Source organism: Salvelinus fontinalis, chromosome 24, assembly GCF_029448725.1.
Source record: "Salvelinus fontinalis isolate EN_2023a chromosome 24, ASM2944872v1, whole genome shotgun sequence".
Lineage (NCBI taxonomy): Eukaryota > Metazoa > Chordata > Actinopteri > Salmoniformes > Salmonidae > Salvelinus > Salvelinus fontinalis.
Window position 1 is genome coordinate 42,533,975 of NC_074688.1, and position 144,179 is coordinate 42,678,153.

At 42.2% G+C, this 144,179-nt stretch overlaps 1 pseudogene; it reads right to left on the minus strand.

The window, feature by feature from the left end:
• Positions 1-51,631: 51,631 nt before the first annotated feature.
• On the minus strand, positions 51,632-115,094 carry LOC129822550 (acetylcholinesterase-like; annotated as a pseudogene).
• Positions 115,095-144,179: the final 29,085 nt, after the last annotated feature.

Consider the following 144,179-nt stretch of genomic DNA (forward strand, 5'->3'; position numbering starts at 1 on the left):
AATAACTAAATAAATAAAAAAGAGAAATAGAGAGTGAGAGAGCGAAATATATATTGAGAGAGAGAGAGAAATATATATGGAGAGAGAGAGAGAAATATATATGGAGAGACAGAGAGAGAAATATATATGGAGAGAGAGAGACATAAATATATATGGAGAGAGAGAGAGAAAAATATATATGGAGAGAGAGAGACATAAATATATATGGAGAGAGAGAGAAATACATATGGAGAGAGAGAGAGAGAAATATATATGGAGAGACAGAGAGATAAATATATATGGAGAGAGAGAGAAAAATATATATGGAGAGAGAGAGAGATAAATATATATGGAGAGAGAGAGAGATAAATTTATATGGAGAGAGAGAGATATATATATGGAGAGAGAGAGATAAATATATATGGAGAGAGAGAGAGATATATATGGAGAGAGAGAGAGAAATATATATGGAGAGAGATAGATATATATATATATGGAGAGAGAGAGATAAATATATATGGAGAGAGAGAGAAAAATATAGATGAGAGAGAGAGAGATAAATATATATGGAGAGAGAGAGAGAAAAATATATTTGGAGAGAGAGAGAAATATATATGGAGAGAGAGAGAGAGAAATATAGATGGAGAGATAGAGAGAGAAATATATATGGAGAGAGAGAGAGAAATATATATGGAGAGACAGAGAGAGAAATATATATGGAGAGAGAGAGACATAAATATATATGGAGAGAGAGAGAGAAAAATATATATGGAGAGAGAGAGACATAAATATATATGGAGAGAGAGAGAGAAATACATATGGAGAGAGAGAGAGAGATAAATATATATGGAGAGACAGAGAGATAAATATATATGGAGAGAGAGAGAAAAATATATATGGAGAGAGAGAGAGAGATAAATATAAATGGAGAGAGAGAGATAAATATGGAGAGAGAGAGATAAATATATGGAGAGAGAGAGAGATAAATATATATGGAGAGAGAGAGAAAAATATATATGGAGAGAGAGAGAGATAAATATATATGGAGAGAGAGAGAGATAAATTTATATGGAGAGAGAGAGATATATATATGGAGAGAGAGAGATAAATATATATGGAGAGAGAGAGATATATATATGGAGAGAGAGAGAGAAATATATATGGAGAGAGATAGATATATATATATATATGGAGAGAGAGAGATAAATATATATGGAGAGAGAGAGAAAAATATAGATGGAGAGAGAGAGAGATAAATATATATGGAGAGAGAGAGAGAAAAATATATTTGGAGAGAGCGAGAAATATATATGGAGAGAGAGAGAGAGAAATATAGATGGAGAGATAGAGAGAGAAATATATATGGAGAGAGAGAGAGAAATATATATGTAGAGAGAGAGAGAGCGAGAGCAAGAGAGAAAAAGAGAGATAGAGTGATTCAGACAGACGGGGCACGGAGCTATCGAGGCGAATGAGAGGGAAAGGTACATTAAAGAGAGAGATGTTAGGATAAAACAATAAAATGTTTGATTATAAAGAATACGTTTCAGTATAGTAGCATATGTTAACAGATCTCAGATGATGACAGAGGTTCAGTATGGTAGCATATGTTAACAGATCTCAGATGATGAATGAGGTTCAGTATGGTAGCACATGTTAACAGATCTCAGATGATGACTGAGGTTCAGTATGGTAGCATATGTTAACAGATCTCAGATGATGACTGAGGTTCAGTATGGTAGCATATGTTAACAGATCTCAGATGATGACTGAGGTTCAGTATGGTAGCATATGTTAACAGATCTCAGATGATGACAGAGGTTCAGTATGGTAGCATATGTTAACAGATCTCAGATGATGACAGAGGTTCAGTATGGTAGCATATGTTAACAGATCTCAGATGATGACTGAGGTTCAGTATGGTAGCATATGTTAACAGATCTCAGATGATGACAGAGGTTCAGTATGGTAGCATATGTTAACAGATCTCAGATGATGACAGAGGTTCAGTATGGTAGCATATGTTAACAGATCTCAGATGATGACTGAGGTTCAGTATGGTAGCATATGTTAACAGATCTCAGATGATGACTGAGGTTCAGTATGGTAGCACATGTTAACAGATCTCAGATGATGACTGAGGTTCAGTATGGTAGCATATGTTAACAGATCTCAGATGATGACAGAGGTTCAGTATGGTAGCATATGTTAACAGATCTCAGATGATGACAGAGGTTCAGTATGGTAGCATATGTTAACAGATCTCAGATGATGACTGAGGTTCAGTATGGTAGCATATATTAACAGATCTCAGATGATGACTGAGGTTCAGGATGGTAGCATATGTTAACAGATCTCAGATGATGACTGAGGTTCAGTATGGTAGCATATGTTAACAGATCTCAGATGATGACTGAGGTTCAGTATGGTAGCACATGGCAACAGATCTCAGATTTCACCTCAAACAAATATTCTCCTGCTAATTCCTGCTTTTCTCTCCATGATGATGGCTCAATTGTTTCTTGCCAGGGAAACTATGAGTGTGTGTGTGTGTGTGTATGTGTATGTGTATGTGTATGTGTGTGTGTGTGTGTGTGTGTGTGTGTGTGTGTGTGTGTGTGTGTGTGTGTGTGTGTGTGTGTGTGTGTGTGTGTGTGTGTGTGTGTGTGTGTGTGTGTGTGTGTGTGTTTGTGTGTGGTGAGTGTGCATGTCTTCTTAGCACAGCAGTAGACCTTCTGAAATGGAGTACTGTATGCCAGACTTGCCAACCTGAGCATACGGCCTCACAGCATGTGAACAAGTGAAAGAGGGAAAGAGGGAAGATTAAGAGAGAAAGAGAAAGACATGTCACATCTCATTTAACAGTACAATGCTGAGTTTTTTTCTGAGGAAGACTTTTTCTTGGCTCAGTTCACAGATTCAGTGCTACTGGCACAACGAACCTGCAGCCACCTCATCCACACACGGGAACAAAAGCACACGCGCACACACACACACACACACACACACACACACACACACACACACACACACACACACACACACACACACACACACACACACACACACACACACACACACACACACACACACACACAGACACACACACACACACACACACACACACACACACACACACACACACACACACACACACACACACACACACACACACAGACACACACAGACACACACACACACACACACACACAGGCTCAGTTCCAGTAGACGGTATGTATGCAGGTGAGTCATGGTGGAGGGATTCGCTGGGCCTCCAGGGGGGCGTGACCTGAGATGAAAGAGAGAAATCATTTATATTATGATTATTATACAGCGACACAGAAAGAGAGGGGGAGCAGGTGAGAAAGACTGAGGTCAGAGATGGTACAGAGAGAGAGACAGAGAGAAAAAGAGAGAGAGGTGAGAAAGAAAGAGAGAGAGAAATAGAGACAGAGAGAGGAGAGAATGGTGAGAGAGAGATAGAGAGAGAGAGAGAGGGAGGGAGGGAGAGAGAGAGAGAGAAAGAGAGAGAAGTGTGAAAAAGAGAGAAAAGTGTGGAAAAGAGAGGAAGAGAGAGAGGTGAGAAAGAGAAAGAGAGGTGAGAGAGAGAGAGAGAGTGAAGGAAGGAAGGAAGGAAGGAAGGGAGGGAGAGAGAGAGAGAAAGAAAGAAAGAAAGAAAGAAAGAAAGAAAGAAAGAAAGAAAGAAAGAAAGAGAGGGAGAGAAAGAGTGAGAGAGAAACCAATAGAGGGATAGTCTCAGACTGGACATGTGTGCAGGAAAACAAACTCTTTCCTAAACACTTTCCTGAAAATAAATGTCTCGTTCACATACAGTGCATTCAGAAAGTATTCAGGCACACATCTGTCTATATAAGGCAACACAGTTGACACTGCATGTCAGAGCAAAAACCAAGCCAAGAGGTCGAAAGAATTGTCCATAGAGCTCCGAGACAAGATTGTGTTGAGGTACATGTCTGGGGAACGGGACCAAAAAATTTCACCAGCATTGAAGGTCCCCAATTACACAGTGGCCTCCATCATTCTTAAATGGAAGAAGTTTGGAACCACGAAGACAATTCCTAGAGCTGTCTGCCCGGCCAAACTGAGCAATCAGGGGAGAAGTGAGAGAGGTGACCAAGAACCTGATGGTCACTCTGAATGAGCTCCAGAGTTCCTGAGTGGAGATGGGAGAACCTTCCAGAAGGACAACCATGACTGCGTCACTCCACCAATCAGGCCTTATTGGTGTAACCAGACGGAAGCCAATCCTCAGTAAAAGTCACATGACAGCCAGCTTGGAGTTTGCCAAAAAGGCACCTAAAGGACTAAAATAAACAAGATTCTCTGGTCTGATGAAACCAATATTAAACTCTTTGGCCTGAATGCTAAGCGTCACATCTGACAGAAAACCTGCCACCATCCCTACGGTGAAGAAGGGTGGCAGCATCATGCTGTGGGGAAGTTTTTCACAGCAAGGATTGGGAGACTAGTCAGAGAGTAAATGATGAACGGAGCAAAATACAGAGAAATCCTTAATGAAAACCTGCTCCAGAGTGCTCAAGACCTCAGACTGGGGTGAAGGTTCCCCTTCCAACAGGACAAATACCCTAAGCACACAGCCAAAACAACGCAGGAGTGGCTTCAGGACAAGTCTCTGAATGTCCTTGAGTGGCTCAGTCAGAGCTCGGCTTGAACCCGATCGAACATCTTTGGAGAGACCTGAAAATAGCTGTGCAGTGACGCTCCCCATCCAACCTGATAGAGGTTGAGAGGATCTGCAGAGAAGAATGAAGAAACTCCCCAAATACAGGTGTGCCAAGCTTGTAGCATCATACCCAAGAAGACTCGAGTATGTAACCGCTGTCAAAGGTGCTTCAACAAAAAACTTAGTAAACGGTCTGAATACTTATGTAAATGTTAAATATAGTATTTTTTAGACATTATCAAAAAAATAAATTAAAGAGGAAAAACAATTATTTAATTCATTTTAGAATAAAGCTTTAACTTTTAAAAAAATCTGGAAAAAGTCAAGAGTACTGAATACTTTCAGAAATGCACTGAATGCACTTGTTCATGTGTGAATTGAAAATGTGTGTTTAAGAAAGTGTTTTCAACTGTAAGCACCCACCTACAGTAATTATCTTATCTTATCGAACGTGGCTAAACTGTGATGTCATAACACCCGCCCTGGAGCTGATGACCAGACCGACTAGGATCCCCCAGCCACATCATAATACACACAGGCACAAACCACCTGTGGGCCCAGCAGGAAAGGGTGGCCACAGCACTCAAGGAAGTGAATGAAAAAGCTTCTTCCACTTTCCCTTACACACAAATGGTCATCTCCACCCTGCTACCATGAAAAGAAGTTCATCCTGCTACCATAAAAACATTTCCCATTACTGTGCCTCGATTTGGATAGCCTCCACGACCAGGTACAACTCTAAAATGCGACTGTCCCAACCAATGCAAGGACCCTGAAAGACATTGCACTCAACCGCAGCCAAATATACAGTTGAAGTCCGAAGTTTACATACACTTAGGTTAGAGTCATTAAAACTCGTTTTTCATCCACTCCTCAAATTTCTTGTTAACAAACTACAGTTCTGGCAAGTCGGTTAGGACATCGACTTTCTGCATGACACAAGTCATTTTTCCAAAATTTGCTTACAGATAGATTATTTCACTTATAATTCACTGTATCACAATTCCAGTGGGTCTGACGTTTACATACACTAAGTTGACTTTGCCTTTAAACAGCTTCGAAAATTCCAGAAAATTATGTAATGGCTTTAGAAGCTTCTGATATGCTTATTGACATCATTTGAGTCAGTTGGAGGTGTACCTGTGGATGTATTTCAAGGCCTACCTTCAAATGCAGTGCATCTTTGCTTTAAATCATGGGACAATCAAAAGAAATCAGCCAAGACCTCAAAAAAAGATTGTAGACCTCCACAAGTCTGGTTCATCCATGGGAGCAATTTCCAAAGGCCTGACGGTACCACGTTTATCTGTACAAACAAAAGTATGCCAGTTTAAACACCATGGGACCATGCAGCCGTCACTCCGCTCAGGAAGTAGACACGTTCGGGCTCCTAGAGATGAACGTACTTTGGTACGAAAAGTGCAAATCAATCCCAGAACAACAGCATAAGACCTTGTGAAGATGCTCAAGGAAACAGGTGCAAAATCATCTATATCCACAGTAAAATGAGTCCTATATCGACATAACCTGAAAGGCAGCTCAGCAAAGAAGAAGCCTCTGCTCCAAAACTGCCATAAAAAGCCAGACTACGGTTTGCAACTGCACATGGGAACAAAGATCGTACTTTTTGGAGAAATGTCCTCTAGTCTGATGAAACAAAAATAAAACTGTTTGGCCAAAATGACCATTGTTATGTTTGGAGGAAAAAGGGTGAGACTTGCAAGCCAAAGAACACCATCCCAGCCGTGAAGCAGAGGGTTGGAAGCATCATGTTGTGGGGTGCTTTGCTGCAGGAGGGACTGGTGCACTTCACAAAATAGATGGCATCATGAGGTTGGAAAATTATGTGGATATATTGAGGCAACATCTCAAGACATCAGTCAGGAAGTTAAAGCTTGGTTGCAAATGGGTCTTCCAAATGGACAATGACCCAAGCATACTTCCGAAATTGTTGCAAAATGGCTTAAGGGCAACAAAGTCAAGGTATTGGATTGGCTATCACAATGCCCTGACCTCAATCCCATAGAACATGTGTGGGCAGACCTGAAAAAGCTTGTGCTAGCAAGGAGACATACAAACCTGACTCAGTTACACCAGCTCTGTCGGGAGGAATGGGCCAAAACCCACCCAACTTATTGTGGGAAGCTTGTGGAAGGCTACCCAAAACGTTTGACCCATGTTAAACAATTTAAAGGCAATGCTACCTAATATGAATTGACTGTATGTAAACTTCTGACCCACTGGGAATGTGATGAAAGAAATAAAATATTAAATAAATAATTATCTCTACTATTATTCTGACATTTCATATTCCTAAAATAAAGAGACGATCCTAACTGACCGAAAACAGGGAATTTTTCCTCGGATTAAATGTCAGGAATTGTGAACATTTTTGTTTAAATGCATTTGGCTAAGTTGTATGTAATCTTCTGACGTCAACTGTATGCCCAAGAACAGCCAGACATATGCCTTGGTTTTGAGTAGGCAAACAGGCCCAACACACACTCTAACATCCACCCAAGCCCCATCCTGCGACCTTAGAGGTATTCACCAGACGGCTGGTAGTTCCATCCACCAAACTATCAGGAGTAAAACATGGACGTGACTCAGGGGGTATGCTAATTTGGTATAGATCAAAACCCACTCTATTTAATCAATTAAAACAGAAGCACTTCACATCTGATTAGAAATAAATAGGGATATTATCACAACATATACAAATGCAACCTATGCTGAACAAAAATATAAATGAAACATGCAACAATTTCTGAGATTTTACTGTTTTAAAGTTCACAAAGGAAAGTCTGTCAATTTAAATAAATTAAATAAAATGGACCTAATCTATGAATTTCACATGACAGGGAATACACTTATGCATCTGTTGATCACAGATACCTTAAAAAAATGGATGGGAGTTCAGAAAGCCAGTCAGTATCTGGTATGACCACCATTTACCTCCATGCAGCGCAACACATCTCCTTCACATAGAGTTAATCAGGCTGTTAATTGTGGCCTGTGGAATGTTGTCCCATGGGGTGTCAGGGATGCAGTTTGAGCCCGGCACTCTTCAATATACAGTAGACACTGAGTGTACAATATATTGAGTTGCCCTCAAAACAGTCTCAATTCATCTGGACATACAAGGTGTTGAAAGCATTCCACACAGATGCTGGCTCATGTTGACTCCAAATCTTCCAGCAGTTGTTCGAAGTTGGCTGGATGTCCTTTGGGTGGTGGACCATTCTTTATACACATGGGACATTGTTGAGCGTGAAAAACCAGCAGGGTTACAGTTGTTTACACAAACTGATCCGCCTGGCATATACTACAATACCACGTTCACTTAAATATTTTGTCTTGCCTATTTACCCTCTGAATGACATATATACACAATCCAATTGTCTCAAGGCTTAAAAAATATATATTTAACCTGTCCCCTACTCATAGACACTGATTGAAGTGGATTTAACAAGTGACGTCATTAAGGGATCATAGCTTTCACCTGAATTCACCCGGTAAGTCATCGTCATTTAAAGAGCAGTTGTTCTTAATGTTTTTTACACTCAGTGTATGTCAATGAATTGGCGAGGGCACTAGAACAGTCTGCAGCATCCTGACTCACCCCACTGGACTCGGAAAACAAATGTCTACTATTTGCAGATGATCTGAGAGTGAATCTCAAAAGGTCCTGTAGCCAAGACACCAAATACAAATGTTATCTAGACACTGTTGCCTTAGAGCACACAAAGAACTGTACTTACCTTGGACTAAATACCACAGGTAACTTCAAAAAAGGCTGTGAACGATCTAAGAGACGATGCAAGAATGGTCTTCTACGCCATCAAAGGAACATAAACTCAACATCTCAATTAGGATCTGGCAAAAAAGTGATATAACCCATGTCTCTGTTTGTGCACTGACTGGGGTCCACTCATCAACCAATAATTCACTTAATGGGACAAACACCCAATTAAAACTCTGCATGCAGAATTGTGCAAAAATATACTTTGTGTGCAACGCAAACCCCCAAATAATGCAGGCAGAGCAGAATTAGGATGATACCCGCTAGTTATCAACATCCAGAAATTGTAAATTGTACAACCACCTAAAATGAAGTGACTCCCAACCCTTCCACCACAAAGCCATCACCTACAGATAGATGAGTCTAGGGAAAAGTCCCCTCAGCCAACTGGTTCTGGGGATCTGTTCACAAACACAAACAGACCTCACAGAGCTCCAGTACAGCAACACAATTAGACCCAACCAAATCATGAGAAAACAAAAATACAACTACTTGACAGTTTGGAAAGAATTAACAAAATAACAGAGCAATCTAGAATGCTATTTGGCCCTGAACATAGAGTGCAAGTGGTAAAATACCTGACAACTGTGACTGACCCCATATTAAGAAAATCCTTGACTATGTACAGACTCAGTGAGCATAGCCTTGCTATTGAGAGAGGCCACCGTAGTCAGTCCTGGCTCTTAAGGATAAGTTTATCTAAAGTTCCATGTGTAACACTTGTATCTTTTATCAATGTTTATTATGAGTATTTCTGTAAATTGATGTGGCTCTCTGCAAAATCACTGGATATTTTGGAGGTAAAACAGTACTGAACATAACGCGCCAAAGTAAACTAAGATTTTTGATGTATTGTGTAACATGAAGTCCTATGAGTGTCATCTGATGAAGATCATTAAAGTTTAGTGATTAATTGTATCTCTATTTCTGCTTTTTGTGACTCCTCTCTTTGGCTGGAAAAATTGTTGTGTTTTTATGTGACTAGGTACTGACCTAACATAATCAGAAGGTGTGCTTTTGTCGTAACGCATTTTAAAAATCGGACACTGTGGTGGGATTAACAACAAGTTTATCTTTAAAATGGTGTAAAATACTTGTATGTTTGAGGAATTGTAATTATGAGATTTCTGTTGTTTGAATTTGGCGCCCTGCACTTTCACTGGCTGTTGTCAAGTCGTTCCCGTTAACGGGATCTCAGCCGATCTCAGCCGTAAGAAGTTAATCTAACTGCACTGTCCAATTTACAGTAGCTATTACAGTGAAATAATGCCATGCTATTGTTTGAGGAGAGTGCACAGTTTTTAACTTTAAAAGTTATTAATAAACAAATTAACTTCTTGCCACTAGGGGGGTGCCATTTCGACATAGCACAAATTCGTCTCCAAATTAAACTGCCTCGTACTCAATTCTTGCTCGTACAATATGCATATTATTATTACTATTGGATAGAAAACACTCTCTAGTTTCTAAAAACGTTTGAATTATGTCTGTAAGTGAAACAGAACTCGACTTAGAGCAATTCTCCTATGAGGATTTGAAAATGGTGAAATCTCCACGCTGTTCTCAGACCTGTAGATAACCCTGACTGTCTTCTATTGGTTGAGATGCACTGCATACGCCTTCCCCTGGTTGTTAGCGAATAGGGAGTCTTGAAATGGCGTCTCTACGCAGTTCATAAAGTTGATAAATTGATTGGGAACGAAGTGGCTGATTCTTTCCACCTTCGCTCGGGCGCAGTGAGGAGCTCGGGACGTTAATTTGGAACCATGGGTTATAGATCTTAGACATTTCCGGCTGTGTTTTTATCCGATATAGGTGTTGAGGACATCGTAATGTTGTTATTTTGAACCGAATTATATCAGTTTATGTCAGTATATTGTGATTTTCGTGTATTTATTTCTTTGGCGCTGTAGGAATGTGGGTATCTCTCTCTTTCGTGCTAATGTTTACTGCTAGTTGGAACTCTGAAGAGGACGTTATCCAACCTATCAACGATTATTTTTGACAATGGACACCTTTCCCAAGAATCTGATGAGAGTTCATCTAAAAGTAAGAACTATTTATGCTGATAATTCATTGTTCTGTTGAAAAATGTCAAATGCATAAGACGCCGTTTCCTGCAGTGTAGCATTGTGTTATCGCAGCCTGTATTGCGCAGTAAGGTTAATTTTAAAAATGTAATTCAGCGATTGCATTAAGAACTAATTTGTCTTTCAATTGCTGTAAACCCTGTATTTTTTAGTCAAGTTTATAATTATTTATTGATTAGACTAGGTGACTCTCCAAGATGGCGCCCAAAATTTTCTGTGCAGCTTGGCAACTTTTCTCATTGTATAAGCACGATTTGTGCCGTTAAATATGCACATTTTCGAACAAACTCTATATGCATTGTATAATATGATGTTACAGGACTGTCATCTGAAGAATTCTGAGAAGGTTAGTGAAAAAATTATTATTTTGGTGGAGAATACGTTATCGCTATGTTTGGCTGGAATCAATGCTGTTGTTTGGTTTGCTACTGTGCTAAGCTAATATAACATTATATTGTGTTTTCGCTGTAAAACACTTAGAACATCTGAAATATTGTCTGGATTCACAAGATCTGTGTCTTTCAATTGCTGTACGCTGTGTATTTTTAAGAAATGTTTTATGATGAGTAATTAGGTAATACACGTTGCTCTCTGTAGTTATGCTAGTCGATTTGTGATGGGGGCTGCAATAGTAAACTATGATTTATACCTGAAATATGCACATTTTTCTAACAAAACATATGCTAAACAATAAATATGTTATCAGACTGTCATCTGATGAGGTTGTTTCTTGGTTAGTGGCTATTTATATCTTTATTTGGCCGAATTTGTGATAGCTACTGATGCGGTAAGAAAATGGTGGAGTAAAAAAAAGAATTGTCTTTTGCTAACGTGGTTAGCTAATAGATTTACATATTTTGTCTTCCCTGTAAAACATATTAAAAATCAGAAATGATGGCTTTATTCACAAGATGTGTATCTTTCATTTGGTGTCTTGGACTTGTGATTTCATGAACATTTTATTATATGATATCCCTGTGGCTTTAGGCTAGGCTATGCTAGTCAGCTTTTGTGATGGGGGGGCTCCCGGATCCGGGTTTGGTAGGCGTTAGAGGTTAAGCACATTTGTGCAGTCTTGATGCAAAATGTTGAACATAAATTGAATGGTTCATGGGTTCAGTCTAAAACGTTGCACATACACTGCTGCCATCTAGTGGCCAAAATCTAATTTGCTCCTGGGCTGGAATAATACATTATGGCCTTTCTCTTGCATTTCAAAGACCCAAAGGGTTGGTATTTTCTTTTACCAAATCTAATGTGTTGTATTGTCCTACATTCCTTTCACATTTCCACAAAATTCAAACTGTTTCCTTTCAAATGGTCTCAAGAAAATGCATATCCTTGCTTCAGGGCCTGAGCTACAGGCAGTTAGATTTGGATATGTCATTTCAGGCAAAAAATAATATTTTTAAGGTATGTGCACACTGCCCACAAATTGAGGTGGAAACTGAGCTGCATTTCTTTAACTCCTGTCAAATGTATGACCACATTATAAATACATATTTCCACACAGATCACACAGACCCAGAACTAATTTGAAAACAAATCAAACATTGATAAACTCTCAAATCTGTTCGGCGAAACAACGCAGTCCGCAATCAAAGCAGCAAGATTGTTGGCCCATTGCACTGAGAAATGTCTTCACATTTACTCTTCATTTTTAACAGTTTTTTATTCATGCTGTTTTGTGTCTTCTCACATTTGTTTACCATTTATTTCACCTACTTTGGCAATGTAAACATGTTTTCCATGCCAATAACGCCCCATTGAGTGGAACTGAGAGAGGGCACGAGAGAGAGAAATATGTTGTTATGTGCTGATGCAGTACTCTCCTGCTTTGCAGAGTTTGTCACCTCAGAATCCCACCTTACTTTGGTGATATTGCCACGGTGATGAACTCTATGAGCCTGCTGCAGGGGTCATCATGAATATGCATGAGTAAAAATATTGTGAATAACTGTCTAGAGGGAGAGAGATGAAAGGAGAGAGGAATGGTGGGAGAGAGCAAGGGGTAGAGGTGTGTGTGTGTCTCTGCGTATAGTACGTGTGTGTGTGGGTGTATAGGGATGTGTGTGTGTCTCTGCGTATAGTACGTGTGTGTGTGGGTGTATAGGGGTGTGTGTGTGTCTCTGCGTATAGTACGTGTGTGTGTGGGTGTATAGGGGTGTGTGTGTGTCTCTGCGTATAGTACGTGTGTGTGTGGGTGTATAGGGGGGTGTGTGTGTCTCTGCGTATAGTACCTGTGTGTGTGGGTGTATAGGGGTGTGTGTGTGTCGGCATGTGTGTAACTCAATAACTGGTGCATGGCCATGTGTACCCCAGGCATGGACCAAGACCTTGTTCAAAAGGTCATAGTGTATCACAAGGACATTTCTATGACATCATGTGTGTGTGTGTGTGTGTGTGTGTGTGTGTGTGTGTGTGTGTGTGTGTGTGTGTGTGTGTGTGTGTGTGTGTGTGTGTGTGTGTGTGTGTGTGTGTGTGTGTGTGTGTGTGTGCGTGCGTGCGTGCGTGTGTGTGTGTGTCTGTGTGTGTGTGTGTGTGTGTGTGTGTGTGTGTGTGTGTGTGTGTGTGTGTGGATGTGTGTGCATTGTAGGCCTTGGGTTTGTGTGTATGCGTGTGTTTGCGCGTGTGCACTTGTGAGTGTGCATGTGTGTCTGTGCATGTGAGTTGAGTGTGTGTGTCTGTCTGTATGTGTGTGTCTGTGTCTGTGTGTGTTTGTGAGTTGAGTAAGTGTGTGTGTGTATCTGTGTGTGTGTTTGACCTTGGGGTAAACTACACTGCCCAAGAGTGATTTGTTTATTTTCTGCTCCGTTTTGTTTTCTGTGATTCAAAGAACTATATGAGGGATGGTCGTCTTCAGCTGTGTGTGTGTGTGTATTTGATTCCTCCACTGTGTGTGTGTGTGTGTGTATTTGATTCCTCCACTGTGTGTGTGTGTGTGTGTATTTGATTCCTCCACTGTGTACGTGTGTGCATTTTATTAGGGCTGTTCTGAAGGCTTTTTTATGACAGGGATTGAGAGAGCAAACAAGCAGTTAAAGTGTTCTATAGATTCTCAGCCTTGAATGGTACCCCAGAGGCCTTCATGCCCCAGCTCCTCCAGAGCCTTCATGCCCCAGCTCCTCCAGTGGCTTCATGCCCCAGCTCCTCCAGTGGCATCATCTACCAGCTACCCCAGTGGCTTCATCTCCCAGCTCTCCCAGTGGCATCATCTCCCAGCTCCTCCAGTGGCTTCATCTCCCAGCTCCTCCAGTGGCTTCATGCCCCAGCTCCTCTAGTGGCCTTCATGCCCCAGCTCCCCCAGTGGCTTCATGTCCCAGCTCCTCCAGTGGCCTTCATGCCCCAGCTCCTCCAGTGGCTTCATCTCCCAGCTCCTCCAGTGGCTTCATGCCCCAGCTCCTCCAGTGGCTTCATCTCCCAGCACCTCCAGTGGCTTCATGCCCCAGCTCCTCCAGTGGCCTTCATGCCCCAGCTCCTCCAGTGGCTTCATCTCCCAGCTCCCCTATTGGCTTTATTCCCCAGGTCCTCCAGTGGCTTCATCTCCCAGCTCCTCCAGTGGCTTCATCTCCCAGCTACCCAAGTGGCTTCATCTCCCAGCTCCCCCAGTGGCTTCATGCCCCAGCTCCTCCAGTGGCCTTCATGCCCCAGCTCCTCCAGTGGCTTCATCTCCCAGCTCCCCTATTGGCTTTATGCCCCAGGTCCTCCAGTGGCTTCATCTCCCAGCTCCTCCAGTGGCTTCATCTCCCAGCTACCCCAGTGGCTTCATCTCCCAGCTCCCCCAGTGGCTTCATGCCCCAGCTCCCATAATGGCTTCATTCCCCAAAGCTAAAGCAGGTTTTTATAATTTTCTGTGAAATTAGAAAAAAAATCTATTTTAAATCATATTCACAAATGAAAAATCATATTTACTTAATTATATTTTCAGAACCTTTACTCAGTACTTTATTGAAGCACCTTTGGCAGAGATTACAGCCTCGAGTCTTCTTGGGTAAGATGATGCAAGCTTGGCACAACTGTATTTGGGGAGATTCTCCCATTCTTCTCTGCAGATCCTCTCAGGCTCTGTCAGATTGAATGGGAGCGTTGTTGCACAGCTATTTTCAGGTCTCCCCAGAGATGTTAGATCGGATTCAAGTCTGGGCTCTGACTGGGCCACTCAAGGACATTCAGAGACTTGTCCCGAAGCCACACCTGTGTTGTTTTGGCTGTGTGCTTAGAGCTGTTGTCCTGGTGGAAGGTGAACCTTCGTCCCAGTCTTCAGGTCCTGAGCACTCTAGAGCATGTTATCATCAAGAATCTCTCTGTACTTTGATCCGATCATCTTTCCCTTGATCCTGACTAATCTCCCAGTCCCTGCCACTGAAAAACATCCTCACAGCCTGATGATGCCACCTCCATGCTCCACCGTAAGGATGGTGCCAGGTTTCCCCCTGATGTGACACTTGGCAATCAGGCCGAAGCGTTCAATCTTGGTTTCATCTGACCAGAGAATCTTGCTTCTCATGGTCTGAGAATCCTTTGGGTGTTTATTGGCAATCTCCAAGCCGGCTATTATGTGCCTTTTACTGAGGAGTTGCTTCCGTCTGGCCACTCTACAATAAAGGCCTGATTTGTGGAGTGCTGCAGAGATGGTTGTCATTCTGGAAGGTTCTCCCATCTCCACTGAGGATCTCTGGAGCTCTGTCAGAGTGATCATCGGGTTCCTGGTCACCTAGCTGATAAAAGGCCCTTCTCCCCGATTGCTCAGTCTGGCCGGGGGCGGCCAGCTCTAATAAGAGTCTTGGTGGTTCCAAACTTCTTCCATTTAAAATAATGATGGAGGCCACTGTGTTCTTGGGGACCTTCAATGCTGCAGACATTTTTTTTCATGCTCTGAGATGAATCGTCAACTGTGGGACCTTATATAGACATGTGTTTGCCTTTACAAATCGTGTCCAATCCATTGAATTTACCACAGGTGGACTCCAATCAAGTTGTAGAAACATCTTAAAAACCTCTTAGGGCTAGGGGGCAGTGTTCGGAAGTTCGGATAAATTACGTGCCCAAAGTAAACTGCCAGTTACTCATGCCCAGAAGCTAGGATATGCATATAATTAGTAGCATTGTGTAGAACACACTCTGAGGTTTAAAACACTGTTAAAATAATGTCTGTGAGTATAACAGAACTGATATTGCAGGTGAAAACCCGAGGAAAACCAGAACGCTGGTCTATGGGATATACAAATAAATAGCTCCCAGATTGCAGATCTTATGGCTTCCACTAGATGTCAACAGTTTTTAGAAAATGTATCAAGCTTGTTTTTTTTAAATGACTTAGTAATTGTAGTTTTTCAAGGTGGCTCTCATTTTGACTGTAGTCTTTTGGCGCACGTGGATGAGGGCGTGCACCTCGTTATTTATCTCCGGTATTGAACATACTACATTCCGTCCTAAGTTTTATCGTGTATTTACATATTTCTACTCGTTATAGGAGTTAAAAACATCATAAGGTAGTTAATTTAAACCGTTTTATAGCAATTTATTTCCGTTTAGTGCGATTTTAGGACATTTATTTATGAGACACTGTGAATCTCTGGGCACGGTTCCAGTTCATGCCGAACGCAATGGGCATTTCTACATGGCAAGAGGACAGCTTTCGACCAAAAGACGATTAGACCCAAGAAAGGATTCTTTGCCCAAGATTCTGATGGAAGAACAGCTCAAAGTAGGAACAATTTATTATGATAAATCGTGTTTCTGTCGAGAAATGTTAATCGCTTAGGACGCCATCTTGTTTGATGTAGCTTCGCTTGGCGCAAACTGTATTGAAAAGTAAGGATAATTTAAAAAATGTAAATCAGCGATTGTATTAAAAATTAAATTGTCTATCAATCGCTGTCCACCCTATATTTTTTTGTCACGTTTATGAGTATTTATGTATACGGCTAGATCACTGTCTAATATGGCGCACGACATTGTCTGACCAGCTGGGCAACTTTTGTCATTGTCTAACCATGATTTTGGTGGCTAAATATGCACCTTTTCGAACAAACTGTATATGGATTGTGTAATATGATGTTACAGGAGTGTCATCGGAAGAATTCTGAGAAGGTTAGTGAAAAAATTAATATATTTTGGCGATGTTTACGTTATCGCTCTCTTTGGCTAGAATCAATGCTCTGGTAACGTTTGCATATGTGGTATGCTAATATAACGATTTATTGTGTTTTCGCTGTAAGACACTTAGAAAATCTGAAATATTGTCTGTATTCACAGGATCTGTGTCTTTCGATTAGTGTATGCTGTGTATTTTTACGAAATGTTTGATGATTAGTAATTAGGTAAACACGTTGCTCTATATATTTATTCTAGTCCATTTGTGACGGTGGGTGCAATTGTAAACTATGACATCTACCTGAAATATGCACATTTTTCTAACAAAACCTATCCTATACCATAAATATGTTATCAGACTGTCATCTGATGAGTTCTTTTCTTGGTTAGTGGCTATCAATATCTTAGTTTAGCCGAATTGGTGATAGCTACTGGTGTTGGTGGACAAATAAAAGATGGTGTCTTATGCTAATGAGAAAAATGAGTTTTAATGACTCCAACCTAAGTGTATGTACACTTCTGACTTCAACTATAAATAAGGTATTTATGTTTGTATATTTGTAATACATTTGCAAAAAAAAATTAAAAGCTTTTTGTGCTTTGTCATTATGGGGTGTTGTGTGTAGATTGATGAGGAAAACAATTAATGTTATCCATTTTAGAATGAGGCTGTAACGTAACAAAATGTGGAAAAAGTCAAGAGGTCTGAATACTTTCTGAAGCAATGTATATGTGTAAAAGCATAAATGCACTTGATAGTACCAATTATTTTGTTGGTATGCTTATAGGGCCCGATTTAGACTTATGCAAGTTCGTAATGGGCTTTGCAGGTGTGGCGCCCTTGCTCGCAATGAATGGATTTAATTCAACCGCAGAAAACCCTCCCATTTGCTGGTCAACAGATTTTCTTATTGAGTTTTCATTCATTTCAGTACATTAATCGAAAGCCATACCTTTTAATACGGTGTAGTTAGCATTTTCTCAATAGAATGATTCTTGGATTTGTTGAAATTGACAACAAAAAAAAAACATATGCTTAATAAAACTAAGTTCAAATAATTTAAATGATTTGTTAATTTTGTTTCACCAAAAAAATATACATTTTATGAGGATAAACAAAGATATTGAGAGATAGTTAGTAAATGTAAAACAAAAATGGGATTATGGGTAATGCAATATTTTTTGACTTTATGACTACTTGACACAATGTTGTATGCATGTTTTAAAAAACAAGTATATTTATGTATTAGTATTAAGCATGAGGTGTAATGGATCGTGACGAGCGGATATGAAAACCGTCAGTCAAATTTATCTTCACTGACCTGACCACCCATTCCCACCATCACTATTCTTACTGACTCGCTAATTCAGCATTATTAGATGCTAGCACGTCTACCACCAGGTAGGCTGCTACTAGTGGGTTGAGCCCTGTGTTCAGGATATAGTTCATCAGTCAAGGTTTATTCACCAGGAATTAAGGAGTGGAGTGAATTTGGGGGTCATTTTCTACCAAGAATGAACATACTTGCCAATGCCGACCCTGTATCGAATCCCAACACGGCTGCTGTATTTAGCCTTGAATAGTTTTTAATGCGTTCTTTTCCTTACCTTGACAATCTGAGAGTAGAAAAGTATCGGGCTTCATCCGACAATCCCGTTCCTCTCAGTCTGTACATCTGTCATCGTCATCCCTAACTTTTTGTTATGAAAACCTGTCTCTTTCTGTCTAATCGCTCACCCTCTTGAGCATTCGAATTTATAGCAGGGTAGTCTAAATGTGTTAAGCCTAAACACCACAGGAGTTAAATCTTGTTTTTCTCAATTAAGAGAAATTACTTAATTGATAAATTCACATTGAAAACGTAATGTTGGTGTAATTGTTTTGATTTTAAATGAAGGAAGTAACTGAAGACACAGAATTGGAGAAAGACTTGAGAATGACAAATTTACTCTAATTGTTTGAAATCAGTGCACAAGGCACACAGGCAGGAACATGAAATAGTTTATACAATGGAGCATTCAAAGACTGACATTAATTGAACAAATGTAATTAGAGAATTCAGCTAAGGGCTTTTGTGCTCAGAGTGAATTAAGAGGAAGGGGAAAATACTGTTGAGTAAAACATCAATGACAAATGATGCTGTGTATACAGTTAAATAAACACCACAGAGGGACAAATAATTGAACACAAATAATTACAAAAAATGTATAATTAACTGAAAACGGCGAGCGACTGATCACTGGCTCCATCAGACTGCCCAGCCCGTAAGGAGCAGAGGACGAGACTGACAGAGTGTCACCCGGGCACAGGTGTGGATGAACAGAGGCCCAGCAGGGCACAGGTGTTGGGCACGGGTGTCGAGGGCACGGACAGAGGCCCAGTCAGGTAGAGGTGTGGAGATCATGAACAGAGGCCCAGCCAGGTAGAGGTGTGGAGATCATGAACAGAGGCCCAGCAGGGCACAGGTGTCAGGCACGGGTGTCGAGGGCACGGACAGAGGCCCAGCCAGGTAGAGGTGTGGAGATCATGAACAGAGGCCCAGCAGGGCACAGGTGTCGGGCAGGGACAAAGGCCCAGCCAGGTACAGGTGTGGAGATCATGAACAGAGGCCCAGCAGGGCACAGGTGTCGGGCAGGGACAAAGGCCCAGCCAGGTACAGGTGTGGAGATCATGAACAGAGGCCCAGCAGGGCACAGGTGTCAGGCACGGGTGTCGAGGGCACGGACAGAGGCCCAGCCAGGTAGAGGTGTGGAGATCATGAACAGAGGCCCAGCAGGGCACAGGTGTCGGGCAGGGACAAAGGCCCAGCCAGGTACAGGTGTGGAGATCATGAACAGAGGCCCAGCAGGGCACAGGTGTCGGGCAGGGACAAAGGCCCAGCCAGGTACAGGTGTGGAGATCATGAACAGAGGCCCAGCAGGGCACAGGTGTTGGGCACAGGTGTCGAGGGCACGGACAGAGGCCTAACCAGGCACAGGTGAGGAGATCATGAACAGAGGCCCAGCAGGGCACAGGTGTCGGGCACGGACAAAGGCCCAGCCAGGTACAGGTGTGGAGCTCATGCACAGAGGCCCAGTCGGGCACAGGTGTCAAGGACACGGACAGAGAACCAGCTGGTGGTGGAGTAGTCCATACAGGAGCGGAGGACTGATGCAGTTAGAGGTAAGGACTGGATGCTGGATGGTGGGACTCCTACAAAGTCATCTGATTGGGAGCATGTTTTTTTGCATCACTCTTCATCAATGCCACCAAATACCCAGCATACCACAGAGCATTTTCAACAACCTACTTGAAGGTCTGCTACCTCTAAAGGCTGAACTGCCTTGTTGCTGGGTTACCAACTCGGGGCAGTACAGCGCTCCTGGCCAAATTTATCCAGAGATAAATATCCCTGGAGTACTGTCTTTTATAACTATCTCCTGAAATGGCAAGCATCCTTACAGTCAAAAATCAAAACCAATTAAATAAAATCCAATTTTAATCATCGGGGTGTAAACAGTGCAATGAAATGCTTACTTACAAGCTACCTCTCAACATAGCCCTTGTCATACAGCGCATCTTGGGGGTATGATATTTGAGCATCTGTAACTTTCTCAATCGTCATTATTCACAATTCATCAGGACTATCCGTATCCTGGTAGCATCCACATCCGCAAGGCAATCAAACAAGCTAAGCATCAGTATAGAGACAAAGTAGAGTCGCAATTCAACGTCTCAGATACGAGAGGTATGTGGCATGGTCTACAGTAAATCACGGACTACAAAAATAAAACTAGCCCCGTCGCGGACCATGATGTCTTGCTCCCAGACAAACTAAGCAACTTCTTTGCTCGCTTTGAGGACAATACAGTGCCACCGACACAGAGCATGCGCAGACCAGCTGGCTGGTGTGTTTACGGACATATTTAATCAATCCTTATCCCAGTCTGCTGTTCCCACATGCTTCAAGATGGCCACCATTGTTCCTGTTCCCAAGAAAGCTAAGGTAACTGAGCTAAATGACTATCGCCCCGTAGCACTCACTTCCGTCATCATGAAGTGCTTTGAGAGACTAGTCAAGGTCCATATCACCTCCACCCTACCTGACATCCTAGACCCACTCCTATCTGCTTACCGCCCCAATAGGTCCACAGACGACGCAATCGCAATCACACTACACATTGCCCTAACCCATCTGGACAAGAGGAATAACTATGTGAGAATGCTGTTCATCGACTACAGCTCAAAATTTTACTTCTTGCCACTAGGGGGGTGCCATTTCGACATAGTACAAATTTGTTTCCAAATTAAACTGCCTCGTACTCAATTCTTGCTTGTACAATATGCATATTATTATTACTATTGTATAGAAAACACGCTCTAGTTTCTAAAACCGTTTGAATTATGTCTGTAAGTGAAACAGAACTGGACTTAGAGCAATTCTCCTATGAGGATTTGAAAATGCTGAAATATGCTCGCTGTTCCCAGACCTGTGGATAACTCTGACTGTCTTCTATTGGTTGAGATGCACTGCATACGCCTTCCCCTGGTTGTTAGCGAATAGGGAGTCTTGAAATGGCGTCTCTACGTAGTTCCAAAAGTTTATAAATTGATTGGGAACGAGGTGGCTCATTCTTTTCACCTTCGCTCGGGCGCATTGAGGACCTGGGGACGTTCTTTTGGAACCATCGGTTATAGATCTCAGACATTTCCGGCTGTGTTTTTATTCGATTTAGGTGTTGAAGACATCGTAATGTTGTTATTTTGAACCGAATTATATCAGTTTGTCAGTATATTGCAATTTTCGGGTATTTATTTCCTTGGCGCTGTAGGAATTTGGGTATCTCTCTCTTTCGTGCTAATGTTTACTGCTAATTGCAACTCTGAAGAGGACGTTCTCCAACCTATCAACGATTATTTTTGACAAAGGACACCTTTCCCAAGATTCTGATGAGAGTTCATCGAAAAGTATGAACTATTTATGCTGATAATTCATTGTTCTGTTGAAAAATGTCAAATGCATGAAACGCCATTGCTTGCAGTGTAGCATTGTGTTATCGCAGCCTGTATTGCGCAGTAAGGTTAATTTTAAAAATGTAATTCAGCAATTGCATTAAGAACTAATTTGTCTTTCAATTGCTGTCCAACCTGTATTTTTTTAGTCAAGTTTATGAATAGTTTTTGATAAGAGTAGTTGGCTTTCCAAGATGGCGCCGGACAGATTGCTTGAGCTCTTGGCTACTTTTCTCATTGTATAAGCACAATTTGTGCCGCTAAATATGCACATTTTCGAACAAACTCTATATGCATTGTGTAATATGATGTTACAGGACTGTCATCTGAAGAATTCTGAGAAGGTTAGTGAAAAAATGTATATATTTTGGTGGTTTATACGTTATAGCTATTGTTGGCTTGAATCAATGCTGGTGTGATGTTCGCTATTGTGCTAAGCTAATATAACGCTATATTGTGTTTTCGCTGTAAAACACTTAGAAAATCTGAAATATTGTCTTGATTCACAAGATCTGTGTCTTTCATCTGCTGCAAGCTGTGTATTTTTAAGAAATGTTTTATGATGAGTAATTAGCTAATACACGATGGTCTCTGTAGTTATCTAGTGGCTTTGGTGAGAGTTGTAATGGTGGCTGCAATGGTAAACTCTGATTTATACCTGAAATATGCACATTTTTCTAACAAAACCTATGCTATACAATAAATATGTTCTCAGACTGTCATCTGATGAGGTTGTTTCTTGGTTAGTGGCTATTTATATCTTTATTTGGTCAAATATCTTTATTTGTGATAGCTGCTGATGGAGTAAAAAATGTCGGAGTATGGGAGTGGTGTCTTTTGCTAATGTGGTTAGCTAATAGATTTACATATTTTGTCTTCCCTGTAAAACATTTTAAAAATCAGAAATGATGGCTTTATTCACAAGATGTGTATCTTTCATTTGGTGTCTTGGACTTGTGATTTCATGAACATTTTATTATATGATATCCCTGTGGCTTTAGGCTAGGCTATGCTAGTCAGCTTTTGTGATGGGGGTGCTCCCGGATCCGGGTTTGGTAGGCGTTAGAGGTTAACACCATAGTACCCTTCAAACTCGTCATTAAGCTCGAGACCCTGGGTCTCGACCCCGCCCTGTGCAACTGGTTCTTGGACTTCCTGACCGGCTACCCCCAGGTGGTGAGATTAGGAAACAACATCTCCACCCTGCTGATCCTCAACACTGGGGCCCCACAAGGGTGCGTTCTCAGCCCTCTCCTGTACTCCCTGTTAACCCATGACTGCGTGGCCATGCACACCTCCAACTCGATCATCAAGTTTGCAGACGAGACTACAGTGGTAGGCTTGATTACCAACATTGACGAGACGGCCTACAGGGAGGAGGTGAGGGCCCTCGGAGTGTGGTGTCAGGAAAATAACCTCACACTCAATGTCAACAAAACAAAGGAAATGATCGTGGACTTCAGGAAACAGCCAAGTAAGCAGCCCCCTATCCACATCGACGAGACAGTAGTGGAGAAGGTGGAAAGTTTTAAGTTCCTCGGCGTACACATCACGGACAAACTGAAATGTTCCACGCACACAGACAGCGTGGTGAAGAATGAGCAGCAGCACCTCTTCAACCTCTGGAGGCTGACGATATTTTGCTTGTCACCAAAAACACTCACAAACTTTTACAGATCCACAATCGAGAGCATCCTGTCGGGCTGTATCACCGCCTGGTACGGCAACTGCTCTGTCCACAACCGTAAGGCTCTCCAGAGGGTAGCGAGGTCTGCACAGCGCATCACCTGGGGTAAAATACCTGCCCTCTAGGACACCTACATCATCCGATGTCAAAGGAAGGCCAAAAAGATCATAAAGGACAACAACCACCCGAGCCACTGCCTGTTCACCATCATCCAGACGGCGAGGTCAGTACAGGTGCATCAAAGCGGGGACTGAGAGACTGGAAAACAGCTTCTATCTCAAGGCCATCAGACTGTTAACTTCTACTTGCACACAATCCCGGATCCGGGAGCACCCCCATCAGTAAAAAAGCTGACTAGCATAGCCTAGCATAGCGTCACAAGTAAATACTAGCATCTAAATATCATTAAATCACAAGTCCATGACACCAGATGAAAGATACACATCTTGTGAATCCAGCTATCATTTCTGATTTTTAAAATGTTTTACAGGGAAGACACAATATGTATTTCTATTAGCTAACCACGATAGCAAAAGACACAACTTTTTATTCCCACCATTTTTTTCCTGCATAGGTAGCTATCACAAATTTGACCAAATAAAGATATAAATAGTCACTAACCAAGAAACAACGTCATCAGATGACAGTCTGATAACATATTTCTTGTAAAGCATATGTTTTGTTAGAAAAATGTGCATATTTCAGGTATAAATCATAGTTTTACATTGCAGCCACCATCACAACTCTCACCAAAGCAACTAGAATAACTACAGAGACCAATGTGAATTACCTAAATACTCATCATAAAACATTATTGAAAAATACACAGCGTACAGCAAATGAAAGACAAAGATCTTGTGAATCCAGCCAATATCTCAGATTTTTTAAGTGTTTTACAGCGAAAACACAATATAGCATTATATTAGCTTACTACAATAGCCAACCACACAACAGCATTGATTCAAGCCAACAATAGCGATAACGAATAAACCAGCAAAAGATAAACATTTTTTCACTAACCTTCTCAAACTTCTTCAGATGACAGTCCTATAACATCATATTACACAATACATATAGAGTTTGTTCGAAAATGTGCATATTTAGCGGCACAAATCGTGGTTATACAATGAGAATAGTAGCCAAGCTGCCAACAAAATGTCGGGAGAAATCTTGGGAGAGGCACCTAATCTAATCAGTAACTAATCATAAACTTGACTAAAAAATACAGGTTGGACAGCAAATGAAAGATACATTAGTTCTTAATGCAACCGCTGTGTTAGATTTTTTAAATGAACGTTACTACGACATACAGCGTGCGTTAAAGCGAGACCGCACCGAAATCAATGGCGGAATAGTAGTTTCACATTTTTCAACATAACAACGAATTAACATCATAAATACTTCTTACTTTTTGATGACCTCCCATCAGAATCTTGGGCAAGTTGTCCTTTGTCCAGAGGAATCGTTGCTCGGTTGTAGATTGTCACCTTCAACTTTGGAATTAGCAGTAAACATTAGCCATGTGGCGAAGACGTACCCAACTCACTATAACGAGGCACAAAGAAATATCCGAAAATCGCAATATACTGATATAAACTGATATAACTCGGTTTAAAATAACAACATTATGATGTCTTTAAAACCTGTATCGAATGAATTCAGAGCCGGATATATCAAAGGCCTATAACGGGAGCTTTCCAGAACGCCATCCTGAGGTCTGTCTTGCGTCATGGCGAATGTTGAAAAGAGTGCAACCCACGTTCCAAGCCCATTTATATGGCCTCAGATCTGCCAAGCAACTCCATTCCAACTCTCACTATTTGCTGACATCTAGGGGAAGGCGTATGCAGTGCATCTCGACCAATAGAAGACATGCAAATGAATAAACTGACCCCAGAAAGGCCTGCCTGATTTCAGATTTCTCACTTCCTCACAGGAAGTTTGCTCCAACTTGAGTTCTGTTTTACTCACAGATTTAATTCAAACGGTTTTAGAAACTAGAGAGTGTTTTCTATCCAATAGTAATAATAATATGCATATTGTATGAGCAAGAATTGAGTACGAGGCAGTTTAATTTGGGAACAACATTTCTACAAAGTGCAAACAGCACCCCCTATTGAGAAAAGGTTTTAAACAGCCATCACTAACATTGAGAGGCTGCTGCCAAAATACTGATTCATCTCTAGCCACTTTAATAATGAAAAAATTGATTGTTATAAATGTATCACTAGCCACTTTAAACAATGCCACTTCATATAATGTTTACATACCCTACATTCTCATCTCATATGTATATACTGTACTCTTTACCATCTACTGCATCTTGCCTATGTCGTTCGACCATCGCTCATCCATGTGTTTATGTACATATTCTTATTCATTCCTTTACACTTGTGTGTATAAGGTAGTTGTCGTGAAATTGTTAGTTTAGATTACTTGTTAGATATTACTGCATGGTCGGAACTAGAAGAACAAGCATTTCGCTACACTCGCTTAACATCTGCTAACCATGTGTATGTGACAAAATGTTTTATTTGATTTTGATTCATGTAGAAATGTTTAGAAACATATTATATTCTTTTTTCCAATAAGTGACTCAAATGACAAAACCTGATTCCTCAGTCATTTTTATTGGGCACAACATCATCTGAAACAACCAAAACAAAGAGCAAATGTTTGTAGTCACAAACTTGATGTAATTATTACGTGCTAGGAATATGGGACCAAATACTAAACTTTTGACTACTTTAATAGACATAAGTGAATTTATTCCAATACTTTTGGTTCCTCTTAAATTACTATGTAACTATGGGACTATGTACAAAAAGTGCTGTAATATGGATGAAAATACCCTTAAATTAAAGCTGACAGTCTGCACTTTGTATCATTGCAAATCCAGAGTGCTGGAATACAGAGCAAAAACCACAAAACATTTCACTCTCCCAATACTTTAGATGGAGTATTTGGCTGTTTTGACTGCCAGATCCAATTCACACTTTAAAAATAACATTCATGGTACATGGACTTAGGAGTAACGTTAGCCCGAACAGGAACGTAGGACAAAGGACTGATGAGCACAGGTGTGGAGGAGAGAAGCCCAGGTGGTGGAGTAGCCCATACAGGAGTGGAGGACAGGGGACTGACTGATGCAGCTGTGGTCTGGATGCTGGTAGAGGGGGTGGGAGTAGGACGAAAGGTGCCAACAAGAGGCAGGGCTGTCTCCAGCACTCGAACTGTCAGGTCCTGAAATTCCACAAGCTCCACAAAGCCCTCATCATCCTCCCCTTGGACATCAGGATCACCTGTCTCCAGTTCCTCAATGGCAGCCTTGTAATCCTGCAGCACCAAACCAGTCTGATCGAAGACGTACTCCAATCCTATCAGCTCCCCTAAAAAAAGAAATATATATATATGAGAATACACCGGACTGAGAATGGAATAATTCAATAATAACATTTCACAAAGAGAAATGTGTTGCTTTTTGTATTAAATATAAAGGCTGAATTCAATTATTAATTAAATTATATTGCCATTACCAGTGTATTTGCGTGTAACAGTGTAAGGAACCATATGTTCCAACTGACGACCTTCCTACTGCACAGAATGTGGGCAATACAGGTTTACCTGCCAGAGCTTCCTGGGCATCCAGAGAGGCAGAGGACGGGCAAAGTACCTCTCCATCTCTACTGAGCTGCAGGTGGTGGTGGAGGGCGGTCCAGCCACATTTTGTCAACCCTGGCAAAGTTCATCTCTGGTATCCCATTCCCCGACCACCTGAACAACGCCTTGGACACCCACTTATGGTCCACATCAGGCCAAATGTGTTGCCATCCCTTGGGAAGGCATACGTCTCTCCCTGAAATCAGAAGACAACAACATCCCCACACGAGAAATAATGTATTGATGATACATTCCCCAGGTCATCATATCACATGAGACATACCGTAAAAGCCTAGAATATCATTTAAAATGCAAGTCATCACTACAAATACATGAAATGCAGGCTAGAAGGGCTGAAAAGTAGAACAATTAATTTAATTCGATCAATAGATTAAACACCATCAAAAGACGATCCTTTAATTTACTCCATAAACTAAACATCATCATTAACCTGTTGGGGATGGGGGCGCTGTTTAGACTACTTATGCTAATGTGGCTAATTTTTTAAACGGCTTCCCACAAAATCCTTGATCGTACAATATGCATATTATTATTATTATTGGATAGAAAACAGTCTATAGTTTCTATAGGAGTTGAAATTTTGTCTCTAAGTGGAACAGAGCCCATTCTACAGCAATTTCCCTGACATGGAGTCAGATTTGAGAAATGTTGGCCACTCTTCTGAAGTCATTTAAAAGGGCACTGTCGTTGCTATGACTATACGGACACTTCTTACGTCTTCCCCTGGATGCCTTTACGTGATGACGATTCCAACTGGGTCGATTGCACGTTCACAGGCCCTACAAATGAAAAAACCCTGAAGCTAGTCATTCTTTGGGAGCTGCGTCATGAGCAAAGTGGACACCGGCGCGCACCTGTTCCAAGCGTTAGTTTAGCCTGTTATATTTCTCCGGTCATCTTTTCACTCGTTATAGGAGTTAAAAACATCATAAGGTAGTTAATTTAAAGCGTTTTATAGCAATTTATATCCGTTTAGTGCGATTTTGGGACATTTATTTTTGCAACGATGTGAAAAGTTGGGCACGCTTTTCAGTTCATCCCGAACGCAGTTGACTTTTCCACATGGCAATAGGACAGCTTTCCACCAAAAGACGATTTCTCCCAAGAAAGGATCCTTTGCCCAAGATACTGATGGAAGAACAGCTCAAGGTAGGACATTTTTATTATGATAAATCGTGTTTCTGTCGAAACATTTTAGTGGCTTAGGACGCCATGTTTTTTGACGTAGCTTCGCTTGGCGCAAACTGTATTGAAAAGTAAGGATAAATTAAAAAATGTAATAACGCAATTGTATTAAGAATTAAATTGTCTATCAATCCCTGTCCACCCTATATTTTTTAGTCACGTTTATGAGTATTTATGTATAAGAGTAGATCACTGTCTAAGTGGCGCAAGGACATTTTCTGACCAGCTGAGCTACATTTCACATTGTCTAACCATGATTTTGGTGGCTAAATATAAACATTTTCGATCAAACTGTATATGCATGTTGTAATGTGATGTTACAGGAGTGTCATCGGAAGAATTCTGAGAAGGTTAGTGAAAAAATTAATATCTTTTGGCGATGTTGACTTTTATCGCTCACTTTGGCTAGAATCAATGCTGGGCTGCTAATTGCTATGTGCTAAGCTAATATAACGATTTATTGTGTTTTCGCTGTAAGACACTTAGAAAATCTGAAATATTGTCTGTATTCACAGGATCTGTGTCTTTCGATTCGTGTATGCTGTGTATTTTTACGAAATGTTTGATGATTAGTAGTTAGGTAAACACGTTGCTCATTGTAATTATTCTAGTCCATTTGTGATGGTGGGTGCAATTGTAAACTATGCCATCTACCTGAAATATGCACTTTTTTCTAACAAAACCTATCCCATACCATAAATATGTTATCAGACTGTCATCTAATGAGTTTTTTTGTTGGTTAGGGGCTATAAATATCTTAGTTTAGCCGAATTGGTGATGGCTACTGGTGTTGGTGGACAAATAAAAGATGGTGGATTATGCTAATGTGTTTTTAGGTAATAGATGTACATCTTTACATATTGTGTCTTCCCTGTAAAACATTTTAAAAATCGGAAATGTTGACTGGATTCACAAGATCTGTGTCTTTCATTAGCTGTATTGGACTTTAATGTGTGAAAGTTAAATATTTAAAAAAAATATTTTTTTTGAATTTCGCGGCACTGGTTTTTCAGTGGGGGGGGGGGGGGTGTGCCGCTAGCGCCACGCTGATCCTAGACAGGTTAATGAAAATAATAACTCCAGATTAGTATGAAAATATTGGGGTTTAACAGACTATTTTGATGGTCAGATTCAGATGTTAAACTAGCTAACATTACTTCGATGACTTGTGTCAGTGTCAAAACACTAGTTTACTAAAACATTAGATAGCGTTACTGTAGCTTCACTGTAAATCATGTTAGCCGAACCGTGCTAACATATTACTGAAGCCGAATACACTGATTTTACCTGCTAGATATTCCGATCGATGATGATTATGAATGAAAACAGCCGACAACAAAAACGCTAAGGTTACTTCAGAAAATAAAGATACTTCGCAAACAAAATTACCTGAGGAAATATATTTTTCGATGGTCCTCTTCTAGCTTTTAAAGGTCCCGTCACAGCTCATAGCTAACGTTACTTCAGAAAAGAAAGAAAACTGTCGAACAAAATTATCTAAAATGAAACACATTTTCCATGGTCCTCTTGACTAGAGTTTAAAGGTCCCGCCGTAGTTCTACCCTCATTGGTCAATTCTTGGTCAACTCCTGGTTGCACTGACGTCTCGGATCAACAGTTGATGTTGAGATGTTTCTGTTACTAGAACTCTGTCAAGCATTTATTTGGGCTGCAATTTATGAGGCTGGTAACTCTAATGAACTTATCACATGCAGCAGAGGTTACTCTGGGTCTTACTTTCCTGTGGCGGTCCTCATGAGAGCCTGTTTCATCATAGGGCTTGATGGTTCTTGTGACTGCGCTTGAAGTAACTTTAAAAGTTCTTGACATTTTCAGGTTTGACTCACCTTCGTGTTTTAAAGCAATGATGGACTGTCGTTTCTCTTTTCTTATTTGAGCTGTTTTTGCCATAATAGGGACTTGGTCTTTTACCAAATAGGGCTATTGTCTGTTTACTACCCCCTACCTTGTCACAACACAACTGATTCGCTGAAACGCATTGAGAAGGAAAGAAATTCCAGAAATTAACTTTTAACAAGGCACACCAGTTCATTGAAATCTTTCCAGGTGACTACCTCATTAAGCTAGTTCAGAGAATGCCAAGAGTGTGCAAAGCTGTCATCAAGGCAAAGGGTGGCTACTTTGAAGAATCTCAAATTTAACATATATTTTGATTTGTTTAACCCTTTTTTGGTACTACATGATTCCATGTGTCTTATTTAGTAGTTTTTGATGTCTTCACTATTATTCTACAATGTAGAAAATAGAAAAAAATTAAGAAAAACCCTGGAATGAGTAGGTGTGTACAAACTTTTGACTGGTACTGTAGCTAGCATTGCAGTGCATAACATGTGGTGAGTAGTTGTCTCAAAGAGAGTGAAAGGCAATATTTGAACAGACTTTAACAAACGTATTCAAAAATTAAGGAGAAGCAGCAGAGAGAGCGCGAGAGAGATATCTATATTTAGTTATATTTTTTTTTTTACGTTTCACTTACTTAGTAATACAAATAATTAAGCCTGACTCAAACAGGCAGGAATGCTATTTATGTTAGCAAGCTGGCTAAGGCTGTCCAATACTGCAACTCTTCCAAGTCAAGATAAGCTTTTGGTTTTATTAATTTATTGCCACCGGGGCTGCTAAACTGCTGACTGTACACTTTATTGCGTGATTGCACACATGTATTGGATTGTGGGTTTACTAAAGTGTAAGTTCTAGTTTGTTTATCTATTACATCTCAGGAAGATTAGCTGCTGCCTTGGAAGCAGCTAATGGAGATCTCTAGCCTGGTCACAGACAGCTGTTGTGTTGATTACTGAAGTCTACAAGAGAAGGGAAACGGTGAAAGGATGAGAGCATCGATGTGAGAAGAAATTATAGAACGAGCAAAGCAAAGCAAAAAATGATAAAACGAGCAACTGTTTGTGCGGGTGAACAGGGGTGTGTTCATTGTGCGAATTCTGTTGCAAAACATTTCTTAAACGGACTCAAACGGAACGAAACATGGAGAGACCTACCTGAATTTGTCTAATAGAAACATGTTTGGGGGACAAATGATTACACCCCATACTAGCTAGATGCAGGCAAGAGTGTGCAAGGCAGTAATGAATGTGTCACTATCTGTCACCTTGATTACACCAATTTTTCTCTCGACCTGTGCACCTACATTATAAACATTAATTTGTGAGCTAATTTGGAGCAAACTCATGATGGGTTCAGGGAAAATGTGAGTATCATGTCGTAGCTTAAACCTATCGCTGTTACATTGAGCTGGCTGAAAATAATATGAATGAGGGAAACAAGGATAGTTGAAATCACTGTGTTAAAAGTTAAGAGTTATCTTAACGCTCAAGAGAGATCTAGAGTTCATTAGGATGGAAGACCTTTAACTCCATTTATAGTAGGCTGAGACAGGGAGTTAAACTGATGGAGTTTTCCACAGATGTGGGAGGAGCCTCATTGTCTTATTGTCTTATTTGCAGGTAGATTTTTATAATGGTTTGTTTCATTATCTGCGTTTTTTGAAATGTACATTGATTGTTTTTGATCTCATGCTTCACAGAGATAAAAAAAAAACATTTAAAAAAATCTAAACTAATCCAATCTGTAAGTGGTTTGATTTCTAGCAACCGGCAGTCCGATAGTTGTTCCAGTTTGGTGTAGGTGGTCTATATTTTCCTTCCCTAATCTGACAGGCATTCTAAATACAAGTTGTGAGTGATATCACATTGCAAACTACCATAATGTGAAACAATGAGAGATGTTTAAAACAGGCTTTACACACTTATAACTTAAAGAAATTAAACTAAAAGACACATGTACTTGCTGTAGTTGACTGTTAACTCAAAACAACGCAGCAAAGTGTACAATGGCAATGGTGTTAAACACACAAAATAGTCTTAAAGTTGACTCCACACACTGTAAAAATAGAAAGTCTCAAAACACTATGATTGTGTAATGAAACCATGAAAGTAGCCGAGATCTGGTGTTTGGAGGGTTTTTAAATGTCAACCCAATGTAAGTGTTTTAATGCACATAATGTGATTTAAAACAGAAACGATGTACACTGAAACAACCAAAGTAATTCTTAAACCAGGATATTGGTGTTTTTAAGAGCGTTGTGATTCTTTTTTTGAGGGTTTCAGTGCATGTAAAAGGCAGCATCAAAACACACAAACTGTGTTTCTCATACAATCAATGGTTTAGAAATGCAATGGTTGGCCTCCCGAGTGGGGCAGCGGTCCAAGGCACTGCACCGCAGTGCTTTCGGCGTCACTACAGACCTGGGTTCGATCCCGGGCTGGGTCGCAGCCGGCTGCAACCGGGTGACCCATGAGGCGGCGAACATTTGGCTCAGCGTCGTCCGGGTTAGGGGAGGGTTTGGACGGCCGGGATGTCCTTGTCCCATCGCGCTCTAGCGACTCCTGTGGCAGGCCGGGCGCAATGAACGCTGACACGGTCGCCAGGTGTACGGTGTTTCCTCCGACACATTGGTGCGGCTGACTTCCGGGTTAAGCGGGCACTGTGTCAAGAAGCAGTTGAACTTGGCAGGGTTTTGTGTTTCAGAGATCGCATGGCTCTCGACCATCGCCTCTCCCGAGTCCGTATGAGAGTTGCAGCAACGGGACAAGACTGTAACTACCAATTGGATATCACGAAAAAGGGGTCAAAATATTATAATGAAAAATGCAATGGTTAATAGTCACATAATTTATTGATCGAATTTCACCTTATGATACTTTTCATTAAAAGTGTACCAACTCCCCCACACAGCTACACTGCGAGAAATTGTTCTGGGGTGAATTGAAATTGACTCAAAAAAAGCAACCAACACATACTTTATTAAAATGAATGCAAGTTGTGCAGAGCCCGTGGTTTAGCGATAAAGCAACCAGTTTAGACACGTCAGCCCTCTCCCCACCGAAGACCAGGGATCAGTTCCCTGCTCCAACCATTCAATCTGTTTCTCCCACCTATCTCCATCCCGTCTGTCATTTCAGAACTGTCATAAAATGTCTTTTTTTAAATGCATGCAAGTCGTTTCAATGATTTGTTAATTTCATTTGACCAAAATAATCGAAAAATATCCAAATAAAAATGCTGCTGAATCATTAATGAGGACATGCAAAAATAAAGAAAATTTAGGGATTGAACTCATTGGAAGTCTTTGGATTTAATCACCTTGCATTTCATATAAAGACAAAAAATGTAACAAACTTTATAAAATGGCGATTGATCAAATACATACATTTCAGACAAAGGTTTCCAATTCTTCACGGGAAAGGATTCAAAAGATCATAATGGTGTTTAGAGGCTTTAGAGTGATGAAACAACACCAAAAGAGAAGATCCTGCACAAAACAGGACTCGAAACACCAAAAGAGAAGATCCTGCACAAAACAGGACTCGAAACACCAAAAGAGAAGATCCTGCACAAAACAGGACTCGAAACACCAAAAGAGAAGATCCTGCACAAAACAGGACTCGAAACACCAAAAGAGAAGATCCTGCACAAAACAGGACTCGAAACACCAAAAGAGAAGATCCTGCACAAAACAGGACTCGAAACACCAAAAGAGAAGATCCTGCACAAAACAGGACTCGAAACACCAAAAGAGAAGATCCTGCACAAAACAGGACTCGAAACACCAAAAGAGAAGATCCTGCACAAAACAGGACTCGAAACACCAAAAGAGAAGATCCTGCACAAAACAGGACTCGAAACACCAAAAGAGAAGATCCTGCACAAAACAGGACTCGAAACACCAAAAGAGAAGATCCTGCACAAAACAGGACTCGAAACACCAAAAGAGAAGATCCTGCACAAAACAGGACTCGAAACACCAAAAGAGAAGATCTTGCACAAAACAGGACTCGAAACACCAAAAGAGAAGATCCTGCACAAAACAGGACTCGAAACACCAAAAGAGAAGATCCTGCACAAAACAGGACTCGAAACACCAAAAGAGAAGATCCTGCACAAAACAGGACTCGAAACACAGAAAGAGAAGATCCTGCACAAAACAGGACTCGAAACACCAACATAGTGTTCTCAATCTTTTCTGTCAGTCCTTGGCAAGGTGTTGTAAAACACTTGATTAAGTGTTATGTTTCAAAACATCTCAGGATGATATCTTCCAGGAAACCTGATCACCAACAGCCATTATAATTGTGGAGACATGACTTATCTAACTCTTCATGAGCTGTTTCATGTGAACATTTTGAGTGATACCTCCTGTAAATTGTGCCCTCTTAATGAACCTGGTACCTTTTTACACATGGTTTGGAAATGCCTTCTGGTCTATATTCTGGGATAAAGTAGCTTCAAACTTGTTGTTGTCAGAGAATATTCCTGCATCTCCTATTGTTTCACTTTTAAATGATTTCTCTGTACTTAATGAATCTCTCTGTCAGAAGCGCATTCTTCTTGCTGGCCTAGCGGCTGAAAAATCTTTTATAGCAGTACGATGGATGCCTCCACTTTTTTGGATGTAATTTAAATGGAGCTGTCTACCTCTCGCACTCACAGAGCTAAAGAAGACACTTTGAATCAATGGATTCTTGGTAAAAAACACTTTGTGATGTGCTGCTTAGATTTTTGATATTTTTGTTATTTTTAATTGTAACCATGTATATTTATTTGATCCCTTAGATTCTCAGGTTGGGTGGGATTGTAATGAGGGGGGCGGGGGGGGGGGGGGGGGGGGGTAACATCATGTTATATATATTTATGTTTGCTGTCAATTATTATTACTAAATCAAAACATTTGATCAGAAAAATAAACATTTCGGGATGATGTGTTTCACTACTCCAAGTTGGTGGCAGTTCAGTTGCCATTAGTTTTACTTCTACGAATCACTTCGTTTTAATTGTGCAGGAGTTACTGGAAATTAACTCTTGTAATATTACTGTTCAATCATCCAGTATTCTGTAATAGAAATAAGGCCATGCTTATAAAAAACGGCTGCCACTGCCACTGCTCTACACAAACACCTTGTACTTTAATCCCTACCTACCTATTTCATACCTGTAGTTGAAGTCGAAAGTTTACATACACTTAGGTTGGAGTCATTAAAACTCGTTTTTCAACCACTCCACAAATTTCTTGTTTTAATCCAACCACAGTGTCTGATTTCAAAAAGACTTTACGGCGAATGCACAAAAAACCATACAGACATTTTCCAGCCAGAGGTGTCACAAAAGTCAGAAATAGCGTTAAAATTAATCACTAACCTTTGATGATCTTCATCTGGTGGCACTCCCAGGACTCCATGTTACACAAGAAATGTTTGTTTTGTTCGATAAAGTTTATATTTTTGTCCAAAAATCTCCTTTTTGTTTGCGCGTTTAGTTCAGTAATCAATATGCACAAAGCGCGGGCACAACATTCAGACAAACAGTCAAAAAAGTTCCATTAAAGTTCGTAGAAACATGTCAAACGATCTTTCTAATCAAACCTTAGGGTGTTTTTATCATAAATATTCAAGAATGTTTTAACCGGACAATACGGTTTTCATTAGAAAGGAAAAGGAACGAACGTCGCACTCATGGCCACGCGCGATAAACAACTCATGGCTTTCAGCTGAGCCACTTACTCTGAGTGCTCTAATTCTCTCCCCTTTCACAATAGAAGCCTGGAACAACTTCTAAAGACTGGTGGCATCTACTGGAAGCCTTAGGAAGTGCAATCTGACCCCACAGACTCTGGATAGTTGATGGGAATTCACTTGAAAACTACAAACCTCAGAATTCCCACTTCCTTGTTAGATTTTTCTCAGATATACTCACAGACATTATTTTAAAAGTTTTGGAAACTTTAGAGTGATTTCTATCCAAATCCACAATGCATATGCATATCCTAGCTTCTGGGCCTGAGTAACAGGCAGGTTACTTTGGGCACCTCATTCATCCAAACTTCCAAGTACTGCCCTCTATCCCAAAGAGGTTTTAAACAGCTTTGGGATAGCTTGGCTTTAGAAGCTTCTGATAGGCTAATTGACATAATTAGAGTCAATTGGAGGTGTACCTGTGGATGTAGTTCAAGGCCTACCTTCAAACTCAGTGCCTCTGCTTGACATCATGGGAAAATCAAAAGAAATAAGCCAAGACCTCAGAAAAAAATTGTAAACCTCCAAAAGTCTGGTTCATCCTTTGGAGCAATTTCCAAATGCCTGAAGGTACCACGTTCATCTATACAAACAATAGTACGCAATTATAAAACACCATGGGACCACGCAGCTGTCATACCGCTCAGGAAGGAGATGCATTCTGTCTCCTAGAGATGAATGTACTTTGGTGCGAAAAGTGCAAATCAATCCCAAAAAAACAGCAAAGGACCCTGTGAAGATGCTGGATGAAACAGGTACAAAAGTATCTATATCCACAGTAAAACGAGTCCTATATCGACATAACCTGAAAGGCCGCTCAGAAAAGAAGAAGCCACTGCTCCAAAACCGCCATAAAAAAGCCTGACTGCGGTTTGCAACTGCTCATGGTTACAAAGATCATACCTTTTGAAAAATGTATTCTGGTCTGATGAAACAAAAATAGAACTGTTTGGCCATAATGACCATCGTTATGTTTGGAGGAAAAAGGGGGAGGCTTGCAAACCAAAGAACACCATCCCAACCGTGAAGCACGGGGGTGGCAGCATCATGTTATGGGGGTGCTTTGCTGCAGGAGGGACTGGTGCACCTCACAAAATAGATGGCATCATGAGGTTGGAAAATTATGTGGATATATTGAAGCAACATCTCAAGACATCAGTCAGGAAGTTAAAGCATGGTCGCAAATGGGTCTTCCAAATGGACAATGACCCCAAGCATACTTCCAAAGTTGTGGCAAAATGGCTTAAGGACAACAAAGTAAAGGTATTGGAGTGTCTATCACAAAGCCCTGACCTCAATCCTATATAAAATGTGTGGGCAGAACTGAAAAGCGTGTGCGAGCAAGGATGCCTACAAACATGACTCAGTTACACCAGCTCTGTCAGGAGGAATGGGCCAAAATTCACCCAACTTATTGTGGGAAGCTTGTGGAAGGCTACCCAAAACGTTTGACACAAGTTAAACAATTTAAAGAAAATGCTACCAAATACTAATTGAGGTTATGTAAACTTCTGACCCACTGGGAATGTGAATTAAAGCTGAAATAAATCATTCTCTCTACTATTATTCTGACATTTCACATTCTTAAAATAAAGTGGTGATCGTAACTGACCTAAGAGGGAATTTTAACTAGGATTAAATGTCAGGAATTGTGGAAAACCTGAGTTTCAATGTATTTTTCTTAGAAGTATGTAAACTTCCGACTTCAATTGTATCTGCCTCTCCCACAAGAAACACGCATATTTAAATTGTATTTTGACTGTTTTTTTCTCTTCCCCTCTTGTCTCCTCCACTCTCCTCCCCGCTCCTCTCCTCTCCTCCCCTCTCTTCCCCTCTTGTCTCCTCTCCTTCCCTCTCCTCTCCTCCCCTCTCCTCGCCTCTCTTTCCTCCCCTCTCTTCCCCTCTTGTTCTCCTCTCCTTCCCTCTCCTCCCCTTTCCTCGCCTCGCTTTCCTCCCCTCTCTTCCCCTCTGTTCTCCTTCCCTTCCCTCTCTTCCCCACTCTTCTCCTTCCCTCTCCTCCCCACTCTTCCCCTCCCATCTCCCCCCCTCTCTTCTCATCCACTCTCTTCTCCTCCCCGCTCTTCTCCTCCCTCCCCTACTCCTCCCCTCTCTTCTCCTCCCCTCTCTTCTACTCCCCACTCTTCTCCTTCCCTCTCCTCCCCACTCTTCCCCTCCCGTCTCCCCCCTCTCTTCTCCTCCCCTCTTCTCCATCCCTCTCCTCCACCGTCTTCTTCTACCCTCTCCTCCCCTCTCTTCTCCTCCCTTCTCTTCTCCTCCCCTCTCTTCTCCTCACTTATTTTCTCTTCTCCTTCCCTCACCTCTCCTCTCTTCTCTTCTCCTTCCCTCTCCTCTCCTTTCCTCCCCTCTCTTCTCTCCTCTCCTTCCCTCTCCTCTCCTCTTCTCGAATCTTCTCCTCCTCGCTCTCCTCCTCCTCACTCTTATCATTCCCTCTCCTCCCCTCTCCTCTCCTCTCCTCCCCTCTATTCCCTTATCTTCTCCTCCCCTCTCCTCCCGTCCCATTCCCTCTCTTCTCCTCCTCCCCTCTGTTCTTCTCCCCTCTCATTCCCTTTCTGTTCTTCCCCTCTCCTCCCTTCTACTCTCCTCCCCTCTCATTCCATCTCTTCTATTCCCCTCAGTTCAACCTCTCCTCCCCTCTCCCCCACTCTCTTCTCCTCCCTTCTCATCCCCTCTCTTCTCCTCCCTTTTCTTTTCCTCCACTCTCTTCCCCTCTCCTCTCTTCTCCTCCCTTCTCAATTCCTCTCCCAGGCTGCTCCTCTTCTCCCCTCCCTCTCCTCACTGTAGTAACAACACTGTTTTGCATTTTTGCATCAGCTGTGTGTGTGTGTGTGTGTGTTTGCCCCTCCTCGTACCTCATCTAACCTATCCTTCTGGGAACAGGAAAGTGGCTCTTAGAATGCATATGATTATTTAACAATTATCCTTTCAAATGAATCCGCATTCCTATTTATTGGTTGTAATTTATTTCAACTGAGACGCAAAACGCTGATCACTTCCAAAATGTCCATTTGCGCTTTTCTATTAAGGGCATTATTATGAGTCTGTGTGTGTGTGTGTGTGTGTGTGTGTGTGTGTGTGTGTGTGTGTGTGTGTGTGTGTGTGTGTGTGTGTGTGTGTGTGTGTGTGTGTGTGTGTGTGTGTGTGTGTGTGTGTGTGTGTGTGTGTAACTTTGTGAGAGTGTGAGTTCTTTGAGAAATTAGTTTCCGGCTTAAACTTGTTCCCCAATCCTCTTCCGATCAGTCCAAGGTTATCCCTCTCTCCTCTCCTCTCTCTCATCTCTCTCTCTTCTTGAAGTTTAACAGATGAGTGTATGACAAAGGAGCTGATTGTGGACTGCAAGAAAAGGAGGGCTGAACACTCCCCCATTCACATTGACGGGGCTGTAGTGGAGCGGGTCGAGAGTTTCAACAAACGCTTATTGTCCAAACGGACCAAGACAGTTGTGAAGAGGCCACGACAACACCTTTTCCCCCTCAGGAGACTGAAATGATTTGGCTTGGGTCCTCAGTCCTCAAATATTTTGACATCTTCACCATTGAGAGCATCCTGACCGGTTGCATCACCAGCTGGTATTGCAATTGCTCGGCATCCGACCGTAAGGTGCTACAGAGGGTAATGTGTAATGCCTCTCACAAGGCCGCTACACCTGGAGGCACAATCAGGTCCTCAAGAGCCTGGCTGCAGCACTTGAGACCAAGAGGAGTGCAACCAATTCATTACCTCCAAAAACAAGCAATCCCGTCAAAACAACAACATTCATCCGGGAGGGACAGAAAAGGCCCAAGCATCCTCCTACAAAGCCAGAAACTGGACACCTAGGCATGGCCCGGGACTGGAAGATGCTTGTCGATATTGGCCAGCAACTCATTTTTTCACCTGAGATTGCTTCTACCAACCTTAGGCCAGACATGGTACTCTGGTCGCCTTCATGAAAGGCTGTGTACATCATAGAGCTCACAGTCCCGTGGGAAAACTCTGTTGAAGAGGCCTACGAGCGTAAGAAACTGCGTTACACAGAGTTGGCAGCAGACGCAACTCAGCGTGGCTGGAATGCAAAAGTCTGGCCAGTTGAAGTGGGATGCAGAGGATTCGTGGCTTCTTCCACCATCAGGTTGCTGAAAGAACTTGGAATCCATGGACAGGCTCTGCGGCAGACCGTCAGAGCAGTTTCTCAAGCAGCTGAAAGAGGCAGCCAGTGGATCTGGATCAAACGGAAGGACCCTTGCTGTGCTATAACTTCATGACCCCCCACCCCCACCTGAGAACCCAATTCAGATCCCTCCAACTTGAGGAGGGCATATGAGGTATGCGGTCAGCTGTAGGGCTGGCTCAGGGAAGAGGACGCCCCTGCCTTGCATAGTCCCGTGGGAAATCTTAATTGGGCATGGGACACAAGCTAAGGCTTGATCACCCTTTAGCTGGCCACCTTTGATGAGGGTGTTTAGTGATTAAAGGCCGAAACACCCACTGATTCGAAGGCACACTACTGAGGATGTGTCCCAAAATTGACATCTTAACCCAGTCTAAGAAATAAACCTCCCATGCCACTCTGTCAACATCACGGCAAATCTCATGTGAGTGCATACCATCTATTGGCACAATGGACAGTTTTAACATCTCGTCCCGTGTTTTATGATTCTGATTCTTCTACGGCCCAGTACATCACTGGGGCCAAGCTTCCTGCCATCCAGGACCTATATACTAGACTGTGTCAAAGGAAGGCCCAAAATCTGGTCGAAGACTCCAGTCACCCAAGTCATAGACTGTTCTCTCTGCTTCCGCACGGCAAGCGGTACCGGAGTGTCAAGTCTAGGTTCAAATGGCTCCGTAACAGGTTTTACCTCCAAGCCATAAGACAGCTGAACAATTAATCAAATGGCCCAGACTATTTACATTCTCCCTTACATTGCCCTCTATTTCTTGAACTGCATTGTTGGTTAAGGGGTTATAAGTAAGCATTTCACGGTTAGGTCTACCTACACCTGTTGTATTTGGCACATATGACAAATAAAATGTGATTTTATATGTTGAATGGACACTCTTTACTGATTTATCTCTGTAATCCTCCCACAAGCCATTCAGGGGAGGACAGGTTTGTTATTGATGGTGTTTTATTTATGGTTTTGGCACTCAGTTGCTGACTTCCTGGGTTGGGAAGGAGGATCCAAAGCTATCACATGCCTTTAAAACCAGTCATGTGTAAGGCCTTATCCAATCCCTGGGTTGGAAACGTAAAAAGCATGGGAACCTTTCTGCTAGAACACAAACACATGTACACCTGTGTCTGCTGCTCTGTCTCTCTGCTAGAGAGAATTAGAATCCTGTGTTCCCTGTTTCCTGCCTGCTGATATTATGTGTGTGTTAGGGTAACAGAAATATAGCAATCTCTTTTTCCTAAATCCTGCCCTGGGGGTCTTGTGTGTCGGAGTGAATTCCCGGTGTTTATTGCCGTGACGGCAGAGCAGCAGCGTTCTAAAGGAGGAATGTGTTGGGAGCATGTCTAAGGGGATAGATAATGTTCCCATAACAATCAACACCGGATTACACTCACAGACACGATCACTGCCACAGATAAAACAAACACAAACACACACAAAACGAAACACACACACACACACACGCACACACACGCACACACACACACACACACACACACACACACACACACACACACACACACACACACACACACACACACACACACACACACACACACACACACACACACACACATACACACACACACACAAAAACGAAACACACACTCACACAAAACGAAACACACACACACACACACACACACACACACACTCACACAAAACTAAACACACACACACACACAAACAGAAACAAACACACACGCACAGTGTTAATGTCCCTTAGTAATCAACATCTCTCTCATGTGTTTCAGGGGGAAACACATGGTTGGTCATGGCTCTCCCGCAGGAGACGTAGAAATATAACATAGAGAGGGTTCAAGGGCATTCCAGCTCATTAGTGGTATCTGACTCACTGATTTCCTCATTAAGGTTCTTCTCCACATCACATTACCCCGTATCTCTTAGGTAACTAACAGTGGAAGATCCTGTGTACACATTTAGTAGTTACATATGCTTACATTTATTCTCATATGACTCAACAATCATGTTCACATGGACACACCGCTGCAATTTGATGGAATAGAAAGTAGCAGCTTTTCTATGTGTGCTGTGAAACAGGCAGGCTGATGGACACCGATACAGGATATTCAGGATGATTATTTATCCGCTTTGTGTATTTTAAAAAGGACATTCAGGATGATTATTTATCAGCTTATTTATCAGCCCTTTAAACTGGTAGCAGAGCTTTAGACTGTTGTATTGACCCCCATCAACAGTGAGGAAAGAAGAACACACACACACCCACGCACACACATGCGCACGCACGCGCACACGTACACACGCACGCACGTACATGCACACACACACACAGGCAGACTTGGACACACTGATAGTGATCCCATCAACGCTGAGGAAAGATGAACAAATCACCAGAACCATGAGACCCTGTCTGATGCAGGAAGACAGAGGACATAAACAAGCAGACATTGGCACACACTCAAACACACACACACACACACACACACACACACACACACACACACACACACACACACACACTCAAACACTCAAACACACACACACACACACACACACACACACACACACACACACACACACACACACACACACACACAAAAACACACACTCAAACACACACACACACACACACACACACACACACACACACACAAAAACACACGCACACACACACTCAAACACACACACACACACAAAAACACACACACACACACTCAAACACACCCACACACACACACACACACACACACACACACACACACACACACACACACACACACACACACACACACACACACACACACACACACACACACACACACACACACACACACTCAAACACACACACACACACAAAAACACACACACACACACACTCAAACACACCCACACACACACACACACACACACACACACACACACACACACACACACACACACACACACACACACACACACACACACACACACACACACACACACACACACACACACACACACACACACACACTTCCATTATACCATAATGATTCAAGTTATTGACTACAAGGTCATAAGGTCTGAGTTTCCTGCGTCATCAATTCTATTTTACTCTCTCTCTCTCTCTCTCTCTCCTACACACTCTTCTCATGTCCCTCACACTCTTTTCTGCTCTCTTTTTAATACTGTTTACAGTTCTGTATGTTTGGGCTGGGGGGATGACAATATGTCTTTCTTTCACACACTCCCTCCATCTGCAATGACGTTTCCGAGGACAAAGGGATGATGGAAGAAGACAGAGGCGTGTAGACGATGGAGCAGTATTTCACTTCCTGTCTACCTCCCCCACCACTACCAACACTCTCCCTTCTCTCTCTGTCACTATCTATCAATGTACATTTACTGGATAGTTATTTACATGTAATTTAATGAATCAAATCTGAGGAAAACGCTCCCAAAGATTTATGAACACATCTCCTGTCTTACTCGCTGATCGAGAACTCTTGACAATTGCTACTCCCCCTTCCGGGATGGCTACAAAGCCCTCCCTTGCGCTCCATTCAGCAAATCAGATCATACATCCATTCTGCTCCTCCCCTTATATAGGCAGAAACTTAAACAGGAAGTACCCGTGATAAGGACTGTCCAACATTGGTCTGACCAATCGGAATCTTTGCTTCAAGATTGTTTTGATCACGTGGACTTGGATATGTTCCGGGTTGCCTCTGAGAATAGTGTTGAGGTAGTATTATAGTATTGACACTGAGTCGGTGACTGAGTACATCAGGAAGTGCATAGAGGATGGTGTTCCCACTGTGACGATTAGAACTTCTCCAACCGTGGACAGATGGCAGCGCAAAACTGAAAGTGCGAACCATCGCATTTAACCACGGCAAGGTGACTGGGAACATGGACGAGTATTAACAGTTGAGCTATGCCTTCCATAAAAAAATGTAAACAGGCAAAATGTTAGTACAGACACAAAGTGGACTCTCAATTCAACAGCTCAGATGTGAGTTGTATATGGATGGGTCTCCAGATAATCACGTATTATAAAGGGAAAACCAGCCACGTTGTGTACATCGAAGCTTCTCGCCGCTTCAAGGAAAACATAGTGCCACCGACATGAGCCACCACCGCTCACGAGGACAGTGAGCTCTCGTTCTCCGTGGCCGACATGAGTAAGACATTTAACTTTTTTAGGGATAGGGGGCAGCATTTTCACTTTGGATGAATAGCGTGCCCAAATTGAACTGCCTCCTACTCTGTCCCAGATGCTAATATATGCATATTATTACTATTATTATTACTATTGGATAGAAAAAACTTTGAAGTTTCTAAAAGTGTTTGAATTATGTCTGTGAGTATAACAGAACTCATATGGCAAGCAAACTTCCAAACAGGAAGTGGAAATTCTGAGGCTGGTCGATATTCAACTCATCGCCTTTTCAAATCCCAGTAAGATATGGATCTGTTTGCACTTCCTACGCCTTCCACTAGATGTCAACAGTCTGTAGAATGTTGAATGAAGCTTATACTGTGATGTGGGGCCGGAGGAGAGGGGAATGAGTCAGGGGTCTGGCAGATTGCCAGTTCCTGGTCATGCGCATTCCACATGATATCGCCTTGCGTTCCATTACTTCTACAGACACAAAGGAATTCTCCGGTTGGAACGTTATTGGATATATATGATAACAACATCCTGAAGATTGATTCTCTACTTAGGCCCCTAAGACCCTCACAAACTTCTACAGATGCACCATTGAAACAGTTTAAAACAGTTGCAGAGTTTAATTGATGTGATAGGAGAAAACTGAGGATGGCTCATCAACATCGTAGTTACTCGACAATACTAATCTAATTGACAGAATAAAAAGAAGGTAACCTGTACAGAATAAAAAGAAGGTAACCTGTACAGAATAAAACATATTCCAATGTATATATCATCTTTACAACAAAGTAACTAAAGTAATATTGCAAAAAATATGGCAAAGAAATTCGCTTTTTGTCCAAAATACAAAGTTCTATGTTTGGGGCAAGACCAATACAACACATTACTGAGTCCCACTCTCCATATTTTCAATCATAGTGGTGGCTGCATCATGTTATTGATATGTTTGTAATCATTAAGGACTGAAAGTTTTTCAGGATAAATTTTTTTTGGGAATGGAGCTAAGCACCAGCAAAATCCTAGAGGAAAACCTGGTTCAGTCTAATTTCACCAAACACTGGTAGATGAATTCACCTTTCAGCAGGACTATAACCTAAAAATCACAAACACCCTCACCACAAATTACAGACCTGCTTACACAAAACACCCTCTCCACAAATTACAGACCTGCTTACACAAAACACCCTCACCACAAATTACAGACCTGCTTACACAAAACAACCTCTCCACAAATCACAGACCTGCTTACACAAAACACCCTCTCCAGCAATTACAGACCTGATTACACAAAACAACCTCTCCACAAATCACAGACCTGCTTACACAGAACATCCTCCCCACAAATTACAGACCTACTTTCAGAAAATACCCTCTCCACCAATTACAGACCTGATTACACAAAACAACCTCTCCACAAATCACAGACCTGCTTACACAGAACATCCTCCCTACAAATTACAGACCTGCTTTCACAAAATACCCTCTCCACCAATTACAGACCTACTTACACAAAACACCCTCTCCACAAATCACAGACCTGCTTACACAAAACACCCTCTCCAGCAATTACAGACCTGCTTACACAAAACACACTAGCCACAAATTACAGACCTGCTTACACAAAACACCCTCACCACAAATTACAGACCTGCTTACACAAAACACCCTCATCACAAATTACAGACCTGCTTACACAAAACACCCTCACCACAAATTACAGACCTGCTTACACAAAACACCCTCATCACAAATTACAGACCTGCTTACACAAAACACCCTCTCCACAAATCACAGACCTGCTTACACAAAACACCCTCATCACAAATTACAGACCTGCTTACACAAAACACCCTCATCACAAATTACAGACCTGCTTACACAAAACACCCTCACCACAAATTACAGACCTGCTTACACAAAACACCCTCATCACAAATTACAGACCTGCTTACACAAAACACCCTCACCACAAATTCCAGACCTGCTTACACAAAACACCTTATCCACAAATTCCGGACCTGCTTACACAAAACACCCTCTCCACCAATTACAGACCTGCTTACACAAAACACCCTCTCCACCAATTACAGACCTGCTTACACAAAACACCCTCTCCACCAATTACAGACCTGCTTACACAAAACACCCTCATCACAAATTACAGACCTGGTTTTTATTCTACTCACTTCTTTTCATCTATTTTGTTCTGGTTCTGGCGCTCAGATGAGTGAGAAGTTGGCTGAACCAGAAGTGACCCATATTACCTTGGCAACCAACTGAGACCGATATATCCATTGAGGTGTGTGTGTGACAGTGTTAGTGTTAACCTGACCTGAGTGAATAGAAGGTGGCTAGGCGAGTGGGGTATATATGGTGTGATTAAAGAGGTCAGCCTTTGACAGGCCGCCATCAATCATCAGCCACTTCGATGTGTGTGAGTGTGTGTGTCAGTGGCGGTCGTTGCCGTTTAAGACGAGGGATGATGATTATTTGGCCTTGTTTCTATTACAACATATTGGATGACTGTCATTCATAATCCATCAAATCAAACTGTATTTGTCACATTCACCGAATACAACAAGTGCAGACCTTACCGTGAAATGCTTACTTACAAGCCTTTAACCAACAGTGCAGTTCAACAAGAGTTAAGAAGAAATTTACCAAATAAACTAAAGTAAAACATAATAAAAAGTAACACAATAAAATAACAATAACGATACTATATACAGGGGGTACCGGTACCGAGTCAGTGTGCGGGGGTACAGGTTAGAGGTAATTTGTAGATGTAGGTGGGGGTGAAGTGACTATGAATAGATTATAAACAGCATGTAGCAGCAGTGTAGAAAACAAATGGGGGTGGGTTGTCAAAATAAGTAGTCTGGTGGCCATTTGATAAAATTGTTCAGCAGTCTTATGCTGAAGGGGGTAGCTGTTAAGGAGCCTTTTGGTCCAAGACTTGGCGTTCCGGTACCGCTTGCTGTGCGGTAGCAGAGAAAACAGTCTATGACTTGGGGAAGGAGCCACACATGCAAAGCTATTTATTTGTTGTGTCCCTCCCCCAATTTGCACCTGGCTGGGGTAGAGCCAAGGGAAAATACTGACGTTTTTACAATGGACCGAAAAAATGTGTTATAGTTTTGACACCGCCTAGTATATAAGTCCTGGATGGCTGCAAGCTTGGCCCCAGTGATGTACTGGGCCGTACACACTGCCTTCTGTAGCACCTTACGGTCAGGTACCCGAGGATCTGCAATACCAGGCGGTGATGCAAATGGTCAGGATGCTCTCAATGGTGCAGATGTCAAAATATTTGATGATCTTTGAGGACCTATGCGAAATCATTTCAGTCTCCTGAGGGGGAAAAGGTGTTGTCGTGGCCTCTTCACAACTGTCTTGGTCCGTTTGGACAATAAGCGTTTGTTGAAACTCTCGACCCGCTCCACTACAGCCCCGTCAATGTGAATGGGGCAGTGTTCAGCCCTCCTTTTCTTGCAGTCCACGATCAGCTCCTTTGTCATACACTCATCTGTTAAACTTCAGGAAGAGAGAGAGATGAGAGAGAGGAGAGGAGAGAGGAATAACCTTGGACTGATCGGAAGAGGATTGGGGAACAAGTTTCAGCCGGAAACTCATTGCTCTCACAAAGTTACACACACACAGACTCAATAATGCCCTTTTTAGAAGAGTGCAAATGGACATTTTGGAAGGGATCAGCATTTTGCGTCTCAGTTTAAACAAATTAACAAACCAATAAATAGGAATGTTTTTTCATTTGAAAGGGTAATTGTTAAATAATCATATGCATTCAAAGTGCCACTTTGCTGTTCCCAGAAGGATAGGTTAGATGAGGTACGAGGAGGGGCAAACACACACACACACACAGCTGATGCAAGATTGCAACACAGCGGTGTTACTACAGTGAGGAGAGGGAGGGGAGAAGAGGAGCAGCCTGGGAGAGGAGATGGGAGGATATGAGAAGTAGGAGGAGATTAGAGGGGAGGAGTTGGTACGAGAAAAGGGAAGAGAGGGGAGGGGAAGAGAAAAGAGAGGAGGAGAAAATAAAATACAAAATAAAATAAAAATTTGTGCATGTGGAGGGAGAGTCAGATAGGGTATGGAATAGGGAGGTAGGGGGTAAAGTACAAGGTTTGTGTGTAGAGCAGTGTCGGTGGAGGCCATTTTTTATGAGCATGGCCTTATTTCTATTACAGAAAACTGGATGATTGAACAGTAAAATTACAAGAGTTCATTTAAAGTAACTCCTGCAAAAATAAAATGAAGTGCTATGTAAAACCAAAATAAACCAAAATAAATGCAACTGAAGTCCCACCCTCATTACAAGCCCACCCCACCCGAGGAACTAAGGGATCAAATTAAATATATTCAAAATAACAAAAAATAACAAAAATCTAAGCTACACATCACAAAGTGTTTTTGCATCTAGAATCCATTGGTTCAAAGTGTCTTCTTTAGCTCCGTGAATGCGAGAGGTAGACAGCTCCATATAAATTACATACAAAAAGTGGAGGCTTCCATCCTGCTGCTATAAAACATTTTCCAGCCGTTAGGCCAGCAAGAAGAATGCGCTTCTGACAGAGAGATAAATTAACTACAGAGAAATCATTTCAAATTGAAACAAAAGGAGATGCAGTAATATTCTCTGACAACAGAGGGGACAAGTTCAAAGCTACTTCATCGCAGAATATACAGTTGAAGTCGGAAGTTTACATACACTTAGGTTGGAGTCATTAAAACTCGTTTTTCAACCACTCCACAAATTTCTTGTTAACAAACTATAGTTTTGGCAAGTCGGGTCAGAAGTTTACATACACTAAATCGACTGTGCCTAATCAGCTGGGAAAATTCCAGAAAATGATGTCACGGCTTTAGAAGCTTCTGATAATTGTCATCTGTAACGGCAGCCTTCCCTCTCTTCACGAGAAGAGAGAGTGTAGCAGGGATCGGACCAACACGCAGCGTAGCCAGTGCTCAACATGTTTAATTTAGACAAATAAACGTGAACACTTACAAAAACAAAAGAACAAATGTGGCAAACCGATACAGTCCTTACTGGTGCAGACAAAACACAAAGACAGGAAACAACCACCCACAAATCCCCAACACAAGACAAGTCACCTATTTATGATTCTCAATCAGGGACAACGATTGACAGCTGCCTCTCATTGAGAACCATATTAGGCCGAACACAGAAACAGACAAACTAGACACACAACATAGAATGCCCACCCAGCTCACGCCCTGACCAACACTAAAACAAGCAAAACACATAAGCACTAAGGTCAGGACGTGACAACATCATTTGAGTAAATTGGAGGTGTACCCGTGGATGTATTTCAAGGCCTACCTTCAAACTAAGTGACTCTTTGCTTGACATCATGGGGAAATCAAAATAAATCAGCCAAGACCTCAGAAAAAAAATTGTAGACTTCCACAAGTTTGGTTCATCCTTGGGAGCAATTTCAAAACGCCTGAAGGTACCAAAATATATATTTTTAGACACTGCAAGCCACAAAGGCCCCCAAACCAACATCCAGTGCCTCTGACCAAAATGTTGTACAAATCTGTACAAACAATAGTACGCAAGTATAAACACCAAGGGACCACGCAGCCGTCATACTGCTCAGGAAAGAGACGAGTTCTGTCTCCTAGAGATAAAAGTAATGTGATGCGAAAAGTGCAAATCAATCCCATAACAAGAGCAAAGGACCTTGTGAAGATTCTGGAAGAAACAGGTACAAAATTATCTATATCCACAGTAAAACGATTCCTATATCGACATAACCTGAAAGGCCGCTCAGCAAGGAAGAAGCCACCTCTCCAAAACCACCATTAAAAAATCTGACTACGGTTTGCAACTGCACATGGGAACAAAAATTTTACTTTTTGGAGAAATGTACTCTGGTCTGATGAAACAAAAATATTACTTTTTGGCCATAATGACTATTGTTATGTTTTGAGGAAAAAGGGGGAGGCTTGCAAGCCAAAGAACACCATCCCAACCGTGAAGCATGTGTGTGGCAGCATCATGTTTTGGGGGTGCTTTGCTGCAGGAGGGACTGGTGCGCTTCACAAAATAGATGGCATCCTGAGGTTGGAAAATTATGTGGATATATTGAAGCAACATCTCAAGACATCAGTCAGGGAATTAAAGCTTGGTCGCAAATGTGTCTTCCAAGTGGACAAAGACCTTAAGCATACTTCCAAAGTTGTGACAAAATGGCTTAAGGACAACAAAGACAAGGTATTGGATTGGCCATCACAAAGCCCTGACCTCAATTCTAAAGAAGATTTGTGGGTAGAACTGAAAAAGCTTGTGCGAGCAAGGAGGCCTACAAACCTGACTCTGTTACACCAGCTCTGTCAGGAGGAGCCAAAATGAGCCAAAATTCACCGAACTTATTGTGGGAAGCTTGTGGAAGGCTAACCGAAATGTTTGACCCAAGTGAAATAATTTTAAGGCAGTACTACCAAATACTAATTGACTGTATGTAAACTTCTGACCAACTGGGAATGTGATGAATGAAATAAAAGCTGAAAGAAATCTTTCTCTCGAATTTATTCTGACATTTCACATTCTTAAAATAAAGTGGTGATCCTATCTGACCTAAGAATTTTTACTATGAATAAATGTCAGGAATTGTGAAATATTGAATTTAAATGTATTTGACTAAGGTGTATGTAAACTTCCGACTTCAACTGTACATTTAAACTCAGTTTTTTTTATCAGCAACCATCACTCCTGTGTCCAGTGACACGTTGTGTTAGCTATCCAAGTGTCACGACTTCCACCTAAGGTGGCTCCTCTCCCTGTTCGGGCGGCGCTCGGCGGTCGTCGTCACCGGTCTACTAGCTGCCACCGATTCCTTTTCCCTTTTCTGTTGGTTTTGTCTTGATTGTTTTCACCTGTTTCTTGTCTGTCGTTAATTCAGGGCTATTTAAGCCTTCAGGGCCCGCATGCTTTTGTGCGGGCTTGTTCATTTTTCTGTCAGTGGATGTTCGTGTTTTATTCCTATACGGTTTGTTTTCGTTCCTGTCTTTGTGGTCATTTGTGCCTGTGGTTTTTGGCTTGACCTATATTTGGAATAAACATTCTCATTTGGAACTTTGCTCTCTGTGCTTGACTCCACACCCACCACTTCTAGCTAACGTGACACCAAGTTTATCATTTTAAAATGCTAATTGATCATTAGAAAACCCTTTTGCGATTATGTTAGCAACGCTGAAAACCTTTGTCCTGATTAAATAGACAACTCAGTTAATTTAGCTTGTCAACACATCTTACAAAAACAAGTAATAATGAAATCAATCTCTCATCCACTTGGAGCCATGAGAGATTGACATGCATGTCATTAAGTCGGAAGAAGCCTTGTGATGTCCTGTACTCAAACTCCTGGGTAGCACAGTGTTTTTGCTTGGTAAGCAATATGTTTCTCACCATAGAGCTGCCGATGTTAAATGGGCCGGTCTCTCAGGGAGCCTCATGGTCTGATGAGGGTGGGAGCTCCGAGGATCTGATCCTGAGGTAGAAGCCCCTGGAGAGGGAGACAGAACAGAGTAGAAAGACGCAGGTACCTCCAGATCCAATCTAAAATGGGAAGCACCAAAAGAGGAAGGTGATATAACTTCTGGATCCAGGGCGGCAAAGCCGTTTCTGTTCTGTGTCAGGTCCGGGCTCAACATCTCCAAGGAGATCCCCGTTGCCAGAGGATGCGTTCATCGACTTCCACAGCGAGTGACGTATCTCCATGGCTGGTTGGGTCGAGAACAGCTCCATTCTCCACGGAAAAGGGGAGACCCCTTCGGAGTGGAACAATGCTGACCACCAGACAGTCGGCTGCTGAGAGCCGACACGGAGGCGACACTTCCACCAGACCAGAGCGGTGTCCGGCTACTAGGGTGGAAGAAAAATAAAAAGTATGCGGGCATGGATTCCCCAGTAGTTTGTGTACTTTTTCTACTTGCTTGAAAAGAGTAGGCACTTCGCCCCTGTAGACCTCCGCAAGCAAGCAGTTGCTACATTGAATGTCAGCACCATCCACATTGTCCCGGAACAAAGCAAAGTTAACACAGCTCCTGCAGCACTGGAAATGTTCAATAGCGACCTTAATTTGAGATCGCCGAGCCAGCTAGGCTAACTGGGCTTCCGTGTCTCTCCCTTCTGCGGAATCTGGAGAGATCCCGGGACGGACAGCAGCGCTCACAGCAACTAAGCTTTTTATTTTTTTTAAAGTAGATAAAAACACGACAGAAGTGTGCTATATGGCAGACCAATCCAAACTCATCTCTCGACATGTCCAGTCCACTTATCATCTCAGCCAATCATGGCTAGTGGGCAGGTTGCTCGCTTTTTCTGTGGTTAAACCACCTAGGCTTGTAATTTCACAAATGTATTCTTATTTACAGATGGCATACAACTTTGTAATTAAGGCACATGAATGTGCACATGTTCAAGAAGGCAAAAAAATGCATTTTCTTTTTTTTTTTAAGTTTACATTCAAATGGCTTTCCTGTGAAGTAATGACCTGCAACATAGTTTCCTGAAACGGGTAACATTTATAATTTCCATAAAAATACTGCATGTAAAATGTGTCCTTACAATTTGTGCAGTTCAAAGCAATAAACAGGAATAGAGATGAAAACCTTGTGTCCTGTATATTTGTTCAAGATAAACATGATTTATTCACCCATGTCTTGATTATAATAGATTTTTGTTTACAAAATAAAAATGACAATCATTTTTTTTATTTTTTATTATTGTGCTTTTATTGGTAAATGTGATCTAGCAAATATCAGCCATTAATTGATATGCATTCCATGTGACTAACTCATGAAGCTGGTTGAGAGAATGCAAAGCTGTCTAGGCTACTTTCAAGGCTACTTTCTAGGCTACATTGAAGAATCTAAAATCTAAAATCTATTTTGATTTGTTTAACGCCTTGAATGAGTAGATACAACGCCTTGAATGAGTAGGTGTATCCAAACTTTTATATATAAATAATTCCACTTCAGTAGGACCATTTAATTCCAACAGAATGTTGTGTGATTAATGACCCAAATCCTGACATTAAACAGCTGGAGACAGGATGAGGACATTCCCATCCCTCTCCCTCCATCCCTCCCTCCATCCCTCTCTCCATCCCTCTCTCCATCCCTCTCTCCATCCCTCTCTCCATCTCTCTCTCCATCTCTCTCTCTCTCTCTCTCTCTCTCTCTGTCTCTCTCTCTGTCTCTCTCTCTCTCTCCCTCTCTCTCTCTCTCTCTTTTCCTCTCTCTCTCTTTTCCTCTCTCTCTCTCTCTCTTTTCCCCTCTCTCTCTCTCTCTCTCTCTCTCTCTTTTCCTCTCCCTCTCTTTCTCTATCTTTTGCTTTGTTCTCACTAAAAGTGTGAAGCGGTTTTAACAGTTCCCATGTGCCTGCATTGCTCTATACAACTTAAAGTTGTAACCAACAGCACCCCCAAATGAATAGATAAATAAATAAATAGGCACACAGGAGTCTCCCCATGACACCTCTAATGTATTGAGAATAAATGGGACGATTTCTACACTAGGCGTCTGATAAACGTCAATTTGGCAGTTGGTGGAGATGACTGGACTGTGTGTGTGACTGTGTGTGTGTGTATCTGCTTGGATGCATGGTGTGGGCAAATGGTTGGTTGTTGAGGCAGCGTCTGGATAACCGCCTTTGGCAGTTTGTGATTACCTCTCCGCTCCCCCACCCTTTCCTCTTTACCTCTCCTCACATGCACACACACACACTTACTCACTCACAAATACTAAACAGACACTATCCTCCTACCACACCCCAGCCTTCCCACACGACCCTCCCATGGTCTGATGCTGTCAGTGGTAGACCCAAGGGATTGCCCCCAGCCAGAAACCTCACTCCCCCAGTCACTAGCCTCTTTTACAGTCACTTTATCCTGTTATCAGCCTCAGGCTGCAGAGCCAGCAGATAGTAAGCACCAAGGGAGGTTGTGCTGGGAATAGAACAATGGGGCTACAGATGCTCCTACCTGCTAGCAGAAGATACTGGAGAAAGCCAGAGCAGGGAAAAAAAACAAGAGGCTATACATTTGCAAATGTGCTAAATGTATTATGTCGTTCAGCCTGTGGGGTAGGTCTACTATTAGCATCAGTCCTATGTGGGCAAGGCATAGTACTGCTAACTTTTAACAATCGTATGGCATTAGCAATAACAACTACAGGTCAGTGTATGTAATGTAGGGGAGAGTGGGGAAAGTTGAGATAGGTTTTACATTTAGCATCACTTTGTCAAGGGAAATATAGCATTTCTTCTAACAAAGATGTCTACATATATTTTTGGTCTGAGAGTCCTTTAGGTGCCTTTTGGCAAACTCCAAGCAGGCTGTCATGTGCCTTTTACTGAGGAGTGGGCTTCCGTCTGGCCACTCTACCGTAAAGGCCTGATTGGTGGAGTGCTGCAGAGATGGTTGCCCTTCTGAAAGGTTCTCTCCACAGAGGAACTCTGAAGCTGTCAGAATGACCATTGGGTTCTTGTTCACCTCCGTGACCAAGACCCTTCGCCCCCGATTGCTCTAGGAAGAGTCTTGGTGGTTCCAAACTTCTTCCACTTAAGAATGATGGAGGCCACTGTGTTCTGGGGACCTTCAATGCTGCAGAACTGTTTTGTTACCCTTCTCCAGATCTGTGCCTTGACTCAATCCTGTCTTGGAGCTCTACAGACAATTCCCTCGTCCTCATAGGTTGGTTTTTGCTCTGACATACACTGTCAACTGTGGGATCTTAAATTGACAGGTGCGTGTGCCTTTCCAAATCATGTTCAATCAATTTAATTTACCACAGGTGTACTCCAATGAAGTTGTAGAAACATCTCAAGGATGATCAATGCAAACTGGATGCACCTGAGATCGATTTCAAGTCTCACAGCAAAGGGTCTGAAGGTATTTCTGATTTTATTTTTAGTAAATGTGCAAACATTCTAAAAACCTGCTTTCGCTCCGTCATTATGGGGTATTGTATTTAGATTAATGAAGAAAAACATGTATTTAAAACATTTTAGAATAAGAGTGTAACGTAACAACATGTGGAAATAGTCAAGTGGTCTGAATACTTTCTGAATGCGCTGTAGATACGTGTGCACATTTTGTTCATATCCTTTGCTAGTTCATGAGTTATTTGCCTCGTTATAGATTATTTGTAGTCAGCAATGTGGGAGTGATTGCTTTCTACAAGAACACAAATGTGTACAATTCTAGACATCTTTGAAAAGCAAGTCAGGTAAAGAGATTTTTGTTGGTCTTAAAGGGGCGTTGTTGCATTTTGAGACAGGCTTGAAAAAGCTAAGTAGCCAATAAGCAGAGGGTAGCATAATTTGTCTGATTCTATGTAATAATGGTAGGGGAATAATAATGCATTTCATTATGTAAATTAGTTTCCTGCATCAAATAACACAACAACATTTTCAGTCACATCCTTGTCTGAAGGACAAGTGGATAAACAGGAGCAGTTTAATGTCAATGGTTTTTTTCTTCCAAAAGTCTCATGGAATGTAGGCCTACATTGAACACCACACATTAGTTGCTCCTAACAGCTATTTCCATCTTTTGGGGATTCTTTTTCTCCATTATTTTTGATAGTAGGCCACTCTGGTAGGCCTACATTATGATCAAATAGCCCCAGTAGCCTACTTGACCACTGTTAAAACTGTTAAAACTGCAACTTAAAGGGGATGCAGCCTCTGTGTTCACAGTAAACACACACTGGAAGATCCACAGAATTTTCACAACGCTCAAGGCTGCTCTCAGCATACCTGAAATTTTCCTCAGTGATGATTTTTTTAGGGAACATTGGATATAATAATTGAAACCTCAAACACCAAAAATTATTTGACTTGGTGAAAATCTGTTCTATGGACCGAACTTTCGGGAAAACTTTTTCCATAAAATTATGACTTTTTCCTAAATAGTTGGTCAAATGATTAATGTTGTGTATGGTTTCCTAGAAACAAGGGTGGCTCAATTTACCCCTTTGGCTCCACATACCACACTCTCCCCTGAGGCTTAGAGATTGCATTAGCAAACATCTTGCACCCCTGGGTCAGTTTTTTACCGTAAATATTTGAATCTCACTTTCAACCTACGATCTAAATATACTTTCCTGCAGTAATCTAGATTACTGTCCATTCAATCCAAAATAGCGTAGCAGCCGGACGTGAGCTTCTCTTGTCCCGTCGTGTCCTTCGAGGTTACCTAGCCAGCTACACTTTCAAACAAAGTCAACAACGCAGCCACTGCTGGCTAGCCTACTTCACCAGTCAGCAGTACTGTATCATTTTAATCATTTTAGTCAATAAGATTTTTGCAACGTAAAGCTTAACTTTCTGAACATTCGAGACGTGTAGTCCACTTGTCATTCCAATCTCCTCTTCTGTAGCCTGTCAACTATGTGTCAACTATGTGTCTGTCTATCCCTGTTCTCTCCTCTCTGCACAGACCATACAACCGCTTCACACCGCGTGGCCGCGGCCACCCTAACCTGGTGGTCCCAGCGCGCACGACCCACGTGGAGTTCCAGGTCTCCGACAGCCTCTGGAACTGCCTGTCTGCGGCCAACAAGGCAGAGTTCATCTCAGCCTATGCTTCCCTCCAGTCCCTCGACTTCTTGGCACTGACGGAAACATGGATCACCACAGATAACACTGCTACTCCTACTGCTCTCTCCTCGTCTGCCCACGTGTTCTCGCACACCCCGAGAGCTTCTGGTCAGCGGGGTGGTGGCACCGGGATCCTCATCTCTCCCAAGTGGTCATTCTCTCTTTCTCCCCTTACCCATCTGTCTATCGCCTCCTTTGAATTCCATGCTGTCACAGTTACCAGCCCTTTCAAGCTTAACATCCTTATCATTTATCGCCCTCCAGGTTCCCTTGGAGAGTTCATCAATGAGCTTGATGCCTTGATAAGCTCCTTTCCTGAGGACGGCTCACCTCTCACAGTTCTGGGTGACTTTAACCTCCCCACGTCTACCTTTGACTCATTCCTCTCTGCCTCCTTCTTTCCACTCCTCTCCTCTTTTGACCTCACCCTCTCACCTTCCCCCCCTACTCACAAGGCAGGCAATACGCTTGACCTCATCTTTACTAGATGCTGTTCTTCCACTAACCTCATTGCAACTCCCCTCCTAGTCTCCGACCACTACCTTGTATCCTTTTCCCTCTCGCTCTCATCCAACACTTCCCACACTAACCCTACTCGGATGGTATCGCGCCGTCCCAACCTTCGCTCTCTCTCCCCCGCTACTCTCTCCTCTTCCATCCTATCATCTCTTCCCTCTGCTCAAACCTTCTCCAACCTATCTCCTGATTCTGCCTCCTCAACCCTCCTCTCCTCCCTTTCTGCATCCTTTGACTCTCTATATCCCCTATCCTCCAGGCCGGCTTGGTCCTCCCCTCCTGCTCCGTGGCTCGACGACTCATTGCGAGGTCACAGAACAGGGCTCCGGGCAGCTGAGCGGAAATGGAGGAAAACTCGCCTCCCTGCGGACCTGGCATCCTTTCACTCCCTCCTCTCTACATTTTCCTCTTCTGTCTCTGCTGCTAAAGCCACTTTCTACCACTCTAAATTCCAAGCATCTGCCTCTAACCCTAGGAAGCTCTTTGCCACCTTCTCCTCCCTCCTGAATCCTCCTCCCCCTCCCCCCCTCCTCCCTCTCTGCAGATGACTTTGTCAACCATTTTGAAAAGAAGGTCGACGACATCCGATCCTCGTTTGCTAAGTCAAGCGACACCGCTGGTTCTGCTCACACTGCCCTACCCTGTGCTCTGACCTCTTTCTCCCCCCTCTCTCCAGATGACGGCCGGCCGCCCAACAACCTGCCCGCTTGACCCTATCCCCTCCTCTCTTCTCCAGACCATTTCCGGAGACCTTCTCCCTTACCTCACCTCGCTCATCAACTCATCATTGACCGCTGGCTACGTCCCTTCCGTCTTCAAGAGAGCGAGAGTTGCACCCCTTCTGAAAAAACCTACACTCGATCCCTCCGATGTCAACAACTACAGAACAGTATCCCTTCTTCCTTTTCTCTCCAAAACTCTTGAACGTGCCGTCCTTGGCCAGCTCTCCTGCTATCTCTCTCAGAATGACCTTCTTGATCCAAATCAGTCAGGTTTCAAGACTAGTCATTCAACTGAGACTGCTCTCCTCTGTGTCACGGAGGCGCGCCGCACTGCTAAAGCTAACTCTCTCTCCTCTGCTCTCATCCTTCTAGACCTATCGGCTGCCTTTGATACTGTGAACCATCAGATCCTCCTCTCCACCCTCTCCGAGTTGGGCATCTCCGGCGCGGCCCACGCTTGGATTGCGTCCTACCTGACAGGTCGCTCCTACCAGGTGGCGTGGCGAGAATCTGTCTCCTCACCACGTGCTCTCACCACTGGTGTCCCCCAGGGCTCTGTTCTAGGCCCTCTCCTATTCTCGCTATACACCAAGTCACTTGGCTCTGTCATAACCTCACATGGTCTTTCCTATCATTGCTATGCAGACGACACACAATTAATCTTCTCCTTTCCCCCTTCTGATAACCAGGTGGCGAATCGCATCTCTGCATGTCTGGCAGACATATCAGTGTGGATGACGGATCACCACCTCAATCTGAACCTTGGCAAGACGGAGCTGCTCTTCCTCCCGGGGAAGGACTGCCCGTTCCATGATCTCGCCATCATGGTTGACAACTCCATTGTGTCCTCCTCCCAGAGCGCTAAGAACCTTGGCGTGATCCTGGACAACACCCTGTCGTTCTCAACTAACATCAAGGCGGTGGCCCGTTCCTGTAGGTTCATGCTCTACAACATCCGCAGAGTACGACCCTGCCTCACACAGGAAGCGGCGCAGGTCCTAATCCAGGCACTTGTCATCTCCCGTCTGGATTACTGCAACTCGCTGTTGGCTGGGCTCCCTGCCTGTGCCATTAAACCCCTACAACTCATCCAGAACGCCGCAGCCCGTCTGGTGTTCAACCTTCCCAAGTTCTCTCACGTCACCCCACTCCTCCGCTCTCTCCACTGGCTTCCTGTTGAAGCTCGCATCCGCTACATGACCATGGTGCTTGCCTACGGAGCTGAGGGGAACGGCACCTCAGTACCTTCAGGCTCTGATCAGGCCCTACACCCAAACAAGGGCACTGCGTTCATCCACCTCTGGCCTGCTCGCCTCCCTACCTCTGAGGAAGTACAGTTCCCGTTCAGCCCAGTCAAAACTGTTCGCTGCTCTGGCACCCCAATGGTGGAACAAACTCCCTCATGACGCCAGGACAGCGGAGTCAATCACCACCTTCTGGAGACACCTGAAACCCCACCTCTTTAAGGAATACCTAGGATAGGATAAAGTAATCCTTCTGACCCCCCCCCCCCCTAAAAGATTTAGATGCACTATTGTAAAGTGGCTGTTCCAGTGGATGTCATAAGGTGAATGCACCAATTTGTAAGTCACTCTGGATAAGAGTGTCTGCTAAATGACTTAAATGTAATGTAAAAATGTAAATGTCCTATGTAAATAGTCTGTTTTGTTGTTTTCTTTCGTATATATTTTAATCTCACTTTCCACCTACGATCTAAATATACTTTCCTGCAGTAATCTAGATTAGTAATCTAGCCATTCTCCCGGCTAGCCGAAGAGGTATACCCGCTCATTCGTGGGCGACAACACCTCTTTTGCCAGTTGGCCTGGAAACTTTGTCGACACGGAGCCCCGCCGATCCATCACGACTGGTCTGCCGACGTAATCGTCCGATGTCGTTTTAACAGGCTTTTCCTTTACGATGTCGCTAGCTTTCTGAGATAAGGTGGGGCTTTACCTAGCATAGACTTATAGATGACCTGGATCCTACCCAACCACTGCGACCTCTATGCTCTTTTTGGCTGTCCCTTGCTACATATTCATTGCCAAACCCACTGGCTCCAGGTCATCTATAAGTCTTTGCTAGGTAAAGCCCCGCCTTTTCTCAGCTCACTGGTCACCATAGCAACACCCACCCATAGCACTTGCTCCAGCATGTATATTTCACTGGTCATCCCCAAAGCCAAAACTTCCTTTGGCCACCTTTTCTTCCAGTTCTTTGCTGTCAATGACTGGAACGAAATGCAAACATCACTGAAGCTGGAGACTTATATCGCCCTCTCTAACTTTAAACATCAGCTTTCAGAGCAGCTTACCAATCTCTGCACCTGTACACAGACCATCTGTAAATAACACACCCAACTACCTCATCCCCATATTAAAGTTCTTACCTAGCTGGTGCTGCAGAGCTTGTATCCACAGGCCAGTAATCATGAGTTGTATATAGCATTAGCATGGCGCCACGAGGCATGTTGATTATGCTAGCTAAGTCCATAACTGTCACGTACTGTATACTACCTCTCCGGCACTCCAGGTCACCAGGCTCCTCATTATTACCTGGCACCGTCGTTATGCGCACCAGTGCCTCATCAGACTCACCTGGACTGCCTCACCTGCCTGATTACCTTCCCTATATATGTCACTCCCTTTGGTTCTTTCCGTAGGCATTATTGTTTCTGTACCAGCGTCCGTGTCTGTACGCCACCTGTGTTTCTTGTTTTGTTTTATGTTAATTTATTTATTAAATACACTCCCGGAACTTTCTTTCCAACTCCTAGCGTACACGTTACACAGAGATGGACATCAGTGTTACCGTATAGCTCCTGTTATGAGTATGAGCCTTCACCTGGGTAGTTAGCATGTGTTTATCATGTGGTTATCATGTGTTTAGCATGTGGTTAGCCAGTGGTTATCATGCGTTTAGCATGTGGTTAGCATGTGTTTAGCATGGGTTTTTTGATGGCTTTAGCATGTGGTTAGCATGTGTTTACAGTGGAGAGGCAGGGAAGTGGTGATGGACACAGGGTCATCATGTGTTTATATCAAGAAAAGCAAACATAGGACAGAAGAAAGGGAAAACGTAGTGGACAGAGAGAAAGGGTGATTTACCAGCTACAGTCTAAAGCACAGTGGACGGAGTTAAAGGGTCATTTACCAACACCTGTCTAAAGCATTGTGGATGGATAGAAAGGGTAATTTACCAACCCCTGTCTAAAGCACAGTGGGCGGAAAGAAAGGGTGATTTAAAAAATATATTTTTAACCAGGCAAGTCAGTGAAGAACAAATTCTTATTTTCAATTACGGCCTAGTGGGTTAACTGCCTTGTTCAGGGGAAGAACGACCGATTTTTACCTTATCAGCTCAGGGATATGAGCTATCAACCTTTCGGTTACTGGCCCAACGCTCTAACCACTAGGATACCTGCTGCCCCAGATAGCCTACATAGCAGAATAAAAGTGAAGTCATCAAAACTATGAAATTACACATATGGAATCATAGAGTAACCAAAAAAGTGTTTATATATTTTAAATTTGAGATTCTTCAAAATAGCCACCCTTTACCTTGATGACAGCTTTGCACACTCTTGGCGTTCTCTCAACCAGCTTCATAAGTTAGTCAACTGGGCTGATGAACTCTAATTTGAGATTATTGGTTCCAACTGCCATGTCTTTGTGAGACGGAGAGTAGGTGATTGGATTATCTCTACATGTGTCGTTCCCACCGTGAAGCATGGAGGAGGAGGTGTGATGGTGTGGTGGTGCTTTGCTGGTTACACTGTTAGTGATTTATTTAGAATTCAAGGCGCACTTAACCAGCATGGCTACCACAGCATTCTGTAGTGATCCGCCATCCCATCTGGTTTGTGCTTAGTGGGAATATAATTTGTTTTTCAACAGGACAATGACCCAACACACCTCCAGGCTGTGTAAGGGCTATTTGACCAAGAAGGAGAGTGATGAAGTGCAGTCACCCGAACTCAAACAAATTGATGAAAAGCAGCCAACAATTGCTCAGCATATGTGGGAATTCCTTCAAGACTGTTGGGAAATAATTCCAGTTGAAGCTGGTTGAGAGAATTCCAAGAGTGTGCAAAGCTAAAATCTTGGCAAGGGTGGCTACTTTGAAGAATCTCAAATATAAAATATATCACACACAAATACACACACACACACACACACACACACACACACACACACACACACACACACACACACACACACACACACACACACACACACAGGTGCAAACACACACCTATATGTACAGACACACAACTACACATTTACAAACATACAAATCTGTGTGTGAATGCATGCTGCTGTTTGTGTTTCACAGTTTGAGTATAAAACCAATAGCTGTTAGTAGCGGTGACTGTGTTGACTAACTATGCTGACTGTGACTCTAATGACTGTGACTCTGTTGACTGTGACTCTGTTGACTGTGACTGTGTTGACTGTGTAAATCTTTGCGTACGTGGTGGTGACTACGTTGACTGGATAAATCATTGTGAAGATATACCATAACAAAGTCATGGGTATAAGAATATGTTGAAGATATCTACACAACGCAGAGGACGAGAATACTAAACCAAATAGAGTACTAATGGTCAATAGGGAATTGTCAATTGAAATAGTTGGGTCAGTTTAACAGCTGTATAGAATCTGTGGAATGTCAGTCCTGGACTCAGAGCTACGTGTGCCACATTTTTATTGGTCTGTACATTGAGTCAGGAGCAGGATACTTGTTATTCGGCCATTGGCCCAGTTGTACTGCAAGGACGTCTGATTGGTCAACCCCAGGCTAGGGTGTGGGGCTATAAATGGTATCCTGTTACTTTGTTCCGTGGAGAGAAACTGAGGATAGTGGGGACTGAACATCTACCTACCAGCATAACATCTGCGATTTGTCGTTTCTTAAATAAATCTATTTTCTCACTCTCATTTGCTTTGGGGTTTGTGTTATTTAAGAATAACATCAACTGCTAACATGGGCATGGTACTCTCTCTGCAGTTCAAGCCATCCTCTCCATCTCCACTCTGTGGCTTGGGTTAGACACAGAGTATCAGAGCATATTCAATCACACACTTGCGCACGTCCTGTGATGCATCGACTCATCTTCCATTCACGTACACTCTACAAACAAAACCCTACGAGGTGAGAGTTTTAAATGAATACCTATCTCTCAATGCACACTTGCTATCTCTGATACATTCAAAACACAGCGACAGACAGACAGACAGACAGACAGACAGACAGACAGACAGACAGACAGACAGACAGACAGACAGACAGACAGACAGACAGACAGTGGATAAGACATGGATGGAGAAAGTGAGACAGAAAAAAATAGACAGTGGCCAGAAGATGAGACTATGATGGCAAGCAAAAAAGAGTGACAGAAAAACATAGAGGGAGAGAGGAATTTTGGATTCCATTGCTCAGAGTTCTGTGTAGCGTGACAGTCTCTCTCCTATCTAAATAGGTTTGGGCTCATGCATATGGATGAGCTACTGTACAAGATAGTAAATTGAGTGTTGGTTTGATTGCTGACTCCTTTTAAATTATTAACGAGGTGGAGGAAAAAGAAAACTACCCATGGAGCATCACTTCACTCTGGACCTGATAGATAGATCACCACTCTCATTACCCAGCAGGCCACATTTAACAGCCTGAACTACACAGAGGATTATTTATTAAGAGTTAAGATCAGATCTCATAAAGAGTGATCATAGACATTATTTTTGACCTGACTCATTGATGTATTTTACTTTGAATTAGACATTAACACATATACACATTTTGGCCCGCTTTGTATGTCATGCATGTTATGATATGGCAGGCAGTGGAGGGGGACCAACAGCTGTAGCTTCAGCCTGAAGCCTTATGAAGGTTATCATTACATTACCACCCCTCATTCAACACAGTGGAGTTACTAGGCCTAATGAAGGTTATCATTACATTACCACCCCACATTCAACACAGTGGAGTTACTAGGCCTTATAAAGGTTATCATTACATTACCACCCCACCATCAACACAGTGGACTGACTAGGACTTATGAAGGTTACCATTACAGTTCCACCATCAACACAGTGGAGTGACTAGGACTTATGAAGGTTACCATTACAGTTCCACCATCAACACAGTGGACTGACTAGGCCTTATGAAGGTTACCATTACAGTTCCACCGTCAACACAGTGGAGTGACTAGGACTTATGAAGGTTACCATTACAGTTCCACCATCAACACAGTGGACTGACTAGGACTTATGAAGGTTACCATTACAGTTCCACCATTAACACAGTGGAGTGACTAGGACTTATGAAGGTTACCATTACAGTTCCACCATGAACACAGTGGAGTGACTAGGACTTATGAAGGTTACCATTACAGTTCCACCATCAACACAGTGGAGTGACTAGGACTTATGAAGGTTACCATTACAGTTCCACCATCAGCACAGTGGAGTGACTAGGCCTTATGAAGGTTACCATTACAGTTCCACCATCAACACAGTGGAGTGACTAGGACTTATGAAGGTTACCATTACAGTTCCACCATCAACACAGTGGACTGACTAGGCCTTATGAAGGTTACCATTACAGTTCCACCATCAACACAGTGGAGTGACTAGGCCTTATGAAGGTTACCATTACAGTTCCACCGTCAACACAGTGGAGTGACTAGGACTTATGAAGGTTACCATTACAGTTCCACCATCAACACAGTGGACTGACTAGGCCTTATGAAGGTTACCATTACAGTTCCACCGTCAACACAGTGGAGTGACTAGGACTTATGAAGGTTACCATTACAGTTCCACCATCAACACAGTGGACTGACTAGGCCTTATGAAGGTTACCATTACAGTTCCACCATCAACACAGTGGAGTGACTAGGCCTTATGAAGGTTACCATTACAGTTCCACCGTCAACACAGTGGAGTGACTAGGCCTTATGAAGGTTACCATTACAGTTCCACCATCAACACAGTGGAGTGACTAGGACTTATGAAGGTTACCATTACAGTTCCACCAGGCCAGATACTGCAGGCCCAATGTGTTATTTCTCCATGTCAAGATGTGCTGTTCTTCCTTGCACATTTGCATGTTCAAACACACGCATCTGCGCACCCATGTACACACGTACACACGTACACACACAAAACACACGTACACACACACACACGTACACACACAAAACACACGTACACACACAAAACACACGTACACACACAAACAAACACACACGCATGCACACAGACAAACAAGCGCACACGCGCACACACGCAAACACACACACACGCACACACAAACACACACAAACCAACACACAAAAACACACAAACCAACACACGTACACACAAACACACACAGAAACAGACACGAACACACAAAAACAAACACACACGCACACACAGTTTTGAATAGGTACAGCTGCACACACCATAGACTACCATCCTCACTCTTTGGATAAACACACTCCGACCTTCAAAGCGCCCCTTTAATCCAATTTAGCACGACAGGCATATGATTAGAATGAATATACTGTTAGCCAACTTTTTTTTGTCTGTAAATATAGATACAGTAACTTTACATTACGTTAATATAGCCGAGGGGGGGATCAAAAACATTGCACTTCCACTCTCCTTTCTCTACGCCTCTCTCAACCCCTCCAACTTCCTAACGTTCTGACTATTTTCCAATTGATTGGGGGCCATTAGAACTCCCCTGCTTGGAATGAGAGGGATTCCCACCCATATCAAGTATTTTCCGAGAGCTGGGATGGGAGTTTATTTTCCAGGCCTCCAATAAAGGTACAAAAACAAAAGACATTCTGTGTATTTATGTTGTTGTTGTTTTTGCTTTTGTCTTCTGTGGTCAAATAATGCAGCTATCTAAAGCCTCCCTCATTACCTCTTGACGCTACGGGTCATATTTTTTATCTTTTTTAAAATAACGTTCCCAAGGTAAACAGACTATTTCTCAGGTCCAGATGCTAGAATATGCATATCATTTACAGATTAGGATAGAAAACACTCCAAAGTTTCCAAAGCTGACAAAATATTGTCTGTGAGTATAACAAAACCTATTCTGCAGGCGAAAACCTGAGGAAATCTAAACCGGAAGTGAATTTATTATTATTTTTTATCTGTGTTTCCTTGCCCTTGCCCTTCCATAGGGGTATCAAACAGATTCATTTTCCAATGACTTCCTCAGGCTGTGACCAGGCTTTAGACATAGTTTCAGGCTTTTATTTTGAAAATTGAGCGAGATTTTTCAAAACTAGTCAGATGTCCTTTGATTAGTTCCTGCACGCGAGAGGGGTAGCTCTCCATTTTCTTTCTCTCTTTTATTGAATAGGTTACGGTCTGGTTGAAATATTATAGCTAGTTTATAGTATAGTTTCCGGTCAATACCCACTAGACTAGAATATTCAGGTCATTACCCGCTAGAAGTTTCAGGTCAATACCCTCTAGTCTAGAAGTTTCAGGTCAATACCCTCTAGTCTATAAGGTTGCAGGTCAATACCCACTAGTCTAGAAGGTTCAGGACAATACCCTCTAGTCTATAAGGTTGCAGGTCAATACCCACTAGTCTAGAAGGTTCAGGTCAATACCCTCTAGTCTAGAAGGTGCAGGTCAATACCCACTAGTCTAGAAGGTTCAGGTCAATACCCACTAGTCTAGAAGGTTCAGGTCAATACCCACTAGACTAGAAGGTGCAGGTCAATACCCACTAGTCTAGAAGGTGCAGGTCAATACCCTCTAGTCTAGAAGGTGCAGGTCAATACCCACTAGTCTAGAAGGTGCAGGTCAATACCCTCTAGACTAGAAGGTTCAGGTCAATACCCACTAGACTAGAAGGTTCAGGTAAATACCCACTAGTCTAGAATGTTCTGGTCAATACCCACTAGTCTAGAAGGTTCAGGTCAATACCCACTAGACTAGAAGGTTCAGGTAAATACCCACTAGTCTAGAATGTTCTGGTCAATACCCACTAGTCTAGAAGGTTCAGGTCAATACCACTAGACTAGAAGTTTCAGGTCAGTACCCACTAGTCTAGAATGTGCAGGTCAGTACCCACTAGTCTAGAATGTGCAGGTCAGTACCCACTAGTCTAGAAGGTTCAGGACAATACCCACTAGTCTAGAAGGTTCAGGTCAATACCACTAGAATAGAAGGTTCAGGTCAATACCCACTAGTCTAGAAGGTTCAGGTCAATACCCACTAGAATAGAAGGTTCAGGTCAATACCCACTAGTCTAGAAGGTGCAGGTCAATACCCACTAGTCTAGAAGATTCAGGTCAATACCACTAGAATAGAAGGTTCAGGTAAATACCCACTAGTCTAGAAGGTGCAGGTCAATACCCACTAGTCTAGAAGGTTCAGGTCAATACCCACTAGAATAGAAGGTGCAGGTCAATACCCACTAGTCTAGAAGGTGCAGGTCAATACCCACTAGTCTAGAAGATTCAGGTCAATACCACTAGAATAGAAGGTTCAGGTCAATACCCACTAGTCTAGAATGTTCTGGTCAATACCCACTAGTCTAGAAGGTTCAGGTTAGACATTTGTAAAGTCAACCCCAGTGTCTTTATCATTCATTTCCGCTTTCTAAAGAAAATGTGTCTTGTGTTGTTCTTGTTTTAGACAGGCTTCAAAGGAAAGAGAAGAGAAAGAAGGGAGAAAGAGTGGAGCACTTGAGAATTGTGTTGCAGTGTCCATTCCATCTCTAAGAGCACCCCTACTTCCCTTCTGAGGAGAAATTGAAAAAGGAGGCAGGAGAAAAAACTAAACAAATGGGGGTCCGCTGGTCCATCTCCCTCCCTCCCTCCCTCCACACCTCCACTCTGCCAAGCTCCTTAACTGCGAGCTGCTCTCTCTTTTCAATATTGCTGATTAAAAATGTCTGATGCATCAACACGCCTAAGCTGATTATATATTTAGTTTCCCTGAGCAAAGGTTTTCAAAGAGGGGAGGGGGAAGTGAGAGGGGAGAGAGGGACAGAGAGAAAGAAAGTGAAATTTACAGAACTGTGCTCTGCAGTTCATTCTCAATGTTTGGGGATATGAAGTGGTGGGTATTAAGAATCAGAAATGGCATCAAACCGCGATGAAAGGAAACCGAGAAGGAGGTATGCGTGTGTGCGTGAGCAAATTTCAGTGCTGCTTTAAGTGTGTGCGCGTGTGTGTGCTTATGTATGTATGTGCACGTGTCTGTGTGTGTGTGTGTGTGTGTGTGTGTGTGTGTGTGTGCACACGTGTGTGTGTGTGTGTGTGTGTGTGTTATTGACAGCGAGCGACTGCTTGCTGGGGACACTGGCTCAGCTGAGAGCCCAGTTCCGGGGATAAGGAGTAGAGAGCTCAGGCTCTGAGCCAAGACACGCTTTGACCACACTTTTCTTTTCTCTACAATTTTTCTTTCCTCTTACTCTCCCTCTCCCTCTCCCTCTCCTCTCTTCCTTCCCTCCCTCCCTCCCTCCTTCCCTCCCTCCCTCCCTCCCTCCCTCCCTACCTCCCTCCCTCCCTCCCTCCCTCCCTCTGAGGGCCAAGCCAGAAAGGAGCAAGTGCCAGCAGGCTGAGTGGTGACTGACTCTTTAAATGCCCTTCAGAACATACTCTATGATCAGGACCAATCATGAGAAGTCATAATTGACTTCCGACTGCGGAGATGTCTGCATAACAATATGATGGCGGGTAGAATATCAAATTGCTATGGCTATTTGGCTCATAACAGTTACTATATACTTCAATAACTTAACCACGACCTGATAGCCATACAACATCTATATAAGTAACTAGTAGTGTTGGGTAACACAGGTGCAGTTGCATGCAGACTAGTATGGCTCGTCAGCTGGGTATAAAGGGAAATCTCACTGATCAATGATGGAGAAACAGAAGACGATGGAGAAACAAGAGACGAGGCGAGACAGCACAGCAGGAAGTCTACCGGCTGATAATACCCTGTTTAGATTAATGACACAACACAACCAGGTTGGATGGAGTGTTGACTGATACACAGCCAGGAGACAATTATATGACTATTGACTAGCTTTCAGTCCTGCAGAAAATATGCATAAACTTACAGTGGAAGGAAGGGAGGAAATATTTATCCTCTGTCGGAGTATAACAGGTAGTAACTCCATCACTACACTCTTCTTATTAATAATTTCCCTCTGAGCATTTTGATTAATGTATTCATTTGGTGGTTACCCTCCCATCTCCATGTCCTCACCTCACCTCTCCTTGTCTTTCAGATGATGGATATAGTAGGAGAGATGTTCTTTGTCCTGAAGACAGTTACACAGGTCGCCGGGGCCGTAGATCTTTATATATGGTCTATTTCCACTAAAGAAATTGTATAAAGCAAACCAGCTTCAGTTCTGTGAGCCACTAACAGAAGTGATCACTTCTCTCTCTCTCTCTCTCTCTCTCTCTCTCTCTCTCTCTCTCTCTCTCTCTCTCTCTCTCTCTCTCTCTCTCCTCTCTCTCTCTCTCTCTCTCTCTCTCTCTCTCCTCTCTCTCTCTCTCTCTCTCTCCTCTCTCTCTCTCTCTCTCTCCTCCTCTCTCTCTCTCTCTCTCTCTCTCTCTCTCTCTCTCTCTCTCTCTCTCTCTCTCTCTCTCTCTCTCTCTCTCTCTCTCTCTCTCTCTCTCTCCATCCCCTTCTGCACAGTGAGAGGAGGTTTGGTGGTCCTGGGGAGTCAGAGATAATCTGCTGATGCCATAAAAGCGGAACAGCCTTGCCTTTCAGACTCCTGAATGTGCGTGTACACGTGTCACTGACATTTAGATGGAAAAAGGCACCGGTCAAATCTGTTGTACATTCATCTTCCATACACAGTTTCTCTGTAGGAGCGAGTAGTGGATCTACAAGGGGATATTCTGCCTCTCTACGAGGAATCACCAGTCTCTCACACACACCAACACACGTGCATGGACACACACACCTTCACTCACTCTGAACTCCGCGGTAATAAATCAATTGAGACTCAGCCCAATCCATCCCAGCCTTTAGCTTTCAGAGAGAACGGAACTCACGGTAGACCTGGCTTAAAATCTCACATCAAAGAGACAGCTGAGCTCCATCAATCCTCTCCCAGTGAATGCACTAAAAGAAAAGACGCACAAAGCATTTTACTCCATAATAATAAGACGTTTAAAAATAAATATCCTGATCCAAATCTGCTAGAAAATATTGAATAGTGTAATTTAGCAATTGCACTATATGGAAGTGGGGTTTGGGGCTAACCTGTAATGAAGATTTTAAGCATTGGGAGAAAAACCAAATGGAAAATCTTCATAAAAAAATCTACAGAGTTATTCTTAATATATTTTGGTTAAGTATGAAATACACTAAACTCAGCAAAAAAAGAAACGTACAAACTTAAATTAATATTTGTATGAACATAATAAGATTCAACAACTGAGACATAAACTGAACAAGTTCCACAGACATCTGCCTAACAGAAATGGAATAATGTGTTCCTGAACAAAGGAGGGGTCAAAATCAAAAGTAACATTCAGTATCTGGTGTGGCCACCAGCTGCATTAAGTACTGCAGTGCATCTCCTCCTCATGGACTGCACCAGATTTGCCAGTTCTTGTTGTGAGATGTTACCCCACTCTTCCACCAAGGCACCTGCAAGTTCCTGGATATTTCTGGGGGGAATGCCCTAGCCCTAGCACTCACCCTCTGATCCAACAGGTCCCAGACGTGCTCATCGGGATTGAGATCCGGGCTCTTCACTGGCCATGGCAGAACACGAGTAGTATGGCTGGTGGCATTGTCATGCTGGAGGGTCATGTCAGGATGAGCCTGTAGGAAGGGTACCACATGAGGGAGGAGGATGTCTTCCATGTAACGCACAGTGTTGAGATTGTTGTCATTGAGACAATCTCAGTTCGATGATGCTGTGACACACCACCCCAGACTATGATGGACCTTCCACCTCCAAATCGATCCCGCTTCAGAGTACAGGCCTCGGTGTAATGCTCATTCCTTCGACGGTAAAAGTGAATCCGACTATCACCCCTGGTGAGACAAAACCGCGACTTCTCAGTAAAGCGCACTTTCTGCCAGTCCTGTCTGGTCCAGCGAGGGTGGGTTTGTGCCCATGGGCAACGTTGTTGCCGGTAATGTCTGGTGAAGACCTGCCGTACAACAGGCCTACAAGCCCTCAGTCCAGCCTCTCTCAGCCTATTGTGGACAGTCTGAGCACTGATCGAGGGATTGTGCGTTCCTGGTGTAACTAGGGCAGTTGTTGTTGTCATCCTGTACCTGTCCTGCAGGTGTGATGTTCGGATGTACCGATCCTGTTCAGGTGTTGTTACGCGTGGTATGCCACTGCGAGGACGATCAGCTGTCCGTCCTGTCTCCCTTGAGCGCTGTCTTAGGCGTATCACAGTACAGACAATGCAATTTATTGCCCTGGCCACATCTGCAGTCTTCATGCCTCCTTGCAGCATGCCTCACATAGATGAGCAGGGACCCTGGGCATCTTTCTTTTGGTGTTTTTCAGAGTCAGTTGAAATGCCTCTTTAGTGTCCTAAGTTTTCATAACTGTGACCTTAATTGCCTACCGTCTGTAAACTGTTAGTTTCTTAATGACCATTCCACAGGTGCATGTTCATTCATTGTTTTTGGTTCATTTGGTTCATTGAACAAACAAACAATTTACAATGAAGATCTGTGAAGTTATTTTGATTTTTACAAATTATCTTTGAAAGACAGTGTCCTGAAACAGGGATGTTTCTTTTTTGCTGAGTTTATATATACAAAAGTATGTCGACACCCTTTCCAATAAGTGGATTTGGCTATTTCAGCCACACCTGTTGCTGACAGGTGTATAAAATGGGTCACACAGCCATGCAATCTACGAAGACAATCATTGGCAATAGAATGGCCTTACTGAAGAGCTCAGTGACTTTCAATGTGGCACTGTCAAAGGATGCCACCTTTCCAACAAGTCAGTTAGTCAAATTTCTGCCCTGCTAGAGCTGCCCTGATCAACTGTAAGTGCTGTCATTATGAAGTGGAAACGTTTAGGAGCAACAACAGCTCAGCCTCGAATTGGTAGGCCACATAAGCTCACAGAATGGGGCCGCCGAGGGCAGAAGCGCACAGCGTGCAACAACCATCTGTCCTCGGTTGCAACAATCACTACCGAGTTCCAAACTGCCTCTGGAAGCATCGTCAGCGCTAGAACTGTTAGTCGTGAGCTTCATGAAATGGGTTTCCATGGCTGAGCAGCCACACACAAGACTTAGATCACCATGAACAATGCCAAGCGTTGGCTGAAGTGTTCTAAAGCTCGCTGCCATTGGACTCTTGAGGAAACGGAGATGCGTTCTCTGGAGGGATGAATCACGCTTCACCATCTGGCAGTACGATGGACAAATCTGTTTGGTGGATGCATACACTCCCGTTCAAATGTTTGGGGTCACGTAGAAATTTCCTTGTTTTTCTAAGAAATCTGTCCATTGAAATAACATCAAATTAATCCGAAATGCCGTGCAGACATTGTTAATGTTGTAAATGACCTATTGTAGCTGAAAACGGCAGATTTTTTTGGGAACATCTACATAGGCGTACCCAGGTCCATTATCAGCAACCATCACTCCTGTGTTCCAATGACACGGTGTGTTAGTTAATCCAATGAAAACTGTTGTGATGATTAAAGAAGCAATGAAACTGGCCTTCTTTAGACTAGTTGAGTATCTGGAGCATCAGCATTTGTGGGTTCGATTACAGGCTCAAAATGGCCAGAAACAAATAACTCTCTCCTGAAACTCGTCAGTCTATTATTTTTCTGAGAAATGAAGGCTATTCCATGCGAGAAATTGCCAAGAAACTGAAGATCTCGTAGAACGCTGTGTACTATTCCCTTCACAGAACAGCGCAAACTGGCTCTAACAAGAATAGAATGAGGAGTGGGAGGCCCCACTGCCCAACTGAGCAAGAGGACAAGTGGAATAGTTAACCTGTCTAGGATCAGCGTGGCGCTAGCGGCACACCCCCCCCCCCCCCACTGAAAAACCAGTGCCGCGAAATTCAAAAAAAATATTTTTTTAAAATATTTAACTTTCACACATTAAAGTCCAATACAGCTAATGAAAGACACAGATCTTGTGAATCCAGTCAACATGTCCGATTTTTAAAATGTTTTACAGGGAAGACACAATATGTAAAGATGTACATCTATTACCTAAAAACACATTAGCATAATCCACCATCTTTTATTTGTCCACCAACACCAGTAGCCATCACCAATTCGGCTAAACTAAGATATTTATAGCCCCTAACCAACAAAAAAACTCATTAGATGACAGTCTGATAACATATTTATGGTATGGGATAGGTTTTGTTAGAAAAAAGTGCATATTTCAGGTAGATGGCATAGGTTACAATTGCACCCACCGTCACAAATGGAATAGAAAAACTACTTAGAGCAACGTGTTTACCTACTTACTAATCATCAAACATTTCGTAAAAATACACAGCATACACGAATCGAAAGACATAGATCCTGTGAATACAGACAATATTTCAGATTTTCTAAGTGTCTTACAGCGAAAACACAATAAATCGTTATATTAGCATAGCACATAGCACATAGCAGCCCAGCATTGATTCTAGCCAAAGTGAGCGATAAAAGTCAACATCGCCAAAAGATATTAATTTTTTCACTAACCTTCTCAGAATTCTTCCGATGACACTCCTGTAACATCATATTACACATTCCATATAGAGTTTGATCGCAAATGTTTATATTTAGCCACCAAAATCATGGTTAGACAATGTGAAATGTAGACAAGCTGGTCAGAAAAAGTCCTTGCGCCACTTAGACAGTGATCTACTCTTATACATAAATACTCATAAACGTGACTAAAAAATATAGGGTGGACAGGGATTGATAGACAATTTAATTCTTAATACAATTGCGGAATAACATTTTTTAATTTATCCTTACTTTTCAATACAGTTTGCGCCAAGCGAAGCTACGTCAAAAAACATGGCGTCCTAAGCCACTAAAATGTTTCGACAGAAACACGATTTATCATAATAAAAATGTCCTACCTTGAGCTGTTCTTCCATCAGTATCTTGGGCAAAGGATCCTTTCTTGGGAGCAATCGTCTTTTGGTGGAAAGCTGTCCTCTTGCCATGTGGAAATGCCAACTGTGTTCGGGATGAACTGAAAAGCGTGCCCAACTATTCACATCGTTGCAAAAATAAATGTCCCAAAATCGCACTAAACGGATATAAATTGCTATAAAACGCTTTAAATTAACTACCTTATGATGTTTTTAACTCCTATAACGAGTGAAAAGATGACCGGAGAAGTATAACAGGCTAAACTAACGCTTGGAACAGGAGCGGGTCGGTGTCCAGCACGCGCGTTACGCAGCAAGGAAAGACTTGCTAGCTACAGGGTTTTTTGATTTATAGGGCCTGTGAACGCGCAATCGACCCCATTGGAATCGTCATCACGTAAAGGCATCTAGGGGAAGACGTAAGAAGTGTCCGTATAGTCATAGCAATATCAGTGCCGTTTTAACTGACTTCAGAACAGTGGCCAACATTTCTGAAATCTGAATCCATGTCAGGGAAATTGCTGTAGAATGGGCTCTGTTCCACTTAGAGACAAAATTTCAACTCCTATAGAAACTATAGACTGTTTTCTATCCAATAATAATAATAATGTGCATATTGTACGATCAAGGATTTTGTGGGAAGCCGTTTCAAAAATTACCCAATTAGCATAAATAGTCTAAACAGCGCCCCCATCCCCAACAGGTTAAGGTAGTTAAATAGGTACCTGGGGACCATACTCTGGACAATCTTATGAAGAGGACTCTCTTCTCCACTTTGACCTATCTGAGGCCTTCAAAGTGGGAATTGTCAAGATGAGTACGTGCTGGAAGTTTAAGAATAATCCTGACAAATTTCTGAGATGTCTGCAGTTTATTTTGTATTATCTTGGGGGGTACTATTGTATCTGGAAGTGCATGCATAGTCGAAGTCGCACTGAACAAGAGCCCCTGCCAATGCCACTATTGCATTCTTATCCAGATATTTGTAGTTTCTTAACAGAAACCTAATTTTATGGTTCACTTTAGCAATAACGTTTTGTGCCATGCTCTCCCTGTCAGATGGTTATATAGCACACATCCAAGGTAATTAACTGAGTATTTTGCTGTGAGTACTATATCACTTACTAGAACCTTTTAGTCAGGGGATTTGCTCAGTTTCATTTTGGACCCGAACAAGATGGACTTCCAAGGTGAAGTAACAGCTTATTGTCCTATAGCCATTGACTGACATTCAGAAGTTCAGCACTGGGGGCTTTCTCAAACACATTTTTGTCTTTGTAGGAAAACAACACAACAGAATCATCTGCATGGAGGAAAAGATCACATATACAGACAGACTTCAGATCATGTATATACATCAAAAAGAAAAGTGGACCTAGCACACTCCCTTGGGGTACCCCAGTTCAAGGTTTTGGGTTTAGACAGGGTCCCATCCACATCTGTTTCCTTCCTCACAGATAACAATTAACCCATTTTACTGCTAAATTGTTAAAGCCAACGGCTCTTGTTTTGATTAACATAATCTGATGATCCACTTTATCAAACGCCTTTTGGAAATCTAACATATCCAGACCACATACTTTCCCTCTATCAACTTCATTCGTTATGTGGACAGTTGGATATAGTAGGCAAGTGTAGTTGGAATGGGATTTCCAAAACCCGGATTGGAGCTCATATGGTAGATTATGTAAGGAAATGCAACTGTCAATCTGTTCGAACATAATCTTTCCATGTCCTTCGATAAGATACACAAGATTGATACAGGCGGATATTTTCCAGTATCCCGTTTATTCCAGTTTATTCCCTTTTTTATATAGAGGACCATTGCAAGTTTTAGTTCACTGGGAAAAATCCCTGGTTCAATAGACAGATTTACAATGTGAGTTACAAGGGGTGATAATTACCGCAGCATCCCTTAGAAATCTGGCAGGAATGATGTAAAGGCCAGTCAGCGTCTTTAGCACAGTTGACTCAGACCCTTTTTCAAATGACAAAGCATCTACTTGAATCCCTGCTGGAAGTAAAACTGCTGGACTTGACTCTCCCCATACCAACCTGATTGGCCATGTAACTTGCTAACTAATGATGGAGAGAGAGAGACAGAGCGATAGAGACAGAGCGTGAGAGAGAAAGAGCGAGAAAGAGAGAGGGAGACCGTGAGAGGGAGACAGAGAGAGACAGAGATACAGAGCGAGACAGAAATAGGGAGACAGAAATAGGGAGACAGAGAGGGAGACAGCGATAGATAGACAGAGAGAGGTCATGAGCTCCTGAAATTTTCAGCATGTTTTTATAAAAAGATAGATTTAGGGTTGTTTAAAACTTCTTCTTAATAGGGGGCGCTGTTTTCACTTTGGGGAAAAATCATGCCCAAATTAAACGGCCTCGTACTCTGTTCTAGATCATACAATATGCATATTATTATTACTTTTGGATAGAAAACACTCTGACGTTTCTAAAACTGTTTGAATTATATCTGTGAGTAAAACAGAAATCATTTGGCAGCAAACTTCCAGACAGGAAGTGAACATTCTGAAAATGGGTCTCTGTGTCAGGGCCTGCCTTTTCAACTGGCTTATATTTATGGATCTGTATGCACTTCATACGCCTTCCACTAGATGTCAACAGGCAGCAGAAGGTTGAATGGGGTGTCTAGCTTGATGTGAGGCCGAATGAGAGCTTTTGGAGTGACAGGTCCGCTCTTTTGTCAGTTTTCAACTGCGCACAGGGGAACTCCACATTGTCTTCTGAAATGCGTTACGTATACACAACGAAATGCTCCGGCTCTGATTTTATTGGATACATATGAGAAAAACATCATAAAGTAGGATTTTTCAACCAAGTTTGACCAGTTTATTCAACGTTTATTAGGACTTTTGGAATTTTTCGTTCCAGGCGCAACGAATTCTTGGACATGTTCCCTCCACATGGCTAGCCAAAGTTGCTAATTCGACAGAAGAAATGGACATTCTAAAACCAAACAACGATTTATTCTGGAATTAGGACTCCTTGCACAACATTCTGATGGAAGATCATCAAAAGTAAGAGAATATTTATGATGTTATTTCGTATTTTTGTGTTTTATGTTGGCTCCAACAAGGCGGAGAATTGTAGGGCGCTGTCTCACAATATTGCATGCTGTATGTTGTACTAAAGTTATTTTTAAAAATCTAACATGCGGTTGAATTAAGAACCAGTGTATCTTTCAGTTGCTGAACAACATGTATTTTTTAGTAAAGTTTATGATGAGTTTTTTGGTTAGATTAGGTGACTGTCCAAAATATCTCCGGATAATTTGGTGCATTGTGGCTACGTATTCACAATGTAAAACCACGATTTGCAGCTCTAAATATGCACATTTTTGAACAAAACATAAATGTATTGTATAACATGATGTTATAAGACTGTCATCTGATGAAGTTGTCCAAAGGTTAGTGATTCATTTTATCTCTAGTTCTGGGTTTTGTGAAAGCTATGTTGGCGGTGAATAAATGGCGTTGTGTGTTTGGCTATTGTGGTGAGCTAATATAAGTATATATTGGGTTTTCGCTGTAAAACACTTCAAAAATCTGAAATATTGTCTGGATTCACAAGATGTTTATCTTTCATTTGCTGTACACGATGTATTTTTCATAAATGTTTAATGATGAGTATTTATATATTTCACTTTGCTCTCTGTAATTATTCTGGCTGTTTGGGTGCTATTTGTGATGGTGGCTGCAATGTAAAACTACGATTTATACCTCAAATATGTACATTTTTGAACAAAACATAAATGTATTGTATAACATGATGTTATAAGACTGTCATCTGATGAAGTTGTTCAAGGTTAGTGATTCATTTTATCTCTATTTGTGGGTTTTGTGAACGCTACCTATGCGGTGGAAACATGGTGAAAACATGGCATTGTGTGTTTGGCTATTGTGGTGAGCTAATATAAATATCTATTGTATTTTCGCTGTAAAACATTTAAAAAATCGGAAATGATGGCTGGATTCACAAGATGTTTATCTTTTATTTTCTGTATTGGACTTGTGATTTCATGAAAATTATATTATATGATATCCCTGTCGCGTAAGGCTAGGCTATGCTAGTCAGCTTTTTTGATGAGGAGGATCCCGGATCCGGGAGGGAGACTCGTTAGAGGTTAAACTTTGAATTTTTACAAGGACATATTCAGGATACTACCCTCCAAAATATAACATTAACTCCAAATCAAAACTCCAAACCTACAACCTGATTTGGGGCAAAATGACCTGTAAGGCTTCTGGAAGGATTTTTATTACCAAGGATTTAACTGCCAAGGACTATCTAGCAAACTTTCTGACAAATCATCAACCAAAAAAAGAAGCAGAACAGAAAACCGAAAATATAATCTAACCTGTAACTGAGTAAGTAATGTTCAGTCCGAAGCTATTTCAAAAGCCTATATGTCACGTCTACCCCCGCTCCCCCTCTCTGGCGCTCGTTGTTGCCAGTTGTGTCATCATTATGTACACCTGCCACCATTGTTACACATGTGCACCTCAATACATACACTCACCTGGACTCCATCACCTTCCTGATTACCTCCCCTATATCTGTCACTGCTTTTGGTTATTTCGTCAAGTGTTACTGACTCTGTTTCTGTTTGAATGTCTGGACTGTTTTCATGAACATGAAGAGTTATCTATCTAAAATGGATATGTATGGATAAACCACTTCTCCAAACTTTTTGGCTCAATAAAAAAGAACAAACAGCTAAAATGTTTACATGATAAAATACAAATCATAGAATCAACTATTAAAGACTACCAGAACCCAAATACATTGAATGAACTACAGGACAGAATACAAACCTTCCAACCCAAAAAAGCATGTGGTGTTGGTGGTATCCTAAATGAAATTATAAAGACCAAAAATTCCAATTGGCTATACTTAAACTTTGGCATCTTCCCCAATATTTGGAACCAAGGACTGATCACCCCAATCCACTGAAGCGGATACAAATTTGACCTCAATAACTACCCTGGGATATGCACCAACAGCAAAATTGGGAAAATCCTCTGCATTATCATTAACAGCAGACTCGTTAATTTCCTCAGCGAAAACAATGTACTTGTTACCGTAAGACAGACCACGTATTTGCCCTGTACACCCTATTTGACAAACAAACAAACCAAAACAAAGGCAAAGTCTTACCATGCTTTATGGATTTCAAAAAAGCTTTTGACTCAATTTGGAATGAGGTTCTGCTATACAAATTGATGGAAAGAATTCTTGGGGGAAAAAAATACAACATAAAATCAATGTACACGAATAAGTGTGCCAAACACACACATTTCTTTCCACAGGGCCATGGGGGTGAGACAGGGATGCAGCTTGAACCCCACCCTCTTCAACATATATACATCAACGAATTAGCGAGGGCACTAGGACAGTCTGCAGTAATCGGCCTCAACCTACATGAATCTGAAGTCAAATGCCTACTGTTTGCTGACGATCTGGTGCTTCTGTCCCCAACCAAGGAGGTTCTACAGCAGCACCTAGATCTTCTGCACATATTTTGTCAGACCTGGGCCCTGACAGTAAATATTAATAAGACAAAATTAATGGTGTTCTAAAAAAGGTCCAGTTGCCAGGACCACAAATCAAATTCCATAGACACCATTGTCTAGAGGACACAATCAACTATACATACATCGGTTGAAACATCAGTGCCACAGGTAACATCCACAAAGCTGTGAACGATCTGAGACAAGGCAAGAAGGGCTTTCCACACCATCAAAAGGAACATAAAATTTGACATACCAATTAGGATCTGGCTAAAAATACTTGAGTCAGTTATTGAACCCATTGCCCTTTACGATTGTTAGGTCTGGGGTCCTCTCACCGACCAAGAATTCACGAAATGGGACAAACACCAAATATAAACTCTGAATGCACAATTCTGCAAAACTATTCTCGCTGTAGAACGTAAAACATCAAATAATTAATGCAGGCAGAATTTGGCCGATACCTGTTAATTATCAAAATTGAGAAAAGAGCCATTAAATTCTACAACCACCAAATAAAAAGCAATTCCCAAACCTTCGATAACAAAGCCATCACCTAAAGAGACATGAACCTGAAGCCTAAGCAAGCTGGTCCTGGGGCTCTGTACAGAAACACAAACAGAGCCCCAGGACAGCAACACAATTAGACCCAACCAAATCATGAGTAAACAAAAAGATAATTACTTGACACATTGGAAATAATTAACAGGGCTATTTTGCCCTAAACAGAGTACACAGTCGCAGAATACCTGACCACTGTGACTGATTCAAAATTAACGAAAGCTTTGACTATGTACAGACTCAATGAGCATGGCCTTGCTATTGACAGAGGCCGCCGAAGGCAGACATGGCTCTCAAGAGAAGACAGACTATGTGCAGACTGCCCACAAAATTAGTTGGAAACTGAGCTGCACTTCCTAACCTCCTGCCAAATGTATGACCATATTAGAGACACGTACTTCCCTCAGATTACACAGACCCACAAAGAATTTGAAAACAAATCCAATTTTGATAAACTCCTTTATCTATTGGGTGAAATACCACAGTGTGCCATCACAGCAACAAGATGTATGAGTGGTTGCCACAAGAAAAGGGCAACCAGTGAAGAACAAACACCATTGTAAATACAACCTGTATTTATGTTTATTTATTTTCCCTTTTGTACTTTAACCTCTTTGGGCTCAAGGGGCAGTATTGAGTAGCCAGATAAAAGGTGCCCATTTCAAAAAGGCCTCCTACTCAATTCTTGCTCGTACAATATGCATATTATTATTACTATTGGATAGAAAACGCTCTCTTGTTTCTAAAACCGTTTGAATTATATCTGTGGGTGAAACAGAACTGAACTTAGAGCAATTTTCCTATGTGTATGTCAGAATGCAGAATTTTGCTGGCTGTTCTGAGACCTGTGTATTAATTTGCCTGTCCTCTATTGGTTGAGATGCACTGCATACGCCTTCCACTGGGTGTCAGCGAATAGGGAGAGTTGAAATGGAGTTTCTACATAGGTCCCAAAGGTTATAAATTGCTTGGAACCGAAGTGTCCCATCTTTCCACTCTTCGCTCTGACGCAGGAAGGGTCTTGGCATGTCATTTTAGAAGCTCCCGTATTAGCTCCTAGATATATCCGGCTCTGTTTTTATTCGATATAGGTGTTGAAGACATGGTAATGTTGTTATTTTAAACCGAATTATATCAGTTTATGTCAGTATATTGCGATTTTCGGGTATTTATTTTCGTGACGTTTTAGGAAGTTGGGTATCTCTGGCCCACATGGCTATTGTTTATTGCTAATTGCAACGTTGAAGACGACGTTCTCCAACCTAGCAACAATTCTTTTGGACAAAGGACACATTTCCCAAGATTCTGATGGGAGTTCATCTAAAAGTAAGAACTATTTATGCTGATAATTCATTGTTCTGTTGAAAAATGTCAAATACATAAGACGTAATTTCCTGCAGTGTAGCCTTGCGTTATCGCAGCTTGTATTGCGCAGTAAGGTTAATTTTAAAAATGTAATTCAGCGATTGCATTAAGAACTAATTTGTCTTTCAATTGCTGTCCAACCTGTATTTTTTTTGTCAAGTTTATGAATAGTATTCGATAAGAAAATGTGCCTTTACAAGATGGCGCCGGACAGATTGCTTGACGTTATTGACACTATTCTCATTGTCTAAGCACGATTTGTGCCGCTAAATATGCACATTTTCGAACAAACTCTATATGCATTGTGTAATATGATGTTACAGGACTGTCATCTGAAGAATTCTGAGAAGGTTAGTGAAACAATTAAGATATTTTGGTGGTTTATACGTTATAGCTATTTTTGCCTTGAATCAATGCTGTTGTTATGTTTGCTATTGTGCTAAGCTAATATAACGCTATATTGTGTTTTCGCTGTAAAACACTTGATAAATCGGAAAATATTGTCTGGAATCACAAGATGCCTGTCTTTCAATTGCTGTACACTATGTATTTTTCAGAAATGTTTTATGATGAGTATTTAGTTATTTGGCGTTGGTGTCTGTAATTTTTCTGTCTGCTTTCGGTGCAATTTCTGACTGTAGCTGCAATGTAAACTATGATTTATACCTGAAATATGCACATTTTTCTAACAAAACATATGCTATACAATAAATATGTTATCAGACTGTCATCTGATGAAGTTGTTTCTTGGTTAGTGGCTATTTATATCTTTATTTGGTCGAATTTGTGATAGCTACTGATGTAGTAAAAAACTGATGGAGTAAAAATAGTGGTGTCTTTTGCTAATGTGGTTAGCTAATAGATTTACATATTGTGTCTTCCCTGTAAAACATTTTAAAAATCGGACATGTTGGCTTGATTCACAAGATGTGTACCTTTCATCTGGTGTCTTGGACTTGTTAATGTGTGAAAGTTAAATATTTAAAAAAAAAAATCTTTTGAATTTCGCGCCCTGCACTTTGAGCTGGCTGTTGTCATAAGTGTACCGACGTCGGGCTTGCACGCCAAACAGGTTAACTATTTACACATAGCTACAACACTAGATATAGACATAATATGACATTTGAAATGTCTCTATTTTTCATAATCTAATATTCACTGTTCATTTTATATTGTTTATTTCACTTTTGTTTTTTATCTATTTCACTTACTTTGGCTTAAAATAAGGTTAATATGTTTCTTATGGCAATACATGTAATTGAATTGTGAGAGAGTGTCACGCTCTAATCAGTTTCACCTGTCTTTGTGATTGTCTCCACCCCCCTCCAGCTGTCACCCGTTTTCCCCTAGTTTCTGGGTATTCCTGGGTTTGTCTGTCGCCAGTTTGTCTTGTCAACCAGCATGTTTTTTCTGTGCACCTGCTTTTTCTTATCTCTCTTTTGCTAGTCATCATGGTTTTGACCCGTGCCTGCCTTGACTCTGAACCCGGCTGCCTGGACCATACTGCCTGCCCTGACCTCGAGCCTGCCTGACCATACTGCCTGCCCTGACCTCCAGCCTGCCTGCCACTCTGTACCTCCTGGACTCTGACCTTGTTTATGATATTTTGCCTGTCCACGACCATTTTCTTGCCTGCCCCTTGGATTAAAATAAATATCAGAGACATCTGCCTCCCGTTTCCGCATCTGGGTCTTGCCCTGTGCCCTTATAGAGAGAGAGAGAGAAGTCAAATTAATGTGAATACATGAGAAAGGTGTATGCACTTCTGCGAGACACCGGGGAGGTGTGTTTGAATTAATCTACCTATGGACATAAAAGCAATAACATTTGACGCTCTATTTAAAAAAAAATATCGACCCAGCCATCGCTAAACTACATTGTATGCATAAAAACATGAGATAGGAGAGTTGTTAAAAAATTTGTCCAATCTTCCTCAAAAAAATGTATGATACTTTTCTCCATTATAAGCTTTTACAGTTCACCTGTGTCCCCCTCTGTTGTTCAATGTCAAGAAATGCCTCCACACAATGAGAAGCGGCTTTTCATTTTCTCTCTATCTTTCTCTAACATTCGTCTGTCTCATTTGAATGATGCGTCGCTCTGTCCCCGATGACAGTGTCGGTCACATCAGCTCTCACGTTGCCATGGCATTTATTCCCTGGCATCTTATGATTTCTTCGGAGGGAGAATCAGTGTCCGTCTGGGGGAATTAATGTTAGCTGGGGGCGGGGACTACCTATCGAGTCTGACAGTTGGAGGCGATTTTTTATATATTTTTTATCTTCAAATGCATTCATTAAGCTAGTGTCAGAGTAACAGTTTAATATCTGACTATGTGAACTACAGTATGTGGACTACAGTATGTGGACTACAGTATGTGAAATACAGGATGTGGACTACAGGATGTGGACCACAGGATGTGGACTACAGGATGTGGACACTTTTCTAACCACAAGGTCCATTTCAATTCATTCTAAGTGCATGCCATCATAGGGACGAGCATGTCCCCTCTATGTTCCCTCTTTCCTTTCTCTCTGTCTTTCCCTGTCTCACCCTCTTTCTTTGTCTTCATTCCTATCTCACCCTCTGCATCGCCCCTTTCGTTAGGCCCTGAAATGCTGCCTGCATAAGAGTCTGCCTGTCTGTAACTCCCTATGATAAGTCTCTGAGGCCAACGCCCAGGGGTAACTTAGTATGCCTGTCTGTAACGCCCTATGATACGACTCTGTGGCCAATACCAGGGTGTAACCCAGTCTGCCTGTCTGTAACTGCCTATGATAAGACTATGTGGCCAATGTCCAGGTGTAACCCAGTCTGCCTGTCTGTAACTGCCTATGATAAGACTCTGTGGCCAATACCAGGGTGTAACCCAGTCTGCCTGTCTGTAACTGCCTATGATAAGACTCTGTGGCCAATACCAGGGTGTAACCCAGTCTGCCTGTCTGTAACTGCCTATGATAAGACTATGTGGCCAATGTCCAGGTGTAACCCAGTCTGCCTGTCTGTAACTGCCTATGATAAGACTCTGTGGCCAATACCAGGGTGTAACCCAGTCTGCCTGTCTGTAACTGCCTATGATAAGACTCTGTGGCCAATACCAGGGTATAACCTAGTCTGCCTGTCTGTAACTGCCTATGATACGACTCTGTGGCCATTGTCCAGGTGTAACCCAGTCTGCCTGTCTGTAACTGCCTGTGATACGACTCTGTGGCTAGTACCCGGGTGTAACCCAGTCTGCCTGTCTGTAACTGCCTATGATAAGACTCTGTGGCTAGTACCCGGGTATAACCCAGTCTGCCTGTCTGTAACTGCCTATGATAAGACTCTGTGGCTAGTACCAGGGTGTAACCCAGTCTGCCTGTCTGTAACTGCCTATGATAAGACTCTGTGGCCAATACCAGGGTGTAACCCAGTCTGCCTGTCTGTAACTGCCTATGATAAGACAGTGGCTAGTACCCGGGTATAACCCAGTCTGCCTGTCTGTAACTGCCTATGATAAGACTCTGTGGCTAGTACCAGGGTGTAACCCAGTAACAGAAGAGATGCAGAGAGAAAAAGAAGAGAGCTAAACTGTTGGTCTAAAGCCATGCCAGCTTTGGATTGCAATTAGCTGTCTAATTAGAGACAAGGCAGTTGTTTTCTAGGGCAGGAATCTACTCTGGCCACAGTGGAAATCACTAGTAGAAATAACCCAGGTCCCTGTAGACAGCTCTCTCATTCTGTCACTTTTTCTCTCTTGGAGCTCTCTCTGTCCATCCCGCTTTCCCTCCTCCTCATGTATGGTCCTTTCTATATGTATTTTAATATTTTCTCTATCAACGTCAGTGAGCGATCATTTAGAGTCTCTACATTATTAAAACGTGTTAGTCTAGTGTATGACCCTAAATGGACTGTCCCTGCGTTCATGAGCAGTCATCCAGCCTCCACATTTCTGCATCAAGCCTCACCTCACAGCCACCCCAGAGGAGTGACCAGGAGGTGTAAGGCTGGCTGTCACTTTATATTCATGTTGCTTTTGAACTTTTATTTAAACCAGGAAATGCCATTGAGATAATGAACCTTGAATAGAAGGCAGCTCTAGTGTGTGTTCTGTGTGTGTGTGTGTGTGTGTGTGTGTGTGTGTGTGACACAATAAAACATATAAAAACCACACTTAAACAACTCATATTAAAGTGCCATTATCTAAAATGACAATAATGTGGTTCTCGTGACGGTTCTTCTCTCAGGTTGCCACGGTAATTTGACTTGGCTCGAAGGAAAATTATTTGATCTGTTAAATTTATCTTATTAATGCAATCGCTGAATTACATTTTTTTAATTATCCTTACTTTTCAATACAGGTTGCGCCAAACGAAGCTACACCAAACAAAATGGCGGCATAAGCGTTTAACATTTTTCGACAGAAACACGATTTATCATCATAAATAGTTCTTACTATGAGCTGTTCTTCCATTAGAATCTTGGGCAATAAATCCTTTCTCCGGTGTAATCGTCTTTTGGTCGAAAGATGTCCTCTTGTCCTGTCGAAATGGCCACTAACGTTCGACCGGTACTGGAAACGTGCCAAGCGCTTCAAAGTGCATCACAAAGAAATGCCTCAAAATCGCACTAAACGGATATAAATTGCGATAAAACGGTTTACATTAACTACCTTATGATGTCTTTAACACCTATAACGAATAAAAACATGACCAGCGATATATAAGTGGCTAAACCAAAGCTTGGAAGGAGGCCAGTCCAACGACCACTCTGCGTCGAGCGCACTGTTGAAAAGGACGTTCTTTCCGCTCCAGGGTCTATTTATAGAGCCCGGATTGCGCAATCCACTCCATTCAAAATCTCCCCGCTTACGGACATCTAGAGGAAGGCGTAGGCAGTGTTTATAGCATCATAGCATTCACAGGGACTTATGAACTGACCTGGGAGCAGGGGCCAAGATTTCTGAAATCTCACTCCCTCGCAGGAAAAGTGCTGTAGAATGAGTTCTGTTTCACTCAGAGACATAATTCCAACGGTTATAGAAACTAGAGAGTGTTTTCTATCCAATAATAACAATAATATGCATATTGTACGAGCAAGAATTGAGTACTAGGCAGTTTAATTTGGAGACCAATTTTCCCTAAGTCGAAACAGCACCCCCTATATACCAGAGAGGTTAAAGCTTGGTCGCAAATGGGTCTTCCAACTGGACAATGACCCCAAGAATACTTCCAAATTTGTGGCAAAATGGCTTAAGGACAACAAAGTCAAGGTATTGGAGTGGCCATCACAAAGCCCTGACCTCAATCCCATAGAAAATGTGTGGGCAGAACTGAAGAAGCGTGTGTGAGCATGGAGGCCTACAATCCTGACTCAGTTACACCAGCTCTGTCAAGAGGAATGGGCCAACATTCACCCAACATATTGTGGGAAGCTTGTGGAAGGCTACCCGAAACGTTTGACCCAAGTTAAACATTTTAAAGGCATTTCTACCAAATACTAATTGAGTGTATGTAAGCTTCTGACCCACTGGGAATGTGATGAAATAAATAAAAGCTGAAATAAATAATTCTCTCCACTATTATTCTGACATTTCACATTCTTAAAATAAAGTGGCGATCCTAACTGACGTAAAACAGATACTTTTTACCCGGATTAAATGTCAGGAATTGTGAAAAACTGAGTTTAAATGTTTTTGGCTAAGATGTACGCAAACCCCCGACTTCGACTGTATATCCACTGTATATTTACTGTATCTATAGGTGTATTTAAACAAATCATTTATTCATACACAACTCTTTATGGTATGTGGTGGGGATGATGTTGACTAGTCTGAGTGAGATATCCATTTATCTATTCATCTCTTTTACTTGTTATGTATGTATTTTTCTGTAACAGATGGTCTGAGATCTTTAAATGCCATAGCCTTTTATTTGGGCCATAACCAGTCTGGATCGTTTCTCAAAAAGTCATACACACACACACATAGACACACACACACACACACACACACACACACACACACACACACACACACACACACACACACATACACAATAACACACACACAGTTTTGGACCGTTCCTTCCTGTGTGACCTTTTAAAAGTGACTCGACATAAGATGGCTGCCGGCTCCCACCTCAGAGTGTGTGTGTGCATCGGTGTGTGTGGAGGTTGAAGATAGGCCGTTGGCATTACGTGTGACGGTGTGCCCTCGTTTTTGAAAAAGTTTTCCAGCAAGAGAGAACATTGTCTGTGGTGTGACTTGTGGATCCTTGCATCAAGAGAGAGAGACAGAGAGAGACGAGACAGAGAAAGAGAGACAGAGAGACAGAGGGAGAGAGAGGTAAACTATGAATGAGTGTGTATTGAGTTGTCTGCGTGATACAGAAGGATCGGTTTTAACTTCTTATGGCTGGCCTGCTACTTAGTCCCAGTTGCTAATATATGCATAGTGTTAGTAGATTTGGATAGAAAACACTCTGAAGTTTCTAAAACTGTTGTAATGATGTCTGTGAGTATAACATAACTCATATGGCAGGCAAGAACCTGAGAAACAATCCAACCAGGAAGTGGGAAATCTGAGGTTGGTCGTTTTTCAACTCATTCCCTATTGAAGATACAGTGGGATATGGGTCATGTTGCACTTCCTAAGGCTTCCACTAGATGTCAACAGTCTATAGAACCTTGTTTGATGCTTCTACTGTGAAGTAGGGCCGAATGATTGGGGAATGAGTCAGAGGTCTGGCAGAATGCTTTGAGCTCGTGACGCTCATTTACGTGAGATCAAGCTCTGTTCCATTTGCTTTTCTGAAGACAAAGGAATTCTCCGGTTGGAACATTATTGAATATTTCTGTTAAAAACATCCTAAAGATGGATTCTATACATCGTTTGACATGTTTCTACGGACTGTAACGGAACTTTTTGACATTTCATCTCCTCCTAGTGAACGCACTTCGTGACTTTGGATTTGCTTACAAAACACGCTAACAAAAGTAACTATTTGGACATAAATTATGGACATTATCGAACAAAACAAACATTTATTGTGGAACTGGGATTCCTGGGAGTGCATTCTGATGAAGATCATCAAAGGTAAGTGAATGTTTATAATGTTTTTTCTGACTTCTGTTGACTGCACAATATGGCGGATATCTTTTTGTCTTGATTGGGCTCTGAGTGCCGTACTCAGATTATTGCTTGGTTTGCTTCTTCCGTAAAGCTTTTTTTTTAAATCTGACACAGCGGTTGCATTAAGGAGAAGTGGATCTAAAATTCCATGTTTAACACTTGTATCGTTGATCAACGTTTATTATGAGTATTTCTAGATATTGATGTGGCTTTCTTCAAAATCACCGGATGTGTTTGGAACTACTGAACATAACATGCCAATGTATACTGAGATTTTTTGATATAAATATGAACTTTACCGAACAAAACATACATGTATTGTGTAAAATGAAGTCCTATGAGTGTCATCTGATGAAGATCATCAAAGGTTAGTGAATAATTTTATCTCTATTTTTCTGTGACTTGGCGGTGACCTAACATAATCGTTTGTGGTGCTTTCGCTGTAATGCCTTTTTGAAATCAGACACTGTGGTGGGATTAACAACAAGATTACCTTTAAAATGGTATAAGATACTTGTATGTTTGAGGAATTTTAATTATGAGATTTCTGTTGTTTGAATTTGGCGCCCTGCACTTTCACTGGCTGTTGTCATATCGATCCCGGGATCTCAGCCATAAGAAGTTTTAAGTAGGTTTGTGTGATGGCACATGAGCAGTGTAGGTGATAGACCTCTTATTGCCTTGAATGCCTGGGAGGTGTAAAACAAATGAAAAATTCACTTTAAATAAAGTTTGAGTTGATTTGATCTGTTTAACATTCCCTTCGTGTCCATATGTGTTCTAAAATAGGTCATTTTTCATCTAATGTTTAATTTTGAATATCACATCATATCTGTTTCTTAAGGATTTCAGACTGACTAGAACTTGGAGAAATTGTTTTTGATGTCATTCTTTCTTTTCCCTATCGAATCACTGTCAGAACAGATTTGAACCTGACACTTTAACATTGATGTGAAAACGTCATTCTGATTAATGTGTGTTATCACTGTGAGCTTAACGACCATTCCACAGGTGCATGTTCTTTAATTGTTTATGGTTCATTGAACAAGCATGGAAAACAGTGTTTAAACCCTTTACAATGAAGATCTGTGAAGTTATTTGGATTTTTACAAATTATCTTTGAAAGACAGGGTCCTGAAAAACTTTTTTTTTTTTTTTTGCTGAGTTTATAAACAAGGTTGAGTTCAATTGTGTTTGTAACATTGAACTTGGATGGATCTCCTGTCTGCTGTGTGTGTGTGTGAGTGTTTGTTTGGAGCGGGACATTGGAGTCTCTGGCCTTTGTGATTCGGGGGAGAGTGATTGATTTTGATGCTGAGATGGAAATAATCATTTGAGTCTAATTCCAGTGCAGACTTCCGCTGGCTTTTGTGATTTGTTGCACAGAATGGCAGAAAAAAGATTATCTGTATTAATTTGCACACACACACAAACACACACACACACATTCACACACACACACACACACACACACACACACACACACACACACACACACACACACACTGACCTCCTGATGTTCAGAGGTGGTTAATTCCAACACGATGTCGTGTCCATTGCCATTTGTGGTGTTATTTAATGTTGGCTTTGTCCTCGGTGTATTAGTTTGGGATGTTGGTTTTGCCCTCAAGTGTATTAGTTTGGGATGTTCGCTTTGCCCTCAGTGTATTAGTTTGGGATGTTCGCTTTGCCCTCAGTGTATTAGTTTAGGATGTTGGCTTTGTCCTCAGTGTATTCGTTTGGGAGGTGTGTAGCATTCATATCACAAAAGATAGCAAAGCATATTCAAAGAAGAACAGATTGAGCAACGTGAATGACAAAGACCTTTGGAAATGATAACGCATTGGGCAAAGCAAGAAGCAAAGGTTGCTGCCTAATTATAAACTTTCCTCAAGAGCTGTCCCTTTACTGAAAAAAAATGCTCCCAAGTTTATCTCACTTTTTCTTGCGCTCTCTCGCTCGGTTGCTAGGTGATGAGTGTTCTTTAGGTCTGGTAACGTGACATAGAGAGTGTTCATTAGGTCTGGTAACGTGGCATGGTGATTGTTCATTCAGAGAAAAGAAAGAAACCAGCCAAGCTAAGCAATGCAACAAATGTTCAGTATGGGATCTGTCTGTTCCCATAGCAATACAATCACATGGGATCAGTATGTTCCCATAGCATTACAATCACATGTGATCAGTCTGTTCCCAACGCATTACAATCACATGGGATCAGTCTGTTCCCAACGCATTACAATCACATGTGATCAGTCTGTTCCCAAAGCAATACAATCATATGGGATCAGTCTGTTCCCATAGTAATACAATCACATCATATCAGTCTGTTCCATGGCAGTTCAATCACATGGGATCAGCCTGTTCCCATGGCAGTACAATCACATGGGATCAGTCTGTTCCCATAGCAGTACAATCCCATGGGATCAGTCTGTTCCCATGGCAAAACAATCACACGGGATCAGTCTGTTCCCAACTCAATACAACCACGTAGGTTCAGTCTGTTCCCATAACAGTACAACAACATTATATTGGTCTGTTCCCATGGCTGTACATTCACATTATATCAGTCTGTTCCCATGGCAATACAAACACATGGGGATCAGTCTGTTCCCATGGCAATACAATCACAGGGATCAGTCTGTTCCCATGGCAATACCATCACAGGGATCAGTCTGTTCCCATGGCAATACAATCACAGGGATCAGTCTGTTCCCATGGCAATATATTCACATGGGATCAGTCTGTTCCCATGGCAGTACAATCACATGTGATCAGTCTGTTCCCATGGCATTACAAACACAGGGATCAGTAAGTTACCATGGCATCACAATCCCAGGGATCATCTGTAGATAAAGGACAGAATGATGGTAGGAGTCGAGTAGTGTTTGAGGATGATCTGAATGTCAAATTCTTATATCTCACTCTGATGCTGAGAGTTTAAGTTGGAAAGTGTTTGAATGTTGGAAGCACTTAATTTGCAGCCCCTTCTTGGGCAAGCTAAATCACGCTCACACCTCTGTCTCTCTCTTCCTACCCATTCCGTCCTGATCCTTCTTTCTCTTTGCCTGCCTGTTTCACTGTCTGTCTGTCAGTGAGTGTTGGTAGAACAACAGTGGAAAAATCACTACTCTGACCAGAGACTGAGTTATCCAGAGGGACAGAAGCAGCAAGACTGTGACCAGAGCTTGAGTTGTCCAGAGGGACAGAAGCAGCAAGACTGTGACCAGAGCTTGAGTTGTCCAGAGGGACAGAAGCAGCAAGACTATGCCCAGAGCTTTTCACTGGTCACTGCTAAATCTGTCTGCGCTGTCGTATTTCTTCTTGTCCTTTCCATTGTAACTGTGTCTTGCTTTGTGTATCTGAAGATGTCATGTTTATGTGTGTTTGGTGGGGTAAAGTAACGGAAGAGATGTTTCTGTTGGTTTGGTGGGGTAAGGTAACGGAAGAGATGTTTCTGTTGGTTTAGTGGGGTAAAGTAACGGAAGAGATGTTTCTGTTGGTTTGGTGGGGTAAGGTAACGGAAGAGATGTTTCTGTTTTATTTGGTGGGGTAAGGTAACGGAAGAAATGTTTCTGTGTGTTTGGTGGGGTAAAGTAACGAAATATATGTTTCTGTTGGTTTGGTGGGGTAAAGTAACGGAAGAGATGTTTCTGTTGGTTTGGTGGGGTAAAGTAACGGAAGAGATGTTTCTGTTGGTTTGGTGGGGTAAAGTAACGGAAGAGATGTTTCTGTTGGTTTGGTGGGGTAAAGTAACGGGAGAGATGTTTCTGTTGTTTTGGTGGGGTAAAGTAACAAGAGAGATGTTTTTTTGTTTGGTGGGGTAAAGTAACGGGATAGATGTTTCTGTGTGTTTGGTGGGGTAAAGGAGCGATAGAGATGTTTCTTTGTTTGGTGGTGTAAAGTAACAAGAGAGATGTTTCTGTTGGTTTGGTGGTGTAAAGTTGCAAGAGAGATGTTTCTGTGTGTTTGGTGGGGTAAAGTAATGGTAGAGATGTTTCTTTGTTTGGTGGGGTAAAGTAACGGTAGAGATGTTTCTTTGTTTGGTGGGGTAAAGTAACGGTAGAAATGTTTCTGTTGGTTTGGTGGTGTAAAGTAACAAGAGAGATGTTTTTGTTGGTTTGGTGGGGTAAAGTAACGGTAGAGATGTTTCTTTGTTTGGTGGGGTAAAGTAACGGTAGAGATGTTTCTTTGTTTGGTGGTTAAAGTAGCAAGAGAGTAAACAGTGTCACAATGCAAAGGTCACATAGTGATGACTTAAAGATAATCAATAGGAAATAAACTATTCTGGTTGGATTAAGTTTTATACGATGATTTACAGTCCTTTTTTGCAAGATTAATTACAGTAAGTGTGTGTGTGTGTGTGTGTGTGTGTGTGTGTGTGTGTGTGTGTGTGTGTGTGTGTGTGTGTGTGTGTGTGTGTGTGTGTGTGTGTGTGTGTGTGTGTGTGTGTGTGTGTGTACCTACAGTTGAAGTCGGAAGTTTACATGCACTTAGGTTGGAGTCATTAAAACTCGTTTTTCAACCACTCCACAATGTCTTGTTAACAAACTACAGTTTTGGAAAATCGGTTAGGACATCTACTTTGTGCATGACACAAGTCATTTTTCCAACAATTGTTTACAGACAGATTATTTCACTTGTAATTCACTGTGTCATAATTCCAGTGGGTCAGAAGTTTACATACAATAAGTTGACTGTGCCTTTAAAACTTCATCGGGACAGCGGGCAGCATTTCCACTTTGAACGAATTGCGTGCCCAAACGGAATTTCCTCCTACTCTGTCCCAGAAGGTAATACATGCATATTATTATTACTATTGTATGGAAAACACTCTGATGTTTCTAAAACTGTTTGAATTATGTCTGTAACAGAAATCATATGGCAGACAAAAATCTGAGAAGAAATCCTAACAGGAAGTGAGAACTCGATTTTCAAAACAGGGCCAAATGATACCCCTTTTAGTTATGGATGAGTAAACACTTCCTAGGGCTTCCACTAGATGTCACCGCCTTTAGATTCTGGTTGTATGATTCTACTATAAAGGAGGGGCTCATAGGAGCTATTTTACTGAGTGGTCTTCAGAAATTCTCAGTCTCATTTTGCGCGCTCACGAGAGAGAGAGGGCTCTCGTTCCAATGCTCTTTCTTCAGACAATGAAATTCCCTGGTTGGATCCTTATTGATGTTTAATGTTAAGAAATCGGAAATATTGGCTGGAATCACAAGATGCCTGTCTTTCATTTGCTGTACACCATGTATTTTTCAGAAATGTTTTATGATGAGTATTTAGGTATTTGACGTTGGTGTCTGTAATTACTCTGGCTGCTTCGGTGCCATTTCTGACGGTAGCTGTGATGGTAGCTGCAATGTAAAACTGATTTATAGCTCAAATATGCACATTTTTCGAACAAAACACAGAGTTGTTGAATAACATGTTATAAGACTGTCATCTGATGAAGTTGTTTCTTGGTTAGTTTGGTTGGTTCTTGGTTAGTTAGGTTGGCTTTGCATGCTACCTGTGCTTGGAATGTCTGTCCTTTTTTGTATTTGGTGGTGAGCTAACATAAATATACGTGCTGTTTTCGCTGTAAAACATTTTAAAAATCAGACATGTTGGCTGGATTCACAAGATGTTCATCTTTCATATGCTGTATTGGACTTGTTAATGTGTGAAAGTTAAATATTTCTAAAAAATATATTTTGAATTTCGTGCCCTGCACTTGAAGTGGCTGTTGTCATATTGTGCCCGGCTCCGGGCTTGCAGCCAGAAGAAGTTAAGTGTTTTACAGCGAAAACACAATATAGCATTATATTAGCTTACCACAATAGCGAGAAACACAAGCCATTCCCCAGCAGCAAAAGTTAGCGATCGTAACAAACCAGCAAAGGATATATAATTTTTGACTAACCTTGATAAGCTTCATCAGATGACAGTCCTATAACATCAGGTTATTCATACACTTATGTTTTGTTTGAAAATGTGCATATTTAGAGCTGAAATGAGTGGTTATACATTGTGCTAACGTAGCATATCTTTCCCACAACGTCCGTATATTTTTCTGACACTTTTTCTGACACACATATTCTTACCAAATAACTATTCATAAACATAACAAAAAAATACATGTTGTATAGGAAATGATAGATACACTAGTTCTTAATGCAATCGGCGTGTTAGAATTCTAAAAATAACTTCATTACGATATGCAGTTTACGTTATGGCGAGAGCGTGCCCAAAACCTGGCCGGAAACTACTAGTTCACATGTACAACAGATATATGAAATAACATCATAAAATGGGTCCTACTTTTGCTGATCTTCCATCAGAATGTTGTACAAGGGGTCCTTTGTCCAGAACAATCGTTGTTTGGTTTTAGAACGGCCTTTTTCCCTCTCGATTTAGCAAGCACACTTGCCAAGTGGCGCGAATCTCTCCATCGTCAACAAACTTAGAGAACGGAACACGGCAAAACTCCCGAAAAAATTTCAATAATCTGATTAAACTATATTGAAAAAACATACTTTACGATGATATTGTCACATGTATTAAATAAAATCAAAGCCGGAGATATTAGTCGTCCTTAAACCTGTTGAGGCTAGGGGGTGCTGTTGTCACTATTTATGTAAATCGTGTAATTTTTGAAACGGCTTCCTACTAAATTCTTGATCGTACAATATGCATATTATTATTATTATTGGATAGAAAACAGTCTCTAGTTTCTATAGCCGTTGAAATTTTGTCTCTGAGTGGAACAGAACTCATTCTACAGCAATTTCCCTGACATTGAGTCAGATTTCACACATTTTGGCCTCTGATCTGGAGTCAGTTAAAAGGCCACTGTTATTGCTATGAGTATACAGACACTGCTTACGTCTTCCCCTGGATGCCTTTACGTGATGACGATTTGAATGGTAACGATTGCCCAATCACAGCCACTATAAAACAAAAACACGTGTAGGTAGGAACTCTCTTCCAGGTGCGTCAGGCGCGCGGAGGACACCGACCTGCACTTTTTCCAAGCACTAGTGAAGCCAGTTATAGTTCTCCGGTCATGTTTCTACTCGTTATAGGAGTTAAAAACATCATAAGGTAGTTAATTTAAACCGTTTTATAGCAATTTATTTCCGTTTAGTGCGATTTTGGGACATTTATTTCTGAGACACTGTGAATCTCTGGGCACGATTCCAGTTCATGCCGAACGCAATGGGCATTTCTACATGGCAAGAGGACAGCTTTCGACCAAAAGACGATTAGACCCAAGAAAGGATTCTTTGCCCAAGATTCTGATGGAAGAACAGCTCAAAGTAGGAACAATTTATTATGATAAATCGTGTTTCTGTCGAGAAATGTTAATCGCTTAGGGCGCCATCTTGTTTGACGTAGCTTCGCTTGGCGCAAACTGTATTGAAAAGTAAGGATAATTAAAAAAAAGTAAATCAGCGATTGTATTAAGAATTAAATTGTCTATCAATCGCTGTCCACCCTATATTTTTTAGTCACGTTTATGAGTATTTATGTATACGACTAGATCACTGTCTAATATGGCGCACGACATTGTCTGACCAGCTGGGCAACTTTTGTCATTGTCTAACCATGTCTAACCATGATTTTGGTGGCTAAATATGCACATTTTCAAACAAACTGTATATGTATGTTGTAATGTGATGTTACAGGAGTGTCATCTGAAGAATTCTGAGAAGGTTAGTGAAAAAATTAATATATTTTGGCGATGTTTACGTTATCGCTCTCTTTGGCTAGAATCAATGCTCTGGTAATGTTTGCATATGTGGTATGCTAATAGAACGATTTATTGTGTTTTCGCTGTAAGACACTTAGAAAATCTGAAATATTGTCTGTATTCACAGGATCTGTGTCTTTCGATTAGTGTATGCTGTGTATTTTTACGAAATGTTTGATGATTAGTAATTGGGTAAACACGTTGCTCTATATATTTATTCTAGTCCATTTGTGACAGTGGGTGCAATTGTAAACTATGACATCTACCTGAAATATGCACATTTTTCTAACAAAACTTATCCTATACCATAAATATGTTATCAGACTGTCATCTGATGAGTTTTTTTCTTGGTTAGTGGCTATCAATATCTTAGTTTAGCCGAATTGGTGATAGCTACTGGTGTTGGTGGACAAATAAAAGATGGTGTCTTATGCTAATGAGTTTAGCTAATAGATTTATATCTTTACATATTGTATCTTCCCTGTAAAACATTTTAAAAATCGGACATGTTGGCTGGATTCACATGATCTGTGTCTTTCATTAGCTGTATTGGACTTTAATGTGTGAAAGTTAAATATTTAAAAAAAAAATAATAATAATTTTCGCGGCTCTGCCTTTTCAGTGGAATGTGGGGGGGGGGGAGCGGCACCCGAGTCCTAGACAGGTTAACCTGTTGAGGATGGGGGCGCTGTTGAGACTATTTATGCTAATTGGGTAATTTTTGAAACGGCTTCCCACAAAATCCTTGATCGTACAATATGCATATTATTATTATTATTGGATAGAAAACAGTCTATAGTTTCTATAGGAGTTGAAATTTTGTCTCTAAGTGGAACAGAGCCCATTCTACAGCAATTTCCCTGACATGGAGTCAGATTTCAGAAATGTTGGCCACTGTTCTGAAGTCAGTTAAAAGGGCACTGTTATTGCTATGACTATACGGACACTTCTTACGTCTTCCCCTGGATGCCTTTACGTGATGACGATTCCAATGGGGTCGATTGCGCGTTCACAGGCCCTACAAATTAAAAAACCCTGTAGCTAGCAAGTCTTTTCTTGCTGCGTAACGCGCGTGGAGGACACCGACCCTCTCCTGTTCCAAGCGTTAGTTTAGCCTGTTATATTTCTCCGGTCATCTTTTCACTCGTTATAGGAGTTAAAAACATCATAAGGTAGTTAATTTAAAGCGTTTTATAGCAATTTATATCCGTTTAGTGCGATTTTGGGACATTTATTTTTGAAACGATGTGAATAGCTGGGCACGCTTTTCAGTTCATCCCGAACGCAGTTGGCATTTCCACATGGCAAGAGGACAGCTTTCCACCAAAAGACGATTACTCCCAAGAAAGGATCCTTTGCCCAAGATACTGATGGAAGAACAGCTCAAAGTAGGACATTTTTATTATGATAAATCGTGTTTCTGTCGAAACATTTTAGTGGCTTAGGACGCCATGTTTTTTGACGTAGCTTCGCTTGGCGCAAACTGTATTGAAAAGTAAGGATAAATTAAAAAATGTAATTCCGCAATTGTATTAAGAATTAAATTGTCTATCAATCCCTGTCCACCCTATATTTTTTAGTCACGTTTATGAGTATTTATGTATAAGAGTAGATCACTGTCTAAGTGGCGCAAGGACATTTTCTGACCAGCTGAGCTACATTTCACATTGTCTAACCATGATTTTGGTGGCTAAATATAAAAAATTTCGATCAAACTCTATATGGATTGTGTAATATGATGTTACAGGAGTGTCATCGGAAGAATTCTGAGAAGGTTAGTGAAAAAATTAATATCTTTTGGCGATGTTGACTTTTATCGCTCACTTTGGCTAGAATCAATGCTGGGCTGCTATGTGCTATGTGCTATGCTAATATAACGATTTATTGTGTTTTCGCTGTAAGACACTTAGAAAATCTGAAATATTGTCTGTATTCACAGGATCTGTGTCTTTCGATTCGTGTATGCTGTGTATTTTTACGAAATGTTTGATGATTAGTAAGTAGGTAAACACGTTGCTCAATGTAGTTTTTCTAGTCCATTTGTGACGGTGGGTGCAATTGTAACCTATGCCATCTACCTGAAATATGCACTTTTTTCTAACAAAACCTATCCCATACCATAAATATGTTATCAGACTGTCATCTGATGAGTTTTTTTGTTGGTTAGGGGCTATAAATATCTTAGTTTAGCCGAATTGGTGATGGCTACTGGTGTTGGTGGACAAATAAAAGATGGTGGATTATGCTAATGTGTTTTTAGGTAATAGATGTACATCTTTACATATTGTGTCTTCCCTGTAAAACATTTTAAAAATCGGACATGTTGACTGGATTCACAAGATCTGTGTCTTTCATTAGCTGTATTGGACTTTAATGTGTGAAAGTTAAATATTTAAAAAAATATTTTTTTTGAATTTCGCGGCACTGGTTTTTCAGTGGGGGGGGGGGGGGGGGTGTGCCGCTGATCCGGGAACTTGCAGGTGCCTTGGTGAAAGAGTGGGGTAACATCTCACAGCAAGAACTGGCAAATCTGGTGCAGTCCATGAGGAGGAGATGCACTGCAGTACTTAATGCAGCTGGTGGCCACACCACATACTGACTGTTACTTTTGATTTTGACCCCTCCTTTGTTCAGGGACACATTATTCCCTTTCTGTTAGTCACATGTCTGTGGAAATTGTTCAGTTTATGTCTCAGTTGTTGAGTCTTGTTATGTTCATACAAATATTTGCACATGTTAAGTTTGCAGAAAACAAACGCAGTTGACAGTGAGAGGACGTTTCTTTTTTTTGCTGAGTTTTTCTCTGTATCTCAATGTGTGTTTGTGTATTTGTCAGCATTGTGCTGTGCAATCTGCAGAGACATACCACAAAACACACACGAACACACACACGCGCACCCACCCACACACACAAACACACACACAGCTCCAAAACACTGTTAAACTATCAGCTTTTATCTCTCAGGATTATAGAAAAACAACTAAAAGTCAAAGGTCTTTTGCATTTTGCCATGAGATGTTACCAAAAAAAACACACATTTAGAAAACATCCTCATATCTACACAATACTGTAGTCTTTTAAAAATCCTAAACATTTATATAAGGCAAGTGGATCTAAAATCCTTTCTTAATGCATAGTTTCTGGTGAGTAATCTTTGACTAAGTAGTTGAATAACAAAATGATCTTGACCTAAAAATTCCCTGGGGTTAAGCATCGTATGCATGCACTACCACAACATGAAAAAAACACAAGATGTTTATCATGATAATTCAAAACAGGGAGGCCACGGAGGATGTTTGTATAACGAGCCCAATGCAGGTGTGTGTGTGCGATTGCATGTGCGCGTGTCTGAGTGTGTGTGTGTCTGTGTGTGTGTGTAATGAGCTAAGTGCAGGGGAGTGAGAGTGTTATTCACACTCCACAGTCAGTGCTCTGTGAAGTGGAGACTGACCCGACTCCCACTCAGACCTCCAGCACTCTGGAGGGGGAGCTGGAGACTGAGCCAACCCAGCCATAGTGCACCGCCACAGGCTAGTTTAGGCATTTGAGGCCCCTGGAGGGCCCTGACGCAGCATCACCCACTCCCTGCCCACTATATGCAAGATTAACGTGCATAAGAAGAAAGGATATTTTTGATGCTTAGTCTGACACGGCCGTCACACTTGCTTATGTGTGTGCCTATGTGTGTCCCAATGTGTGTACCTATGTGTGTGCCTATGAGTGTACCTATGTGTGTGCCTATGTGTGTGCCTATGTGTGTTCTCACCAGTGACGTTCTGCAGTTTGAGGAGGAAGTTGTTCCAGAACTGGCACTGATGAGCTGCAAGCATCCTTTGAGTGTGTACAGGGAGGAGTTTAGGGTGATGTATTCCTGTTGGTCCATGCAGGATGAAAAGTGGACAATTCTCTTCCAACCAATTATGCCAGAGAGAAACTTTAGACTGACTTTAACATATTATTGTTTGTTAAAATGTCTTATGGCTTTGTGCAGTATTGAGTAGCTTGGATGAATAAGGTGCCCAGAGTAAACTGCCTGCTACTCAGTCCCAGAAGCTAAGATATGCATATTATTAGTAGATTTAGATAGAAACCACTCTGATGTTTCTAAAACTGTTTGAATGATGTCTGTGTGTATAACAGAACTCCTATGGCAGGCAAAAACCTGAGAAAGAATCTCACCAGGAAGTGGGAAATCTGAGGTTTGTAGGTTTGCCTATCCAATATACATTGTCTATTGGGTCATATTGCACTTCCTAAGGCTTCCACTTGATGTCAACAGTCTTTAGAACCTTGTTTGATGCTTCTACTGTGAAAGATGATACGAGCTGATTGAGTCAGGGCTTTGGCAGAGTGCCACGAGCTCACTCAGGCACGCCCCCGTGAGAGTTATCTGCGTTCCATCGCATTTCTACAGACAAAGGAATTCTCCGGTTGAAACATTATTAAAGATTTGTTAACCTGTCTATCCCAGGGGTTCCGCTAGCGGAACTCCTCCCACATTCCGCTGAAAAGGCAGAGCGCGAAATTAAAAAAATATTTTTTAGAAATATTTAACTTTCACACATTAAATTCATTACCAGTCAAAAGTTTGGACACAACTACTAATTCAAGGGTTTTTCTTTATTTTTACTATTTTCTACATTGTAGAATAATAGTGAAGACTTCAAAACTATTAAATAACACATATATGGAATCATGTAGTAACCAAAAAAGTGTTATACAAATGAAAATATATTTTATATTTGAAATTCTTCAAATTAGCCACCTTTTGCCTTGCATACTCTTGGCATTCTCTCAAACAGCTTCCCCTGGAATGCTTTTCCAACAGTCTTAAAGGAGTTCCCACACATACTAAGCACTTGTTGGCTGCTTTTCCTTAACTCTGCAGTCCAACTCATACCAAACAATCTCATTTGGGTTGAGGTCGGGTGATTGTGGAGGCCAGGTCATCTGATGCAGCACTACATCACTCTTCTTCTTAGTCAATTTACCCTTACACAGCCTGGAGGTCCTGTTGAAAACAAATGATAGTCCCAGTAAGATTAACCAGATGCGATGGTGTATCGCTGCAGAATGCTGTGGTAGCCATGCTGGTTAAGTGTGCCTTGAATTATAAATAAATCGCTGACAATGGCACCAGCAAAGCAACCCCACACCATCACACCTCCTTCTCCATGCTTCACGGTGGGAACAACACATGCGGAGATCATCCATTCACTTGCTCTGAGTCTCACAAAGAAGCGGCGGATGGAACCAAAAATCTCAGATTTCCACCGTTCTAATGTCCATTCTCATGTTTCTTGGCCCAAGCAAGTCTCTTCTTATTATTGGTGTCCTTTAGTAGTTGTTTCTTTGCAGCAATTTGACCATGAAGGCCTGATTCACGCAGTCTCCTCTGAACAGCTGATGTTGAGATGTGTCTGTTACTTGAACTCTGTGAAGCATTTCTTTGGGCTGCAATTCCTGAGGTTGGTAACTCTAATGAACGTATCCTCTGCAGCAGAGGGAACTCTGGGTCGTCCTTTCCTGTGGCGTTCCTCATGAGAGCCAGTTTCATCATAGCACTTGATGGTTTTTGTACTTGAAGGATATTTCAAAGTTCTTGAAATTTTCAGGATTGACTGACCATCATGTCTTCAAGAAATTATGGACTGTCTTTCACTTTTCTTATTTGAGCTGTTATTGCCATAAAATCGACTTGGTCTTTTACCAAATAGGGCTATCTTCTGTACACCACCCCTTCCTTGTTACAACAAAAATGATTGGCTCAAACGTATTGAGGAAAAATATTCTACAAATTAAGAAGGCACACCTGTTAATTGAAATGCATTCCAGGTAAATGCATTCCAGGTGAGCCCAGCCAACAGCGAGCTGGATTACTGCAACTCGCTGTTGTCTGGGCTCCCTGCCTGTGCCATTAAACACCTACAACTCATCCAGAACGCCGCAGCCCGTCTGGTGTTCAACCTTCCCAAGTTCTCTCACGTCACCCCGCTCCTCCGCTCTCTCCACTAGCTTCCAGTTGAAGCTCGCATCCGCTACAAGACCATGGTGCTTGCCTACGGAGCTGTGAGGGGAACAGCACCTCCGTACCTTCAGGCTCTGATCAGGCCCTACACCCAAACAAGGGCACTGCGTTCATCCACCTCTGGCCTGCTCGCCTCCCTACCTCTGAGGAAGTACAGTTCCCGCTCAGCCCAGTCAAAACTGTTCGCTGCTCTGGCACCCCAATGGTGGAACAAACTCCCTCTTGACGCCAGGTCAGCGGAGTCAATCACCACCTTCCGGAGACACCTGAAACCCCACCTCTTTAAGGAATACCTAGGATAGGATAAAGTAATCCTTCTAACCCCCCCCCCCCCTTTAAAAGATTTAGATGCACTATTGTAAAGTGGCTGTTCCACTGGATATAAGGTGAATGCACCAATTTGTAAGTCGCTCTGGATAAGAGCGTCTGCTAAATGACTTAAATGTAAATGTAAAAAATGCCTCAAGAAGCTGGTTGAGATAATGACAAGAGTTTGAGAAGCTGTCATCAATGTGGCCACCCTTTGCCTTGAAGAATCTCAAATCTCAAATATAATTTGATTGTATAACACTTTTTTGGTTACTAAATGATTCCATATGTATTATTTCATGGTTTTGATGTCTTCACTAATATTCTACCATGTAGAAAATAGTAAATATTAAGAAACACCTTTGATTGAGTAGGTGTCCCAACTTTTGACTGGTATTGTGTATATAATATATTACATACATGGATGAAATTATATTGTTTCCTCATCAATCTACACAAAATACCCCATTATGAAAAAGCAAAAACAGGTTTTTAGAAATGTTTGCAAATTTACAAGTATTCAGACCCTTTCCTATGAGACTCAAAATTGAGCTCAGGTGCATCCTGTTTCCAATGATAATCCTTGACATGTTTTTACAACTTGATTGGAGTCCACCTGTGGTAAATTCAATTGATTTGACAGGATTTGGAAAGGCAAACTCATGTCTATATAAGTTCCCACAGTTGACAGTGCATGTCAGAGGAAAAACCAAACCATGAGGTCGAAGCAATTGTCCTTAGAGCTGCGAGACATGATTTGGTTGAGGCACAAATGTCTGCAGAATTGAAAGTCCCAAAGAACAGAGTGGCCTCCATCATTCTTAAATTAAATAAGTTAAGAACCACCTACACTCTTCCTAGAGCTGGCCACCTGGCCAAGCTGAGCAATCGTGGAACCCGAATGTGACTCTGACAGAGCTCCAGAGTTCCTCTTTGGAGATGGGAGAACCTTCCAGAAAGACAACCATCTCTGCAGCACTCCACGAATAAGAACTTTATGGTAGAGTGGCCAGACGGAAGCCACTCCTCAGTAAAAGGCACATGACATCACTCCTGGAGTTTGCCAAAAGGCATCTAAAGCACTCAGATATGTATATATATACAGTTGAAGTCGTAAATTTACATACACCTCAGCTAAATACATTTTAACTCACTTTTTCACAATTCCTGACACTAAATCCAATTAAAAAGTCCCTGTTTTAGGTCAGTTAGGATCACCACTTTTCTTTACTAATGTGAAATGTCAGAATAATAATAGAGAGAATGATTTATTTCAGCTTTTAGTTCTTTCATCACATCCCAGTGGGTCAGAAGTTTACATACTCTCAATTAGTATTTGGTAGCATTGCCTTTAGAATGTTTGACTTAGGTCAAACGTTTCGTGTAGCCTTCCACAAGCTTCCCACATTAAGTTGGGTGAATTTTGGCCCATTCTCTTGACAGAGCTGGTGTAACTGGGTCAGGTTTGAAGGCTTCCTTGCCTGCACACACGTTTTCAGTTCTGCGAACAAATTGTCTATAGGATTGAGGTCAGGGCTTTGTGATGGCCACTCCAATACATTGACTTTGTTGTCCTTAAGCCATTTTGCCACAACTTTTGAAGAATGCTTGGGGTCATTGTCCATTTGGAAGACCCACTTGCGACCAAGCTTTAACTTCCTGACGGATGTTTTGAGTTGTTGCTTCAATACATCCACCTATTTTTCCTTCCTCATTATGCCATTCTATTTTATGAAGTGTACCAGTCCATCCTGCAGCAAAGCACCCCCACAACATGATGCTGCCACCCCCGTGCTTCACGGCTGGGATGGTGTTCTTCGGCTTGCAAGCGTCCCCCTTTTTCCTCCAAACATAACGATGGTCATTATGGCCAAACAGTTCTATTTTTGTTTCATCAGACAAGAGGACATTTCTCTAAAAAGTATGATCTTTGTCCCCATGAAAAGTTGCAAACCGTAGTCTGGCTTTTTATGACTGTTTTGAAGCAGTGGCTTCTTCCTTGCTGAGCGGCCTTTCAGGTTATGTCGATTTAGGACTTGTTTTATTGTGAATATAGATAATTTTGTACCTGTTTCCTCCAGCATCTTCACAAGGTCCTTTGCTGTTGTTCTGGTATTGATTTGCACTTTTCTCACCAAAGTATGTTCATCTCTAGGAGACAGAATGCATATCCTTCCTGAGTTGAATTACAACTGCATGGTCCCATAGTGTTTATTCTTGCGTTATATTGTTCGTACAGATGAACGTGGTATCTTTTTGCATTTGGAAATTGCTCCCAAGGATGAACAAGACTTGCAGAGGTTTCCAATGTTTTTCTGAGGTCGGCTGATTTCTTTTGACTTTCCCATTATTTCACTCTAAGAGGCACTGAGTTTTAAGGTAGGCCTTAAAATACATCCATAGGTACACCTTCAATTGACTCAAATTATGTCAATTAGCCTATCAGAAGCTTCTAAAGCCATGACATAATTTTCTAGAATTTTCCATGCTGTTTAAAGGCACAGTCAACTTAGTGTATGTAAACTTCTGAACCACTGGAATTGTGATACAGTGAATTATAAGTGAATTCATCTGTCTGTAAACAATTGTTGGAAAAATTACTTGTGTCATGCACAGAGTAGATGTCCTAACTGACTTGCCAGAACTGTAGTGTGTTAACAAGAATTTTGTGGAGTGTTTGAAAAATGAGTTTTAATGACTCCAACCTAAGTGTATGTAAACTTCCAACTTCAAAGGTATACAATTTCAAAGATTGTTCTGAGTTACAGTTCATATAAGGAATTAGTCAATTGAAATAAATGAATTAGGCCCTAATCTATGGATTTCACTTGACTGGGCAGGGGTAGGGCCTGGCAGGGAGCCAATTAGAATATGTGACCCGTTTCTGGAAACTAGACGATTGTTGCGGGTCACTACTTCACCGGAGAGCTGTTCGAACGTAACTTTTTGGGGGGCAGAAGTGCTTTCTGGAACATGTGAACTTTCATATGCCTTAATACCAAACTTGTATGCCATCGGTAAATATGAATAAAATTGTTAAATTACGAGCCTAGTTGGTTTAGCCACAGAAAAAGGAAGAAACCTTCCCGCTAGCCATGATTGGCTGACATAATGATTGGACTGGATGTGCCGAAAAATGAGTTTGGATTGGCCTGCCGTATAGCACGCTTCTGTCTATTTGAGCTGGTCAGTGTGCCTAGGTAATTCTCTCTAACGCTGCTGTTTTATGTATCGCATAGTAAAACTGCATAAGCCTAATGTCAAGTGAAAGTGTACTGTTCGCTAGCTAACGTTACTTGTATGCTCTCCACTTTCTGGCGGACTGAGTTTTGAAATCAGTGGAATTCGAGTATGATTGGTAAGGAGATGGAGAAATTTGTATCTGGCATAAATCTTCAAACTAAAGGCAACCATGGCATCCAACATAAGACGCGTCCATCGATGATGTATACAAGTAAGAAAGTCTAGCTAGCTTAATTTTCAGATATTACACGTTTCTAATTTTGACTGAAGTGTTTTCATTTCAAGTTAAAGTGCACTGTTGCACTAGCTAGCTAACTTTAACTGGCTGGCTCGCAGCTAACGTTATGTGTATGATCTTATTAGTCGTATCTCAGACCTATTTGCTTGACTAGTTATAGCCTAATGTTAGCTTGCTAACATTGAACCTGGTTGGTTAGCTATTTGCAGATTCATGGTTCATTGTATTCCTAGCTAGCTAGCTAGCTACATGTCTTAACAAAGACTTTACTATGCAAGTATCCATTTCAATAGAATGTCTCGGCAACAACTGTTGATAGACTTACTAGCTGGTTAATTTGCTTTGGCTATCTACTACAATTTCAGACCACAGGTAAAATAGTCTAGCTAGCTACATTTTCAGATATTTCACATTCCTAAATTTGATTTCATTTCAAGTTATAGTGTACTGTAAGCTAGCTAGCTAACATCAGCTGTCTGGCTTGCTAGCTAACGTTACGTGTATGATCTTATTATTCGTATCTCAGACCTATTTGCTTGACTAGTTATAGCCTAATGTTAGCTATTGAACTTGGTTGGTTAGCTACCTGCAGATTCATGCAGGGTAGTAATGTCATGAGTTGGGATTATGGTTTATTGTTTACCTAGCTAGCCATCTACATGTCTTAACCTGTTTGGGCTGCAGGGGCAGTATTGAGTAGCCGGATAAAAGGTGCCCATTTCAAACGGCCTCGTACTCAATTCTTGCTCGTACAATATGCATATTATTATTACTAGTGGATAGAAAACACTATCTAGTTTCTAAAACCGTTTGAATTATATCTGTGAGTAAAACAGAACTCATTTTGCAGCAAACTGCCTGACAGGAAGTGGAAAATCTGAAATCGATGCTCTATTCTAGGGGCTGCCTATTAAAGTCCTTGTTATTTATTAGTTTAGATGCACTTCATACGTCTTCCACTAGATGTCGACAAGGAGTGAGAGAAGAAATGGAGTGTATAACTTGATCTGGACTCGAATTATAGCTCTTGGCATGACGTGTCACCAGTTTCCTGTTTTCTGGAGAGCGCGAGGAGGGACCTGGATTTGCCTTCTGATAAGCTGTCGTTATGGACGACTAATATCTCCCGCTTTGATTTTATTTGATACATGTGACAATATCATCGTAAAGTATGTTTATTCAATATAGTTTAACAAAATACTCTGGTCTGAGTTTTCCATCGTGCAGAATAACTGATGAATTTACGAATGCTCAACACCCGTTGAATATGGCCGGTGTCAGTAAATGTCAGCAAAAAAGCATAATTAAATTGTTGCCAGGAGCACAGTTACAGACACCAACGCTCGGACTAACATGAAAACAGCCTAACCAGCTCTGCTAGGGCAAGTAAAATGGTCAGAGTGGGATGTTCTCTCATTATCTGTCTGGAAGTAGCTAGCAAGCTAGCCATCAACCCTACTCAGATCGACCCTACTCCTTGGCCAGAGTGTCCAGTTTGCGCTTGAAAGCGCTGAGAGCGAAACGCTATGAATATACGAAACTCACTGGATAACATAACAGCCTAACCAGCTCTGCTAGGGTGAGTAATGTTCAGTGAGCTGTTTTCTCTTTTGTGTCTGGTAGTAGCTAGCAAGTTAGCTTGGGTGCTTGACTGCTGTTTTTAGTACAGAACGCTCGGATCAGCCCTTAAAGAGATGGGTAGGGCTAAAGCTTAAGATGGTGTGAATGATACTGAATGGGTGTAGACAAAAACGGGCTCTCCAGTATTATAACCAAAACATCTAAAGGCCATTTTCTCAAAAGTGAGTTTACAAGTTTATCAACTTTCCAAGCAAAATTACTTTGCCATTGTTCCTCAACTGTAGTGTTTGATATACCATTTTGTAGCTCTGAGTCTCAACTTTTTTCCAATGTAAAAAACACCATGTCAAATTTTATTTATTTATTTTTTATTTTACCGTTATTTTACCAGGTAAGTTGACTGAGAACACGTTCTCATTTGCAGCAACGACCTGGGGAATAGTTACAGGGGAGAGGAGGGGGATGAATGAGCTACATAAGATTGATTTCTACTGGTTTCTAAATGATTTCTAAATGTTGCTACATAAGATTGATTTCTACTGGTCGGTCACATATTATGTTTTTCCCCACAAAAGGGCTTTATTACATACAGAAAACTCCTCAGTTATATCATCTTTCCTTGTGGCTGGTCTCAGACGGTCCAGACGGTAAATAAGCCGGATGTAGATGTCCTTGGCTGCTGTGGTTACAAGTGGTCTGCGGTTGTGAGTCCGGTTGGACATACTGCCAAATTCTCAAAAATGATGTTGGTAACAGCTCTGGTGGACATACCTGCAGGCAGCCTGCCAATTGCATGCTCTCTCAAAACTTCTGGCATTGTCTTGTGTGACAAAATTGCACATTTGTGGCAATTTTATTTTTTATTGTCCCCTCACACAAAGCTTTTTGTGTGTACGGAACATTTCTGGGATCTATTATTTCAGCTCATAAAATATGGGACCAACACTTTACATGTTGCTCTTTATAATTTTGTTCAGTATACAGTGCCTTTGGAAAGTATTCAGACCCCTTGACTTTTTCCACATTTTGTTACGTTACACCCTTATTCTAAAATTAATTAACAAAGCTTTTTTTTCTACACATATCCCACAATGACAAAGGAAATACAGTTTGTTAGAAATTTTTGCAAATGTATTACAAAGACAAAATATAAAATTTAAAGATACATAAGTATTCAGACCCTTTACTCAGTACTTTGTTGAAGCACCTTTGGAAGCAATTGCAGCCTTGAGTCTTCATGGGTATGACACTACAAGCTTGGCCCATGTGTATTTGGGGATTTCTGCAGTTCTTCTGTGCAGATCCTCTCAAGATATGTGAGGTTGGATGGGGAGCATTGCTGCATAGCTATTTTCAGATCTCTCCAGAGATGTTAGATCGGGTTCAAGTCCAGGCTCTGGCTGGGCCACTCAAGGACATTCAGAGACTTGTTGTTGTCATGTTGGAAGGTGAACCCTCAACCCAGTCTGAGGTACTGAGCGCTCTGGAGCAGGTTTCATTCAAGGATGTCTCTGTACTTTGCTCCTATCAACTTTGTCTCGATTCTGACTAGTCCCCCAGTCTCTGCTGCTGAAAAACATCCCCACAGCATGATGCTGTCACCAACATGCTTCACTGTGGGGATGAGTCGTCTGTTTCTCAAACTAGACACTCTAATGTACTTGTCCTCTTAATCAGTTGTGCACCAGGGCCTCCCACTCCTCTTTTTTATTTTGGTTGAATCAGGTTAGTTACAATTGGGGATGGATAAAAAACGTAAAAGAGGGTAGCTCTCCTGGAACAGAGTTGGAGAGCCCTGCATTAGAGCTTTGTGGAACTCTTCAATATGTTGTCCTTACCTCTGGGCAAAGGTCTCCCACCATTCGTGCAAACAAATCATGATGCTTCATCCCATTATTCTTATCTGTCCAATCAGTGTACTGTACTGGAAGATGGCCATCTCCCTTGTGACATCACCGAACCCCATAAACACTAGGTCCACCCCTTTCAGGAAGTCGTCCCTGCTGATCAGGCTCTGGCTAGTGATATCATATCCCAGTTCCCTGTAAACCAGGAGGTGGGTCCACTCGTCTTGGTTCGAACCAATCAGCACCTCTGTCTTCAGGAAGTTGCCCGTCCGGAGCAGAATCTATAGGACCTGACAGAGAAGATTAGACAGTATGACATAATGCAATTGGAAACATACAGGAATGTCAAATGCTTGTTTGTTCAGCGCCTTTTGGCCCTACAAGCAACCACAGATTCACACACACCTCGGGCATGTCTGGTAGGAAGTTTTGGTCGACAGAAGGGGTGAAAGGCAATGCTATGTGTGCGGGGAGAGACAGGACAGTGACCTGCTGGTTGATGTTATCCTCACTGTAGACACTGCTCCAGGACAGCCAAAGGTGTCAGGGGACAAACCCATCAGCCTACCCAGGGACAGGGTCCTGTTCCAGGCCTGCTGTTGAGTCATGACAGCCAATGGAGTGTTATGGGAACCACTCTGTAGTATCGCCCTGTTGAACAGACCATGGCTGCCAGGGGAGAGGAGATGGAGACCCACAGATGCAGCCAACATAAAAAGGAGATTAATTAAAGATGGTAAGACAAAGAATAAGAATAAAAAAGAGTGATAAAAAAGAGTGATAGAAAAAAAGCTGAGTAAATTTTGAAGGGTCTCTGCCAAAGGCAGCGATGTTATTGGCTACCCAGTAGAGCCACGCGCTGGTCATGCATTCCATCGTCGCCACGGACAACCTCGCAATCAGGAAGAGACAGGAAATACAACGGACCGAGCCTGTGTCCAATCAAAACAAACTTTATTATTGGTGTACATTGAAAACATAAATATAAGTATATTAGTTTCACTTTATAGTTCCAGGACAGTGCCTGCAGTGAACACACCCCCATAGAGCCACATCATGACAGGAGCCAATGAGGAACCAGGGGAGGAGCTCTTGGAACGTTTAGGATGTGTCCATTTGGGGACGAGTCCATATGTTGAGGTAAAGAGAGTCTTCACTCATCTTGCTGTTGGGGGTCCACATCTCAGCTCCACGGAACCATGGGAGTAAGGAATTCATAGTCAAACACGTGTAGTTAACAACTTGATTACAAAATAACATGGCACATGTTTACATACACAGTAATAATTTGCTACTAAATGGATTATGTCAGTAAACAGATTATGCAATAATCATGTAAACACCTTACTCTGCTTATCTTAATCAAAATTGAAGTAAGCCTATGCTGATTAAAACACCTGGTTTTCTAAACAATATTTCAAATGATTAGGACATGTAAACAGCTTAATGGGCGTTCCAGCAGTGTATGTGATCTGAGCATGTTCCAGCACCAGCCAAGAGAGCCTCCCTCTTTGTGAAGTGAAGTGAGTTTGGAACATGTGAATGTATAAGTCTTAGAAGTAGTTTTCACGTACAAACTTTAGATGTCCGAACTCAGAATCAAATATGCTTCCCAAAATAACATGGTCACTGTGGTAGAATGTTTTATATAGATAGATGTTCTGCATTTATCAGAGTGACATCAGCTCTCCGTAACGGCTGTTGGTGGAAGAAGGTGAGGACCAAAATGCAGGGTGGTACGTGTCTATGTTAAATGTATTAAAACTGAACACTAAACACAAAAATAACAAAAGGGAATAACCGAAACAGTCCTGAAAGGTGAAAAACACTAAACAGAAAACAACTACCCACAAACACAGGTGGGAACAGGCTATCTAAGTATGGTTCTCAATCAGAGACAACGATTGACAGCTGCATCTGATTGGGAACCATACCAGGCCAAACACATAGAGATACAAAACATAGAACAAAACATAGAATGCCCACCACAACTCACGCCCTGACCAAACCGAAATAGAGACATAAACAAGGAACTAAGGTCAGGGCGTGACAGTCTCCAGATCTCAGATGTGTCCAGGTAAACAGGATTATTAGGGGAATCGTTCTTCTTACAAAACATGTAAACTTTTTAAACAAACTACTATATTAACCAGACCAGTGCATGTAACCGTATTCAATGACTGTAGACAGTCACTAACATGAACAGGTTTAAAGGCACACAAACATATGCAGTACATTCATGTATATGTAATAAGATACAGTGGGGCAAAAAAGTATTTACTCAGCCACCAATTGTGCAAGTTCTTCCACTTAAAAGATGAGAGAGGCCTGTAATTTTCATCATAGGTACACTTCAACTATGACAGACAAAACGAGGGAAAAAAACCCAGAAAATCACATTGTAGGATTTTTTATGATTTTATTTGCAAAATATGGTGGAAAATAAGTATTTGGTCAATAACAAAAGTTTATCTCAATACTTTGTTATTTACCCTTTGTTGGCAATGACAGAGGTCAAACATTTTCTGTAAGTCTCCACAAGGTTTTCACACACTGTTGCTGGTATTTTGGCTCATTCCGCCATGCAAATCTCCTCTAGAGCAGTGATGTTTTGGGGCTGTTGCTGGGCAACACGGACTTTCAACTCCCTCCAAAGATTTTCTATGGGGTTGAGATCTGGAGACTGGCTAGGCCACTCCAGGACCTTGAAATGCTTCTTACGAAGCCACTCCTTCATTGCCCGGGCGGTGTGTTTGGGATCATTGTCATGCTGAAAGACCCAGCCACGTTTCATCTTCAATGCCCTTGCTGATGGAAGGAGGTTTTCACTCAAAATCTCACGATACATGGCCCCATTCATTCTTTCCTTTACATGGATCAGTCGTCCTGGTCCCTTTGCAGAAAAACCGCCCCAAAGCATGATGTTTCCACCCACATGCTTCACAGTAGGTATGGTGTTCTTTGGATGCAACTCAGCATTCTTTGTCCTCCAAACACGACGAGTTGAGTTTTTACCAAAAAGTTATATTTGGGTTTCATCTGACCATATGACATTCTCCCAATCTTCTTCTGGATCATCCAAATGCTCTCTAGCAAACTTCAGACGGGCCTGGACATGTACTGGCTTAAGCAGGGGGACACGTCTGTCACTGCAGGACTTGAGTCCCTGGCGGCGTAGTGTGTTACTGATGGTAGGCTTTGTTACTTTGGTCCTAGCTCTCTGCAGGTCATTCACTAGGTCCCCCCGTGTGGTTCTGGGATTTTTGCTCACTGTTCTTGTGATCATTTTGACCCCACGGGGTGAGATCTTGCGTGGAGCCTCAGATCGAGGGAGATTATCAGTGGTCTTGTATGTCTTCCATTTCCTAATAATTGCTCCCACAGTTGATTTCTTCAAACCAAGCTGCTTACCTATTGCAGATTCAGTCTTCCCAGCCTGGTGCAGGTCTACAATTTTGTTTCTGGTGTCCTTTGACAGCTCTTTGGTCTTGGCCATAGTGGAGTTTGGAGTGTGACTGTTTGAGGTTGTGGACAGGTGTCTTTTATACTGATAACAAGTTCAAACAGGTGCCATTAATACAGGTAACGAGTGGAGGACAGAGGAGCCTCTTAAAGAAGAAGTTACAGGTTGACCAAGACAGAAATCTTGCTTGTTTGTAGGTGACCAAATACTTTTTTTCCACCATAATTTGCAAATAAATTAATTAAAAATCATACAATGTGATTTTCTGTATTTTTTTTTCTAATTTTGTCTGTCATAGTTGAAGTGTACCTATGATGAAAATTACAGGCCTCTCTCATCTTTTTAAGTGGGAGAACTTGCACAATTGGTGGCTGACTAAATACTTTTTGCCCCACTGTATGTTTGTTTACTATACAGACCTACATCATCATTCTGATGTCATACCCCTACAAGGAAAAGTTGTATATCGTGGTTGGAAGGAGTTGGAGTTGCGTGTAGTGTGCTTTATACCGGTCAGCCTCTTTGCAGGCTTAGTAGGATGAAAACGCAGTTCCGCAACCGAGGGGGGGTTTCAATAGGGAATTCCCAGGAATACTCTGACATATCCACCACTTGGCACAGGAAGCTGAGTGCCCTGAACTCTGCCACGGTTTGTGGCGACAATGAGGTCATCGATGAGGTCATCAACCTGAGCCACTGGGGCCGGGAGAATGTGGAACAGCAGGAGTGACAGGGTGATGTGTGTTTGTGACTGGTCACCATGGTAACATGTTCACGTCTGGAGAGGTCAAAACACATGAAAGATTTTGGAAGTCGACACAAATATCAATTTTGGTACAAAGATTAAGAGACACTAACACATCAAGAAACACACGCACAACAATCACACTTCAAGAAACACACGTCAGGAAACACACACACAACAATCACACATCAAGAAACACAAGCACAACAATCACACATCAAGAAACACACACACAACAAACACACATCAAGAAACACACAAAACAACAAACACACATCAAGAAACACACACACAACAAACACACATCAAGAAACACACATCAGGAAACACACACACAACAAACACACATCAGTAAACACACATCAGGAAACACACATAAAGAAACACACGCACAACAAACACACATCAACAAACACACATCAACAAACAAGCATCATCAAACACACACAGAACAAACATAAACACACACTATTACTCAGTAAGAGTAGGAGATGATTGATATAGTTACAAATCCATTAGTTTGTTGAAGCATTCAAGATTTTCCAATGATTGCCACTGGCTTCAACAAGCACAGAACAAGTAGGACGGAGGGAGAGGGGAGAAAAAAGGGAGACTGACAGCTATTAATGACACCATGAATTCAGCTGATTTCAGGATAAGACTATGTGAGCGGGTGCACAGTGGGAGACGATCAAATCTCTCCCTCTGACTCTTTCATCACCAGACAGGCGTGCAGAAACCTACCCACCCGCCTGCATCTTCTTGCCAAACAGATTACTCAGCTGAAAGTGGGAAACAAATTAATATCTAAAATTAGAGAGCGTGATTGCTTGTTGTGATATTGGATAAATCCTGGATTAATCAGGTCTGCACTGACCAGACAGATTATCCCAGCAGTCTCACATGACCTTAGAGGCAGAATGAATAGAACTGGCAGGCAGGATATCAATTCCATATCTACCTTTTCTCATGGACTTTAAATGAAACCCAACCTAGTTGGCTGCTGTGTTTGTGGAAATAGCTTACCTGTGCAGTTGAAATATGTTTCTGACTCAAATATTCCCATGCTGTGGTGTGCTGTGGCGTGCTGTGGTGTGCTGTGGTGTGCTGTGGCGTGGCGTGGCGTGGTGTGCTGTGGCGTGGTGTGGCGTGGCGTGGTGTGGTGTGGCGTGGTGTGGCGTGGTGTGCTGTGGTGTGGTGTGGTGTGGCATGCTCTAGCGAGGTGTGGAGTGGTGTGGCGTTGTGTGGTGTGGTGTGCTATAGCGTGCTGTGGCGTGGTGTGGCGTGGTGTGGTGTGGCGTGGCGTGGCGTGTCGTTGTCTGGTGTGGTGTGGCGTGGCGTGCTTTAGCGTGCTGTGGCGTGGTGTGGCGTGGTGTGGCGTGGTGTGGCGTGGCGTGGTGTGGCGTAGTGTGGCGTGGTGTGGTGTGGCGTGGTGTGGCGTGGCGTGGTGTGGCGTGGTGTGGCGTGGCGTGGCGTACTATAGAGTGCTGTTGCGTGGTGTGGCGTGGTGTGGTGTGGCGTGGTGTGGCGTGGCGTGGTGTGGCGTGGTGTGGCGTGGCGTGGCGTGCTATAGAGTGCTGTTGCGTGGTGTGGTGTGGCGTGGTGTGGCGTGGCGTGGCGTGGCGTGGTGTGGCGTGGCGTGGTGTGGCGTGGCGTGGTGTGGCGTGGTGTAGTGTGGCGTGGTGTGGTGTGGCGTGGCGTGGTGTGGCGTTGTGTGGCGTGGCGTGGCGAGGTGTGGCGTAGCCCACACCAAATAAAGGAGGAATGGACCGTATCTTATGACTTCTTATCATCTTAACACAGGCAGGCTGACAGACACAGACAGACAGACAGACAGACAGACAGACACAGACACACACACACACACACACAAATACACAAACTAGTATCTGACCACTATCCCTTTACTTTTATGACTGTTTGGTGAAAGAATGGATCGTCACATCAGCCAGTCATAGCTAACTCATGAGAGTAAATAGCACCTTTATCAAGAAGCACAAAGACAAACAGAAACACACCAACTCAGCAGGTACACGTACACACACAGGGTGGCAGGTAGCCTAGAGTTTAGAGTGTTGGGCCACTAACCGAAAGGTCGCTGGTTGGAATACTGGAGCCAAAAAGGTGAACAACCTGTCGCTGTGACCTTGAACAAGGCACTGACCCCTAATTGATCCAGGGGCACTGGACAATGGTGACCCCTGGCTGTGACCCCACTCCCTGCGAGTATCTCAGTGGGGAGTTGGGAAATGCAAGAAACACAATTCCATTTAACAGTTGGATATAAGCAACCCCCAACATATTATTATCACAAACAAACACACACACAAACACACACAAGCTAACAAACTAGCTAAATGTCAGACACACCCCATGGGTATTCTGCCACATTGTTAGGGTGAATAATTTCTTTTGAAGTACTAATCTCTGGTGTGGTTTGAGGAGAAAGCTACAACAGTACGAGCGGTGGTGGGGGATCATCCTTCATGCTGCTGTGACCCACTGACACCTTCACTGGTTGGACGAAAGGCAACCTCACAAAGGGTTGCAACAACACAGAGGACATGGTGGTCGTTGTTGAGAAACTGTTGTGTCATTCCCATTGCTCAATGTGTTGTGACCTCATGGGGTTACATACTGCTTTTTGGAATTGCAACATACTGAATAATACAGATGATAATGTATGTCCCCAAAGTACACAAACAGCAACAACAAATAACACTGTGTGAATGGGTATTGCGGGCAATACGTCATTGACGAACCAAATGAAATGGGATTGAGGGTTACATTCGGCCCGGGGGACCCTCGACATAGCCTATTTCCCCATTCCTCTCCATGTTTAACACACCCTCACTGCTGGACACAGCTGTTGTCAATAACATCCCAGGGAGACCTTTTAGTGTTAAATCATACACATCACCACAATATTATGTGTCCACGCAAGTGGCTGTTGTGTTAGTCCTGGTGCCATGCTGGGAGCCTGTAAAAGTATGACATACTTTTCTACAGAAAAGTCAACTGCAACCGACTAACCAACAAACCAGCCAGATCAGTTCTAGTAGAGGAATAAAGGAGTAACAGTGCAAGTATAGTCTCAGAATATCCAGATGTCGTTCAAATTCCATCGGTTTTGTTCTTATGTTTACGGAATCAAGTGAGATACCTCTGGAACAGCTGGGGGTCCCTGAGGAGAGACTTGAGAACCACTGACTGATTTAGTCAACCGTTCTTATTTGACACAAGACCATATGTGAGTTCTTTCACAAGACACCGTCACAAGTCATAATCATATATAACGTGTCCTGGCATTACACAACAGACTAGATACACTGGAATGGATGCACAAAAAGAGCTATGCGCAAACTGCGCATCAAAATATTCTAATGAGCCGCATCCTCTACATATTGATGATCACTAAAAGAGAACACTTTTATTAACTCCTAATAACCATTGAAGGGCTCAAAGGGTTCTTTGGGTAAGTATGGCTCCACATGGAACCATCACCCTTACCAAAGAACCCTTAAGGAACCCTACATTTTTTGTTTGTGACATGTAACCCGCATAGAGATAGATTCTAAAGAACATACCTCCCCATTCAAGTCAATGACGGCATACTGGGCAGCCATTGTGAGTTTACCCATGAGTTTACCGGTCAAATAGCTATCGTTAGAGGTTCCAAGCCTTTTTTTAAAGATTACATTTCTATGGTAACTTGGTTAGGGTGTCTCCTCCCTATCGTTCCCCTCCTCCCTGTCCTCCCTATCCTCCCTGTCCTCCCCTTCCTCTCCACATTGACATGTCAGCGGTGGTGATTCATCATGCTGTGATGTGTCTTCCTGTCCCCAGTGCACTCCAGCCGCGTTACAGCTGATGGCAAGATGAGGCATGAAATGACTGCCTTTCAAACTGCCCCATTTCACACTCATCTCTTTTAATGCCTTTATTTATTTATATTTACTGTCTATATTTATTACACCCACATTTTGGGCCTAGAAGAAGACGACAGACATATAACTTGGTCAGACATAGCTTTTGATGTGCCATGTTGACACACAGCTTTATGGGTGATGTGATGTGAGCATTTAAAAGGGCTTATAAACACCAGTCATTATATGTGGGCCAGATTGGTTGTCTGTGTGGGGCTGTTTGCTCTCCCCTCTATATTCGTCCAAGCAGGGGGTTGGGGAGAATTAAGCGATTAATTTACAAGTTGGAATGATGAACGAGTGTGTCTGTGTGTGTGTGTGTGTGTGTGTGTGTGTATGTGTGTGTGTGTGTGTGTGTGTGTGTGTGTGTGTGTGTGTGTCAGAGTTGCAGATAATACGTGTCTAGAACCGTTATGTCGTTCTGAGGCAGGAGACATAACACACTGTCATTGAAACAAAGTGATCTCTCTCTCTTTCTCTTACACTTTTTCTCTCTCTCTCTCGTTTAATCTTAAAATAAATCAAAAGACAGACAGGAGGTAGGAAGGAAGAGATGGAGGTGGGGAATAGAGTAGGCTATTTAAAGCAGGGGCGTTTCTTGGATTTGAAGACATTGAAGACTTAGCCTAAAGATAGTAGGGGTTCCGGGGGCAAGAAAGGAATTTCAACAGCTAAATGCATGAATTTGGTGCCTTTGATTAATACATTGAGAGATTATAACATTGAGAGATTAGATCTTTTTCATTTAACTTTTACCTCCACCTGCCAGAGCAGACACTGTCAATACCCATTTAAAATAGCGACTGTGGAACACTGTATAGTGGCGCACTCTCTAGTCTGGAACACTCTCTACTCTTTATTCTGGAACAAACTCTACTCTGAACACTCTCTACTCTGGAACAATCTCTACCCTGGAACACTCTCTACCCTGGAACACTCTCTACTCTGAAACAATCTCTACCCTCGAACACTCTCTACTCTGGAACACTCTCTACTCTGGAACACTCTCTACTCTGGAACACTCTCTACTCTGGAACACTCTCTACTCTGGAACACTCTCTACTCTGGAACACTCTCTACTCTGGAACACTCTCTACTCTGAAACAATCTCTACCCTCGAACACTCTCTACCCTCGAACACTCTCTACCCTCGAACACTCTCTACTCTGGAACACATTCTACTCTCTACTCTGAACACTCTCTACTCTGGAACACTCTCTTCATTGGAACACTCTCTTCTCTGGAACACTCTCTACTCTGGAACAATCTCTACCCTGGAACACTCTCTACTCTGGAACACTCTCTACTCTGGAACACTCTCTACTCTGGAACACTCTCTACTCTGGAACAAGTACAGTACCTCTAGTGTATTGTCAACAACTCTAAACATAGACTCTGACCTATGAAATGAGCCTCTCTGACCCTATATCTACCTCTTTCTCTCTCTCTCACACACACACACACACACACACACACACACACACACACACACACACACACACACACACACACACACACACGCACACACACACAGTGCAGTAATTCGAATCCGTAGAGCAGCTTTAAGTGATACGGTCTACTGTATCTGTGTAAAACTTTAAAGGTAGCAGTTGTCTTAGTATACATTCTACAGGCTTTTTCACCTCACCTGCAAATACTTTGTAAACTATGTTTTCCTTTTTCATCTTATATAATTTATGACCCGTTTCAGGAAGCTAGCCGTATGTCACACATCACTACTTCACAGCAGAGTCAATTTCAAATGTTGCTACAGTGGTTGCTCCTCTAAAATTTGTGTGATTATGCTACGGTACCTAGAGGTAATTTGTGGTTTAGAACAGTACCCTGCGTCATCACTTTATTGTTCCAGACCAGCGCAAGGGGGGGTTAGAGCGCTGATTATGCTTTTGGGTCCTACTTTTTTAATTACATTTTTATTTCACCTTTATTTAATCAGGTAGGCCAGTTGAGAACAAGTTATCATTTAGAAGTGTGACCTGGCCAAGATAAAGCAAAGCAGTGTGACAAAAACAACAACACAGAGTTACACATGGGATAAACAAATGTACAGTCAATAACACAATTGAAAAATATTTGTACAGTGTGTGCAAATGTAGTAAGATTAGGGAAATAATTACAATTTAGCATTAACACTGGAGTGATAGATGTGCAGATGATGATATGCAAGTAGGAATACTGGGGTGCAAAGGAGCAACAAAAATAACAATATTGGGATGAGGTAGTTGGGTGTGCTATTTACAGATGGGCTGTGTACAGGTACAGTGATCGGTAAGCTGCTCTGACAGCTGATGCTTAAAGTTAGAGAGGGCGATATAAGTCTCCAGCTCCAGCTGAGATAAGGCGGGGCTTTACCTAGCAAAGACTTATAGATGACCTGGAGCCACTGGGTTTGGCGACGAACATTTAGCGAGGGCCAGCCAACGAGAGCATACAGGTCGCAGTGGTGGGTAGTATATGGGGCTTTGGTGACAAAACAGATGGTACTGTGATAGACTGCATCCAATTCGCTGAGTAGAGTGTTGGAGGCTATTTTGTAAATGACATCGCCAAAGTCAAGGATTGGTAGGATAGTCAGTTTTACAAGGGTATGTTTGGCAGCATGAGTGAAGGAGGCTTTGATGCAAAATCGGAAGCTGATTCTAGATTTAATTTTGGATTGGAGATGCTCCATGTGAGTATGGAAGTGAATGGGTGACATAAACCTAAATAAAAACTGATAATTGTGCACGACTTCAGTATTACTTACTAAAACTGTTGTTACACTAAGGTTTTTATTATTGTATTTTGTTAAGGTTTATTTTGCTCTTGCTGTAGTTGTAACGATCGTCGTCATATTCCCTCCTCCTCGGATGAGGAGGAGCATGGATCAGACCAACACGCAGCGAGGTATGTGGACATAATGATTTATTACACAAAACGACGAAACACAAAATAACACTTTAGAAAAATAAAATAACAAAACGAACTAAACAGACCTAAACTTACGAACTTACATGAAACGAAGAAGACACGAACAGGAACAGACAAACCGAAAACTGTCCCGTGTGGTAACAAGTACTGACACGGAAGACAACCACCCACAACAAACAATGTGAAACAACCTACCTTAATATGACTCTCAATTAGAGGAAACGCCAAACACCTGCCTCTAATTGAGAGCCATACCAGGCAACCCATTAACCCAACATAGAAAACACATAACATAGACTACCCACCCAAAACTCACGCCCTGACCAATTAAACACATACCAAACAACAGAAAATAGGTCAGGAACGTGACAGTAGTAGTGTAGCCTACTGCCAACCGGTCATGTTGTACAGCGTCTGAGTGGCGCAACGTTCTAAAACACTTCATAACAGCACAAGTTGTGTTGCAATGGATGCTCTTTCAATACTCGTGCCGGCCTCGACTGGGAGACTAATGAGATGATTGTAGGTTCTTAGTTTCCCACCCTCTAAAAACATAAATAAATCATTATAAATAACATACTGGCTTTATTTAAAATTCGTAACTATGTCTCACCCCATGTTCAAGAATGGCTTTTTTCTCACTCATTTTATGTTATTTGAAAACAAAATAATCTCCAAAATATTTTTTTTTTTAAACAAAGTGATTAATATTATTATTAATTTAGAATTATATAAAAGCCCCTTGGATATTCTCACAGATATATTGTTAACCCTGTTATTAGCAGGACAGTATTTATATTAGTCTATCTGTCTATCTATATTAGCATCTGTGACAGAGTAGCAGGCTGTGTACTCTGGGCACGCATTTATTGCAAAATTGAAAATGCTGCACTCTATCCCAAATAGGTTTTAAGGAGCATATTGCAATTGAAGCAATAGGATTTGAAGCAATAATCTACAACTATTTTAGCACCGTTTCGCACTGTTCTGAGACGAGCATGGGGACTGGTCTTGATAAATCAATGAAATTTTGATTTTGACTGAATCTCCGTTTTGGTACTGGTTAGACTACAATTATACAATTAGGGTGTAGAACTGTTGTGCTTTTAGTGTAACCTTTATTTAACCAGGCAAGTCAGTTAAGAACAAATTCTTATTTACAAGGAAAGCCTACTCATTCCTCCCCGTTGAGGAATTGAACCCCAGTCTCCCTTGTGCCCGCACGACACTGGGATTCTTTAGCTAATAGTACTGTAGCCTACTCCCGTCCGTCACGTTGTACAGCTACATATTTTCCGTTCCATTCTAACTGAAACTGAGAATAGAAACACCATAATATTAAAGAGCAAGTCCCCTTTAAAAAACAACTCATCATTTATAAAACAGCCTATGTGGCATCGATATGAGTCAAACACATTTAAACTACTGTCAAAATTGACTACAAAGTGTGAATAGGTTAATTTTGGACATAAAGTCACGTCAAAACATACATGATGGTTGAGTTTGTTTCAATCCTGCCCACATGCCATAGCTGGCAGTGCACAAGTAATTATCAATTCAAAATGCAGCTGCAAGCGACCTGATTGTAAATGCCTCTGGTAAAATTGGGTTGGTGCTAGTTGGGGACCAATGTACATGGGATGATATACTCCAAATTTCAATGATTTAAAAACCTCAAACCAACTATAAATTGTAGAAATTCGTATACAAATATTAAAAGCATTTCATGAAATAACTGAAAGGTTTGCAACATAAAAATGTACATTGTGTAATTTATACAAAGCTATGCAAAGTCAAAGTCAGGTTGCACACCAGCCAGCTGAAGGTAATTGCCTAAATCATTTAGCTAACTCTTCCCACCTGCGAACACATACACAAGACAGCTAACATCCAACCACATCCTGAAACCAACTCACATTTGAATTTAGTCTAAGCCACTCACATGTATTAATGAACCAAATCTAAAACAAGGGCAAATCAAGAGTGTCGCCTTTTAAAAATAACTAAAAACATGTTGCACCTCTGCCTTGATACGTTTCAGATGAGCCAAGAAGGAGGACAAATTAGAACAGCAGGCCAGTGCAGCACTTAGAACAGCTGCAGCCAGGGGCAACTACTAGGGAAGAATAAGATTTAGGTGACCCTGACACGGGCCCAAAACAAGTTAAGCTGCCCCAGTATTCCCTTGATTGTTTTAGATTTAAAAACTAAAGAGACACACTAGACAAGACACAGAGACAGCCACATAAAAATGACAAAACACATAAAAACGTACTTAAAAAAAGGATATGATGGAGAGAGACACCAGACAGACACAGAGACAGCAACAGAAAAATAGGATATGATGGAGAGAGACACCAGACAAGGCACAGAGACAGCAACAGAACAACATGTTATGATGGAGAGAGACACCAGAAGAACAGAGCAGGCCAAAACAGAACAGTATAGACAAAGGAGACAGTAACAAACAGAAACCTGAGAACGCAACATAAAAACACAGAGAAAGTGGCAGAAGAGGGCAGATGGATAGAGAACTTAAAGTATTCTGTGTGCTCAATCCATTTATCACTTGAATCAAATTAATTAACTTCTCTGGGATATGTGGGACGGTAGCGTCCCACTTGGCCAAAAGCCAGTAAAAATGTAGCGCGCCAAATTAGAATATATTACTATAAAAATCTATCTTTCATGAAATCACAAATGAAAGACACCTAATTAAAGCTACACATGTTGTGAATCCAGCCAACATGTCTGATTTAAAAAGGATTTACGGGGAAAGCACAAAAAAAACTATTATGTTAGCTCAGTACATAGCCACAGAAAAACACAGCCATTTTCCCAGCAAAAGATAGTAGTCTCAAAAAGCAGAAATAGAGATCAAATTAATCACTAACCTTTGATGATCTTCATCAGATGACACTCATAGGACATCATGTTACACAATGCATTTATGTTTTGTTCAGTAATGTGCATAATTATATCCACAAATCTCAGTTTACATTGGCGCCATGTTCAGAAATGCCTCCAAAATATCCAGAGAAATTGCAGAGAGCCACGTCAAATAACAGAAATACTCATCATAAACTTTCTGTTTTACATAGAATTAACTTTTTATGGCTGCAGGGGCAGTATTGAGTAGCTAGATAAAAGGTGCCCATTTCAAACGGCCTCGTACTCAATTCTTGCTCGTACAATATGCATATTAGTATTACTATTGGATAGAAAACACTCTCTAGTTTCTAAAACCGTTTGAATTATATCTGTGAGTCAAACAGAACTAATTTGGCACAAACTTCCTGACCAGGAAGTGGAAAGTCTGAAATCGAGACTCTGTTCTACTTCCTGCCTATACATGGGCATGATACGTATTAGTATACGTGCACTTCATACACCTTCCCCTGGATGTCAAGAGGCGGTGAGAGAAGAAATTTTGTGTTTATCTTGGTCTGAAGTGGAATACAAGCTCTTTGTATGACGTGTCCGCCCATTTCCTGTTTTCTGGAGAGCGCGAAGGGGTACTTGGATTTGCCTTCTGTTTAGCTGCCGTTATAGGCGACTAATATCTCCGGCTTTGATTTTATTTGATACATGTGACCATCTCATCGTAAAGTATGTTTTTTCAATATAGTTCATCAGATTATTGAACATTTTTCGGGAGTTTTGCCGTGTTCCGTTCTCTTCCGTTTGTTGACATGGAGAGCATCGAGCCACTTGGCTAGTGTGCTTGCTAAATCGAGAGGGAAAATGGACGTTCTAAATCCAAACAACGATTGTTCTTGTTAAAGGACACCTTGTCCAACATTCTGATGGAAGATCACCAAAAGTAATAAACATTTTATGATGCTATTTCATATATCTGTTGTGCATGTGAACTTGTCGCCGGCGCCCAACTTTGGGGTACTCTAGATATACCGAAGCTGGATGTCGTAATGAAGTTCTTTTTTAGAATTCTAACACTGCGATTTCATTAAGAACTAATGGATCTATCATTTCCTATACAACATGTATTTTTTAGTTATGTTTATGAATAGCTATTTGGTCGGAATATGTGTCAGAAAAAGTGTCAGAAAAATATTGTTGCTGTTTAGACGTTGTGGAAAAAGTAGCTAAGATAGCAACATGTATAACCACTGATTTCAGCTCTAAATATGCACATTTTCGAACAAAACATAAGTGTATGTATAACCTGATGTTATAGTACTGTCATCTGATAAAGAATATCAAGGTTAGTCAAAAATTATATATCTTCTACTGGTTTGTTACGATCACTAACTTTTACTGCTGGGAAATGGCTTGTCTTTCTGGCTATTGTGGTAAGCTAATATAACGCTATATTGTGTTTTCGCTGTAAAACACTTAATAAATCGGAAATATTGGCTGGAATCACAAGATGCCTGTCTTTCATTTGCTGTACACTATGTATTTTTCAGAAATGTTTTATGATGAGTAATTAGGTATTTGACGTTGGTGTCTGTAATCATTGTGTCTGCTTTCGGTGCAATTTCTGATTGTAGATGCAATGTAAACTATGATTTATACCTAAAATATGCACATTTTCGAACAAAACATAGATTTATTGTATAACATGTTATAAGACTGTCATCTGATGAAGTTGTTTGTTGGTTAGTTTGGTTGGTTCTTGGTTAGTTAGGTTGGCTTTGTGCATGCTACCTGTGCTGTGAAAAATGTCTGTCCTTTTTTTGTATTTGGTGGTGAGCTAACATAAATATACGTGCTGTTTTCGCTGTAAAACATTTTAAAAATCGGACATGTTGGCTGGATTCACAAGATGTGTACCTTTCATTTGCTGTATTGGACTTGTTAATGTGTGAAAGTTAAATATTTAAAAAATATATATTTTGAATTTTGCGCCCTGCACTTGAGCTGGCTGTTGTCATAAGAGTACCGACGTCGGGCTTGCCGCCATAAGAAGTTAAAGATACACTTGTTCTTAATGCAACCGCGGTGTCAGATTTAAAAGAAACTTTATGTAAAAAGCACACCATGCAATAATCTGAGGCGGCGCTCAAAAATAACAAAATTTCTCTGCCATGTTGGAGTCAACAGAAATACAAAATTACATCAGAAATATTCCCTTACCTTTGATAATCTACATCAGAATGCACTCCCAGGAATCCTAGTTCCACAATAAATTGTTGTTTTGTTCGATAATGTCCATTACTTATGTCTAAGTAGGTACTTTTGCCTGCAATGTTTAGTTCACATGTCCAAACGCTCGCGCAGATGCAGGCGAATTCAGACGAAAACTTTAAAAAGTTATTTAACAGGTTGAATAAACTGTTCAAACTAAGCAGAGAATCAATCTTCAGGATGTTGTTGTCATAACTCTCCAATAACGTTGAAACCGGAAAATTCCTTTGTGTCTCTAGAAGTTATGGAAAGCAAGACGATATCGTTTGGAACGCGCGTGACCAGGAACTGGCATTCTGCCAGACCGATGACTTAAACACCTCCAATCCATCTCAACATAACAGTAGAGGCTTCATTCCACGTTCTACAGACTGGTAACATCTAGTGGAAGGCGTAGGAAGTGCAAACATATCCATATCTTACAGGGAATTGAATAGGCGATGAGTTGAACATTGACCAGTCTCAGAATTCTCACTTCCTGTTTGGATTTTTCCTGCCATATGAGTTATGTTATATTCACAGACATCATTCAAACAGTTTTAGAAACTTCAGAGTGTTTTATATCCAATAGTAATAATAATATGCATATATTAGCATCTAGGACAGAGTAGGAGGCAGTTCACTATGGGCACACAATTCATCCAAAAGTGAAAATGCTGCCCCCTATCACGAATAAGTTTTAAGCAACATTTCTTAAAATCAGTCCATATACTACGTTCTTTCAAAAAAGTTTTTAAACTCACTAGGGTATGTAGGACGGTAGCGTCCCACCTCGTCAACAGCCAGTGAAACTGCAGGGCGCCAAATTCAAAACAACAGAAATCCCACAATTAAAATTCCTCAAACATACAAGTATTTTACACCATTTTAAAGATACACTTGTTGTAAATTCAGCCACAGTGTGTCACGATCGTGTGGCGGATTGACGGACCAAAACGCAGCATTTGGAAAATAAGCCATCTTCTTTTATTTTAAAGACGACGAAAAATAAACACGAAACACTTAATACAAACTAACAAAACAACAAACGATCGTGAAGCTAATAAACGTCGTGCACACACACAGGCTACAAACGTTCTGACATAGACAACTACTCACCACAAAATGAAAGCCTATGGCTACCCTAAATAAGGCTCCCAATCAGAGACAACCGAAATCAGCTGTCTCTAATTGGGAACTCATTCAGGTAACCATAGACTCTCCTAGACAACTAAACATACATAGACAACGCTAGACACATGTACTCAACACAAACCCATATCCTACACCCAACAACCCCTTTACCATAGAATCACCCAAAACCAACAAAACACAAACATTCCCCATGTCACACCCTGACCTAACAAAAATAATAAAGAAAACAAAGAATACTAAGGCCAGGGCGTGACATAACCCCCCCCCCCCCTTAAGGTGCGAACTCCGGGCGCACCATTACACAGTCTAGGGGAGGGTCTGGGTGGGCTTCCATCCACGGTGGCGGCTCCGGCTCTGGTCGTGGTCCCCACGTCACCACAGTCCCTAACCGCCTCCTTAGCTTCCTCCAAATGACCCCCCTCCACATTAACCCCACTGCATTAAGGGGCAGTTCCGGACTAAGGGGCAGCTCCGGACTAAGGGGCAGTACCAGGGTAAGGGGCAGTACCAGGGTCAGGGGCAGCACCAGGCTGAGGGACTGCAGCTCCGGACTGAGGGACTGCAGCTCCGGACTGAGGGACGGCCCATGGCTGGCTGACGGATCTGGCTGCTCATGGCTGGCTGACGGATCTGGCTGCTCATGGCTGGCTGACGGATCTGGCTGCTCATGGCTAGCTGACGGATCTGGCTGCTCATGGCTAGCTGACGGATCTGGCTGCTCATGGCTAGCTGACGGATCTGGCTGCTCATGGCTAGCTGACGGATCTGGCTGCTCATGGCTAGCTGACGGATCTGGCTGCTCATGGCTGGCTGACTGATCTGGCTGCTCATGGCTGACTGACGGATCTGGCTGCTCATGGCTGGCTGACGGATCTGGCTGCTCATGGCTAGCTGACAGCTCTGGCAGATCCTGTCTGGTTAGCGGCTCTGGCAGATCCTGTCTGGTTGGCGGCTCTGGCAGATCCTGTCTGGTTGGCGGCTCTGGCAGATCCTGTCTGGTTGGCGGCTCTGGCAGATCCTGTCTGGTTGGCGGCTCTGGCAGATCCTGTCTGGTTGGCGGCTCTGGCGGATCCTGTCTGGCGGGCGGCTCTAGCGGCTCCTGTCTGGCGGGCGGCTCTAGCGGCTCCTGTCTGGCGGGCGGCTCTAGCGGCTCCTGTCTGGCGGGCGGCTCTAGCGGCTCCTGTCTGGCGGGCGGCTCTGCAGGCTCATGGCAGATGGGCGGCTTTGCAGGCTCATGGCAGACGGGCGGCTTTGCAGGCTCATGGCAGACGGGCGGCTTTGCAGGCTCATGGCAGACGGATGGCTCAGACAGCGCTGGGGAGACGGATGGCTCAGATGGCGCTGGGGAGACGGATGGCTCAGATGGCGCTTGGCAGACGGGCAGTTCAGGCATCGCTGTGCAGACGGCAGACTCCTGCCGGCTGAGGCGCACTGTAGGCCTGGTGCGTGGTCCCGGGACTGGTGGCACCGGGCTGGGGACACGCATCTCAGGGCTAGTGCGGGGAGCAGCAACAGGACGCACAGGACTCTGGGGACACACAGGAGGCTTGGTGCGTGGTTTAGGCACTGGTGGTAAAGGGCTGGAGACACGCACCATATAGCTAGTGCGTGGAGGAGGCACTGGTGGTACTGGGTTGGGGCGAGGAGGTGGCGCCGGAAATACCGGACCGTGCAGGCGTACTGGCTCCCTTGAGCGCCGAGCCTGCCCAACCTTACCTGGTTGTATGCTCCCCGTCGCCTGATCCGTGCGGGGAGGTGGAATAACCCGCACCGGCCTATGTAGGCGAACCGGGACACCATGCATAAGGCTGGTGCCATATACGCCGGCCCGAGGAGACGCACTGGTGACCAGATGCGTTGGGCCGGCTTCATGACATACGGCTCAACGCTCAGTCTAGCCCGGCCGATACGTGGAGCTGAAATGTACCGAACCGGGCTATGCACGCGTACAGGAGACACCGTGCGCTCTACTGCGTAACACGGTGTCTGCCTGTACTCTCGCTCTCCACGGTAAGTACAGGGAGTAGGCGCAGGTTTCCTACCTGACTTCGCCACACTCCCTTTAAGGCCCCCCCCAAGAAATTTTTGGGTTGTACTCACGGGCTTCCAGCCTTGTCTCCGTGCTGCCTCCTCATATCGCCTCCTCTCGGCTTTAGCTGCCTCCAGCTCTTCACGAGGAAGGCGATATTCTCCCGGTTGTGCCCACGGCCCCTTACCATCCAGTATCTCCTCCCATGTCCACGAATCCTGTGTAGGTGGGTCCTGTTGCCGCTTTCCATGCCGCTTGGTCCTGTAATGGTGAGTAGTTCTGTCACGATCGTGTGGCGGATTGACGGACCAAAACGCAGCATTTGGAAAATAAGCCATCTTCTTTTATTTTAAAGACGACGAAAAATAAACACGAAACACTTAATACAAACTAACAAAACAACAAACGATCGTGAAGCTAATAAACGTCGTGCACACACACAGGCTACAAACGTTCTGACATAGACAACTACTCACCACAAAATGAAAGCCTATGGCTACCCTAAATAAGGCTCCCAATCAGAGACAACCGAAATCAGCTGTCTCTAATTGGGAACTCATTCAGGTAACCATAGACTCTCCTAGACAACTAAACATACATAGACAACGCTAGACACATGTACTCAACACAAACCAATATCCTACACCCAACAACCCCTTTACCATAGAATCACCCAAAACCAACAAAACACAAACATTCCCCATGTCACACCCTGACCTAACTAAAATAATAAAGAAAACAAAGAATACTAAGGCCAGGGCGTGACACAGTATCCGATTTCAAAAAGGCTTTACGACGAAAGCACACCAAACGATTATGTTAGGTCAGAGCCAAGTCACAGAAAAACACAGCCATTTTTCCAGCCAAAGAGAGGAGTCACAAAAAGCAGAAATATAATTAAAATTAATCACTAACCTTTGATGAACTTATTCAGATGACACTCCTAGGACTTCATGTTACGCAATACATGTATGTTTTGTTCGATAAAGTTCATATTTATATCCAAAAATCAGAGTTTACATTGGCGCGTTATGTTCAGTGGTTCCAAAACATCCGGTGATTTTGCAATAATGGTACCAGTGGTTGGGATTTAAATAACATGCCATAGAATTCTGCGGCACCATGCAATCTGTGCTGCAGTACGCTGCAATGTTTAACTTCTCTAGGATAGGGAGCAGCATTTTCACATTTGGATGAAAAGCATACCCAAATTCAACTGCCAGCTACTCCTCCCCAGAAGATAAGATATGCATATTTTAGATTTGGATAGAATACACTCTGAAGCTTCTAAAACTGTTTGAATCAAAAAAATAATAATTCTGAATCGTTTGTACTCTGGGTTTTGCCTGTTACATAAGTTATGTTATACTCACAGACATGATTCAAACAGTTTTAGAAACTTCTATCCAATACTACTAATAATAATATGCGTGTTTTATATTCTGGGGATGAGTAGCAGACAGTTGAATTTGGAAATGCTATTTATCCAAAAGTGAAAATGCTGCCCCCTACCCCAGAGAAGTTAACGTTAAAAAATAACTAAAATTATATTACAAAAGTAGTTAGACATTTTTTGGCAAAGTTTACAGGTAACCTTTGAGATATTTTGTAGTCACGTTTGAGCAAGTTGGAACCAGTGTTTTTCTGGATCAAACGTGCCAAATAAATTGACATTTTGGAGTGTATAGTTTGAGAAACAGACTCCTCGCAAGTCATTAACTGGTCCCTTAAATAAATAGTACGTGCAAAACACCAGTCTCAATGTGAACAGCAAAGATGACTCGTCTAGACAGTTGCAAAGAAAAAGCCATACCTCAGACTGACCAATAAAAAGAAAAGATTAAGTTTGGCAAAAGAACACAGACACTGGACAGAGGAACACTGCGTAGAAGGACATAATCCCAGAGTCGCCTCTTCACTGTTGACTTTGAGACTGGTGTTCCATAAAAAAAATCAACCGAAGTAATTTACAACATTAAACTGTATTTCTGAACAATTTGATGTTATTTTAATGGAAGAGAAATGTGACTTTCTTTCCAAAACAAGGACATTTGTATGTATGTATGTATGTATGAATATTATTTTACTGCTGATGTAACTATTGTTTGGATAAAATGTAGTTTTTCACTCTTTGTGCGATGCGTAATGCAAAGAACACAGGAAGAAGAATGATCATTTAATTATCACAGTGAAATAGTGTAATGTGTGTTTGTGTCAATTAATCCAATAAGCGATGGATGGCTAACTGCCGATTTGAAACAAAAATAACATTTAATGAATTAATTAATTCAGTCAGAAGATATGTGCTTCAGTTAGAACAACGTTCTCTCATCTCTTCGGTCTCAGCTAGCTAGCCAGCCAGTAGCTACTGAAATGGTTAGCCAGCCAAGCTAACTACAGAAACGAAACCCATCAAATACATTTCCTGGAAATAAACACATTTCCTAATATCATTACTTATATCAACATTGTTTGATTGCCAATTCACCAAATATTCTGTTAAATAGTGTGTCACACACAAACCTGTGACTGACACCCAATAGGTTAAAGATGCTGAGCGCTAATGCTAGCTTATTAACTAACCTTTATGCTGAGTGTCACGAACCGGCTCAGAGCCCGTAACAAAAGGGAGACAACGTGGAGATAAGGAGTAACAAAATATATTTATTAAATAAAGTAACCTAAATGCAAGTAACAATGGTGTGTGTAGTCAGTAATCAGTAGTGTAAGTGAGGGTTTTGGCAGGCATGAATATGATAATGCGGTGTGTTGAAAGGTGCTAAAGCAAACAACCAAAAAGTCACAAAAAACCACAACAAAATCTATAAAGGTGTCTGCATGGAGAGAGTCTCCTCCATGAATGGGGAAGTGGTGCATTTATCCTGGAAGACACCGGGCCCAGGTGTTTCCCATGTATCTGATGACCCTCCCAACTCCGCCCACCGACATCCTAAGGAAACAAGAGCAAAGAGAGAATACGGCAGACAGAGTGGGAGGGTCGTCACATGAGGGAGACTAGCTACAATAGCTACCACCAACCCTGTACAAACCTGTGGCTAACTCTGACTGAGTGACAGGCGTTTTGCTGAGTGATGACATTGACATCTAACCGGTGCTGTGGGGGTGGGGGAGGGGTCAAGTGACATGAGCGGGCCACTGCATTATGAAATCTCGACTAATCACAACAGGCACCGTGTCACTTCCAGGGCTTCTTTCAGTGCCGGCTACTACTGCTGAGCATATTATATTGTGTTGTTTATTTTTTTTATAAAAATGTGTCAGGAAAACATGTTTTTTAAATCCTGCATAGCGCAGGTGACGAGTGGTTATGGAAACTCTAAAGGTTCGCGGCTGGATGAAAAGCAGAAGCCCAGGCCTAATGACGCCACTGCTTTAGAGGCTTGTATTACTCAGAGAGGGGTCTAAAAGAGGGAGAAAGAGAAGGAGGGAGAGTGTAAACAGTATTTTTCAGAAGGGAGCAGCTTTTAACCTTACCACGCACCATTGGGAATAGTAATTTAAAGGGAGAACAGACAGTCATTTGATTTGGGCCTTTGACAGAATGTATCTTTCATTCTAAGATTGTCAAGCCAGGTCTGAGACAGCAGCAAACATCACAACAGACTTAGTTTCACAGATGTCCATTTAACATCAATCTCCATTTAGAATATTTACACGTACAATGAAAGCATTTGATTAATCTGGCGTCCTCTTGCGTGTTACGGGGTACCATGTGCTTATGCATATATTTTCCTTGCGTCATTGAGATAAATGGTTTATGTTTAAACATATTTGAATGCAGGCCTACTGAATGTATGATGTGTGTGGGTCTATATATGTGTACATTTGTATGTAGATTATAACATGTACTGTATATTGAAGTGTGCAAGTCTGTATTTCCACCAAAGTGTGTGCACCATACCACTGAGGCTATTCTAGCACTACTAGTCACACCTACCGGGAATCCAGTTCTTCCAAAACACTTTTTTTTTTTTTTTACCTTTATTTAACTAGGCAAGTCAGTTAAGAACAAATTCTTATTTTCAATGACGGCCTAGGAACAGTGGGTTAACTGCCTGTTCAGGGGCAGAACGACAGATTTGTACCTTGTCAGCTCAGGGATTTGAACTTGCAAGCTTTCGGTTACTAGTCCAACGCTCTAACCACTAGGCTACCCTGCCGCCCATGGAACCAGTTGAACTGGGAAAACATTTTCCGCAGAGCAGGATGACTGGAAAACTCCTACAGGGATGTCAAATGGGCATATTGGAAATAGTGAATGAACTGAGTGAGAGATAAGAAATCGGTTAGCAGGTCCCCAGTGGTCAGAACTAGTGTTGCGAAGGGTATGTTACTGGTAACGTATGCAGTTTACCATTAAAATACCAGAATTTGCGTAACTTTCAAGGATTTTATGTAATTTTTATCACAAGACATCTAGGACGTTTACCGTACTTCAGATTAGTACAGATTTCTTTAATGTGTCTTGTGATTTACAAATATACCACCCACCACTGCGGCCTGTATGCATTAGTCGGCTGGCCCTCGCTGCATATTCGTCACCAGACCCACTGGCTCCAGGTCATCTATGCAAGTCTATGCTAGGTAAAGCTCTGCCTTATCTCAGCTCACTGGTCACGATAACAACACCCACCCCTGGGCACGTGCTTCAGCAGGTATATCTCACTGGTCATCACCAAAGCCAACACCACATTGGCCGCCTTTCCTTCCAGTTCTCTGCTGCCAATGACAGGAACGAATTTCATAAATCGCTGAAGCTGGAGACTTAAATTTCCCTCACTAACTTTAAACATCAGCTATCTGAACAGCTAACGATTGCTGCAGCTGTACATAGCCCATCAGTACATAGCCCACCCAATCTATCTACCTCATCCCCATATTGTTTTTATTTACTTTTCTGCTCTTTTGCACACCAGTATTTCTTCTTGCACATCACCATCTGCTCATCTATCACTCCAGTGTTAATTTGCTAAATTGTTGTTTTGCACATACTGTTGTCGTGTCTTTGGAATCATTAAAACTGAAGACTTATTTATCAAATAATTATCTGTAATTATTATTACGCGATTAAACTGATTATGCATGTAACTGTAATTAACTAGGAAGTCGGGGCACCAAGGAAAATATTCAGATTATAGTTTTCCTAATATAACTTTCAGATATTTGAAAACTGATCACTTAGTCTTCAAATTAATGAATTATTATTTACCTCATGTTAGTCTCATTCCAAACGTCGTAAATTGTTGGTTATCTGTACGAATCCAGTCTTCACTATGAGTCATCCATACATCAATTGTCTTAAATAATTTATTTACTAACTAAGTAATTCACAGAAATGCATAAACAAACAGTAGATAGTTACAAGGAAATGATAACGGAGTTTCCCTAGTGGGCTAAACCGGTATCGTGGCTTGGTGGACAAAAAGGGAAGTGGGGGTCAACTGAGATGAGACACTACAAAGTTGATAATAAGAACAATTGAAATGCTAATCCTTTGCACATGAACGCTCACTCATTCGGGAATAATTTTAATCAATTTATATATTTACGCTCAGTGTGTCGTCGGGATCTCTGTTGAAAAGTTTGTTTCTGTTGGAGAGTTTGTCCGCCCTCTCTCTGTCGTAGTTAGAATGGATAGTTCAGAGTGACATTCATTCATGTCGTTATAGAAGAGCTGTTTCGGCGGTTGTCGGTCTTCGCGTCCAATGATGCCGAATTCCTAGCTGCAGACTAGTAATTAATATCAAAGACTTGTTCTTATTCTGTCGGTATCGATAGTCTAAGAGTTTAACCACATGGTATGGTTAAAAGATTCAGCCATCTACTCAAACCTTAGGTTCATGGTCTCTACTCAAACCTTGGCCCTCTCGTGGTAAGCTGGTCTGCAACCTTTAGCCATCTCGTAATTGAGGTAGTTCGGTCTCCTCTCAAACCTTGGCCCTCTCCTTATCGAGGAAAGCTGGACTGGTGATAGAAATCCCGGGTGGGGTTTTTATTAGGAAGAGCTGAAAAGGGCCTGTCCCAGGACGCCAGACCATAACTGTGCTCATGGGCGGTCCTCTGATTTAGTTAAACTCCAAAGGGAATTGGAGTTTCCTTCATTAAACAGTCCAAAATCACATTACACAATTTCACAAACAGTATCATACTCCCTCATTCATATTATACAACAATTAGATGTAAGCCTTAAATCTGAGGCTATTGTATAAACAGCGTTATGGTAATGTGGCCATATTGTCTCTCATGAGTTTCACAAAATTGTACCAAACGGACTAGTTCGTAGCTGGATTCTTCACCAATCTTTTATACGTTCTCCAGAACATAAATACTGTTCGGACCTCCAGTTCTGTGAGGTGGAAGAAATTCCTTTGTTCTCTCTATGAAAACTCACTCTCTCTCTATACTGTGGCCATGAGGAGATAATCTCCTCCAGGAATGTACGACCTGAGGTCCCAGCAGCCTGAGTGTAGGAAACAGAGAGAGGGGGATGGTGCTCGCTGTACCCAAAGAGGGCAACGTCATGACACTATATATAGGCTCTCTTTTTTTTCTATATGTTATTGACTGTACGCTTGTTTATTCCATGTGTAACTCTGTGTTGTTGTTTGTGTTGCACTTCTTTGCTTTATCTTGGCCAGGTCGCAGTTGTAAATGAGAACTTGCTCTCAACTAGCTTACCTAGAAGTGAAATAAAAAATGTAAAGTAAATAAATGAAAAAAACTAGACTATCAAAGCTGTTAAATATTATATTAAATATAAACTTATGAACTTATTGAATACCATTGTTTTTTAATATAAGGATTTCAGCATGAAATATCCTTTGTAATTTTTACACACTTGTATTTATTTTACCATGTCAATATGTCTTTGTTGTAAATGTGTTGGCACCTAACCAGTCAATAGTTGAAAGAGTTGCAGAGTTATTGAAATATTGACATTGTTGATTTTTTTTATTAGTTAGGCTATGTTCTCTTGAACCATATTATATACATACTTGAAACTCATGGACCATATGTAAACATATCTAAAAAATGAATACCACATATGAACACATTTTTTTAAGTTATCCAAGTATAACTGATCAAAGTGACAATAGACTGCCATAGAGTACATGTTAATTACCAAAATTACTGAATGCGCCAATAACTTCTGGTAAAATACCGGTAGCTTTGTGACCCTAACTAGAAAACAGACATGCAGGCCATCCTAACTGGGGGACAAACATATGCAGGGAGCAGGCCAGCCTAACTGGGGTACAAACATATGCAGGGCGCAGGCCATCCTAAATGTGGATCAAACGTATACAGTGCGCAAGATATCCTAACTGTGGATCTAACGTACGCAGGGCGCAGGCCAGCCTAACTGTGGAGTAAACATGTGCAGCGCGCAGGCCATCCTAACTGGGGGATAAATGTATGCAGTGCGCAGGCCATCCGAACTCTGGAACAAACGTACACAGGGCGCAGGCCATCCTAACTGTGGAGTAAACATACACAGTGCGCAGGCCATCCTAACTGGGGGATAAATGTATGCAGGGCGCAGGCCATCCGAACTCTGGAACAAAGGTATACAGGGCGCAGGCCATCCTAACTGTGGAGTAAACATGCGCAGGGCGCAGGCCAGCCTAACTGGGGTACAAACATATGCAGGGAACAGGCCAGCCTAACTGGGGGATAAACATATGCAGGGAACAGGCCAGCCTAACTGTGGTACAAACATATGCAGGGAACAGGCCAGCCTAACTGGGGTACAAACATATGCAGGGAACAGGCCAGCCTAACTGGGGGACAAACATATGCAGGGAGCAGGCCAGCCTAACTGGGGGACAAACATATGCAGGGAACAGGCCAGCCTAACTGGGGGACAAACATATGCAAGGAACAGGCCAGCCTAACTGGGGGACAAACATATGCAGGGAGCAGGCCAGCCTAACTGGGGGACAAACATATGCAGGGAGCAGGCCGGCCTAACTGTGGGACAAACATATGCAGGGAGCAGGCCAGCCTAATTGGGGTACAAACATATGCAGGGAGCAGGCCAGCCTAACTGTGGGACAAACATACGCAGTGCGCAGGCCATCCTAACTGGGGGATAACTGTATGCAGGGAACAGGCCAGCCTAACTGGGGTACAAACATATGCAGAGCGCAGGCCAGCCTAACTGGGGGACAAACATATGCAGGGAGCAGGCCAGCCTAACTGGGGGACAAACATATGCAGGGAACAGGCCAGCCTAACTGGGGTACAAACATATGCAGGGAGCAGGCCGGCCTAACTGTGGGACAAACATATGCAGGGAGCAGGCCAGCCTAACTGTGGGACAAACATATGCAGGGAGCAGGCCAGCCTAACTGTGGGACAAACATATGCAGGGAACAGGCCAGCCTAACTGGGGGACAAACATATGCAGGGAACAGGCCAGCCTAACTGGGGGACAAACATATGCAAGGAACAGGCCAGCCTAACTGGGGGACAAACATATGCAGGGAGCAGGCCAGCCTAACTGGGGGACAAACATATGCAGGGAGCAGGCCGGCCTAACTGTGGGACAAACATATGCAGGGAGCAGGCCAGCCTAATTGGGGTACAAACATATGCAGGGAGCAGGCCAGCCTAACTGTGGGACAAACATACGCAGTGCGCAGGCCATCCTAACTGGGGGATAACTGTATGCAGGGAACAGGCCAGCCTAACTGGGGTACAAACATATGCAGAGCGCAGGCCAGCCTAACTGGGGGACAAACATATGCAGGGAGCAGGCCAGCCTAACTGGGGGACAAACATATGCAGGGAACAGGCCAGCCTAACTGGGGTACAAACATATGCAGGGAGCAGGCCGGCCTAACTGTGGGACAAACATATGCAGGGAGCAGGCCAGCCTAACTGTGGGACAAACATATGCAGGGAGCAGGCCAGCCTAACTGTGGGACAAACATATGCAGGGAACAGGCCAGCCTAACTGGGGGACAAACATATGCAGGGAACAGGCCAGCCTAACTGGGGTACAAACATATGCAGGGAGCAGGCCGGCCTAACTGTGGGACAAACATATGCAGGGAGCAGGCCAGCCTAACTGTGGGACAAACATATGCAGGGAGTAGGCCAGCCTAACTGTGGGACAAACATATGCAGGGCGCAGGCCAGCCTAACTGGGGGACAAACATATGCATGGAGCAGGCCAGCCTAACTGGGGGACAAACAGAAGAGAGGGGTAGGGAAAATCTGTCCCAGGTTAGTTGTAATTCTGTTGATGAAAATTAAACATAGACAATGTAGAAAATAGTATAGACACACATGCAGACACACTCAGTCACAAGCACACAGAGAGAGAGAGGCTTATCAGTTTGGGCATTAAAATGCCATTTTAAGTCCATCTGCTGTGTAGGCCAAGTTCTATTTTAGTGATGGACATATTGTCAGCGGAGGGTCAGCTTCTGTGGCCCACAGAGATAACTCGTATTAGTCTGGTAATGCCCTCACGTTGCTGCATGGAGCTGTTGGTACCCAGACACACACACACACACACACACACACACACACACACACACACACACACACACACACACACACACACACACACACACACACACACACACACACACACACACACACACACACACACACACACACACACACACAGGCACAGGCACACACCACACACAATGCAGCAGCATAAGTCATTTCAATTTACAGACTGGATGTGATTTACTTTTGTTACAAAGTTTGTGATGCAATGGTAGGAAAATAAACAAATTGCGGGAACCAGGCAACAGCAATATATCAATCTTATGAAAATCACTTTCTATTTTTGTGACGGTGGAGTCTGCACATGGGAATAATGGGAATAAAATGTAATGGTGAAAAGTCTACTTCTGGGAACTCTTCCTCTCCACCCCCCACCCCCACCCCCTTCAGTGTTTCCCTGGTAAATCTACCTCTCCACCCTCCACCCCCTCAGTGTTTCCCTGGTAACTCTACCTCTCCACCCCCTCAGTGTTTCCCTGGTAACTCTACCTCTCCACCCTCCACCCCCTCAGTGTTTCCCTGTTAACTCTACCTCTCCACCCTCCACCCCCTCAGTGTTTCCCTGGTAAATCTACCTCTCCACCCTCCACCCCCTCAGTGTTTCCCTGGTAACTCTACCTCTCCACCCTCCACCCCCTCAGTGTTTCCCTGGCAACTCTACCTCTCCACCCTCCACCCCCTCAGTGTTTCCCTGGTAAATCTACCTCTCCACCCTCCACCCCCTCAGTGTTTCCCTGGTAACTCTACCTCTCCACCCTCCACCCCCTCAGTGTTTCCCTGGTAAATCTACCTCTCCACCCTCCACCCCCTCAGTGTTTCCCTGGTAAATCTACCTCTCCACCCTCCACCCCCTCAGTGTTTCCCTGGTAAATCTACCTCTCCACCCTCCACCCCCTCAGTGTTTCCCTGGTAACTCTACCTCTCCACCCTCCACCCCCTCAGTGTTTCCCTGGTAAATCTACCTCTCCACCCTCCACCCCCTCAGTGTTTCCCTGGTAAATCTACCTCTCCACCCTCCACCCCCTCAGTGTTTCCCTGGTAAATCTACCTCTCCACCCTCCACCCCCTCAGTGTTTCCCTGGTAACTCTACCTCTCCACCCTCCACCCCCTCAGTGTTTCCCTGGTAAATCTACCTCTCCACCCTCCACCCCCTCAGTGTTTCCCTGGTAACTCTACCTCTCCACCCTCCACCCCCTCAGTGTTTCCCTGGTAAATCTACCTCTCCACCCTCCACCCCCTCAGTGTTTCCTTTCGTTATCCCTCCTCCCCACCCGTGAGTCACCACAACAATTCAACTTAGACCAGACAGAAAGAAAAGAGGAAAGGAGAAAGAGAGAGAGGGTGAGTGCGCAAGAGAGAGCAGGAGAGAGAGAGAAAGAGAAACATTAATTGTTTTATTTAACCTTTATTTAACTAGGCAAGTCAGTTAAGAACAAGTTCTTATTTACAATGACAGGCCTACTCTGTCCAACCCGGACGACACAAGGCCAATTGTGCGCCGACCTATGGGATTCCCAATCACGGCAGGGTTTATATTTATATATATATATTATAGAGAGAGAGAGAGAGAGAGATGGTCTCCTATATAAATCTCAACATTCCCTTCCATGTACAAACCCCAAAGGCAATTTAAGGAAACTCCATGACACTAGATGAAACTAGGCCAAGATGAAATATGGCTTCAATATAAAAACAACACTTCAGAAGCACTACAGAGGTATATTGTAAACTAGTGTGTGTGTGTGTGTGTGTGTGTGTGTGTGTGTGTGTGTGTGTGTGTGTGTGTGTGTGTGTGGGCATGCAGAGGGAGGGACACCAAATGGATTGCGTCTGTTTAAGTGCACTATCAAGATTTACCCAAATGAGGACACTTCTCTACAGTGAGATAGTGTCCCTTATTGTGAGGGCACTTCTCTACAGGAAGAGAGTGTCCCTTATTGTGAGGACGCTTCTCTACAGTACGATAGTGTCCCTTATTGTGAGGGCACTTCTCTACAGTACGATAGTGTCCCTTATTGTGAGGGCACTACTCTACAGGAAGAGAGTGTCCCTTATTGTGAGGACACTTCTCTACAGTACGATAGTGTCCCTTATTGTGAGGACACTTCTCTACAGTATGATAGTGTCCCCTATTGTGAGGACACTTCTCTACAGTGAGATAGTGTCCCTTATTGTGAGGGCACTACTCTACAGGAAGAGAGTTTCCCTTATTGTGAGGACACTTCTCTACAGTACGATAGTGTCCCTTATTGTGAGGGCACTTCTCTACAGGAAGAGTGTCCCTTATTGTGAGGACACTTCTCTACAGTATGATAGTGTCCCTTATTGTGAGGACACTTCTCTACAGTGAGATAGTGTCCCTTATTGTGAGGGCACTACTCTACAGGAAGAGAGTGTCCCTTATTGTGAGGACACTTCTCTACAGTAAGATAGTGTCCCTTATTGTGTGAACGTCTGTGTGTGTTCCCTTGTTTTATTACTGTGTGTTTGGCGCATTTTGATGTTGTTCCTCATCGTAGAACACACTTCCACATTCTTACTGTGTTGGAATCCTCATTATTGGTACACCAAGGATTATTTTGCTATTTTACAGTATTTTTTATTTTGGGACCCCTGTAAGTCTGAAAATATTTTTTTTTTTTAAGATTTGATGAAAGGTGGAATTTGGCCTGCTATAGCCCGTAAAACACATTAAATAACAGATTCATACATTGAAAAACAGATAGACCACAAATAAATCTAAAGGAGGTGTCTGTCCTGTATTTTGAAGTGTCTGTCCTATATCAGATAGATATAAGCAAGGTTACCTTCAGATGAGTCTCGTGAGACTTGTGGAGAATACCATTTAGAGAGTCTCATCTCCACATATTAGTCATATTAGTTTTGTCGTCCAAACAAATGGGAGGGTACAGATGTTTTCTTGAGAAGAACTATTTGCGGGATGTCTCCTGGTTCGACAAACTGCTCTGCTCTTACGGAGGTCTACATTGTTTTTGTTGTTTCCTGTTTGGACCCCAGGAAGAGTAGACGCTGCCTCGAAAGCAGCTATTTGGGGATTCTAATAAATACTAAATACTTCCACCATAGATGCAGAATGCCAACATCGGCGGATGCAGTGGATTGAGATGAAGCCAATGGAAAAAACATACAGTATCTAGTTTAAACAGACACATTTTCAAGGGAAATGTTTTGTTACGCTAATTAGATTTCTGCAGGCACAGTGACATCTGTTTATGGAATATTTGGTTAATTAGTTTTCACCTGTCAACTCCATAATTATTGGTTGCAGAGACATCTGAGGAGCCTTTGCCGCATCGAGCAATCAAATGTATGGGCAGTTTTGGGCCCACCCATTGAGTTTGACTTAGAAGCATATACGACATGTAGATATTCACATTTTCAAGGTGTTTTCAAGGTGTATGTTGAAGTGCAACCCTTCCACCGTGGTGTTTAATATAGTATTGGACCTGGAAAAAATGTCAGAGATTCCTTGAGTCGCCTCATCTCTCCTCTTTGAATCTCAAGTCAATATTTCATGTGTTAGTGCTTGTGTACCTCTTCTGGCCACAGTCAGCTCTCCAGAACTACAATTCCCAGCAACACCCTGGCTTTTCTCTTCTCTGCGTACTTCCTACCCTCCCTTTCTACCTCCCAAGCATAACGAAAGAGGAAAGAAGAGACGGTGCGATAGGAAGGAGCGTGGGAAAGACAATGTAGGTAAATAGAGGGTAGAGAGTTAGAGGAAATGGGAGTAGGGAAAGCAAGAAAGACAATGATGGAAAATCTGTCCTATTTTTCTATGTATAGCGGAAGTGTCATCCATCTCTACCTCTCTGTGTTCCCTCGGTGAGGGAAAGGGCAGGAAGGACTGGTCGAGGAAAAACTAACTGATGGAAATAGAGAATACTGTAAAAGAGAAGGGATGGTGACCAGATGCCAAGGTGACCAGGTAAAACGTGTGAATTTAAACTGTCATTCTAAACTACTACACTTTTTGTTATCTCTGCTGCTGCACCCTCTTACTATACTGAACAAAAATATAGGCGTAACAATGTAAGAATTTCAAAGATTTTAATGAGTTACAGTTCATATAAGGAAATAAGTCAATAGATATACATTCATTAGGCCCTAATCTATGGATTTCACAAGACAGGGAATACAGTTAAGCTTCTGTTGGTCACAGACCCCTTTAAAAAAGGTAGGAGTGAAGATCAGAACACCAGTCAGTATCTGGTGGGAACACCATTTGCCTCATGCAGCATGACACATCTCCTTAACATCAGGCTGTTGATTGTGGCCTGTGGAATGTTGTCCGACTCCTTTTCAATGGCTGTGCGAAGTTGCTGGATATTGGTGGGAACTGGAGCACGCTGTCGTACACGTTGATCCAGACCATCCCAAACATGCTCAATGGGTGACATGTCTGGTGAGTATACATGCCATGGAAGAACTGGGACATTTTCAGATTCCAGGAATTGTGTACAGATCCTTGCGACATGGGGCCGTGTATTATCATGCTGAAACATGAGGTGATGGCGGCGGATGAATGGCACGACAATGGGCCTCATGACCTGTTTAATTTATCTCTGCGCATTTGCCATCGATAAAATGCAATTGTGTTCGTTGTCCGCAGCTTATGCCTGCCCATACCATAACCCCACTCTGTTCACAATGCTGACATCAGCAAACCACTCGCAAACACACCTGGTCTACGGTTGTGAGGCCAGTTGGACATAAGACCAAATTCTCAAAAACTACGTTGAAGGTGGCTTATGGTAGAGAAATTAAAATTAAAGGTGGACATTAAAGGTGCTTTGCTATTCATGGACAGCGGAATGACCTTTCCCACCCTCCAGGCCTGAGGGCACACACTGTCTACTAGGCTTTAATTAAATTATTATCCAGGTTGTCGGTACTGGGTGGTTTGTCCTTATATATAGATAGCAATAATTGTTTTACCTGCAGTCAGCATGCCAATTGCAAAACTGCACATTTTAGAGTGACCTTTTATTGTCCCCAGCACAAGATTCACCTGTGTAATGATAATGCTGTTTAATCCCACTAAAAGTGATGTAAACAAATTTGTGAACACATTTTGAGACCAATAAGCTTTTTGTGAATACGGAACATTTCTGGGATCTCATAATTCAGCTCATGAAACATGGGACCAACGCTATAGATGTTGTGTTTATATTTTTGTTCAGTGTACTGTAGATTCATCAATATGTTATTACCTACGGGGTTGGGTAGGTTACTTTAAATATGTAATCCGTTACAGTTAAAAGTGACCTGTCCAAAATTGTAATCGGTAACGTAACTTTTGGATTAGCCAAACTCAGTAAAGTAATCTGACTACGTTCAATTACTTTAAGATTGTTTTCCATTTAAGAGGCATTAAAAGAAGACAAAAAAAGTATGTTTCCATTTGAATGACATCTATTGCTGGATAAATCAATGTTAGAGTTTACATAGCTGGACCAGGCGACGTGTGGCTAATTTGCCCTTGCCCTCCGTTCTGCTAGCTAACATTGAATTACTAGAAAATAAATGGGACGAACTGAAAGCACGTATATCCTAC